Here is a 144,179-nt window from a genome sequence, read left to right on the forward strand (position 1 = left end):
TGCTGTTTCAGCGAATACATTTTTACTGAGTTTCCATACAAATGTATTAAAAAAAATGCCATGAAAGCAAATGAAATGCATCTTCATCCATGTTTAAATTCCTTACTGTTGAGTGATTAGTAAGAGGTTTGGTTAATTTAGGTGAGCACTGGGCGGGGTTTGTTTAAAAATGTTCAAATAGAAACCTGAATTGCATGTAATCTGCACCTCGAGCAGATCTGGTGGGTCATGCACATGTCCTTTGGTGTGAGTGCCGAGATGCACCAGTTGAGGCAATATTTGACAATTGCTGTCTTAAAATGCCACTCACAGGCTGTGAGAAATAATTCACAATAAAGTGAAAACCACATACACTTTACTCATGAACACAGTAAAAAATGATCCCATTTGATGCAATTGAAGTTGATTTCAGGAAGTAGGAGGGGTGATGGTGGAAGTAAAACTTAATTTGGTAATACTATCTGGTTTGGTTAGGTACAAAACCTACTTGGGCAAAAAGTCATAGTTTAGTTTATTTATTTATTAATTTACTGTGTCAGAAGGGAACCTACGTTTTTATTTTTTCTGATGATCAAAGCCGTGCCCACTAGAACACCTAATGTGAACTTGACTTCACGCTGTGTTGAATTTTGTTCAAGCGAGTCTTCAGGATAATGCTTTATTTTTTGCACATACTGTTAGACTACAGTTATGTTTCAGTCTGTCTCTAATAGACAAACTAACCCCTACATTAAATCTGAGTTGCACTGTAGTTGGAATGCACAAGAATTAGCGATCCAGTCCAGTGTATAGTTCTATGTTGCTGCTTTGGCAGCATGGTTCAATATTCTCTCTTTTCCTCTCTCTTTCCCTCTCCACGAAATTCGAACATTTTGACCAATGATTTGGCCAAACTAAACCAAAACTTACCGGAAAATAACAGTTGGGAGTGCAGCTCATAAGAGAGCATGCCATACAAAATAGCGTTTCCAGGGTCAAACTGCACATTCCACTATTGAATCAAAAGTTGATTGGTGCTACTAAATTAAGTTATATACCATAAGCAGGTTAGATTTATCTTTTTATTACTTTTATGTGGGAGTTTAACTACCATGTCACTGAACTATATTATAACTATATTTAATAGTTATTTATAGGTAGCTTATTAAAAAAAAGGTTGTATGGCTTTTAAACTGAATCTGACATAATCCACCTTTAATAGAATTAAATAAATGTTTAATTCTAAGATGTCAGTCATGTGTTTTTTCTTTTTGAGTTGGAAATTACAGCTAATATTTGAATTTAGTTTGATCTGAAGCTACAACTAGCTGTGTTTTAGCCGTCATCAATGGGAGGTTGACTTCCAGGCATGTTAACACCACATTTGAAAGGAATTCTTTGGAATCCTCTGGACAATCCTATTTGAAGACAACATCTGTCATCAGTTTCCTGTGCTGTTTCATAGTTAGTGTGTTGGCCTTATAGAGCAGAATCTAAAGAAACACCACTGGAAGCTCAGCACAAATTTCATGTCAAACAATTGTTTATTACTAATTATGGTACAAATCAATGTGACAGACTTGAAGCTTTTTTCTTTTGTCTTTCTTTCTTTCTTTTTTTATTTTTTAGAAATACACAAAGTGCTGCTTAACCGACCAAACAGATATTGCTCTATAGATTAAGTACAGTTTTCAGTCTATAAAAGAAAGAAAGAAAAGAAAAGAATATTTAACCAACCTCTGCAGACTTTTCAGCTTTGGTTTCTAGTTCTTTGACCATTAACAAAACTTCAAAACCAGTTAGTCTGTGTTGGCAAAATTTCACAAGTGTCTTTAAAGGTGATAAACAAAATCAGTCCTAATTAAGTTAAGAGCAACATTACTGTAATCTCCTTTTCTTCTATGCAAATCTACAGGGCTGTGAGAACTGAGAGGTGAACTTATATTACACAGTATGAGAAATAAATCTACCATTACAAAGAACAAATGAGTCACATGTGGCTCAAGAGACCACTTCACAAAAGAAAAACAGTCATGTATCACATAATAAAATGAAATCATAACAAAACAAATGCCTCTCCCTCCACACTAAGAGTGAACGTCGACACAGTGCAGAGTAATCTACTTTGCCTCTGACCTGCAGCTGCTCGTATGGCATCTGTATGATTCTCACAAGAACAGTACTGAGGTAAAACTTGGATGATCTACTGTACATTTCTATTTGATTCTTCTCAAATTTGAAAGATTGTCAACATCATGAATCTATTTCTCTGTACAATGTGCATAACTATAGAGCTTTGGTCCAGCATTGAAAAGTTGAGCGAAGGCGTAGCTCCTTTCTGTGTCTTCTATTTTTTGGTTTTGGTTACAGCTTTTTTGTTGAACATCAGGACTGACACACTGCTGCTGCTTTTTTTTCTTGTTTTTTTTTTAATATAGTTATCTCTGCAGACATGTAGTACTTCTTGGCCAAAATTCTGGCTGAAATAGTTTATTTAGCCATGGCAGCGAAACAAAAAAATCACAAAAGCTACAGGTGTAGACGCAGTGAAAACAAGTCAAAATGTAGCTAAAAATCACTATGATCTGTGGCTGCTTTCTCTGGCTTTTTACAACACAGACAGGTAAAGCTTTTCTTTTATGTTTTCTAACATTTACAGTGTGTTTGCCTGCTTTCCAGGCAATGAAAAAGAATACAGCAGTGTACAGGGAGATGAAAAACTGAGATAACCAATGTGACATGGAAGGACATGTATCAAGCAGACACTTGATTCCAAATAAATTACATCAAATTTCATCTCACTTCAAATTATGTTCACTCATTCTGACATGTGACACTTATTCTCAGCATTCACCTCTTTTTCTTTCCTGTGAGGGGATTTGTAAGAGCCAAATATTTGAAGTGACGGTCTGAGAGTTTGCCGCGAAGAGTGACATTTCTGACAAGAAAATACCACATAAAAAATAAAATTGTAGCTCACAGAGATGGAGATTGAATTACTTGAAATATCAGTGGGTTGAAACTAATCCACGAATGTGAATAAGAATAAAAATGACCACAAATACTCAAAATCTTGAGGATGACTTTTAAAATGAAAGTAGTAAGATAAAATAATCAGTAGGAAACAATTCACAGCTGAAAAAAAGTCCATTAAACATCTGCGACCTTCTCTTGTAGAATAGAAACAATCGTTTATATTTGCAGAAAAATCATACCTGTTCTGAGATATTCAGGTTAAAAAAACAGCTAAAGTAGAATGAGCTCAGTAGTTCGGCCAGTGGCAACAATAAACATTTAGTCAATTGTGGGGACAAATTTTAAACGTCTATCATGTAAAATTAGGCGCTCCTTTTCAGTCAATATTGTAAAATTTCAGATCATTACGTTAATTTGTGGATTTTTAGGTGAAATCTATAAAGAAATAATTACTTGGAGGTGAAGCATGCAGAGGCAAACCTGCCAAAAAAAACCACATTTTACATGTTGCTGTGATAAGAAACTACAGAAGACACTGTTGTAGCTGTTTGACATGTTTTTGTTCTTTTTTTCCCTACACAGAGTAAAACATTTTAGAAAAAGGGGAGAGAAAGCCATGTGAACATAGAAATAAAAAAGTGAAATCTTCCCCAGTCCTTGAGCTGAAGTTTGTGTGTTCTTTGGCTATCAGGCTTTGGCAACAGAATGACACAGTAGCTCGAAACGAAGCTGCAGTAGACTTGATACCGAAACCCCTCGTGATCATCATCATCACCAAGTGGCAGTCCTCGGTTTCCCCCCCGTTTTCTTCGTCCTCTGTAACAATCTCATGAAATTATTAATAAATACCTGTAAAAGTTGTACAAAGTTACACAGTGACTGAAAATATTTGCAGATGAAACACAAATCGGAGGCAACAACATTATAATGCAGTTGTTTAAACAGCAAAGGTTAATTTTTTTGTCCAAAAAAGAAAAAGAGAACTTTTATCAGTGAGATTAAATCTGAAGACAGCATTTTTTTCTCTTTTCTTTTAAATATTTACAAACAAACAATGAAGAAAAATGTTATCGAGACAAAGATAAAATGTATACTCAACCTTACACATATAGCTTAGTTTTTGCCAGTACAAATGTAAAAATTTAGAGCACATTTACATTACAAAATTATTCTTAGTACTCAGATGCAACAGACTTTGGTACATAGTGTTTTGATTTGGTATGATCTCTTTACTAAATCCCTCCTCGTGGGAACCAAAATTTGGGCGACAGTCTGGTCTGTAAGGCCAGAATCTAAAACTCTTTGAAACAGCACACCGTATGTATTTTACATAATTCTCAGATATCAATCTCTTTATCGTGTTTTTGGTTTGGCCAAGGTCATTTACATAACTGTGGTAATCACACTGACAACACAAAGTTTTTGTTTGCAAACTCATGACTGTCCATCCAGGTGACTTGGGAAACTTTTTCAGAGTTCGTCCAGCCTTGTTGTTTTTAATGACTGCCACTTTTCCTCTCATATTCATTTCGGGAGCTCCTCTAGAGAATCAGTGAGAGGGTCCATTGGTGCAGCCATGCCGAGGTCGGGCTGTTTCAAGCGCTTTATTGTGTTTTTCAAGGCTTGCCTCTTGTTGCAGAACCAGACGCGCACCACCTCCCTGTCATAGTTCAGTTTCTCGGCTATTTCCGTCATTTCCTGTCCGGAGGGGTGCGTGTTCTTCTCAAAGTGGCTGTTGAGGATCTCGAGCGCCTGCGGGGTGAAAGAGGTCCTCCGCTTGCGCTTTTTTGAAGGCTCGCTGCCGATAAACTCAGTCAGGTTCTGCATGCCGGATCGGTGGCGGGCCTCAGCCTCGGCCATCCAGCGCTCCAGAACGGGCTTAATCTTCTGGGCGCTTTTAGGGGTGATGTCCAACTTCTCAAACCTGGCAGGATATAAAAGGCCAGGGTTCAGTTTGCCTGTCAGACTGCTACCTATAGTGTTCTCTTGGGCTTCCTGTGGTAGGAAAAAGTGGCTTCTCAGGATGGTGTGTCTGGGGAGAATTGAGAAAAAAGAATCTTACTTAGGTGCCCTGCCAGAACAAGGGATAAGCTGCCTGCCTTTTAATCTCCTCAACCAGAATGCCACAGGGACTGAGACTAACATCCAGGTGCTCGTCTGAGACAAACTCATCTGTGTCTTGCACCTGGACACACCTCAGCTGCAGCAGCTGGAGGTGACGTTGCAAGTAGTGTGTCATTTTTTTGGGTGAGCCTGTGATTCTCTGTCCCAAATTGGCAATAGTGGAGCAAGGAGATATTGCCAATGGCTAAAAATCAGGGGCAGCTGAACCAAAAACATACCAAAAATGCAACTGAATGTTTTAAAGACTGTACTCAGAGGTCTCATAAATCAATAGGACAACAAACAGGAATAACTCATAATATCCCATTTTTTGCCCCAGGTGACAAGAACAAAAATATCCACTAAAGCATGCAGTTAAATATGGCACCATCATTTATTTACAAAAAAAAGCCTGAATTATTGATCAAAATGTACATCTAATACACTTTCTTTCATCTTTTAACAACATTTCATTTTATATCAAATAGGAATACATTTATACACTTTCATACTAAAAGTTCCTGCAGCTTTACACATAATTTAGACTTCACAAAGACTTCACTAATCTTGGCAAGTTGCAGTCAGAATAGAGAAAAATGCAACAACTGGCAGCTGGCAGCTCAATGACTGTCAGGTGCATTTTGTATGTGATATGAGGAGATTTGTATATGTGTAATAATTAGGTATATTTAGATATAATTAGAGCTCTAAAAGGACACCTGTAATCTTTCTTATTGTCAGTTTTTCGCCATGCCCTCAGTAAGTACTGCAACTCACCATGGGCAAGATGGAAAGAAAACATTTAGTTCAGAGGCTGTCTTGGCAACAGACAAAATAATCCTCCTAATATGATGAAAACACACTGACCTTTTAAATTTGTTATGTGTAATTGATTTTTTTTGTGTTTAAAAATTAGAAAAATTATAGTTGCCTAAAGACTATATTAACAACAAGACTACATTTATTTGATAAAGATAATTTGAAAAAATGGTAAGATTCTTACCATTCTGTTTGTGAAGAACTGCAAAGATCACTGTGATGATGTTTTAGATGCCTTATATTGTTGGGTCATTACTAACAGATGTTTTGGGGGCTTTGAAATGTACAGAGGCCTGACTAATCAATAGATGACATTTTGGAGTGATGCTGCTTCTGTTAGTCTTCTGATATAAAACATGAAGATAACATTTGATGAGGATCTTGAGTCACTTAGTAAAGATGTCCAGGAGGCTTCAGGGATACTGCAGTTACATGTTTAATATTGAGGAAGAGGCATTTTTAACAAAAAAATATATTTTTGATCTAATTCATAGAAAAAAAACTTGGTTTAATGAACTAACCTTTAATTTAACCAGACTCATTAACCAATGTATGTCTGATAGCAGAGGAACAATCTTATTCTTATAAATAGCTGCTCTAAAGACTTGAAACATAGTTAAATAAATATAAAAAGCCTTCAGTAAGATAACTCTTATAGAAAGGCAGCAGAAAGCCACAATAAAGCTTTGCTCTCTGTGGAACAAACAAGACAAAAAAAGCTGTTTTTAATGGCAAAGTGAGCTGAGGGCGAGATGTCCATGCATGCATGAACTTCCTCTGTTTCTACACCTCGTTGGTGAATTCCTCCTTGTCGACAGGCGGTATTATTTATAACCCCATCCTCCTCCTAAACAGGGGAAAGAGGAGGGCTCCATACTGAGGGGAATACATTAGTAAATATGAAGAGTCACCAGAGACAGGACATTTCATGGATCAACAGGAACCGCAGATGCTAAAATGAGGTGAGAGCTGCTCAGCTGGGGTATGCACTCCCTACTGTAGTGCATCAGCACGAGGGAGGAAGCCTCTTTGGCTCTTCTTAAAAGTACTTCACGAGCTCTGCTTGGACATGCTGCTGCTGCATTTGGCCTGACTTACAGACTGCCTAAGGGTTTACAGTCATGAACCACAGAAGGTACCTTAGGGGTAATCTAAAATCTATACGATCAAAGTGCCTTACTTTTGACATCGGTCACCTGGCAATTTGTGTTGCCTTGATAAAAAGTGTTAGTTTGTTCTCCTGTGTTTCTGAAATGTTTGTCCTGGTAAATTAAAGGAGTGACCAGTTACAATAAATGCTTTTCTAGTAGCAACAGTACTTCAGCAGAGTCTTCATATATGAGTTATATAACTGTACACACAGCGAGACAATATCCCAATGCTATCTATGGTCATGTTACCCACCAGCCTCATTGAATGTGTCATGTTTGCAGTCTGTCCGCAATTCTACGCTTGCCCAAGAATCAATGAAAGTAGGAACACCAGCAGCACATAAAAGGTGTGCCCGTGCCATGAAAATCTGCTCTGCAAATCTAGAAATATGATTAGATACTTTAGATTAGATTTTTCTATGTAACATGGGAGTGGGCATTTTACACAGAAATGAGCCATAAAAAGTTTGAATTCTTTTAAATCAATCCAGCATCAGTATTTTTTATTTTTTTTTGCCAAAAGCAGATTAACCCTTTTGTTTAAATTCAATAAAGAGCACCTGGTCCATCACATCTGCCTTCATTCCTGGTGGTAAGTGGGGGTCCTGTTGTATCCCCTACATTCATTTAGAATACTGCACAGTTCTGCCAAAATTCTTTAAATATTCAACCTTCAACAGCTGATCTGACAGCTATGAATCAATCTTTTATCATTTACTGCAGTCTGTAGATCTCATTTTATGGATCCAAAACACAAAAGACCGCACAATCTCAAAAGGAAAGCTCACTGTGCCATTTTGTCTGTGACTGACATCCCTTCACCATACATGGACTGCAGGTGTAGTCATTAAAGACATACATTTCACGACATACTTGCTTCACAGACAGTCTGCATGCATTACATGTCCAGTGTGTATATTGTGGGATTTAAAAAAGGAATAAACTGTATTTTATGGATTAATAGAATGAGAAATAAATAAACACAAAATGACAGATTTGTCCTACATCACATAATATATTATACACATTATTATAGACCATAATTGTAAAGCTGCTTTAAATGAATCCATTTGTTCTTCTGTTTGATTAAACAGGTTAAAAGGTAAAAGGTAGAAAAACATATTTACATTTTAGAAAATAATACCCTGCCAAAATTCAAAGTGCCAGTCATTTGATAAACTGGTTTATTCTCCTTACTCAAGCCTAGTGATGAGATATAGCTTAAATTATGCATTTAAAAGGCTGCTGATTATCCCTGATTTATTAAAAAGTTAAATAAGAGATTTGATCTCTTTAGATAGTGAGGAGAGAGTTTCTGATGGTGTGTTAAATCCTCAGCAGATGGAAATGCCTTTCAGGGTGTTATTAGTGATGTGTTTCTTCTACCATGTAATTAAAACAAGATATGGTGTGCCTGTTATTTATTTGAAAATAGATTCCTTCTTTGATAATATTTTTGTATTCATTTCAGCAAAATCAAACTTAATCTGAGCCAAAAGAAGATACTCAGGCACATCACTGGTTTGAAGGTACTCTCGTGTAATGCTTGTGCCTGTTTAGATAAACTAATAAAGAGCCTGGAAACATAGTGAGCAATGAAAGCAGACAAGATGGAAGCATCTGTCAATGTCTGTTCACTGTCTGAGTTCAGAATCAGGGCCCTTGAGCTACAGCGACATCCCTCTCCTCAAACTTCATGTCTATGTTGATGTTAACTAAACTAAAGCATGTGAAGTCTGCCCCGCTACTTAAAATATCAGGATGTCATGTCCAATGTCATACAAACAAAAAAAATTGTCTTAACGGCCTGAGTAACAGCCCACAGAGTGTTTATTTTTGAAGCTAATGGCTTTTAATGTATGTTATAAATATTTGAATTATGTCTGCTTGTAAATATTTCATGTGTGATTTTTCGACTTTAAACATTAGTCCGGGCCTCATAAGAACCCCCGTTCCTGTGCTGTTTCACATTTTATCTGCTGTTTGATGTTGACGTGATGAAATTTTAAAGGTGTGCGACAGCGTCACGTCACCTAAACAGTGCAGATCATCAAAACACATGCATTTCAAAGGTGACTTTAAAATCAATATTTTAATCACACAGAAATACTGATGCAAAACAGGCCACAAGTATCTAGAGTCTATGAGAAAAAAAAATTAAGCATATATACTTCTATTTGCCAACTTTTTTAACTAATCTTAATGACTGAAATATTTTCTCATATTGTACAGTAAATTACCTTTCCTTTAAGTTCTCTTGAAAAAGTAATATCTTTTCTTCATATGGTCCCAATTATTCTGACTTGAAAGGCAAATGTGGCTCATTTGGCTTCTTCATGCAAAACGCTAGTCAAGTGGAAAAACAGGGCGGACGAAACACTGATTGTCTCATGAATATATAATGCACCATTTATGACTAAACTGTCCTCATGGAAGCAGTAAAACACGGCAATCTTATTAACAGATCATCGCCGTCAAGCTCTCTTATGTTCTGGCAGAGGGAACAGCGATGCGCCTTAGTAATTATTAAATGCCTTAAGTGCTTCTGGTAATACTTGTGTATGTATTTTGCATAAGTAACGCACGGCTGTCATGTCAGCGGGTAAGGAGAGGAGGAAGTGTATGTATGCCATGTCAGTCAATTATGCATTTTAATATCTTAATAATGCCTTTTAAAACACGGAATGGAAATAGATTAAAGCTCTTGACAGCTCATTGATGCCGCACAGCTACATCTGCTCTCATTTGACAGAATAAGGACATATTAATTAGAAATAAGGCTAACCATTAATTATTAGATTTTTGCCTTTTTGGTTTGTCCTTACCTGCAGATGGCAGACTGGCTGTATGCTGGCCCCTCAGCCGCGCTGAGCGCCTGGCCCACCTGAGTCTGTGTCAGGCCCAGGGACAGCCGGCGGATCTTGAATGCTTTGGCAAATTCACGAATCTCCTCCAGGTTGACCCCGTCCACCTCGCTGGGGGCGGTCTGTGGGTCTACAATAAAACACACATATCTCATTCTATTAGCCCTCTGCTCCTCTGTCACTTGATCTATTTTTCAGAGTGAATGAAGCGAACATGCAGCCATATGTGATCACGATGATGCCTGAAAAACTGTAAAAAAAAAAAAAAAAAAATGGCCCTGCTCTGGGTCAAAACTTGTTATTTCTCTTTGTTATACTCTACACATATCTGAGAGATGTTTTGAAGAATTCATCTGAGGTTTGAACACAGGTTGTTGTGGGTTTGGTTTGAAAGTGTTAATCTTTTATTTTACATAATAAAAAAGCATATGGACAAAAACCCTTGACATACACAGTTTGTTCAGTCAGTAGATGAAAGAATCTGCAGCTTACATTAGAATACACATATATTAAGATGCTAGGTCTCTTAAATATACATTAAAGACCACACAAAGACATTTTTACAGCTATATGACCCTGAGTTAAGGCATTTCAAGCTTTCAAAGCAGCAGTGAGCTTCACTCACAAACGTCACCCAATTCCTGACCAGGAAGAAAGCAGAAAGGCTGTTTTTGAATCTCCCTATTTGTGCAGATCTGAAAAACTTCACAGAAGCATTTTAAAGAATTTCCCTGCTAATAAAAAGTGATTTCACATTGTACATCAATGTCAGGTGCCCTGGCATCCTGCTTACCAAAGCAAAGTTTGTGCAACTGAATTATTCATACTGGTCATTATCAATGAATTATTAAAGGAATCCTCCAAGCGTATTTAAGCAAAAATCTATGAAGCTGCCATCTCGTAGTGCCTCATAAGTGACGTGCAGTGTATGCATCGTGCTCCAGACGTGTGAATTCTGGGAGGACGAGGGACTGCAGACTCTGAGCACTCAGCTTCAGGCCTCATCATCCTCACGGTGATGAGCATTTTTTCATCACTCCCAGTGGAGGCTATTTATTTAGTGGATTGAAAGACTAATGGAAGCAGTTCTTAACGTTCTGACTCTGGATCCATATTTTTCTTTACACTACAGGTCAGAACATAATTCAAGATTCAAGCCCAACTCATTTATGCAACAATGATGAATAGCGGAATGGAACTTCACTAAACAAATAGAATAGTCCATAAAATGTTTTTAGAGCCAACTTATAAGAAGAATTAACAATAGCGAGGGCTTATAAGAATTCAAAAGTGACATATATTGACACCTATAAGCTTATTAATTACAACTGAATAATAACAGTTTAGACACTCAATTTCTTGGCTGAAAAGAAAAATGGTCCCTTCATAAATGACACGCTAGACTCTTGTTATTATTTGAAAGTACCTATTAGCACACAATCCAGCCTTGTTTTAGTTGGCTTGTCTTTCAATAACAGCAAAAGATATTTGTTTCATGTTTTTCATTCTGGTTGAAGTCTCCAAAATCATTTTGTAGTGTTGAAGTTAGAAATGTGGGCCTTAATCTCTGAACACTATGTGACAAAGTGGTGCACTCCTGCACATTAAGACACCAATTACACCTGATGTTAGCATGTGATATATAACTGAATACATTATCTAATCCACGGGTGTTCAAACGTGGTGCTGAAATGTGTTCCACATTTCCTTATTGGATCGCTGTGTCTTGGAGAGGAGACATGCTACTTACTGCAGCAACTACAGGTGCATGTGGGTAATCTGTCAAGCTGCTTGAAAGATGGTTTTCTTAAAGCAGCTTTAATTAATAGAGATGAACTGACCACATTTTCCCGAACAATCCCAATTTCAGATTTTTTTAAAGGCTTGACCAGCAGAGTTCAATATTGTCAAATTCCCCTTTTTTCCTTAAACAGTACAATATGATTTCTATTTCAATTGAACATTCAATGGTTAAGAACATTAACAATAAATAACTTTGACAATTTTTCCAAAACTGCTCCAGGCCACAGGGTCTTTATTCTCTGGATATGTCAATGAAAAAAAACACAAAAAAAACAAAACTAAGTGCCTCAAGTTCCTGGTTCCTGAAATGGAATTACAGTATTTCTCCTTTTAAGCACCATAAAGGGGGATGGATTCCTAATTAATATGTGCCATATCCTGGTCACAATGACCGCATGCATCAACAAAACTAATATTTTTTAACATTTATTTTTATTCATGCAGGTACGATACAGATTGTATTTTAAATACAAGGTTAAATGGGGTTGAATAACTGTTGTTAATTCTGATGAAGCTGGAAAACAGCAAGGATTCCCTGCTGACTTTGTCCAGTTAAATAAGAGTGAAACAATGCAAACAACCTCAATGCGACTTATTGCTGATTATTGACAGACTTTCGTAGTTCTTCAATCTGATTCTGGCACTTTGTGGCCAGCAGATGCGACAGCACTTCTTTTCTGTCAGTCTGACAGTCAGGGGATTTTTCTTTGCGTATGTGAACTGTAAATGATATTGAAAGGAAGCGATATGGCTCATACTCAGCATAAAACATTAATTCCATTTGCTGTCCGCCTGAGCTACTATGATTTTGTGCAGTCTCAGAAATGGTTCACAAGATATTTTTCAAGATACAAATAAACATAAACTAAGCACAATGTCTACAACAAGTTGATCAATTGCAACTCGCTTTTATTAAATTTGGTGGAACTATGGCTGCCTTTATAATGAGTTTACATGAGCATAGGAGAATTGACTCTGACAAATTAAATTTATCTGAATAAAACAAAGTTTTTAAAGGCAGTAGCTGCATGCTGACAGGCTGTGGTCCAGTGATTTATAAGGCCCTGACAAAGGCCAAACGTACTGGGAGAATATACCTTATGTTCATTATATATGAAATGCGCCACTTTGGATTGTCTAATAAACCACAGAAATGACTGTCGGGAAAAGAAAAGAAAAGAATCAGTCAACAGCTGTCCATATTGAGTGTCCCCCTCATTAAATCTCCTGCCAGTAATGTTAAAAGTGCAGTTTACTGGATTTACAAACTATAAACTGTGCGGATTTAGTTTTTCTTTGCTAAAGTTTGAGAGAGATACCCATTTCTGAGATTCATTCCACCACCCCAGTGCAGTTTAGGAGAATAGAATTATGTTAATGAAATTCAGCAGTGACGTATCACTCAAGGAACAGCGTTTTTGTTTTCAAAGACAGCAATTATGTCATCGAAAGATGTTCCAATGAAAGGTATCACACTGAGATCTGTCAGTATTTCTGCCTGTGTAAGTCTGTGAGGGGATGCTATGAAAATACATGCCATAAATATCACTCTTACATCAGCTGGTATCCAAAGGGAATGATTATTAAAGCAAATCACTGCCCTGCGCTGAAGAAAAACAAACTTTCTGAAAAGTATTTGGAAAAATGCTTTAAGTTTATTTACATAAATGACAAGTTTAAGTATCTTATATGCATGTTGCTAAATTGTTTTCAAGGATCAGTATGGTGATAATGGTTTCTCTTATGGTCAACAAATCCCCTGGAAAAGTATTGCTTGTGCAGGCAAAACCTGATAGTGACACAGAGCTCCGTTATCATCCAGCAACCAATAAGAACACAGCAAACTACACTGTTGCACTGGCTGACATGTTCTTCCACAATGATGAACACACACACTTACACACAGAGTTGTTTATTTTTGGTCGTTTTCACATACAAACAGATGTGTGTGGAACCACAGGTGAAAACAGACCCCAGCGTATTAAACCTATACAGTGCAGACCTGTTAGGGTGTTTCAAAGCTTCATTATTTAAGTGGAAAATTTCTTTCAGTTCCACAATATCAAAATGGATGCACAATTCTTTAAGACAAATCAAATCTACCTCCATAGCTGCACTCCCCTTGCGATATGTGAAAAGAAATGAGCTTTTTGTAATTTAGGTGAGCTCAAATTATACTGTTTGTAGATGAGAACATCATTCTATATTTGATGCAGCTGAAGGCATGTTGTGTCAGTGTGATATGTGTCGAACACTTACTGCTGACCAGCTGCCCCACGCTGAGAGCCGAGGAGGAGGAGGAGGTGGAAGAGGAGGAAGAAGCCTGGTGGAGAGGACTCTGTCTGTGGGGCATGTGGAGTAGGTTGGGTTGAGACGATGCAGTGCCTGTCTGACCCTGCTGAGCCTGAGGCAGCTGGACATGCAAACACACACACATAGAACTGACATGATGTATTGACAGCAAGCTGAATAGAAAAACATCCATTATTCCTGCGGCATATCATCATAACAATCATAATTTTCTGTAATTATGTCATTATAGTGACTGGACTACAATATCAGATTTAATCAACCAATCAACAGCCACTCAATTGGCCACTTAGAAGCTGAATATAATAAGATTTACCTTGTACCTGCTGATGAAGTAATTACTATCTGCAGCATGTAGACTGGCAAAACAGAATGTGGTGACAAAGAACTGCAGAAGCAGTTCACTATTGCAGTGAGAGTTTAAAAGAAAGTGCATACTGGTTCAGCTCGGGTACTCAACTGTCTGTGAGCTATATAATCGCTTCTCTACAGAGATCAACTCCGTTCAAAAAATGGAAAACAACTCATGACAATTAGAGTCTTTCCTCTTGTCATCAGGCTTGTGAGGGTGCTAATAATGTCAGCCTGAATGTGAAATAAAAACATGTGGACACAGCACTCCCCATATCAAACGTAATTCATGATTTGCCTGCTATGTGCTCTGATGGCAAAAAAACAATGTATTTTCATGTTTTATGCACATTTGGATTGCTTTTACAAGATCAAGATGGTACGTCTTTACTTTTAAAGCGAAAAGCTGTCTCCACAGTAAACTGGGCTGGCTTCTCCTCTCCTTCTTTGCTATTAATTATTTTTTCTGTGGCATGTGTTTGTTTTGGGTGGTGGGGGGGTGTCAGCAGCGATGCACACACTGTCAGGACTGTTGACAGGCTCGGAGAATTATCTAGCTTCACTGGAAATATTCTAGACTGTTGGCTCTGACAACCGTAAATTATGCCTGTGGAACAATGTGTACATGCTGGCTTTGAAGTGTAGACAAAAGCATAAACATTATTACAAATGCATTAACTCATTCAAGAGTATGATCTGCTGTTTTGGGTGCAACAATTAGGTGTCCATCTGCAGATAGAGTTCATCTATTCTGCACTGCAGGGGCCTTCAATGTGAACCTTTACCCTGTAATTCTGCGCTGGCATCATCATTATCAAGTCAATAACATTTTCATTGTGCATGTGTCAGTGTGACTACACTTGTGCACCGTATAGATCACCAAATTGGGAGGAGAAAGTGTCTACTCAACGTACAGTTTGAACTCAAATCAGGGGTGCAAAACAGAAAAACCTCAAGTGTTTTATTTGCCATCCTCTAAATCAAAACAAAATATTTCTTGTTTAGGTCAGAGAGGACAAATCCGAGGGCTAGAGAGTATGAGGCAGGAGAGAAGGAGGAGGGAATAAAACAGAAAGAGGTGAACAGAAACAGGAGTGTTTGAGTTTTAAGTGAGGAGATGAAAAGTGTGACTTTCATTTCTTTCTTTTTTTTTCAAGTTTTGGCTCTGCAGGGGTTAGGTGGTCTTGCTGAAAGTCTGCTATGGCTGGGTCTGAAAGGTTGGCTGACAAATACCTTCCAAACATACACAGACACACATGGAAGTGTGCAAATACGCACATTTTTATCAAATGTACCAAAAGTTACTGTTTTTTTTCAAGTGGAGAGCTGCAAATGAATGAAAAAATTAAAGAAAAGCTAAAAAAAAGGACCAACTTCATAATAAAACAGGACTCCAGTCTGACTCCACTAGGTGCTGCTCATTCCACAGTTATAAAAACAGCCCTTGATCAGTTTTGGAGCGTGAATTTAAGACTATAATAAGTTGCTCTTTGGACAATCTTCCTCTATATGTGTGTTAGTGTGAACATGAAGATGTATGTTACCTGCTGTCCAGGCTTGATTGGTGACAGCGTGATTCCCTGGGTGTTGATGACAGGCAGGATCTGATTGCCGATCACCGTGGCGATGATCTGGCCTTGAGCGTTGGTCAGAAGCTGAGGTGTAATTGGCTGTACCTGCAGTGCTGGGTTGCCACCCCCTGATTGGCTGGAGGGCCCTGCAGAGTTTGGCATCAGTGGGATTGTTCCAATTATCTACAAAGGACGCAGAGCAGAGACAAAATCAGCTGGGTGGTTTTAAAAAGAGAAAGAACAGGGAGGGTAAATGCTACTGGAGGTATCACGTCAAAATAATGTCTGATGCTGTGTGTATTTTTTTGCGAGGCAGCGGGTGAAGCAGATCGCATATCTTTTCTCTCTTTTCTTTTCTGCATGTAATCAGAGGACTCTGTTTTGAGTTAGTGTGTGTGTGATTTGGAGAGAGAAACATGTAGAAGTGTCCACTGATCATCTGTCACTGATGTGGTTTTAGAGGTTTGGAGCAAGTGAAGCCAAAGCAGACTGCTGGGAGCGCACTGCAAAGGTCAGTGCTGAATACCTGTGTGTGTGATGGTGCACACCACTGACTGTATTATCCATCACCAGGCCAAGACCGGAATGAAAGTATGTGTGTTTGTGCTTAAGTGTCTTTGTCTGTCTCTAGTGAGAAGGAGTGAGGCTACTGAGAGGCACAGACCCCCTTTTCACCCACTCGCACACACAGACAGGAAGAAGTGCAAAGAATGAGCAAGAAAAGAAACAATAAGAGGGAGAAAAGAGGAGCACCAGAGAGTGAGACAGGACCTTGTGTGTCTAATTCAACTCTCAGGGTCCCTGGGGCACTTCATTCCTCCTCCACCCCTGCTCTCCTCTCCTCTGTGGCTGTAATCAGGAAGGGCAGATCAAAGGGGGCGGCAGAGTGTCACTGCAGCGTTTTAGCTCTCAGAGCTGCCAGAGTGTGGCCAAGAGTGGCGCTTTAGGGGGGACTTAGCGCCTCTTCACTATGATGAAGGTTAATGTCATCTGGGGACTGGTTCTGGGCAGCTCCTGAGCAGCCGTCGCACTGGCCCTCCTGCTGGCTGCGCTCCTCCACCAAGCCTCATTACACCAGAGAGCAGCTCAACATGGATGAGACGCCATCATTCTAAATTCTGTTATTTGGCAACTGGGCGAAGAGCTACTTCTGCTAAAATTGCAAAGTCTTGGACTCATTCTCTTTATGTTTGTATTCCAGTTGAAGCTTATACAACACAGCCCAAAGCAATACAAAAGTACAAACAGCCTTTTCTGGCTCCCTCGTCGCCACCACTGATAATGTGTTTCAGCGCATGGTCCAGGTCCCCCTCCTCTCTCCCCCATCGCTTTGACATAATGGGGAGGGATCTGTGAGAGAAAGGTGGGCCGACAATCTGTAATTCATCCCTGCCACGGCTCATTTGCTTACGTTGCTTCGCATTAGGGAAGAGATAATTTATCTCTCTCTCTGCGCCGGCTTTACAAATTCCCTGTAATGCTTTCCTGCCACTTAGCATATTTTATTGCCCTGCCTGACGCCTCTGTCTCCTGAGTCCCACTGATCCTGCTTTGCATGCCATAGTGGCAGGGAACTTGTTCCGCTCAATTATTCATCATCATTGGACTAAGTGGTTGTTCTTTAAGCATAATAAAGGAGTAGGCAACTGACAGCTTAGCTCTCATTCCTCCATGCAATGCTTTGCCATCTGCATATTCGGGCAGATGTTTCTTAGCAATGTCAAACAGTTCCACTTAGGGTACAAGTGTATCTTAGAACAGTGAGTTGTCAAGAGTGTGAACTTCTAGTAAGAGGGGAAGGCTTTTTCCCCCTCTATCTCTTTTTTTAATCTTAAAGCTAATGATAGTTTAACATAATCAGGCCTTTGTATGTAATCTTGATGACTCTCGAGAGATTGCCTAAACAAGACTAATATTGGGTGTTTAACAGGACACAGTGATTTAAGTTCTATCATGATTTAGGATTTAGGATTAACATCATTAATAATATGACTCTTTGCTACATTTGTTGAATGAAATAAGAAGCATTTTTAAATAAGTCAAACAATGTACAAGAATTTGTACCTCAACTTGGCAACGTGGCTGTTGGCATCAATGAAGAGAACATTTTTAAAAGATAACACATTTAGATACATTTTCATTGCATCTTTTAGTCTGAAAAGACAAAACAGAAACAAACTGTCTTGTTTTGAGATGCCCAAACTTAAAGTTAAGGCTTAGTCTACACAGAATTGGAAATAATAAATGCATATGCATTTACTCCTTTGTTCACAGCAAAGAACTGGACCAAGCAGTGGTATTCAAAATAAATATCTGTTCCCATGAAAACGCAAAACACCCAGAGGAGCCACCATCAACATCATGTTTAATCAATTAATGTATGGCAAACTGTAATGTCAAATCCCTGTATATTACCATTTACAGTTCAAGAGGAACCGCCTTATGTAAACAAAGCAGATAACACGAACACACATTACTAAAAAAAAGTCTCCTGTTTTCCTTTTCTACATATCAACACTGAGTTTCTGAATATCTATTTTAGGAAACAATTTATTTACTTACAAAAGAATTAATGCATAGACCAAAAGGGACTTGGAAGATCATAATGATCATCTATTCATAGAAAATATCCTGCAAAAAAAAAAAGAAGTATTATTTCTAAGACAATATGTATTCAGAAAGCTGCTCGGTTTTGTGGATTGTCCAATCCTGTGGTGCTCTAAAACAACCAGCAGGAAATTCACTGGTAATTTGATGAAGAAATTGTGATTTCCATTTCCTAACACCTGGTTGTGGATTTCTTAAGATGCAATTTCATCACACATCTTCCATTCCAAAAATAAACATCATTCAGGACACCTCTCATTCACAGTCAGCTCCATCTCCTTACTTATCTCTCTTTTTTCTTTTGCCGTAATTTCGCTTTGTGTGTTTGCTCGTGTCCGGTTCATAGCAAGGCATGTGTGAAACGTGCCCCTCTCCCCCCAGCAGAACTCATTAAGATTATGCTGCTCTTGTTTCCACAGAAATGTCATCTCATCTCTCTAGCCAGGGCAATCTGTGTCTTTAGCTATGGTCGCCAGGCAATATCTCTGCCCATTTTCACTCCTCCACTGTTCGTGTAGTGAATTGACACCCGAGAGGGAAAATGTTTGTGAAGTCTGGACTTGTGTCAACATGCAAGTCTAAAGAAAACTAAAAGCAGAGCAAATTAAAGATCAAAACAACAGCCTCACAAAAATGTACTGGATAAAAGATACTTATTGTTTCCTATTTACTGCAGTCTGGCATAGAAACATGATAACATGAAAAAAGGAAAAGAAATTAAAGCTGATTGATGGAGACATTTAATCTAAACCATTTTTGATGATTGATTAATTGCTTTAATTAGTATTGTAATTTAATTATTCAATATTACCTGTTAAGGAATTCTAAGTGAGAGACTTTTTTATTTTAAAAATCATGAGACATGTAACATAGTTTGGATTTTGGACTGTTGTTGAGACAAAACAACCAATCATGTAGCTTGTATGGAATCTGCAGATTTATTGATAAGGAGAATAATCAATGTTTGCTGCCTTACACTACGATTACAAGGTCAATAGTAGTTTACACAGTGGTTACACTTGATCTAAAGGCTGGAGGCTTCCATCGATATATACATGGCATGCCTGTGTTGTAGTTCAGCTTCACCTGCTTTATGGGCCAGCTTGCTTTTCAGGTTTACAGTGAGTGTGATCTTTACCTGTCACTTTCATTATCTGCCCAGGGGGCTCAAGGCCTTACTAAAGGTTGAAGATGCTGAGGTAAATTCACAAAGCAGAGGCACCAGGTTTGTAACAGAACTGAAGCCCTTTTTTTAATGTGTTTACATCTTTCAGAATGTCCTGTTTGTGACAGGAAACAGCCCTTAATGTCTCAATGTCTCTGTTGCCCAATACAGTCTAATTGACGCTGAGGAGAAGCAAAATGTCACTAATTTGTAAAGGGGAAAAATATATATCCAAGCAGTGAGAGTGCCTTAATCGTTTCAGCTTTTATTCACAGCCTTAATCACTGATGTAGAGGCGGTAAGGATAAAAGAGCCTAATTGATTTTCTTTGGAGAATAAAAAATACTGGAGCCAAAATAATTAAGGTTTAAAAACATACTGAACTCCAAAGGCCCATCAGACTTGACACTTTTCAAGGTTCTCTGAGCTCTTGCTAGTGAAAAGGTCTTTTATCAGCATTGTAAAGGAAATTAAGAAACCAAAGACTGTATACTGTGTTTTTAAATCAAGAAGATGTGACTTTTTAGATGAGGAATGCAGAGATGATAAAGATCGTCCCCTAAATCGCAATCAAACATTGCCCTGAATAGATAAAAGCTGCTTTCTAACAAGTACAAACAAAAATTTGTACCTCCTCAGCCCTATGTGATGTATGTATTAGCCTGTGTATTATGCGCTGTGTTTGGGGTAAGGGAGCAGCAGGACCTTCTGATAGGGCGGTGCATATTTCAGAGCCCTCTGTCTGTATAATGCTGTGGAATAATGAGGTGGGGAGCAAAGACTGTAGCCCAGGGCTTTGACCGTCTCTGTGACCTGATTATGTCAGGGAGTGTCAGCCACCAAGACACTACAAAAGCACAGAGCGTCCCGTCAAGTCCATATCCACAGTGATCTGTTCCCAGTGCTCCAGGCACCTTGTGAGCCAGGGAAGTCCATACTGTCTCATTAGCAACATTTAGGATCAAGTGCTTGCTCACGGACAGCATTTTTCTGTATACAATGAGGCATGGTCGAACTGGTAAATGTAACCCTGGAAGGTCACTTTTAAAATCAAGCGCCTAGCATGTGTTTTAATACTAAGTCGTCTCCAACTGCATAAATGTCATCATATTTTTGTGAGGTCAACACTTTAAGAACGGTGCAAGTGGTACAAGATGAAACAAGGGTTAATGTAAACAACACAAAGTGGCACAAAAGGGCACAATGTCCACACAATCTTCTTTTAATATGTGCTGTGTGCACCTGAGATAAGATGATTCATTAGATAGAGCTCCACATTGACAAGTATCATCGTTCAAGCCTCTGGCTACTGATGGAACAATTTTGCAGCCACCCTTAAATATGACAAGGTCAGCGCTTTACTCCAACAGGCGTATGTGGATAAGAAAAGGAAGGGTTTGCTTATTCCCAAACCGTTTAATGTATGGTGCAGTGGCGACTGGACTGTAGACAAACAGCTTTAAGGCAACACAAAGAGACACTACAAGAAATCTATTTGAAAAGATCAGAAATACTATACAAATGGTTTACTTGGAACTGTACTTTCATGATGACATAGCAAACATCTTTTACGGTTTGGTTACCACGGTAACTGTTCTTTTGTAGAATTTATCCAGCTGAAAGTGATCAATCAGCATGTTGATTGCCTGTGGACTGCACTCACCTGTCCCTGTGCATTGGTGACAAGCTGCCCGGTGGCCCCTTGCAGGTTTGACAGGGTGTTGCCAAACACCTGAGAGCCAGCGATGGAGCCCATGGCTGCTGCTGCTGCTACTGCTGCCTGGCTGGCCAGAGGATTCAGCTGGAGAGGTCAAAGACATGATTAGTCAGAACTATGCCAGCTTATGTCACCAGAGAAGATGTTTGAAATAAAATACTAATTCTCGAAGAAGTCAGCTAACAGGCTTCACACATTAGTTCTGCAGCCAGAGCCAGAGTAGGCTAACTGCAGACAGGGCTATGCAGTCCATCATACAGTTCCCAGAGGTTTGTGCTCCAGGACCCAGTGGGAGGCTCAAGGGTAGGGAGGAGCAGTGAAAACTGGAGGAAGGCTGTGAATAAGTGGCCATTTTACCACTCTAAGTGCTTTCCCGGGCCCCTGAGGCTCCCCATGGGCCGAGGCTAGTCTTTCCACCCGCACCAGTAGCCCACCCACTCCCTGCTTTCACAATAGAGCCAGGCAGCGTGGCTATGCATCACTGTATCATCATTTGCTTCAATACGCTTCGACTAAGAAATCTTCCTGCATCACAAGACTTTTACACAGTGATGCTGTTGAGGCAGAGGAAGGTTAAAATGATCATCTTTACCCCTACTGTAATGGACTTATCTGGTTTGGCCTGTGGTTGTGAAGAGAATCTCCATGCATCGAAGGGAGGTTGTAGAGCTCCGCCACATTGCTGAGATTACCCATATAAATCAAGCTAACCACTTATTAGGTGGCTGAAAATGCACTGATGATTTGGTTGTAGCGCAGCAGAGCAAAGTCTTATTAGTTTGAGTAAGTAGATCAAAGACCAAGAAGAGAGAGGAGTCCTCCCAATTACTCAACAGAATAGAGAAATAATAGAAACACTGCTTAGAAGCTGGCTGCCTGCTCCCTGCTGCTAATGCTGGTTGGTTACTTAATTCAAACAAGACGGCTGAAATTAAAAGTTTATATACAAGACTTAAAATAGAAAGTGCTGCAGCCGAAATTATTCTTTGAAATATCAACTTTTCCACACCCGCAGTACTCTGCTGAGAATTCAGCTTTGTTCATCTGAGATCATTCGGTTGCCATTTATCTTTTATCTTATCCCACCACCATATATTATTACACTTTCTGAAATCAAATGATGAAAAAATGCCACTGAGCGATCAATACTTTTTCATTGACAGTAAAGGTTAAGCACATTAAGAATGACACTGCATTTGTCTTATGAAATCATATTTCATGTTGGTGGCCTCAAATTGGCCGTGATTGATATTGCCTCCTCTCGTCTGAAAGTCATCCAGTTTTTCCTCGATAATCGCAGAATTGTCTTTTATGTGTTCAGCGATCGTCCTTCGGAAGCCGTCAAGTGTTCAAATGTTAAAAATTTTTTGCCGGCATGCAAGTTTACTTTGGTTTATAAAGCAGTGGGAATAAAGAACAATGCAGTTGAGAATAATCAAATTCAGGAGCAACATTAGAATATGTTTGTAGTTACTATAAGGAACTTAATAATTCTTAAAATGTGGAAGTAAGTTTTGTTGACATGTTTTGTATTTGATCCCAAATACAGTTACAATGCACTTGATTAGCGTTGACTTAATCTTCTTCTCACGGTGCATCTGCTGGGAAAAAAAATGGTCCTTTACATACATTAAAAGCTATTTTAGTGGCACACTACAATACAATTCTTGTGCCGATTATGTATGAACTTTTATCAGATTCATATTGTTATGTCATCCAATGATATTTCAATTTTTGATGATATGCTGCCGCCTGAAACACATTGATATTGTAATAAATAACAGAACTTGTCATGGACATCAATTTAAGGAATTCTCAATACATTTGCCACACTGTGATATTTATGCATTGATACTGGATCAATTTATATGATACCAGCCCAAGCAGATACAACCTATATCATATATTCACGAATATGAAATGGCTTGGTTTTAATAACATAATAGCCAAAAAAATTTCTCACGGTAAATTTGTCTTTATTGTGAATGCAGGAAATAAAGTAAACAAATATTTAGTTTGACGAGGCAGAAATCATTGTTGTGTTTACACTCGGAGATGAAAATGAGTTGATGATTGTGGTAAAAACTAAAAACAATTTGAAAAGCTTTTAAAAAGCATATGCTAAATGCAATGTCTCCAGAAGTGTATTCTTAGATAACAACACTGATAAACCACTTATCCAAAAGCATGTGATATGGGCAGAATACTGATATCAGGCTGTAACTGAAACTTATCGGATAATCTTCCACTTCTGTCTGAAGAAGAAATAAAAGCAACTGTGGTAGTTTTGGTGAGACTGGCTCTGAATATAAAATACAGACTAAAGGGGTCTTTCAGCCATGTTTGTGAACACACATTGTGATTGTTAAAGAAAAACTAACATGGTCAGTTAAGCAGAGTTAAACAGAGGTCACAGATCAAAAGAGAGATAATGTGATCTGCTCAGGCGAGCACACTGAAAGTCTCCCTGAAAATCAGCTGTGCTTAGTGCCATTGTGTGAGTGATAGCTTGTTGGATAAGCCCTCACATTTATTCAAAAATATTGTCATCAAGTTTCATTTGATGATAGCCCTTCCAGATACTGTTATTCTGGTAAATCTGGATGAAAAAAGACTTATTGCTTAGCCTTATTGCTACATCTCTGGTGCTGAGTAATATGAATAGCAGTTGGAAGGAGAGCCAGGAATAAGGAGAAGTGAGGCTGTGTTCAACACCTAAACAGGTGATTTTCCGCCACGGTGACTCCTCTCAACACCTCGGCGGGAGGCATAAAATGACAGACCTGGCCTGGTATTTGTACTGATTGCATGTGTTGGTGGAGATAAACAGTGATCTTCCAGTTTGTAGAGCCTCTATGTAAACCATTGTATTTCTTTCCTTTCATTCACCATGAAAAGGGTGTTGAGGATTTTTGGCAGGACATACCACTCTGGCCAGCCCTTTTACTATTAAGACACAATTCTAAAATAAGTTAAAGTCAGCATGTTTATTGGAAAAAGAAATGTTTGTGACCTTAAAGTAAAATTCAAGCCAGAGATATAGAAGTATTTTTACATCGCTGTGTTCTGTTACAGCGAATTTTAGGTCTTCCAAAGGCCCCATTATATTATGTGACATGATTTAGTCACCTTTGACTCCCTGTAACTACTATCACTCTCTCTTCTATCAAAGTTTAATATAGCCAAAATACAGGGCCACATAGGGATCAACAAACACAAAATAAATGTCTGGCAGGGGGAAAAAAAGCCTGTAAATTGTTAAAAAATGAGGGAGGAGGGATTCCAGACTCCGCCAGGCTCTCCATTGCCTGTTTGACCATGAGGGTCACCTGGTGCAGCAACCCGTGTAATCTCAGGAATAGAGGGAAAAATAGTGTCCCCGCAAACCGTGGAGAGACCCCTGGAAACTAAAATCGTCTGACACAAACTAACTGGAGTTTATTCTTGGTTTTGCTCTTTTCATGTGGCTGTTCCGAACTTAATTGCTTTTTTTCTGGTCTAGCGCAGGACAAAAAAGAGCAAAGATAAATGGACAAGTGGCGTAAGCACTGGCAAAGGGGCAGATTTGTCTATGCTCAGGCTTCAGTGATGTGTAAAACTTATTTTCTGCTCATCAGTGAGTCAAGAACAGAGTCAAAGGTTTACAGATCAAACCGCAAAGACTGATTTAGCAAATTAGAGGCCAGCCATGTTTTTATTTGAGTAAGAAAGCTGTAATGTCCAAAGTTTTCTCTTAAAAGTGACTTAAAATAACTGATTACATGTAGAAGAAGATTATGAAAGAAGGTTGAATCTAATGAAATATAAGACATGTGCTAAAGCTTTATTTGCCAAAACTGTGTCCAAGTCAACCCAACAGGGTAAATTAACAGTCAATACCACTCTTGTTTCTGCATGAAAGGTATGTCTTTTATCTGGAACAACATAAAAGTTTCCCTCGACCATCCCAGCCCACCACCTCTGTCTCCTCCCTGCTCTTTTCCCACTCCGGAGTGAATGTAATCAGCTGTGACATGAGAAAACACGTTCTCTGTCTGTCAAGACTCTGCTAGTCCTCTGCTGACAGTCCTCGGCTGACTATCCACCTCCTCACATCTGCTGTGCTTATGAACATCAAAATGCCATTAGGCCCTTCAAAACACCTCTGGTCCCTTGGTTGGTGGGGCCTCTCACTGTGGTTGTGCTCTCTGAGCCCCGTGAGTGCAGACGATTGCTCACCGTTGGGCCTCAGCTTCGGCCGTTGTGAAAAATAAAACCCAAAAAGAGCCATTCTTGGGGAAAAATATTGAGAAGTGAAAGACAGATAGAACAACTGGGGCAGATAACACCCGGCAAAATACAATAACGCTGCATCTGGTGACAGTTGGACATTGTAATTGCTTAAGGCAGTAGAGGGAAGGGGGTGGCAGCGGGTGAGGATCTGGAGGTGGCTGAAGTGGCATGGCGGGTGCTAATGGAGTGATGTCATATGAAATTCCGGAATGACACCTTGTTAACTGAGGAGGTTTGGCTGATCAAATAAAACGCATTAACTCCAGGAAATGGATATCGCGGGCAGTCTCAGAAATGGCCACATCTAATGAGGTAAAATGCAAATGAGAGAGGGAAAGAGTCGTGAAAACGCTTAAACTAACTATAAAGGGATGATGGAGTATAGGACAGTGGCCGTCAATCTCTTCACTCATTACCTTCATATGAAATTAACAGCAGTTTTAATCATTACATAAAATCAGCTCCAGCCCATTTGTTGATAATTGTGAGGAACAGCGGTTCAGAGAGGGTTCTTAGTCATCAATCATTGCAGTACATTTCCTCTGGTTGGGGAACACAGCGAGTAAAAATATAAGTTATACTACAATCTTCGTACACTATTTCTCTTCCAGAGGAATGATCTATAATATTTAGCTCCTTCCAGATGTATTAAATTTCAAACTACTTGGTGATTAAGTATCTACAGGATAGTGCTGACCATTTCAGCTTGTGATGTGACATATTTGGTGCAGTTATTTCTGTAACGCACTGGTGCTGGGCTGGAAATCATGGCAGCAACCAGTATTACAGTTAATCTACCGTTTCCCAAGCTATGATCTTAAAGAGAACACCTGGCTCTGTTTTTAGTTGCTGTGAGAAAATGAGAAATAAAATAAGTGGAGTCTGGAGATCAGACTGTGGAAAAATATGAGGACTATCATTATGATCTATTAACAGAGGCTCTCCTCAGCCTTTGGATGACCATTACTTCAAATATTCAATATCTGATAAAAAATATATGTCTTATATCAGTCAGACAGATTACATTCCATTCCTTTTCATTCAGGAAGAAATGGAATCTCTTTTCACTGTGCGGTTGTTTGACATATAAATATAGGATTTGAATGACTTTAATATCCTCCTAATCAATGTCCAGTGATCTTTTGATGTCCTCAATTCAATATAGGAAGGGTCATCCATGCTGCAGCTTTATAAACACAATAAAGGTAAATGATTACTCTCCTCTGTGGTGTCCAAAAATACAGCTGGTAATGAAGAGAAATGGAGGAGTTTGAGGAGGAGGCCTGTCATGTGTCATTGGCCAACCCTAAGTCCCAAGATTAATCACGAGAGAGGGGCTCTGTGGCTAAGATGTGGTCACCCTTGATCGATAAATCTGCCACCCTCCCTCCTCTCCACTGCCTCACTGTCTCTCTCACTTTTTCTCCAAAAATACACACAGCTGCTGCACAAGCTAAATCAGCATAATTGGAGAGATGAATTGATGAAATGTACGGCTGTATTTGTATTGATTACTTTAGTTTGGACTTCAAAGGCTTCCCGGTTTGAGGAGTTGACTTAAGAAAAAACACTCCTCTTGCATTCTAGTTGAGTTTCACTGCAAAACCCATCAATTACATATTCACACTTATAATGAAAAAGGACATAAAATCAACTATCAGATAAAAAAAAATAAATGGAAAATGCTTCTCATAAAGTACAGAGCGAGAGAGTTTCAATTTTCAATTCACACAGTCCACAAAATAAGAAGCACATTTATCCTCAGCTAACCACAACTAAAAACAGTATGGAGAAGAGTTTCTGATAATATTCTGCAGGGACCACAAATGGGACTTCTGACTTGCTCTATGAGGAGGGTATAATGCAATAACATTGCATTAAAAGGGTCTTTTTACAGCGCGGCAGTGCAGCTGGCTGTATTCCTTGTGTGAGCCCGGTGCTCTGTTTGCGGTCACTAATGGGCATCAGAAATTACAGGCAATGGAATCGCGCCCCGCGGGGGGACTGGCCTCCTCAGCGGAGCGGAGCACTTAGATGGTGTCTGAGAGGCTGCTGGAGGAGAAAGGGGGGAACTCAATGTCACAGCCTTGCCTCATAATTAAAGAAACCCTATTCCTTATCCACTGTTAGGTGAGCCCTAGCTTGGTGCTCTATCTGAGGGCTCCCATGTGGGTGTCTAATGCGAGTTGCCCCCAGTGTGCATGTGGGCTGATCAGGGAGCTGTGCCTTTCTGCTGGGTGTCTGAGCTGGAAGCCCTCTGCCCATTTCCAAACTAACGGAACCAGGTTTAGAAAAAGTGAAGACCTTAAAAACTGAAGGAAATATCAGCTCTGTAATGACAGAAAGCCAAGCATAACAGGAAAAGCCACAAAGTAAGTACAAGGTGCAATATAAGTGCAATTCTAAAAGTGAAAGTGCTCTCGCAGTTTTTCAAATGATCCCTCTGAAATTTGATAAATGTAAGTTTCTTCTTATTTAGAAATTCAAGGCTCATCGTTGGTCCTTAAGTCTGTAGATTTTCTCCCTGCCTAATCCCTCATTTGAAGTAAATAAAAGTAGTAGAGCTGTCATGGTCAGGTTGTTTTCCTCATCTAGCTCCCATGCTTTATAATTATTCATATGAAATGTGGTGCTGTTGATGGGCAACAGTCTTATTTTCTGCTTCAGTCAACAGTGCACATTTGTATTTCTAAATTGTGGAGCGCTTGTTATGTAAGGCAATTTTCTGCCTTCTTAAGAGCTGGATCTCCCGTGCATTAATAAGAGGCCGGGCAGAGCTGCTGAAGAGCTGAGGTCCTGTTCATGCTCTGAACCACACAGCCACAGCAGCTATTTAAACACAGCTGCCACTGCACATATACATGTATATGTATGTGAAATTTCATTTAAAATTTGGCCTTTTAAAACAGGTGTTATCAAGGAATGTTGCTAGGGATGTGTGACTGCCTTACAGCTCAGACATACTGTATTCAACTTCTTTGCAACTTTTAAATTAATCTTCAGAACATAATAACACTACTTTAATAGCACCATAGCAATACTTTTGTGAATACTGGTCAATGTGACCCCAATATCTTTTTTCACCATTCACTTTAAGAATAGAATCAAGCAAAATCACAAAAAAAGAAGAGTTGCTAAATTTGCTAAAATTAGAAAAATGTAGCAATAAATTCCAGCATTTCTTCAAACCACATACTCTAGTGTTGAATTTCCAGGCATGAAACAGATAATGGACTCGTCCCTCTTAACTTAAGTGTTGCCATTTTCATTGGCAAGCCACAGCATGAGCCATTGCGTCTACATTCGAGCATGTCATTTTAATTTTGATTTAATATCCAACAGAAGGATGGCGGCCCACTTCTCTAATATGAAGGAACACGGAGCTGATCTGGAAAATCAATTAATCGATGTGCAGGGCTCATTTACTGCACATGTTAATGTAATGGGAGGAACACCCACTGCCCATAAAAAAGAGACATTTAGAGAAAATTGGACAGTGGTGATTCTAACAGCGGTTGACATAAGTAAAGGTGCACTGCAGCGGAAAACGGTGACATGAGTGTTTGAAGGGGCCTCAGCTGGAGACAAAAGCAACAGAGATGGGACCGAGATTTGAGGAGGACAGTGGAGGAGGGGAAGAGGAGGAACAGGAAGATGGCAAGGAGGTGAGGAAAGATGGAGAGTGCAGACAGTCAGGCCTCTGAAAGGCCGTTGTGGTTGGCAGCAGCTGACCTTGGTGACTATGGGTTTTCACCAGAGGCTTCTAATGAAGGCTGATTGCCGGGGAACAGTGAGGGAGCCACGGGAAAGAGAAGAGAGTGAGGAGGGGGGAGTGAGAAGAGAGCAGGGAGAGAGAAAAGGATTGAGGAGAGACTCGGGTAATTGCAGCACTTGTGGGTTGAGGCCCTGCGGTACTGTGATGTCGGGGTGCAGTAAGGAAGAAGAGAGATGTCTTTGGACGCTTTGGTGGTAAATTGTGGAGCACGGGGATAGGAGGCAGGCCCCTAGGCTGTAATTACCCCTATGAGTGTGCGGATGGAGAGTGGACAGGCCCAGTGTGGGGCTCTGACAGCGATCAAGGAGACGACTGTGAAGAGCAGAGAGACAGACGGCAGGAGTCTGACAGACGAGGCAGACAGAACACCTCCACCTCTCCCAAGCCCCCAAAAACCAACCAGCCAGAGACTGGACCAAGGTCAGTGGCTATTAGAGAACACACAACATGCTGGTTACAAGACAGCCATGACCATAACAGCAGAGTTGTAGACGATGCAGTTTCTGGATAGAGAAATACATAATGTAGATGAAAAAAGGGCAATAAAAAGCAACTAATTACATCAAAGGAAGAGAGAGGGATGCTGGGGTTCCACTGGATGGTGCAGAGGGTCAGAAGGGTCTGGGCATACACACTGCAATAAGAGATTTGATAGGCTGGCCTAAGCTTCCCACTGCCACGGATCAGTATGTACTGCCTCTCCTCTCCCTTCCTGGGCTGATGTAACTCACTGGAGTGGCAAATTACACCAGACCTACAGCTGTAGCCCGACATTATGATTAATTTGATCAGTAATTTCTCCTGTTTTTCATTTTAATCGCCGCGACCATTCTGCTGTGGCAGGTCTTTCAGATCTAATTAAGATCAATTCCGGTGTAACAGACTTGGCGCGCCTCTACCCCGTCAAATCCCTGAGCTCTCCGGGCGTGGAGAAAACCTGCAGCTCTAATCAATCAACTTCCAGCAAAATCCAGCGGGCTCCCACAATCAGCCCATTAACGCACTTAAGCAAATTTCATAATCCCCCCCTGTCTACTTGTCATCACTTTGGTGGCTATTTCAGGCTGCATCCAATAGTACTCTGTTGACTGTAGGAGTTGTAGAAAGGTAAATTTTCTCTTAATTTAAGCAAATTAGCTGCAGTAATGTATGAGTAAACCATTGACTCAAGGGGACCAGATCTGTTGTGGTAAGATTTGCACTCTAATAGGAATATTAATGAGCAAGTTAATGAATTTTGTCACACAAATTAAAAACAGCAAAAGCACAAGGGATGTAATGAACGCTCAGGATTTCCTCAGTATGAGTTTACAAAGACTATCACACACCTCCCATGAGAAGGGAATTACAATGAGACATTAATTGGAACATAATGAGTGTTTGTCTCTCTGCAGCTCTGTGCTGTATTTTCGGCAAATAGTTGAATGGCTGAGTGATTTTACTTGTCTGGATAATGACAGCAGGAAATGGGGGTGTTATCTGTGCAATACTCATTGTATTATGGTAATTATGACTCCTCTTTACTGCACAGACCAGTTCCTCTGGGTAAAACATGGACATGTCAGAAATGTCCTCCTGTGTCTTTAATTAGAACATACAAAAGCCTGATCAACAATTTAATTTGGTTTATAACCAAGTTTCAGCTGAGGAATTTTCTTTGAATTTCAAAACTTGTCCCATGAATCCCATGAATCAACCAATGAGGAGCACAGCGGTTCTGAGACTGAAAATGCAATCACTGACCTAAACACTGGAGTGAGGTGGAGCTGCTGTTTAAATCCTATTGTAGCCTTAAGAGGGTGCTGAGGCTGCGACCTGTCCTTGAGTGAGCCCCTCGCTGGGTGACACACTCCCAGCAATGACCCAGAGAAACTAAGCCTTTTACGGCCATTCTGCGTCTCCTGCACACACACTTACACAAACATGCACACACACTCCATAATCCTATTTGATGAGGCAATATCTTAATGACACCTGATGTAGCCTCTTTGTCCCCCTAAAGTAAGGTCTGTCCTCAGTCATCATAATCACCCATGCTGCTTCTTTTAGAAGGAGACCATCTATCTGAAGAAAATGGTCTCAGTCTTATTGATGCAGTGAGCTTGTTCTAAAATAGCAGCTGTTGTTGGCTGTAAGATGAAGCTGCTAATAGTTATTTAAAAAACTTAATCTAGAGGTGGTTTAAACCAAATCTGTTACTTCAAGTCTTTGAGCAAAGCCTGACACAAGCTATAAGTGTAAATCTGTATTTTGGTCAGAAGCTTTCGTATCCACAGTTGCACTAAACACCTTATTTAGTGTTTTTAGGTGACTATGGATACAACAGCTACAAGGATGTAGCGGCTAGTCTTTGGAGCCCATTAAATCCAGAAGCTGTTTTTCCTGCTGAGTCTCACTAGGCCGTGACAGGGCCAGAGAGGGCTGCAAGGGGAAACAAATAGCCCAACTCATCCTGGCCATAAAGAAGCTTGCACCACAACCCAATAAGGGTCTGACGCTGATGAATGTGACCAGGGACAGAAAAGCGACCCTGGCCAGTTTCCACCAGAAATGAAACCACAGGGATATAAAATAGGTTATTATCATCACACAGTGACAGGCAGATGGACAGAAGGGCAGAGATGGATGGACAGACAAAATTACTAAAAAGGAGGTTGAGCAGGAAGAGCAGCAAAGATTAAGGGACTGATTATGCTTGGAAAGCCTAAGGATAGATAACCTCAAAAACAGCAGCAGGAACATGTGAATCATGAGTCTTTCCTGGTTGCGAGGTTCAGGGATTCAAGGATTCAACGACCAAATGCATATTCTAACAGCTCCTCACGGATAGAGGAGGTGCCAGCCTCAGGTCAAACACACTTGATAAAAATAAAGTAGCAAAGAATCATGCGACTTGTGTACTGCTTGAGCAATGCACCCGACTGAATCATAATGTCAACAAAGACACATTCAGTTGCTCATTTCAGTTTTTCAGGTATTATTCTGTTTAATTACATAGCAAGTTATTGCTTGTAAAATCTAAATAGCCAGCAGGGTTCTTTGTGGTTCTTGTAATGATAATCATATAATATATATAAAAAGAATTACATGGTAAGTAACTAACTACCTACATTGACTGTAGATAGTTAGTTACCTTGAGAGCTTTACACGTGTGTATAGTGATGGCACAGTGATGGCAGCATCTACTGAATATGCAAAAAAACCTACATAGTTGGAAAAAACTAATCTATCTTTCCAATGCGACCAATCTATATCAAATATATTCACATATACCCACAACAGATCTGTGTTTGTGGACTCACCGGCAGAGGCATGGGTGGAGTGACAGGAGAGGGAAGGCTGCGAACCGGCGACTGATTGGGTCGGTGGGGCGGGGACTGCTGAGGATGACCGGAGGTGGAGGAGCATGTGGAACCTGGAGACGGGACAGAGGTCTGCTGCTGGCCAGGTGGGGTCATGTGATGCTGGGAAGGCAGCTGGTTCAGGGCATGCGAGTGGGTCTGTTGGTGATGGTGTTGTTGCTGCTGCTGCTGTTGTTGTTGTTGCTGGTGGTGCTGCTGCATCTGTTGGAGCTGCTGCAGGTGCTGTAGCTGGGAGTTCAGTGATGAGGTAGCTGTTGGTAAAAGGACAGTTGCTTGATTTTTTTTTGTGCTTGCAATCTTAAGTGTCACACATACAGCACAGCAAACACAAATGAGCTTTGACTGACAACCTGAAACAACTGTTTTAGCACATAAGAAAAAGAAGCCCTCATTATTTGGAGAATTTTCTAACACCTCAGACAGAAATACATGCACACATGGAGGTGTGGGAGGCACAGGTGAATAGTGAGAGACACATGTAAATTGCATGGAGCCACAACAAGGTCCTTCAGGGTTTTTAAGCTGCATGATAGTCAGTGAATTTAATTTAGCAAGTTGGAGAACAACGCTATCAAGCCTGACTGATATAACTGCTCTCTCTGGAGCCAGAAGTTCTCATTGTCACTCTGAAAAACACAGAATATTTGGTTTAATGGCTTAAAATCTCATAAGAAAGAGACATCCATCATCTCAGGGGGAGTTCAGAAATAAACCCATTAACTAATTATATCCAATAATGGTATGGCATTAGAAATCCCTTTCTACATTTAAATGCTTTTGAATTTTCATGCAGTTTCAAAAAAGGAAATTAACACTCTGGCTGCAGCAACACCATCCATTAAAATACCTCAGAAGACAGAATGTACATTTATAACATATATATAATAACATAACATGACTGAGACAATGTTCTTCAACCACATGGTCAATTTAAATAGCAGTTCCTCAAAAAAACATCTGAGTGTAGGTGAGGTTTAACAAATAAGAAAATCCAGAGACTAAAAATTTCAAAGAGAACATGTTTCTACAAAAGACTTTCATAATGGACTTCACTGGGCCATATGTTGAAATGTCCTTGGGCAAGACACTGAACCCTATTTTGCCTTTGCGATGCGTCAATTGATGTGTGAATGTGTGTGATAAAAGCAATGCGTTGCCTCAAACATTGGAAAGACTGTGCTTATGACCATGTGTGTGAATGTGTGGCTGTGGCTTGTAGTGTAAATGCGCTTTGAGTGGTCAACTAGACAATTTCAATTACAGAAAATCTAATGAATTATGTGGAGCTGAAAGAAGAGTACAGTAATGTGAAAAGGAAAGTACACCCTCTTGCTGTTTTAGAGTTTAACATGTCAGGACATATTAAAAAAATAATTTGTCCTTACCAGGTCTTAAATTAGAAAAATATAACTTCAGATGAAAATCAAAACATGACATTTTGCAGTGTTATTATTTAACAAGGACCAAGCCAATATGAAGTGTGTGAAAAACCAAGTACATCCAACAGTTCTATAGCTTGTGTATCCACCTTTAGCACCAAGACTTGAGATAACAGTTTTCTGTTTCATCATTCTCTCACATTATTGAAGAGAAATTTTGGACCACTCTTCATTACAAGGCTGCTTCAGTTAATTGAGGTTTGTGGGCATGCTAAGGTCCCACACAGAATTTTATTCGGGTTGAGGTCTTTGGGCCATTGTGACACCTTGATTAAGCCCAAATCATCAGCCTTCCATCACTGCGTTTGAAAATTACAATGAGGCGTGTGTGCTGATTGATCTTCTCCAAACGTGCTGCTGTGCATTATGACCAAACATCTCCACTTTGGTCTTGTCTGTCCGAAGGACATTGTTCCAGATGTTTTCTATAGATGCAACTTTGCAATTCTAATTTGTGCTGCCATGTCCTTTTTAATAAAAGGAGAGGCTTTCTTCTGCAACCCTTCCAAACAAACCATACGTGTTCAGTCTTTTTCTACTTGTACTGTCATGAACTTTAACATTTAACATGCTAACTGAGGCCTGTAGAGTCTGAGATGTAGCTCTTGGCTTGTTGTAGATTCTCTGAGCATTGAAACTAATTATACAGAAAACAACAGAGAAAATACTTTTACTCCTTACCTAATTTAACTAAACAAATATCATCATTGGTGACATCATCACATCTCTACCAGCATTTAAATTCTCCAATTACAAGTGTATAATCATACTGAAATGCATACTGAATAAAGTGCTACAAGTACTATATTTTTGTTAAAAAACAATTCACTTCAACCAAGTATCTACAGTGTTAGGAGTGGTAAAGGATCATAACCTGTCTTCACATTCATAGTTGCTATTATTATGATTTTAAAAGCAAAGGACTAAAGAACAAACACTAGTTCTAAAGAGTGCTTGTGAACACCTATTGATAATGCAGCCCAGCAATTGTGAACACGGCGTAGACAAGCTTGTATACACACTAAATCAATGCACTTAAATTATTTAAGTATGCTTGTCTCATAAAAGATTAATAAAACATCAGGGTAGACAAGTCTTTGATTAGTAGGGTCACTACGACTCCAGGACAGGCATGGATGAACATTTGATGAAGATCAGATCATCCTCCTCTTTCCTCACTCTGCAGAAGCTCAGCCAAAGGAAGTTGGCATCTCGTGGCCAGTAAACAGTACACTTTTATATTTCTTCTACCTTTTGACACATTGACACCTCTCTCACACCCCCACCATGAATTATATATCATCTGTGCAAACGGCAAGAGTCCAATTCTCACTTGAAATGTTGGGGCAAGTTGTCTTGGAAGCGTTGAGCCCCTGACAGGACTGGCTCTTTTCCTTTACAACTTCACAACGACAAAGTGTTGAGCCCTAGTTAAAGATGGAATAAAAGGGAACAAAGACGGAGAAAACAAAAGGGGGGTAAAATGAGATTTCTGTCAAAGAATTATCGAAACCAGACGAAGATCAAAGACGATTGAAGAATTTCCTCCAGCACCAACCATTACGCCGAGGAACAAGAAGCACAACAAAAGAATATGAGGCAAAAGAAAACAAATACAGAGGGAATATGGAAGAAGCCCCATGTGGCCTTATTATAAGGGCTACACTGCAGGTAACTATATTCTTTAACAGCAGTGCTTTATAAATTCTGTCATCTTGTTAAGATTGTCAGGACCACTGACCCTCCACTCCCATCTAACTGGGCAACTGGCATTCTGAAGCTCATTCTTTCAACCACAGCTGTCTGATTGCTTTGGTTGAGCACATAATCCAAACGGCTTGTCTCAGCTAATTGTTTGTGCTCCTTCCTCCGGCAGACACAGGGCCAAGGATGAGAGTGGGAGCTTCATTTATGATGGAGAGAGGGCAAGAGGGTGCCTGGTTCCTATAGTGCTCATTATATCTCCCCCTGTCTCTTTGTTGCGTTTCATATTCACTAGTCCTTGTCTACTAAGAAGCAAGCGATGCTCCCACTTAGTCATCGCGACTTAGGGGTGGAAGAGCAAGGGACTCTTTTTCACTGTTGTCACAACTTGCCGATGTTAATGTTTATAATGAGGAATGAGCCAGATCGTGCTGCTAAATGATCAGTTACAAGCTGAATTGTGGCATTTTGTGCTCAGTTTAAACATTTAACAACAATCACAAAGGACTCGGAAACACCAGCACAGAGCAGTCTAAGGCCTCCAACCTTTGTGCTTTGAGAAACTGTCTGCCATCCAGCCCTCTCTGTTCTTTGTCTTTGTTTTTGCTTTGGTGACACAGAAGAAATCAACTGTTATCTTTGACTGTCCCGGCACAGGATCCTGAGGTGCTAGAGGACGAACCAAGACTGATTGTCAGAGGTCGAAAGGCTAGGTCAAATCCAGCTTGTTCGTCAGACAAAACGCTATTTTTGTTTCGTGTGTGGTTGAGGACTAGGGTAGGGGGGCCAGCATCCTCTCTCATTACCAGCGCTATCTCAGAAGTCCCTGGCTACCCCTACATTACAGCACGTTTCTCTCCGGGGTTGATTTAAACTCGACTTCTTGTTTTCCGTATAGTGCACAACACCTGCGTTTACAACAAATCCCTGAGTTAAACAACCCCTGGCAAACAGGATGGAATCAACACTCTTAGTGGATGTTCAGCTATTTTATTTTCTAAAAAGATAAATAGAACACAAATGTGACACAAAACAATTTGTTTTTATAGGTGAACATTCTGGCTTTGTAAAAAACATCTAAAGGAACTTAGTTCAATTTGTTGTCATTTTTTGCATTTTTTTCTTACATGAGGTATATGAAAAATTCATGGAATCACCTTGTAATTTATATTTCTAAAACAAATGCCTGCACAGGTCCAAATATAAAAATGCAGCCTGCAGTTAAAAGAGAGTGCTTGCAGAGCTGAATGAGCTGTTGCACCTCCTCACTGAAAGGAAGCATGGCCCCAAAATTCCTTTCTTTCTCCCTTTAAGTAGAAACAACGGGAAGGATGATCAAATTCCTTCAAGAAGGTAATCTAACTCGGAATGTGGCAAAATGGAATTTGAGGCAAGTACAAACAAAATGAGAAGGTTATAAAAGGGAAACATACAGGCTGACCAAGCAATACATCAAAGCATCAGGAAAGAAAACTCAGAGCAATATGCCTGAAAATAGAAAATGAACAACTAAAGAAATGGAAAACAAATGGGCAGATACAGGAGTCAGCGTTTGTGACCAAACTGTAAAAAACTGGCAGAGGGAAGCAGGATTCCCATCCAGAAAAGTCAAACGTAAACTATCACTAACAAATGACAGAAAAAAAGTGGGCTAAAGAGAAGTGGATGGACTGTGGATGTTCAGATGAAAGTGATAGTCAGTGATGAATTACCAATCTGCATCGGAAAAGGAGATGATGCTGGAACTTCAGTTTGGTGCAGGTCCAATGAAAAATACAAAGATGACTGAAGAAAACAAGCAAATTTCCACAATCATTGGTGATATGTTGGTAATGTCAGGTGAACGGCCAGGGGAGATGGCAGTTATTACCTCTAGAGTAAATGCAGAGGACACAGAAAATTTGGATACTTTTCTCATTTCAGCAACCAAAAAGAGGTCGAGTGATGATGAGGTATATCAACTCAATGACATGACCAATATTCAGTCTCAATCCAAATGAAACTGTAGTGTGGATATTGAAAAAAAAAAGGTTCATTGCAAGGCTGCAAAGCTGATCCATGAACTGCTGTACAAGAAAGTTGGGATCAGATTCATGTAGATTATTGTTTGTCAAAAGTGAGGACCTCAAAGAATTCAAGCTGTCATACAAGCCAGAAAAAGAGCAACAAAGTGCTAACTGTGATTTATTTTATTCATGATTCCATTTTTTTCCTGACAACTGATTTTATATATAAAATACAGAAAAATAAACAAAAATTAAGGAAATTTTTACAAATCCAAAATGTTTATGCATTAAATAAATCTGCTCTGTGTTGTATCCTTTTAAAATCTCACTTGCATCTTAGAAATTGCACATTTTAATCATGTTGAAATAAGAAAACAGCTTTTAATGCATTGGTTTTTTTTTTTTTTTTAAACGAAGAACTAGGTGCTCATCTGCCTTAGATGAGGCTCAGTCAAAGCTGGCTTGAAGCGTGACAGTGGTGTCACAGTAATCAAACCTACACAAAAGGACTTTGACTGGCTTTCATTCCATCGAAATACATGCGCTCCATGTTCTATAAAGTATGGTCAAAGGAAGACGGAGATGATCATCTCATGTCAAAGGAATTTAAGACATCTGGGCATCAGAAATAAAAGCCTGGTTCAAAGACCTTGAAAAGAATGTTCTTGCGAATGAATAAAATCTTGAGATTGGCATATTATGTGTATGTACGCATTGACACAGCTTTTCTTTTGATTCTGCAGTAATTCCTATACCTGCTGTGCCTGTGCATCGTATGTATCACCTCTTTTCAGAGCAAAAGAATAATTCAACCACAAGCAGAAAAAATGTTCATCTAATTTCTGCTGCAGTGTTTATAAGTCTTTAGTATCATTTAGAAAATGAATTATGCAAATTAAAAGCCAATCAGACACTGCAGATGAACCAGTGAGGATGATCCAGTGTGACATTGCATTTTTAGGATCTGCTAAGGTATAGACACAGTTGTCATTCTCTAATGAGAGAAGTGAGAGGGGACAAACATGCTCCCCATTACTGCTCTGCCTCACGTTCCACTGTGGAGTCCATAAAGCAGTGTCTCAATTGCCTTTTCAGTGAGTCACACTGATAATTACTCCACTAGAGCTAAGGAGATTTAGACTCTATGAGATCTGGTAATTATGAAGGTGGTCAGAGGAAGGTCATTTTTTACTCTGTGGATTAGATCGGAGCACTTGCACACTGATGAGGGAGATAACATCACTGACTCTGCCCTCGCTTCCTTTGTTCACTGCTAACTTTTATCACTATGGGTCATTGAAAACACTTGCAACATTTTTTTAGCAGCTTATCACTCAATTGGTTCATCACAAGTGAGAATTTGAAAGCAAAATGAAAAAAAAAAAGTACTGTACTGAGTAATCTGTAACAGTGTCTCAAATTTTGTAAGCTTGTTCAAATGTATCCTGTGATGTTACTGCAGTTGTCCGATAAATGTAAGAAAAATAAACATTTCCCTCTTGAATATAGAGGAGGAAAACAAAGCTTCTTACAAAGTATCTTGTAAGCTTTTAATTGTCCTTGTTATGTACCACCACCACTCGTCATTGAAAATGAATTACTTGATTGTCCTTTGTGTTTTGAAACAGGAAGAAAAGTTATGTTGGATTTGGATGTTGGATTTTCAGGCAAACCGCAGCAAAAACAAACACTTATTCTTTCTCGTATGTTTTCTGTTTACAACCTGAAACACTTTTTGTGTTACATTCCTTTTATTAGCAAATCTGTATGGCTGGTAATCACGTTAAAGGAATGAAGAATAGATTCCTGCCTTAGCAATGTCTGAAATGAATATGGGGAAAATTAAATGTTAAAGGATGGTGAACCACTGAACAAAAACATTACTCAGCAGGCAATATCAGTCTTTCTGCAGGAGGAACTGAGTGACAAAAAAAATACAAACACACATATGTGTGTGTGTGTGTGTATTTTTTAGCAGCTAAGATTCGAGCTAAGTCACAACCACATGATTTTAGAGAGTAAACCGCATCGCTTGTAGGGATCCAGATATAATGCTTTCACTTTGTGATGCAAGGCAATATCAAGCAGTGTTGTAGAACTCTCACTGTTTGGGAAGCATTCCAAAGAATGAAATCCTCTCCATGGAGTTGTTACACATACAAGAAAATCCCCGTGTACTCAATAATGTTGCCCTTTTGGTGCTGCTTACGCTTTGTCATTGATTTCCAAAGTGTGGTCCAGGAACCTGTGGGGGCTGCCCACAAAGTTCCGGGGGGTCCCAAGCAAACCGAGTTTTAGTTTATTTTTGCTATGTTTTTTTAGTGTAAATGTGTTAGAACATTTTTATTTCTTTTTAAAGTGACCCAGGTGTCTTAAAAAAAGCTTCAGACGGCACCAATTGATTTACATTGGTCTCTTTTAGGCAAAACTGCATTAAATGACAAACTAGAAGCACATTTTTTTTAGAAGTGTCATAAATAAGTAAAAGCCCTTACAAGAAAACTCAAGTTTCAGTATAGAAGATCTGCAGTTTTGTGGAACCCAGTGAGGTGTTGGATCCCGCCTCTTCTTTAGAAAAAGGAGCCTGTCTGCCTGGGAGGACAGACTGGGTTATTACAGTATGTTCATGGTCCCATCATGTGTCGTGAGTCCAAAGCGGAGGCCGCGAGTAAAAGCCTCATGCAAAATTTATGTTCATGCGGCTGTTTCAGTGGGTGGAAAAATCAATATTGCGGGCCTGATGCACAGAGATGACTGAGTGCTCTCTGACTGACAGTAAAAGCTGAGAGAGATTGAGGGGCTACATTTACTGTGCTAGAAATGGAGTGGAGTAGAGTTGCTCTAATAGTCTAGTTCACCTTAAATTTGAAATTCATTGAGGATTATTTTGGTAGTGACTTGGATGTTGAGGAGTTGAAGAATTACACCATTAGATAAAAAGGGAGCAAAAGAGCACTAAGCAACTTGTTTTCAAATCGTCTAAAACACATCTTGCACTGTGACTTCTGAGCAGCAACAGTATTGTATATTATGAGGTTATTAAGCCTTCCCTTCCTTCCCCTCTTACATAGATATAAAATGATTGTAGAATAATCAAAAGACAATGTGGGTATGAGGGGGACATCATAGGGCTTTTGTTCTACGCTGCTTCGCTTACATATGCTTTTGATAACGTGCCACATACCCACAGTGCATTTGGGGAGGAATGTGAGAAGAGAGCCAAAGAAAGTGAGAAGAAGAAATTCAGTGGGATGAAATAACCCCAAACAATGGGATTTGCTTTCCATTCTTCTGCCTCCATCTTCTGTCTTTAATTATTCCCTTTGGTTGTCTGAGGGAGCGTGTAAGCACTTTCACACAGCACAACATGCCCAGCAGCACAACACTGTCTGCCTTAGTGATGTGGAGACTTCTGAGTGACACTGAGCCTCTTGTGATTATTAATGCTGTTTAATACAACACAGAGAAGACACTATGACTGAGGGAAAAAACAGATTTCAAAATGCATGCATTCAAATGTGCATGCAATACGAATGGAATTATGTTCTACATGAGCACTAAACTGAAGATAGATTTTCTCCCTGCTACATCAACAATGTCACCATGAAATGAGAGCTAATATTTTGTAGATGCAACAAAGAAAATGTGTGTATGAACACTAAGTCTGCAGTGTTTTGTACACAGTGTTTAATGGACCCTCAGCTGATCCTGGTGGGATCCTTTGTGCTGGTTTAGTAGTTTCTTCCTGAATCGCATATGAGATATTTGAGAGCCCAGAACGATGTATGATGAATGAAGTAGCATGCTACTTATACGCTTATCGTACGCACTGACTAGCAACAGGTTCAGCAAAGGGCAGCAGCAGTAAATGAAATTCCGCACCAGGACAATATATCATCAAGAGAAATGTATGCACCCGAAACTTACAAGCCTTCTTCAGATGCGGACAAGGTGCCTGATGGGGTTGGGGGAGGGGTGACGCGGAGAGGATAGAAAGAAAAAAAGGGGGAGAGTGGGAGATTTTTAATTTTTTTTTTTTTTTGCTGGATGGGTGAGGACCAAGCACAGGAGAGCAGTAGATTTTGTTGAATCAGTCCTATTTTCATACTGGCTGGTCTGTGTCTTTTAACCATTTCACCGCAGCTGGAAAATGAAAGTACCAGGGCTAATTTCACAGTGAGAGCTCACTGAACAAAACCCCCCACGGTCTGTGGAAAAAGGTGCTAAGTCTACTTTGTCATCGTGAATTACGGCGGTGTAATTCAGGAAACAGGGTTGTGTGTGTGAGAGAGGAGGAGAAAATATGTTCAGAGAAAAGCAAGAAAAGCTTTTTTCCCTCCAAGTAAGGATTTCTTCTGATCTGTAAGTAACAGATATCCCTCTCCAAACATGCTGTCCTGTACTGATGCTACAGGATCCATCTGTGATCTGTCTGCAGTTAGTTCAGAAATAGCACCCATGGGACTTGCACACTCCTTAGGCCTCCTGCGGGACCTTTTAGGCTGCAGTGATACTGATAAAAGCCCCAACAAATCTGGCCCCCAGAAACCTATGCCATTAATTAAGGTAATTAGGCGCTGGTCAGCAATTAGTAACCACAGAGAGCTTTTAGAAGTGGCTTCAACGTCCCCACTGGTGAGGGGTTCGGTTCCATACCATCTGCTGACAAATGTTACCACAGACTCTTTGGTTTCACACACATGGAACTGGAGAGTCATCTTTTAAAATGACCTCTGCTTCCAAAACTCCCACAGGTTTAGCATACAGCATCCAGGCCTTTGTTCTTTTAGTTTCTTTGGTTAATTTTTTCTTTCAAATATAAAAGTGCAAACTCTATGAAAATCCATACATGTTGTACATTGCCGGAGTCGAAATAAGAAACGTTCAGTGCACCAGGTATCGAACAAAATTAAAACATCTTGGCTGTGTAAGAAGTATTGATTAGAGTGTAATGCTACATTGATTTGCTTGTATTTTTAAGTCCATTATAGATCCATATTGACCATATGTTGGTTAACATTATAATGTTTGATACAGTTATTTAGAAAATCAGTTATATGAAATCCTGCTGAACTAGTAGTGCTTACAGTATAATAAACCTTGAGTTCTCCAAGTTAAAACAAGGAACTGTTCAATAAAAGTGAGAAATAAATCACATACAATATTCATAAACAAATGTGGCATTTATACGACTATAAAAAAACAGCAGCTTGAGTGATTCATCCTGTAGGAAACATGAGATATAAGGTGCTCTTAGCAGAACAGGCTATTAAAACAGGCTGAATACACACGTTTAACCTCAGACGACAGATCATGCAATAACTCACATTAGCGGGGAAAAGGAAATAAAGGATGCAGCTGTGCGGCTTTACACAATTCCACATTTGAAGCAATCTGTGATAAGACCATTTTCATTCCAGTTCAGTCCCATAAAATTACCATTAACATTACAACTCATGCAGAACACAGATAAATGTAAAATGTCACCCAGTTCTGTCAGGCAAGAATTCCAGTTCCACAAGATTACCATCTCTGTGTGCTCTCTCCCACTGCACCTTGTCTAATATTACATTTACAACATTTCATAAGTTCATTTTCCCCTCACTGACCATGTAAATCACAAATCAATTTTCATTTAAAATGCTTGACTACAGATTGTTGCTGAAAGCTTCTGAATTGCACCGCAGCAGACCTTTAGCAAATCTTTCGGAAACAGTATGGCTGGAAAAAGGAGGCAAAAAGTGAGGTGTAATTTCGACAAAACAGCCAGAGGGTCAAACGGTCAAGGCATTTACTGGAAGTGCTTTACAAGCCCTGAAATATCATGGAAACAAAACACTGGTATGTGTTGTAATTCATACAGCATTCGGTATTCCTCATTTGCTGAACCCTGGTCACTGACTGGTCAATTCATCAATAAAGTGAAACATTATAATAAAAAGATTAACTGTATTGATTATGTATAAGAAGTGCTTAATCAATATATGCAGCCTTTCGTGTATTTTAAATAACAAAGTTTCATAAATCAAGATAATTTAAGTTAATGTAAAAATATATTAATTTGGCTAAATCAATCAGTGTGCACATTCAATCAGAGTTCTGCTGTAGCTGAGGAGCTAAACAGCAAATGGTCATTATTTATAACTGGAAGCCAATATCAAACCGTGTCACGCTCTAATTCAGCCTCTCAGAAAACTCAGAAAACTAACCTGTACACATGCACACTGCTTTATTGTCAACCTGAGTAAAATGCTTTAAAATAAATGTGCTGCACTCCCTGTATACACAGAGCAGAGAGAGTGTGTGTTTATGGCAGCAGGTTTGCAAAAAGCCTCCCTCAGTGTTTACCAGTGGGGGCAGATGTCAGGTTTTGCCGTGGAGGAGCAGACACAGCCACATCTGATTAACAATATTATTGTCCTCCTCCACACTGCCATAAAGATGCGTGCTCCCCTCCTCCTTTTTCCTTCCTTTCTTTCTATTTTAGGCTCTGGTAGCATTCTGTCCTGTGGCATTGCTGAACCAGAGTGACACTGCCACCATCCACAGAAACAAAGCACGAGTCAAGAGCCAGAAGGTTAAGACAAACAGCACTTCTGGCTCTTACCAGGAAAAATAAACACAGAAAGGTCTGGGTAAACAATGTAAGTACAAATCAAATACATTGTGGGTAATTTGTGCTGTTAATTTTGTGCAATTATATCAAGTGTGCAACCTGGATTCAGAACAAATTATTAGCATGTTTGCAACAAGTGAAACAGCAGGAGGTAAAATTTACTTACATCTCAGCTTCAAAACAGACATGAGAGTATGAATCAGTCACATGGGAGTGTGTTTGTGTTCATGTGTGCACGTACAGTAAACCTGAGCCTGAGTGTAAATTTGGGTGTTTGATCCTAACCCTCTCTATGCTCTTCTGTGCGTTTTGATTGGTGATTTTTTTCCCTCTTTTCGTCACCTAACTGTCACAACGGCACTAACCTCACACATTTCCAAGCTGCTTATTGAAGACAAACAATAAACCACTGGCAGATATCAATGGCAGAGATGAGAAACTGGGTGCCATATCTGCTGGGACTGCCTAGCAAACCTGCCTCTGCCTGCGCTTCATCTCCAGCAGCACCTCTCACTCTCAATTATTTGGCTGCTGTCACAACAAATCAATCAAATTACCGCTCCAGGACTGTGTGCAGCTGCTCCTATTGCACCGCTAGTTGCATTAGCTTTGAAATGTATGAGGTCTACATTTTATCACTGTTATTTATTTAATGCAGCTCTCTCCCCTGCGAGTCATCTTACAACCACAGCAAAGTTAAATCATTAAAGGACGATGTGGAAAGCATACTGCTAGAGAACACTTCAAATTAAACAGCGATAAGAGAGAGGGGATGGTTTTGGCCTATATTGTCTCTTACGATGACAGATGTTTAGGTGAGGAAGTGTGGACTGCCTGCTCATGGACACAATACAGTGTCCACAAATGACTACTTATTATTTTTCTTATCTCAAAATGAATCAACAAATCTACACAATGAGCAGGTAAAGTGACTGCATCAAGCCCAGAAAGAATGTCTGGAATTCTCCAACTCAGATAATGTAATGGGTAAAGAGACATAGAGGCATTCCCACAGCAGACAAAGGTTAAGTCAGTGGCCAGGCCCGGTGAGCTAACCTCTTAAAGGAGCAGCATTCAGCTGAGGCAGAAGAGATCCAGTCTGACATGTCTAACTAGTGTGGCAACATTTGGCTCTTTCCCCAGGAGCCCAGCCTTTGGTGGTGTAATGAGCAGAGTGATTTCCCTAATTTGTATCATGCCAAACTCAAAACCAGAGAATGACACCGCTGAGCATTTTCATCAAAATGACAGACAGCTTTTGATTGGTACTGACACAGGGTCTCATTACTGCAGGTGAGTGGGATGCCGACCTTTATGAAGAAGCCTGAGTGCTGTTTTGTGTTTCCTGTGGACGAGTACAGAGGAACAATGCTCTCACCTCAACATTAGAACTCAGCTCTCTGATGTGATGAGCTCCCTGGCTTTCTCCTCAAAGCAAATAAGAAGGGGTATGCTCATTAATATGAAAGTGTTCCAGTAAACTAGCTTCTTGCATTACCTTTGAGTTAATCATGGAGAAGAAGAGTCGACAGGTGACTTTGTTCTGTTTTCTCCCATTGAGCATTACATGTACAGTCCTTTGATACAGCTAGTTTTACAAGTATGGTAATCGTGACTTGCTTGTTATAAAATCATCTGAACTGAAAACCCATTTAAAATGCAGAAGAACAAACCTCTGCAGATGTTTTGTCTGTTTGAGTCTTACATACTTACATCTGCTATGGTGAAAATCAAGTCTGATTTTTTTTTGTCTCATCAGCCGTCATCTTTACAGACCTCTAGCATGACCCAACCTAGTTTTGCCTCTGTGAAGTCAGCTAGAATTGTGTGCACTCTGTCATAAAAGATAACTTTCCCCCTTGTTTAGTTTCATTGGGAATTTGTTTTTACTGCATGTTTGCAGGCATAAATCATTCTGACAAATAACCAGTTACACTGGTGCCTGTGTTTACGGAGTCTGCCACAAGATGCTGTTCAGTTTTATTTAAGCAACTGCTCCAACTTTATAGCACAACCCTATTATAGTGATAGTTATTCATCACAGTCTGAGCAGACTGCCCTCCTAAAGCTAACAGACGACCAGCGGGTTCCTTTCTGTCAACATTCCCTCTCACAGAACCAGCTTTGATTAGTTGATCAAAACATATGATCAGAATGCTCTTGTCAGTATTTGTACGTTTTATGTCCGTCTTTAGGTCAACATCTGCAAGTACACAAAATGCAAGAATAATTTGTTCTGAAAACCTACATTTTTATTTGATTTAACATGAAATATTACATTTGACTATACAGATTAAAGTGCTGAGAAAACCTGAAGATTATGAGACTTCAAACATGCAGGCAGGCCCTCATGTAAAGTAGACCATTCCTCCACTCCAAACTGCCCATTCCTAGAGATAAACAGCCTTATTAGTTGGTAATTAGCTGCCTCATTACATTTAAACACAGCCATTGGCTGGACTTCTCCCTGAGTCTCATTACTGAGCATCACTGTTGTTTCGTGTCTGAGCTGATGCTAATTAGCTAGCAGTATGAGTGCTGTAAAGCACACTTGCTCCAGAGGTGGTGAAATGAGCTGACTGCTCCCTGGCGACAGCGCAGCACTGTATTATATGTGAGATTAATCAGGCCTGGAGGCCCGGAGCGGCCGAGGGGGAGTTGGGGGGGCACCAGGGCAGAGGCCAGAGCTGCAGTTGTCTGACAGAGGTGCTGTGCCAGCAGGCCTCATTCAGCAGAGCTGTGATGAACTCAGACAGGGGAGAGTGGAGGAGCGCATCATGGCCAGAGGGGCCCGGACACAGTCAAGACATTTAGCTTCACTCGTGACTTGTGTCACTTTCTCTCTACGGAGGTCCCTTCAATGCATCCCCTTCAGATAAGAGGACGTGTGAACAGGCAGTCTGTCAGTCGACTTTCTTAAAAAAAGATCTGCCACAGAGGCATTTCTCCATTTTTTTTTCTCTTTATCTCTCATGGCTGAAGAATTTCATCAGCACGCTGGATTCAGACTGTTTGCTAGTTTGTTTGGCACTGGACAATATATATGACGGAGAGGTGTTTGTTTTGGAGTTCTGACACCCTGACAATGTGTTTGTCGATCAGTTCATCAGATCACTGAAGCCTCTGGGTTGTCCCTCACACACCATGAGTAAGATCTGTTGACGTGTGAGTCAGACGGGCCTGCTGGGCCCATTATCATCCACTACTGACGGATACATTGAAGGGCTCGCTGGATAGATGCAGGTTTATTAAAAGCTCTGCCCACAGCAATGGCTGGTGTTATTTATGCATGTTTGTGTCCATTAGGCTTCTACTTCCACATTTCCTCACTCAGGGCATCTGTCCATCCATTTCCACACATCATGGGACCCTTCCCTGCACTTTGTGCTGCACTGGCATTATTGTAATCGGCATCCCAAAAACACACTGCTTTACATGTAGCCTGGCATCTTTTTACATTAGTGCATCTCTCATCTAAGATTTATGACTGATGGTTTCCCCATCCATCCCTCAATCTAATGGTATAAAAGAGACAATGTTTTAAACATTAAAATGAAAACCATTTACAACTATGATCAAAAGAGAACACTTGGACATTAAAGTTTAAAAAGCTCGGATAAGTACAGCTATGTGGATGGACAGATGAGGTTGAAAAGAGATAAAAAGTTAAGTACAGTGCACTCTTATGCACAGGAAAAAGCCAGAAAGTGCTTTTCAACTGCACTGCAAAACGCTGACCTGTAATTAATACGGTTGTTTCTCTTGGCAATTTGAGAATAGCTGCTTTTTGGGATACAAACCCCTGAAGGATTCTTACCTGGTCAAGACCCCTGTAAAGCATTTTATTATGAAAAAAAAGATGTTCCATGACAGACAATAAATGCAAAGCTCTTATCGGGAAGAGAATTTGTTGTATGTATTACAAATGGTTTCTTAAGGCTTATGCTCTATGAATCATCTGTTTTGCCACCATGTGAAAAATGGATTTTCAACACAAGTTGTTTCCGTTTTGTGTTTTTTTTTTTTTGGTACCCCCATCAGCTTCCTGAAGCAGCTAAGACATTTTCTACTTTTGCTGAGATGTCATGCTGATGCCTGCTGTCCTTTCTCTCACCTTGCAGGTTCTGGAGGGGGAGCGTCATGATGCCCCCTGCAGCGGCAGCAGCCACCAGGCTCTGGATGTTGGCTGTGGGCAGGGAGAGCACCAGGCCCTGCTGACCACCCAGGTGTCCGCCTGCGTTGAAGGGGATGAGGATGGGCTGGTTCATGCCCGGTGCTGCTCCTGACATTACACCACCCACTGCATTAGCCAGTTGCTGGGCCACCAGGAGAGACTGAAGAGGACACAAATGTACACGTAAAGACACATAAGCACATAAAAGTATTTGTTTATTTGAACACAGACGAGTTGAGCTTCTGTAAAATGAGAAAAATGATGATCAGTTATATGTTATAGTGCACTTTATGTCACCCTACAAGTGGTGCTTTTCTATCCTACTTCAAACACACACTCCTTGCCTGTTTTATTGTAAATGAAAGCCAAAATATCACTCAGTTTTAAGTTTTAATATGTCTTATCAGAAAATGTCCTTATTTTTAATTCAAGTTGTGGAGTAAGGTTAGATCGTCTCTCAGTTTATAATCACTTTACCGTATGTATGTATTTCATCATATCATTCTAGTCATCTTGTTTGTTTTTCATGTTTTTTACATTACAAATAAGAACTGGCATTAAGTATAACACAGTCTGGATAATCATTTGAATAAAATAAAATCATAAAAACAATTAAATCTTAAATTAGATGAGATTCAGAGAAACGATTCCTTGTGTCCATTTGAACCCGTATTAATTAACTTGCTCATTACACAAAGGGACACTTGGCACGCTCAAAGAAGGCTGAGACATTCAAAAGCTGTTGAGCACACACAGATGCACTGAGTAAAACACAGATTGTATTTGGATTAGAAGTGCCAGGCCCGGGGGTGGGGCCCGGCAGCGGGCGCCTGGTGGCTGGGCCTGTGCCCATGGGGCTCGGTCGGGCATAGCCCGAAATGATGACGTGGGTCCCCCTTCCGACGGGCTCACCACCCGTGGGAGGGGCCAAGGGGGTCGGGTGCTATGTGAGCTGGGTAGCAGCCGAAGGTGGAGGCCTTGGCGGTCTGATCCTCGGCTACTGAAGCTAGCTCTTGGGACGTGGAAGACAAAACTAGTTTTGCAAAATATCCATGTTACTGTGGACAGGTGCAAAGTTTTTAGCACTGGTAGTTTTCTGGTTTCCATTTGTAGTCGAATTTGAACACAGAATCAACAAATCAGTGGGGGGAGCATTGTTTGCATGCAACTAAAGAATCTTAAAACTGTCAATGATCATATGATGACAATGTACCTGCTGATTCAAATAATGAGCAGTACATGAAACAGGAAGTCAGATATCTGAATATTCGCTGTGTGCAACTGAAGAACAGAAAAATTTGCCTCAAGGCACATAATCATTAGAGGGGAGAGCAAAATATTTGACATAGAAAATATAAAGAATAAAAATGATCATTTGTATGTCATGGATATACAAAGAATCTTACTACCAGACATGACTAATTGAGATAAGTAAAGCAGAAGCTACTTGACTTTATCACTAATCAATGTGTCCTGATGGACGCAGCTGATTACTGTGCTTTGCTGTATCACAGAGCAACAGTCAAAACAGAAATCAAACTCCTTCTTTGTGAAAAGAGATTCTTTTCTGTCACAGAAATGCAGGGTTCATCCCACTGAACAAATTGCTGGTACTGAAGAATAATGAGCTTGAAGTACACTAGCAGTATTAAGCTATTTTGATTGAAATAACACATAATTTATGTCTCTTCTTGGATTTATTGATTCTTATTAGCTATGATTGAAGTTGTGCAAACATACCCATTAAGGAAAATATGTTACGTTGAGGTCAAAAAGAGTTTAGAAATGTATTCTCCAAGGCAACGGGTTTGCGCATACAGATATTTTATCAACTGTTTTGAACTAGAAGTGGGGAGGTTTGTACCATGGCTGAAATTGGTATGCCTATATAGCATCTTTAATTTAAGTCGTTCTAATAAAACCTATTTCAAATTATGTCAGCGTCTGTCCGCATTTGTTCAAGAGACATGAGACAGGGGATACTGAAGATGCTGCAGAGTCCAACAAAATCACAGTGTAAGCATGGAATTGAATTGTTTGGAATGGAATAATAAAAGCATAATGTCAGCTTGCGTTGTGTCCTCAGTAAAGCAGGTTGCTTTGGACGTTGCTGGGTAAGCCAGGCTGCGCTGTGTTGACTCCTCCACTGTGACTAAAGTTCACAACCCTTTAACTCCAATTGTCAGCTATCTTCTTCATTTTGCCTGGTGTGTCTGCAGCTTGTACAGGATGCAGAACAGGCTGACTGGTGCGAAGAGCCCACCCCACTCTCAAGCCTGGTGCTCTTAGGTGACAGGTGTGTCACTGTGATAACCCTGCATGGTGCAGAGTGTCTGCATCCACTCCGACATACGTGTGATCGCAGCCAGATCTCAGGCCAAAAATCTGTGCGCGGAGACAAATGACTACTTGTTTGTGATTCTAAGCTGTTAAAAGGATAAAAAAAAGCTTGAAGAGGTGAATATTGCTGGCAGGATTGTTCACACGCCTGATGCCTCTTTCTAAACATTTGCTTTGATACACAACAGCAGTGCATAACAAATGAAAATCTGAGCCCATTCAAAATGACATTTGCCAATAACTTTAAAAAATGAATTAATAATTCGGGAGCTCAAAGAATCCTCAAAGGACACTAACAAAGGTGACGTGTTTGTTAGCTGCAAGTGACATATGTTTAATCTTGCTTTTTTAAATAAATTCAATCTCAAATCGAAGCAGCGCATAATCAAAGGCACTCTTCAAACATTTCATCTTTGTATCAAACAAAATGAGATTGCCTGGCTTGACAGCAAAGACAGCCTCCCATGGAAGGGAATGACATTAAAAGACAATTGTACAATTATGAGATGCAGCCCTGATTTATTTATCATTATAGGCAGCTTTGGAGATGCAGGCAGATGTCCAACGCACAGGCAGCTGCTAGGGTAAAGCACTGTGAAGATATTTTCAAAGCTTTCTGTAATAAGGTTGTGATCGTGATCTTTATCTGAGGTGAGAACAGTTAATGTACACATCAAAATCTGAGATCAAGAAAAGAACTAATTTAGTAAGAACATTATTAGCCTAACTCAAACATTTGCTGTAAGAATCCCAGCATCATTCATCTAGATTTAAAGACAGTTTACTTTTTTGCCTTTTGGCCTGAAACTCTCAGCTCTCCTCTCCATAGGTGCTACTAGAAAGCTGCTGTACAGTTCTTGGCAGACCCGACAGCTGAATGTTGAGAAGTGGTCTCCTAGGGACCACACAGATGCATGAGACTGGGTGTGTGTTGGGCTCTGGAAGGCAAACCAGCCCCAGTCAGGACTGGATGTGGTACCCAGCCTCTCTACCCATCAGGGGAGTATAGGCCCCTCTATCTGCTTGGCAGCTCTGGCACTGAGAAATTGCCCATAATCACCAAGATAGCAGACTTTTGTCATCCTAACTGTGAGTGGGAAACAGAAGGAAGGTAGATTCATGTTGGGTAAACTACCATTGGATAATGGTTGTTCGAACAATATCCGGCTCTAGAGCGAGAATCTATCAAAACATATTGATCCTGGAACAAGAGAATTGGGTATGGCATGCGGAGCGCCTTTGTTTCTGAAAAGTGTTAGCTTCACAGAGACTGTACTGACAGCATTAATATATTAGATGGTGACTGTTGAGAGCCGCCTGCTGAGGCTCAGTCTGTAACTGCTGCCTGCTTCAGCTGCTCTCCTTCTTCTGTGTATTTCTTATCTATTACCAAAGCACCAGCTTTGACCAGATATATGATATATCTCAGATCTCAAAGGGTTTTAAATTAAGCACATTTTTCTCCACATTTAACAGTAAACATACTCTTTCACTGGGAATTTCTCACCCTTCAAAGCAGCCCGACTAAACTAAACAGTTCTCCTGTTGTCTCATATTTCCTCTTTTGTCTGCCCTGATGAGGATTGACTGTCACTGAGTAACACTGAGTGCAGGGAGAATGGCCTTATTAAAGAGGGTGGAGGAAACCTGATGCTCTGTGAATGTGTGTATGTGTTGCTCGGTGACATTGAGCAACACTAATGAGATAGATGTTCATTAAACATCGCCGAGGCACCAGGCCAATAAATCCAATCAGATAGGACAATGCCTAATTGAGCTATTAACAAGGCTGCAGGCTCAGGCTCTTTGCTCCCCTGCTTGTTTTGACAGGGCCTGTATTGTCAGCTCATTAGTGCCACAACTCAATTACATTTGAAGATGATGTGTGATGACTAAATAGTTTACCATTATACATTGTTGCATCTACTGAAGGTGTTGGTATTTCACTCCCCACATGGATTGAGATAAGTAAGTAGTCTAAAAAAGTAGTTTTTTTTAACTAAAACTTCAAAGCAAACACAAATTTTACTCTAATGACAGTTGTAAACCCCAAAATAAGTTTTTTGTTGAATCACTCTTCTGATGCCCACAATTTAGCCTGATTCATTTGAGTGTTTAAATTCTATACTTTCTATAAATTCTAAACTAGCTAGTTTAATAATACAGTATTATCAATAATGATAATACAGAAGTTGTAATGCTAGATATAAATTAGTAGAAACATTCATGGTTGTTAAAACAGTTCAGACCAGTTCAGTTGCTACCTTGGTGGCAGCTAATTAGGATGTGAATGAAGAGAGATGATGAAAGATTAAAAAATAATATTGGGTATCCAATGGAGACCCAGGAGGAGGTCCTATATTATCTTCTTATCAGAAAAGTAAAACCTTATTATAGGAAAATATCAGGATTTTACCATTAAAAAAAAATTAATTAGTTTCTACTGCTTCTTTCAGATTATTCTCCCGTGTGTTCAACATAGGGAAATGCATGTTTATTTCAGATAGATAAAAACCTAATTGCGGTAATGCAAAGGATACTTCTAAGCAGCTTTACCACTGTGTTTTATGGAATATACACATGGAACTCACGACTCAAGTTAGGTGGTCTGATCTGCCTGATGAGCTGCTAGTTTTTTGAATGACGTTTACACCTTACATTACACAACCTCTTGTGTTTTCAATTCACACTTCTAAATGTGTCCAAAACAATGGGATTACTTTGAGTGTTAAGCTACTAGTTTGTTTGCAATGTTTGCAATGTTTTATTCAACTTCCTGTTACACAGAACGGACTTTGTTCAAAACCCAACTCAAAAGAGAAAAAAATGTTCAATGTACTTGAGGCAAAATCTGAAGGTGAAAACATGGAACAAGGTGTTTTGCCTTTCTGTCAGAGATTTTGGAGATTTCTATAACATTTAATGGACAGCTGGTTGACTTACCGATACATGCAAAGACACAAGTAGCATTTCAAAATAAAGCACGGTAGAAAACCACGAGAAGTCATATTAATAGGAACATTTGGAAATATAGGCCTCCGTCTGATAAAGTACCCAAAGTAATTGGGTACGGCCTTTTTTGAGGTATAGAATGAAATACAGTATGATGCTAACTGACACAATTGTCAAACAAAGAAAACCTATTACATATTTTAGTAATTAAATACTTTATTTTTATTAGTCCTTGACAGCTTGACAAAAAGAGCCCAACTAGTATGGCTGTGTATAGCAACTAATAAATTCTGTAACTAACTAAACTAGGTACAAGGTTAAGATGTTGACTTAAGTGATTACAGATGCAATATAGAATTAATTTATCCTTCCACTCACCTGTGGACCCATTGGGTATCCTGGATGAGACTGGCCAAGTTGACTCTGCTCAGAAGGACTGCTACTGGCGTCTGACTGAACTGATCCGTCACGAATTCCTGAAAGAGAAACATGCAGAGATGCATGTAGAAGAATGTAGAAAAAAGCACAGCCTGTATAAGTAGATAAACACACACACCACACTGTGATTTTACAACGCTGAGCAGAGGAGGGCAGCTAGGAGGGGGGGGGGGTTTGTGTTTAAGTGCTTTATCAATAACCACTGTGGCACTGAATAAATTACAAACCAGCGGAGAGGCTCATTGATGGTGGATGATGCATACTAGCGGGTCCCCGATGGCCTAGATTACCACAGAGAGATAGAGCTCCACCACAAACGCTGGGGCCATATTATTCAGACATTTACATCACTGAGTATCACTCATCTGAGCCCACTCCCTCCTCCACTCTGAGCCTGCAGCTATGAGACACAATTAGACCTGTTTGCTATGAGGGCAGAGTGGAGCGGAGCAGACAGGGACATGATAATAAGCTTGCTGATGACTGCAGGGAAAATAAAAGCCACCAATGATGGGTTATCATAGCAATCCCTATCACACAAACTCTCTCCGCAGCGCACACATTTAGGACGACTGTAAAAGGTCAGAGAAGCTGATCTGACCCTTTAACTTGGACCTCCATGATAATGACAGCACATGACGCCTCATTGTTGACACAAAGACTTGAGAAATGCTTCGCCTCAGTCAAAAGGAATATAATGAGGAGAGCGTTAATGTTCTGGCTGATCTAAAGTAAGTCTTGTGAACGCAGGCATATATCTGATAATAGTGAAAGAAATGTAACCATACTGTGATATTAGATTTGATTTCCAGTAAGACAAGCGAATTTTGTGATTTTCTCAAAAACAATGTAAAACAAACTGATAACACCCAGCAAAAAACCTCTTGTTGATTTTCATGAAAATACAGCAAATTAGAGAGCTGAGCTGAGCTGAGCTGAAGTGGTTTCATGGTTCAAAGGATTAATGGCTTTAGAATAAGTTGGGTGACGTGAGGGCATAGTGCTGTGGAGACAAAATCTCGCAGAACAAAGTGCTTCTATAAACAAGGTCCCTCTTTTATATACTTTTATACACAATACGGCAATACAGTGGATATCTCTTCACAGATTAATCTTCAGGCCTGATTCAGGCCTTTTACTCGTGCCAACTGCCACAACATTAGCTTTAACCTCAGTGAACAAAGCTGTGCTATTGCCCTTCAACTTATCCAAAGTGTTTAAGCTTTTTATTAGGACACATTTCATTTTATCATCTTTTATTCTGGATTTTTAAACTGAGCAAGATTTTAGGGGGGAAATGTTTGTAGCATAGTGCCTTGGTTTTTCTGCTTTTGCTGAGTTTTTAAATTCAGAAAAGTTCACATTTTGGCTCATTTAGATAATGCAGCTGCTGCAAAAAAAATTGAATGAGAGTGATGCCATTGTGCCATCTGTAATGATGAAGTTTTTTTTATGTTTTAAGGACGATATCACTACACTTATTCTTATCGGAGAGAAAAATCAATTGATAAAAAACACCGGACAGGGCAGCCGAAAAAAAAAGCAACAGCCACTATTATCAGCATACCCACTTGCTGCGACTTCTCAATCATTGGGTTCTTCGTACTAAGATGTTGTCTGAGTTAACTTCAAGTCTGCTGCACACACTTGTGCTCTCACATGCAGCCCCTCCAGAAAATGGGTCGAAAACTTTGGGACTGCAGTGCATAAAAAACTGCTTTAGTTTAAAGAGAAAAAAAAGAAAAACTTATCTTCGCCTCTTACACGAAAACATGACTTTATGTTTATCCTCTCTTTAGTTTGTGCTCCGAGTAGTGGCACAGGTGGACAAAGATGATTAAATTAGCTTTCACTGACATAACGGCATTCAGCAACATAATTCTCCTCTTAAATTCTATAAGTGTTTTCCTGAACAGAGTTTTTTTATGGGCTTAATGAGTTAATGATTAAATTGACAGCTACAACATTCATGCAGCGCTACAGTGTGTAGAACACACCCGGAAGACATGTGTGTTTTCATGTTTTAAATAACTTAAAGTCAATTTGATCATTAAAAGTATTGTAGACTTATTATGGAACTGAAAAGCATGTTGTAAATTAACACGTTTTGCTCTATTCCCTCAATAAAGCAACTTTTAAAGATTTTAAATATAAAGGTTGTGTTACACTACAAATGTGTGCCTTGAACCCCTATTATTCATACTTATGAAGTCAAATTATGTGCACAGTACCACTGACTTATTTCAAAAGAACAGAGATGATCATTGTGCAAAAAGGTGAGGTGTAATCTGTAGTTTAATAAGACTGACCCTATTTTGAATGCAAGATGCAAGACCTTCACAAAAAGTCAACAGAGACTCTTTAAATGTGCCTCCCTCATTCAACAAGTCATCCCTTAAGTAAAATAGATTTTGCAGATGAAATCAAGTCAATCATGTAGAAAAGCATTTGAAGGCCACAAAACCTCATTTAACCACACAATGCTGTCAATGAATTAAAAAATAACTGTAATCACTTCTCAACTGTAAGATTGATTTTTTTTTAAATGGAATATTACAGCTTTTAAGGGAAGAATAACTCCTTTGTGAATTATGTCTATGTCTGTTTATTATTGGGTGAAAAGTATTTTCATTTACTTTTTTTGCTAATCATACTGGGCATGCAGTGGATTTTAGCTTAATGCAAAACGTACAATTCAAAAGCCTTTCCAAAGATCCCATTGCCTGTCAGCTATATCTATGCAGTACATTTTAAAGTCCTCTCCGCCAAATAAAATCATTTCATCTTTGCATAAAATCCAAATAATTGGTGAATGGCATGACCTACCAAATGAACCTAAAGCATTTGATGGTTGATGTGAAAGCCCACAGGGAAGCCTGCTTTTCTTGCTGGTTTCTACCTCTGGCTGGATGGCCCTGCTTCTCAATAAAAGTCCACATCTACTCGCTTATCAGCCTCACAATGCTGACGCTGTTTTGACAAGCCAGTCTCTTTTCACCAATTATTTCAGCCATTACAGATCGTGTTGTGCCCGGCCCCACCCTCTGCACTCAGAATATGGGGCTAAAATCAATCTGAACATACAGGAAACACTTTGTGGCTGCATTGGCATCAATATAAAACAAAGGATAAAGCACAATATAATTGAAATTTGTCATTTCAGATTTTTTTTTCCTTTTAGAAAAGATTAGAGTGGATATCACTGGTTTTCTCCATGCAGTTCATTCACAGTTTGGACATTATCAAATTAATACAGTTTCTTTCCAACAGAGATGAAAGCATTTAGTTTCTATTAAATACAGCTCAAACTTTCCAACCATGCCAAAAGTGACTCTCAGATTGTTTATTGTGATATTAACAATAAACCCAGTGCTACTGAGGAACTTTAAAGCCAATGAATTATCCAATTACCATCATAACAAAGTCAATTAGAAAAATGAGGATATTCAACTCATAATAAAAGAACACAACTTAATGAAATCATCAGGCTCCAGAGAGTAAAGCTGATGACTATAGTTAAGCTATTGGTTGTGAATAATGTATTCTATTTGATAAGCAGTGAGTGAGACTTACTGAGTAACGATTCCTTGATGCCTCTCATCACATCATTTCACAATAACTTAGGCGGATTCGTACCCTTGCAAATATCTGTAACGTTAACATGTTTATCACAGGAGAAAAAAAATCAATAATAATAAATAAACATGCACATCTTCACCCAAAGGATTTGTGTAATTTCTTTAACTAAATCGAATAGCTGACCGAAGAAACACCAGAGGAGTCAATCTTCAATTATTTTTCTTATTACTAAAATCTTTGTACATGTTTTGCTTCTCTTACCTGAAAAAAATCTACTTATCCAATGTGAATGATTCTTAAATGTAATTCCAGCTGGAGATTATTACTGCATACAGATAGGAGAAAAAGAAAGCACCTCAATGAGACCTTTACTCAAAAGAAAGTCTTTTGATGTCATGATTACACACAGGTCACACAATGGATAAAATGGAATGAATGGATATATTGATGTGAGGAGAGATGAAAGAAGAGGCCAAATGGATGAAAGAACAGGCGACGCACATTCAGCATAGCTTTACATTTATCTAGGGCATTCAGGCTACGTCTCTTTTTTGAATTTCCTGAGCAGTTGTCGTTTTAACTTTACAAGTGCCCTAAAATCATCACTTCTTATTGAACGACAAAAGCACCTTTTAGTCCATAAATGTACATGCATGTGTGTTGTCATGGCCTTGACTATTCACATAAAACAAGTTTCATTCTATCCAGACTCAGTGGAAGTGACATGATGAGATTTCCAGTGAATATACTCCTTTATGTAAGTGAAATAATTATATTTATTACAGGGCACAGGATGCAATTTGATGTGACTTAGGTCATGGAAATATTGCCAATATCCACGGCTAAATAAATTCTCTCTCATTGATCACCAAAGTGGCCACTGGAGAGCGACTTTCAATGCCACACAAGGCAAAAGGCCTCTCTGCACCGAGTGTGAATGTGTGTGTGTTTGTGGAGGGGGGGTACAAAGAGCTATATTTATTTGACTTCATTCGGCCTGTCTTAATGTACGGTGCCCCAAGGACTACACCACAAAACAATTAGCCTGGATTTCATAAAGCAATCAGCATGCCACCTTGTCTAATGCAACTGCTTCATTCATTGACAGTCTGTATAAAATGGTGTTATTGAAAGCTTTGTGTTCACGTTAGATTTTGCCTCAGTGCATTTATGAATCAATTTCTGCCCATAAAAGAAGCTTTAACACTTAAGCTATTTTAGTGGAAATGCATTATGTAAGTTGTCAAATGTACGAGAGAGGCCTGGTAACGATTCAGGCTATTCAGAATGAACAGCCAACCCCCATTTTTATAATGGTCCTTTTGAAAACGTCTGGCTGAGTGCATGTGTTTGCTATTAAGAAGTTGTCAATCATTTTTCTCTTGGAATGTAATCCATGAAATTTTTTTTTTTCACGTGTACAAAGACTGAAGAACATAAGTTAATCACATCCTTAATTGTTTACTGAGCTGACTTACTGACTGCTGCTGTGGTAATTACAGAGCAAAAACATGCAAAGTGAAAATAGGATTTTTGTTATCAAAAGTGTGTTGTGCTGTTGATTCACAGCACTCATGTCTGACAGGGATCTGTGAGCTGTTGGAGTGTAAAGGATGGGTCAGGATAGACAACAAGCCACATAATACACAAGGTTTAATTCCGTCAATACACAACCAATTGTCCCAGATTGGCTGACCATTGATTTTGATAATACCACTTGGAAAGTTGATGTGGCATTACAGAGAGCTGAGCGAGACAGACCATTTCACTTTCATGCCTCTGTCTAAAGCAGCACTGAACACAAACCACAACATAATGTTACACAAGTCATAGCGCTGCATAGAAAAACACAGCCTATAATATGAAGTGTGAGCTTTTAAGTAATTCACTTAACTCCTAGTAGAATGCAAGAGAGCCTAAATCACTAGTGATTTAGCTCAGTTTCATTACCACCGCCAAAGCCCTCAACAATAACACAAGGCATAATCTGCTGCCAATAACTCCAGGTGCTCTTAGTCAGATGGCTCCCTCTGGACCTAAGTAATACTCTGTTTAGAAGCTGAGTTGGAGAGGCTACTTGGGATAGGTCAATAGTGTTTCTAGGGATAGAAAATCACCAGAGACTGACTTTTGAGTGTCTGCCTGTAACACTATCAGTTACATTATGGCTACTGCTGCGGCTGGGAGAGCTGTCATTTCCTTAATTAAGAGTGCAGCATGGAGCAAGAGGGAGAAGAGGCCACAGCAATCTCTCTGGGCCTCCGACATTAAAGCCTGATTCCTCATTGCACAAGGGTGTAGACCTTACAGGGTAGAAAAAAATCTATCTCATTCATTATTCTGGCACAAAGTGGAATTATGGAGTTAGGGAATTACACAGGAGGTAGTGCCATGGAGTGTGCTGAACAGAGAGGATTTTACACCTCAGCAGTTCTGCAACTATTTCTGAGGTGATTGTTAAGCCTCAAGCAGAGGAGGGACGACTAAGGGGACAGAGGAAGAAGAAGAAGAAGGACAAGCAAAGAGGAAATGGATGCAAAGAAGTGTCTGTGTCTCTTCTTGTAGTAGGTTTTAAATGTAAACAACAGAAGATAGTTCACTTCAGGTTGGAGAAAGCTGCTAGTTTCTGATGAAGAGATGGGGAATCTGCATGGAAACAATGCTTACAGCTGTAAGGGTCCTGTGCTCCAACACTTGAGCTTTCACTTGTGGCCACAGGTCTTCACCAAAAGGCTCTCTGACACGAGAGTGCGCCGCTCCACCGCTTACCTGTCTCTCCCTTGATACTGGAGTGGAGTTGGAAGGAGCGCAAGCACAAGAGGGACCAGAGGGAGGTAAATAGGTGAGAAGAGGCAATGCCCATTTCAAAGGTCAAGAGGGAGAGATGGTGTGATGGAGAGAGAAAGGTGGAGGAGGTAAAAGGAGGAGGGGGAGAAAGAGGGCTTTTGTGTTCATCCTCACAGGGGACTTTGGACACTTTGCACATGAGCACATCTGTTACAGAGCGTCCGCCTCATTCCCAAAGCAATGTCAACCTGATTAGCTCAGGGTTGAAAGAGGTAAATAACAATCCAAATTATTCTTCATCCTTTTACAGCCATCAGCAAAGGTGGGGCACAGTGATGGAGACTTGCTTTAGAGAGCTGTAAGCCTTTTAGGAGATGCCTGCTTCACTATTGCTCTTCCTTCGACATTACTTAAATGATATTTGCTGTAAATAGGATTCTACAGCCTGCAGCCCACTGCCCAGTGATGAAAACAAAGGCCTTCCTCTCACCTCCTACACCTCTTCTTTGTCTGTTCTTGCAACTATAGTTGAGGCTTTTTTAGAATGAAAAAGATGACAAAAAAGTCTATTACTCTTGCTCTTAAATGTAATTGATTTCAGATGCTCTTCGCTTCATAAAATGACAAAATGAGATATTTGAACTTTTATCCAGTGTTATTGAGCATTATTATGCTGCATTATAAGTGCAATTAGGGTTGCAATAAACAATGACTTAGTTATTCTAAGAGTACATTTTGTTAAAATATTTTTGAAATACTTCATCACACAAAAATGCTAATGATTGTACAGTTTCAGTCAAGTTTATGCTTCTTTTCAGTCTAAAACAAGTGTATATAAATTACACTTACCCTGTATGGGTTATTTTTCTGACAACTTACAGACTTTAAATTCAACTTAAAAAACACATTCATGAATAATAAATAGAAAATCCCCACTTGCATCCCTACAATTGAGTTTCAAACGTCTAGCTTCAATCAAGTTAAACAAAGCATCTTAAGTTGTGTCTGGTCAACTGTAGGACAAGCAGCCAGTGGGGTTTGCGGGCAGTCCAGTGTAGTGTGTGTGTTTGTGTTTGAGTAGGTGGGGGGCTAGACACCCACATGTCATGCCTGACACATCAGCCTCGGACCCCCAGGCTATCCAGCACTAATGCTGCCTATGTCCCACTTTCTACCCCTTGCCCCTCAAAGCCCTCCCCTCACCCTCCTCCTCACCCGTTCCTTCTGTCACAGAGGTATAGTAACAATGGATCACAGCAACCTGCAGCACAGGCTCGATCACCATAGGATAACATCAGGTGATACAGACTGCACAGGAGTGTATCTTACCTTCACTGAGTCTGAGCTAAACAGAGTTTATCTATGAATAAGTTTACTTGGAAAAAGTGCTGTATTAGTTGTAACTGTATTCCCCCTCTTGTGGTGATATTTGCAGAGCTGAGTGGGTACAGGAGGAAACAAGCAAATAATCATGTAGCTAAGACACCCCAACTCGGCCCAGCACTACCAGCACATTATTCTGGAGAAGCAGACTAATAGTAGAAAGGGGGACGTCAGGAAACAGTATTGCTTTGAAGCCTATAACTCTATTCTGGAGAAAAGAAGCATCACAGTGTTATTCCACATCTTCAGATATAAAGGGAAAAAACATAATAACTTCACGATAGCCTGGATGTTCAGTGCCCTATACTAGCTATCCCCCTTCTGCCGCCCCCACCCCTGCCTCATCCACCATACACCCACTTCTCCTGCCTCAATCTTTGGTTTCAAAGGAAGCGAATCAGCCAGAAGGACAGAAGGTTATGCATTAGTACTGGTCATTGCTCAAAGAGCGAGTGTTATAAATAATAAAGGCTTGTGAAGGACACAAGGGCTGTGGGATACATCTCTGGTTCACACCACACAAGTCAAAGACAAGACTGTAATTTCTATTCCGAAAATGTGACCCTTGCAGCTTCAATTACATCTCAATAACGGCAACCGTGTCCATGTCAGGAGACGTGATTCCTCTTTGTTAGCTCTACATGAAAGGCATACTGATATTGGTTCTGAAGCGCATGCTACACATACATTTATTTTTTTTTAAATTACTTCCCAACTTAAAGAAAGTATATTACTAAAATAAATGCATAGTGAAATTCAATTTATTTTCTCCACAGCTGTCCAACTACAGAAGTTGTAATGTGCTTTTGTTTGGAGTTCTCGTCAAGGAAAAAAATATTCTTCAACCTCAACACGCAAACAATGGAAAGAAGTATCTTGTCAGTTATTTTTGAAGTTTTATGTGCTGCTCAATGTCATTTCTGCATAAACAAGCCACCGTGAAACCTGATGACCTTTGCTGTTGTTTATTACGAAAACAAGACGTCCACTGTGTTCTCATCCTCCCTCCATGTCACACAGTGATTGTGTTGCTGTAGCAGGCACATTAGCGAATGTATTACACCTGCTTTATAGGCATGCATTAAGCTTGTTTTCAAGTTTGCGCAGACAGCTAAAATCCCCATAATGAGATCCACCTCCTGGGGAGAGACTTGTTCCCCCTCTTTCTTCTTTATCCACTTTTATTTACTCAGCGTGGCCCATTCAATGCTGGGTTTGCATCACTTTATTACTTAACCTCGCCACACAACATTACAAGGCTCTTTGCATCAGTAAGCAGCCTATCCCACCATGCATCCTGCTCACTAAGCTGATTACACAAAAATAATAAGTATGCATGCCTCAAGCAGCGTGTGTTTGTGTGTCTCTACATATGAAGGAGATTTTTTTACACGAGAGACAGTACTGGATCCACTATATATAGTGAAAGATGTATGAGTTTACACTATGGTAAATATACAGGATGGTCTCAAAATCAATTAAAAAACTCCAAAGATTTAAAGCTCCAGGCTTTTCCAATGTGTTTACTCTACTTTTGGTTTTAATTTCATCTCTCTGTGAGAAGCTCCATCATTTCTCACATGCATTGCATTGTGGAATAAAAGTGGTGTCCATCAACAGGTCACGCAAAAAAAGAAGAAAAACAACACGTAAAAACATGCACACACATTTAAATACCACGTTTGCACCTTCAAACCCATAAAATACGACGCTGCCAATACGAAATAAAAAAGGTTCAAGAAACTTTTGCATTTCAAATGTACTTTAAGCTTTCATTTAGGGATGGTTGCTGCAACTTTTCCCATGATGAAAATGTGCTGAATGATCCCAGGGAAACACATTTTGCTGTTTGAGAGCAGAATCTGTAAATTAAGCCTAATGAGGCAGAAAAACCCAAAACAAACTAACATAAAAGCTGCATAACAGCAGTTGTGCCACTTTTTGTTCTATATGACCTCCAATAGCGGGAATCAATGAAGATTAATTTTGCTCTTTTGGAACGGGGGGGTCTCTAGGTGACCTTTGTGAAAATGTACCACCATTTTGGCAGAATCTGTATGAGTGCAGACCATTTCATGCAGACAGTAAGTGTATGAAATGAGTGCTCCTGTCGTTCCAGCCTGGCTCTCTTTGACAGCATGATGATAGAAGCGTCACATCCTTGGGAGAGTAAATGCAAACTGACAAGAGATGAGTCTTTGGTTGCTGAATATAATACGGAATTGTGCTCTGAGTGTCTTATTATCTTGTCTGCTGATGTCTGAAAAGGGGGAGATTTGCTTGAGAAGAGAAGACAGAAACTGTACGCATGCAACACCATCTCGTCCTTAAGAGAGAAAAAAAAAGAATTGCTTGCCCCACTAACCACAGCTTTCCCACCTAACGTCCACTTCTACTTGGAATAAATACAAGGCAGCAGGATGTTTGTGGTGCCTCGTAGCCCCTGTTACCTGAAGTGGAAGACTATTTGCACAGGCGAGCTTTTAGGAGGAGAACAACCCTTTCACAACTGCAGTAAGCATGTGGAGGTTGTAGAAGGTTGACAATATACTGGAGACAAACACAACTGCTACTGTCATTGTCTAACGCTGGCTGACTCCTCCTTCTCATAGTGGCACAAGCTCTTTATTATAAACAGTGTCAAGGTGCTAATGGGACAGTTGCACATCAACTCCAGGCGATGCAAAAATTGTGCTAAGCTGTAATTATAAAAATACATGTATGACTTCAGAAATTTGAGGGCAAATAATTGCAAAAAAAGAGGAGAAAGTCTTCAATGTTCATATGCACACACACTTTTAGACCAAACATTTATCATCTATTTCGTACAAATAATAAAAGAATAAAAGAAATCTTTAAGAATTTTGTGAGACTAAAGCACTCTTGATTTACAGACTCAACTTAAAGTTGTTTTGCTGGTTCAAAATGCAAACTGTACATTCAGGCAGCTTTGTTGTGAATGTGTGAGTGTGATAAAATACTGCAACAGCATTTGAGAATTTTTTTTTTCAGTCTGCATGGTACACTGTAGTCATACACTCGCTCAAGGGAAGCAAGTTAAGTTTAACTGCCTTTAAACTATTAGTGCATTTACACTGTTTTTACGTATGTGATGAGCATTTGGGTTTAAGTGTCTGTCAAGCTTGAGGGAAACAGAACAAAGTACTTCAGTTTTTTTTCTTTTGTTCTATGTGAGAAAATAAAGTATACCATCATTGTTTGCTTCCTAACCACAATCCCAGAAAGAAGCAAATGTGTAAATAATGTGGCTTCCGCTCTGTTCAGAACCACATAAAGAAAACCAGTGAGTGACTTAAAGGCTTGTTGAAATTTGTGTCTTGTGTCAGTTGTATTCATGCCGATAAGAGACGAGTGTTTGCAAAATCAGAACAGCCACTGCAAACACAAATGCAAACAACTGTTTCTCAATTAGCAGCAAAAGCATTTTCAACAAAAGAACCAAATGTAAAGACAACAATTACTGTCTCAAGTGCTAGGTTTTAAAGATTAAATATCCTTTCATACCAACACAATAGCTTAACATCCTTTCTTAGTTGTTTTTTAAAACCTGTGACAAATTAAACACTTGAGCTTTTACCTTTATGGCTGCAGTGTCACACTGCTGGTTTAGGAAAAGCTTCACAGAACTTACTCAACTCATCACAGGTAAAGTAATCCATCAACTGCAGTTCAAAACATGAACAACTCCAAAATGTTCACCTAAACTTCTACAAAAATAAAAAACCTCAAAAAACATATGCAGCGCTTTCCTCTTCAGTCAGGAAGCTTTCAAAGACAGAGATGCAGAGTCTCTCTTCTTCAACACCCCCACCCTTCCTCCCCCCTGTGTCCCTCAGCAGTGGATAGGATCGTGCCACATCTCCTCGCTATTCCCTGACAAGTCATGTGGGCAGTGGCTCCCCAACCAAACCTGCTGCTGGTGCCGCCCAGGGTTCTGCCACCAGGCAGAAACAACCAAAACTCCCAGCTGACATGGTCAGTGGCTCCGATTAGCTACAAACAGAATGACCAAGGTCCATAAACAAACACTAAGTGGAATTAAACATTTTATCAAAGAAAAAAAATCAAGCATAGAAAATATATAGTATCAAACATAAACAGAAAGTAAAGCATTTCACAATAGAAACATTCATGATAGAAAGGGAGACAAAATGCAGCGTGTATGAAAAAGGAGATTCAGATGAAAACTGATCAGAAAGGAAGAAAGAAGGAGAGACTTGATGCTTATTAAACCAAATTGCAATACTTTTGAAATAAATCCTGCAGTGAGCCGTTCTTGTGTAGAGGACTAGCCTGAGGTTATTCTTGCAATAAGGATTTAAAAGACAGCTGAACTCTTAACTGATTAGGTTTGAGAGTAATATTTGGCTCTCTTAAATTTTTAAAGTGTTTGGCAAGCTCAGAACATAGAAACTTTGCCATAGTTTTTGCCAGATAAAGCAGATACACACACACACACACACACACACACACACACATACAAAGTCAGCTACCAAATAGCACATGCGTATATCCCATGTACAACTTTCATTAAATCCAAACAAAAATATGCACTGTTTACTACACTGTAAATTCATCACAAAATAATCAAATACCAACATGTTTGAAACACAATAACAATAGGTAGGCACATGCACAACTTCCAGTCACAGCACAAAAGATAAACAGACCATTACAAGCTGGCATTAAAGTTTATATAAATATTCAAGAGGAAAATCTAACGCCATTAGAGAGGGATTGTATCTCTTTTCATCTTCCATCCATATCAAAAAGGATATTCAAATTATCAGAAGATCAAAATCTGACTGAGAGATAAGTCATTCATGTTTTTTTGTGTTGTTTTTTTTTTTTGCACCATATTTCTGATGGTCTCTTCTTGTAAGATAAACTCTAATGAAATCATGTAAAAAAAAACACACCAAGAAATACTTCGACATGTGGAGATGGTTAAAATCTCCTCAACATTAAATATATAAATTCATGTTGAAATAATTTCATACAAATATAAACATTCTGTTTGTTGTCTCTTTTCTGAAAGCATCTGAGGAGAAAAAAAACTAACTTTGGGGCTAAATGACTCTTTCCATTACAATTTCTAATTAGAAAATCTGCTAAATGATTATTTCAATCATTATGCCTATTGATTCATAACGAGGTTCGCTGATTGAATTAGTTCACATGACTGAAACATCTAATTATGAAAAACGTTTGCATTTACATTCAACCATCATGATGTCAACACTTCATTAATGAGATAACAGCCAAAGAAATGTAGAAATTGTATAATTTTTTAATTTGTAGGACAAAAGATAAATGAAGAAGAAGCCTGAGCTTTAACAGAGGCAATAATATCATATCTAATATACTGTGAGTGCAATATTCCAGCAGAAAGCAGGTTTTAATTTCACTCAGCACTAAGTTAATTGAAAAATACTTTAATAATTTGACCAATGTTTAAATGAAAGATATAATATCTCCTTTGAATTCAATTGAATTAAAGAAAATTAATACATAAAATTGTAAGACTTTAATAGAGCCACAAAGTCAGAGTTGGAGAAAAATATCTTGAAACATGTAACGTGTAAAATCCGTTCAGTTAAACTTTTTTAAACAGCTTTTATATAAAGAAGACTCATGTAAATTTGCTGCCACAAAATATACAGCTGTAATAAAGCATAAGAAAATCTGTAATCAGGAGTGAAAGAGCATTAAAAATGTACTGCAATTAAATTACTCCCAGTTGACTGGAGCAAATTCAACTATCACAAACTGTCTTAGTGTATAAATGAAGTACTTTTCTAAAACAAAACTGAAGTTTTCAGGTGGATGAAAGAGCTCATTTTTATACTATCTAACCACTTAAAGGGTGAAACTTGCTCATTCATACACTTAGTTTAGTTAGATGCCTCTGACACCTGTCCCAGGTCGGAAAGCTCTCCATTTACATCTCATCACTGCCTAAACCAGACCTCAGTCAGACCTCAGCTTGCAGCTTCGTGACAATAAAGGGACAGTTGTGAGGTGTGAGCAGACTTACCGTAAAGCTTGTTGGGAGTGCCCTCTCTGTCCGTGGCCTCGGAGGGCAGGAGTAGGTGCTCGTCGTTCAGATCGCTGTCTGGAGTGGCCGCTTTGTTGTCCGCCCGGAGTTCTGCCGCGCTCATGTCGCTGCGCAGGGAGAGCAGCGGCTTGCTCAGCTGCCCTGTAATCATCGGATCCTGGAGGGAGCTGAGAGCCCAGGTGGGAAACAGGGAGGAGAGGAAAAAATGAGAAAATGCCCGTGGTTAGATGTGCTTCAGTGTCTCACCCTCACCGGCTCTTTCTCTATGTCTCTACTCACTCCCTCTCTCCTCTTCTTCTCCTTCCTATCGCTCACTCATCACTCTCCCTCTCTCTCCTGCTCCCTCCCTCCTCAGCTCCCTCTTTTATCTGAGGCTGGTGCTTCCCCGCTGATACTGCCGGCTGCTGCCTGGTGAAGAACTGTTACGGATCGCGTGGCTTTACCATTATACCCTGCAGCCCGAGAAGGTGATACATCCATCTCCAAGGGCTCATTACTACCTGACATGTGCCTCATCTTCGGCAAACACTAAGCTGACAGCAAACTACAATGAGGTTCATGGGCTGTGCGCGGATAAATACATGAAACTAATCTAATTCTACATCTAAGAGAAAGATACGAGCTAAAATTCAAACCACTGATTATGTCAATTTTCACTTACTTCAGGACACAAAATAAGATTGAAAGTGACATCTTGTATAGCGCAAGGCAAGATGAACTCAAGGCCCATTTTAAACAAGACGTGAAGTCACAAATGTTTCCACATTTTTAACCCAGTTATATCCATATTTTATCCTTATGTAGAAACAAGAAAGAACAACAGCTACAGAAAGAACAACATTAGAGTATTATCTCAGCAAAAAAGTAAATATCATTATTTAAAACAAAATAATTTTCTTAGGAGGCATTACAGATTTAAATCCTTCCAGCTTTTATTTATTAGATATCTAAAAAGGAAACTTCCTGAGAAGCTGTTATGAAAAACTTCTCTTACCTCAACAAGCTTTAGAAGGAAAGAGTTGAAAAAATAAAGCGTTTTCAAAAACTCCAAATGTTGAAATCAGTCAAACAGCAGCTAAAACATGCCACCACAGCTACTGCATGCTTCCTGTTGAACCAAAAGCAGCTTCCTCAACCTTTCTGTATCTGAATGAGGATCGCAGGTTCAAGCCTGAGGTTGCTTCCTAAGACAAACCCAGAAGATGTCACCTCCTTCCTTTTCACTCTCCCTCATACAAAGGCTCTCCCTCCCGCTTTCACTCCCTCTGTCTCTTCCCCCTTGTGTCTTCTGACTGGAAAGCTCCTCAGACAGTGTTAACTCCACCTCAGGCTCTGAGGCACAGACGCAGAGCAGCAGGACCACGGCCCTCTTTCTTATTTATGAATCAAGTCCAACCTAAATATGTCTGCACAGTGGACAGGTGACCACTGCATATACAGGCACAGAGAGCAAAAAAGGAGGGTGAGACTTGTCTTACCCTGCACCCATCAACGGCCTGCCGTTTCAGTCAGGGTGGTCGATGAACCCCTACCCAGAGGGGCCTTTTTAATGTGCCCATCAAGGGAATCTGCCCTCTCTGATATGACACATGATAATCTATGAAAATGTTAATCAATAGAAGTAGTTTAAGCTGTCATTAAAAAAACGTGAGCCGACTGGTCAATACTCATATCCCTGCTAACAATGTCACTAGTCATCAGGGCTTCATTTGAGAAGCACTTAAATGTGGGACACTGCACATCAATGCTCCTCTCTGCCCGCCGAGGTAAACACATTTTCCCCTCTGTCTGAGCCTGGCCACACTCTGCATGCATTTGGGCCCACCCCCACCTCCTACCTCCTCTCCTTTGAGTTGCTTGATAGGTCCACTGGAGGGCAAAATTAATACCTAATTGAATCTTGCAGTCATCAAAATAATCAATAGTTTTTTATTATTTATTCTTCACAGTCTGTTGACTGTTTGAAAGCTCAGAGGGACAGCAGCAAGTGCAGGCAGCCCAGAAATTTCCACCGTTTCACAATGTAATTTTCACTGGGGCATGAGAGTTTGCAAGACCTATAAAAAATGAGAGCAGTGTTTTTTGTCAGGAGGTGGGGGGAAAAAAAATAAAGGAAAAATGGGAATCTTTGCCCCAGCAGCTACGATGAAAAATAGAATAAACAAGCTACTGACACTTCAGAGAAGGGCAGGGTCCTTTCTGTCCATCCCTCCATCTTTTTCCCTTTCCCCTTTTCTTCTTATTTCATCATATCAGGAGTGTGGCGGTACCTCTCTAATGCTGGCATTTCTCTTCCTGACAGACTCCAAACAAGTGCTGGGAATGAGATCAGGGCTCTAATCTTCCTCTGGCCTCTGAGGCTCCAGGATAAGAGGGCGACACATCTCTCACTATCTTACCCAGCCGATAATTACAAAAAACATATAAAAAAAACCCAGCCTTTTCTTTTATAATCATGTAATCAAATTAGATGTTTTTATTCAACCTAAACTATGGGGGTAATAAAGTTATTGCCATAACTTATTGTGAAAATAAGGTTGTTTTAAAACAGGTTGTTTTAAAAATCACTTTAAGAAATTACACCAATGGCTCTAAACAGAGGACATGAAACGAATGAGCTTAATTTTCTCAAGCTACCTTGGACCCCTGATTAAAACAAAAATGTACGCTTGTGACTGTGTGTTAAAAGTGTTGGTGGGGGCAGACATAGGGGAGAAAGTTTGTTTGATTTCCTCTCAGTTCACTCAGTCTGGCCACAGCTCAGGAACAGGTTGCAGGAACAAGAAAAAGCACTTGATGCCCCCCTCTGCCTCCTGCTCACCATATATCCTTGGTGGCGGGAGAATCAGTGATTAGCAGAGAGTCCTGTCATCAGATATCCATGAAAAGAGCTGGTGGTCTTACCAGTGGTGCACAGTGTGAGGGGCACTGGATGAGGGAGTTCAGCCTGTGAGCAAACAAACAAAAAACAAACGGATGATACTCATTTTAGCTGTAAAAACATAGCATATTTACAGTATCTATGTTTTATGCTCATGCTAAATTATCAGGTTGTGCACAGAGAGCTTCACAAATAAAAGCAATCTTCTTCACTCATCTGAATTAACATTAAATTAAACTACATATTTACTATTAAAGCTGTTTTTGAAATAGTTTTTAGTGTGAAATTAAGGCGGACAAAAAGATGTTGCAGTTAAAGATGGAGGATACACACCTGCATTTGAGTTGAGCTGCTATGGTTTAATCAATCAGTCAATCCAGAAAATTAATCAGCAGCTGTTTTGATGGTTAATTCACCCTTTTAGCAAAGCAATGACAAAAAAAAACATTTACAAGCTGCTGACTTTCTTTATCAATAACATTTAAATGAGAAAAAAAACATATTCTGGCACTGCTTTGAAAAATTTGTATTGTTAAATGATGAATATTTGTATTGATGACAAAACATGTTGGGAGAAAATGCTGGAATCTAAACCATTCCTGGTAGTATGAAGCTGTGCATGGTCAGACACTAACAAACAGCATTAATGGAATGTTAGCCATTAAAAACTTGAAAAATGAACAAATATCTTATAAAGTTTAGTTTTCCACATATGATTTTAACAACTCAAATCAACAAATCATTTTAACAAATCAAATCAATCACAACAAAAAAGTTGTGATTGATTGATAAAATAAGCAAACATACTGGCGTTTGATCATTTACACTTCATTTAAAAAATGCAGCGTAGATATCTTACCTGAAGAATGACCAAAAACCTCAGAAAAACTTGATGCTGGATATCAGCCTTTCATGTCAGTAAGAGAATAACCATAACTGATAACCATTACGTTAAAGCAGTACTATCAGCGGTAATATTATATGTGTGTATTTGCTGCATTGAGTGTACATCGGAGACGCTGGCATTTAAAGTGGCTTGGTGGATGATGATTTGTCTCCCCCTTAGGGTTATTAACCAAACTTTCCCCCATCTAATGATACATGTTTCAGTGTCCTCGAGCATTCTTATGACAATTTAACAAAAGAATGCTAATGCTCACTACTGCTGCTGATGAATTCTGTGATTTTGGTAACACTATTTTAATCCGAGACACTCTCGGAAGAGCAGGCCAGCGGTAAAAATAAGCAAAAACTTGTGATGATTTTTTTTTCTTTTTCTTTTTAGTCCAAGCTTGTTAATATGATCAACAGTTATGCTTCACTCCTCCACTAAAGCTAAAATGCTCCCCAGCGGACGGTCGGTGGGTCAGTGAAGGCTGAGGGCTATCAAAGCAGTGTATTAAAAGGAGCTCTTTGAAGCTTGTAAACCACGGTGCCCAGCAGGTCCACAACAGATAGGCGCCTCTGATTGGTCAGGTGTGTGTGTGTTTTTTGCCAGATCGATCCACGGAGCTGACATTCTGGAGCATCAAAGCTTTCAGTGCACTAATCTGACTCCTCCTATGAGGGCAAGGGTTGTTTTTATAATTTTACTTTTTTGTCCATAAGATGCTTATACCTTCGAGGGGCTCTTGCATGCTTGTGATACTCGTGTGCGCAAACCATGTGTTTAAATAATTTGAAAGGGAATGAGCATGTCTGAAATCAAGCTCAGGCTGTATTTATCTACCAATAAATAATGCAAAACTATAGAGAGAGATGGAGCATCAGAGAATCACAGGAGCTATCCGCTGGACATACCATTGGCAGCAGAGGAGTGACACCACAGAGATTCACACACGGCTGCTCCTCAAAGTCAGTTTCCCCTCACATTGTCCCTTGAGACCTGTGCCACATACACACTCATGAAAGGTGTGAAAATCTGATTTCCCAAAAAGGATCGGTAATTCTCTGTGAGGGTGGAAGCCGCAATCAATAAATCATTGCTAAGCAGATTGTAAAGAAAAAAAAAAAATTATTCCCCCTTGGTATCAGTGCATTAGGATTCTCCTGAGGATGGATGAGGCAAGAGGGAGGTGTGAGACAATCTCAATAAAGGAGAGGCAAATCATACCTTTGGCATTCATCTGGACTATGGCTGTCAGCAGAGTGACGGAGGAGTAGAGAAGCCGACCATTATCTGAAGGGTTCATTCAACACCATGCTTAGGAATGCCTGCAAATATTCAAAACAAATAAAGTGGTGTCAAGCATTATTATAGCCTGTGTTTAGAATTCTTCAAAATGATACTGTTATGTTTTGAGAGTTTGCGTTTTGAGTTTTATTGGGGATTCTGAACATTTTTCTTGATTGAGGAAGTCAAACTTGACATGCTAAGAAAAGTCTGTGACAGCTATTTGTAGTGGGGAGAGACCATATTTACTGAAGAAGTCTACTCAAGGATATACTTGTAAGTTTACATCTTAACAACTAGTATATAACTAGTATATAACATTGATTTTTATGGGCAGTAAGCATGTGTAAGTTGAGCTAATAACTCTTACAATAATGTACTTTTCTTCATCCCGCAATCAAATAAGGTGTCTATTCTACAGTCCTGCTTTAAAATCATTGGAGGAGGTAATCAGGGGTTGTACTTTATTAGATGTAGCTAATTAAAAACACTCTTAAAGTCTAATTAAAGTATTAAATATCACAGCAGTAATTAACCTGGACACAGACATGTAACTGTCTGTAATTTAACCTAAGGAAACCAAGACACTCCAGACAAAAAGAAAAAAGAAACTTAAATAAGCATTCAATATGCGGATGTTTAACTGTAAAATTACTCACTCAAATAAAGCTACTGCTATTCGATGTCTCTTTCTGTTAACACTATTGTAGCTTTATAGTTAATAATTTATTCCACATTTCTTAAGGGTCATTTTAGGTCTCTTTAAAATTTTCTGCACCTTATTCTCGCGGTTTCTCGCGTCTCTTTCTGGGATACATATAATGCATTAGAGGTCCGGGAGCCTTTGCCTGGCAGACCCCACTAATTTTTTATTAACAGTTGTTGCGGAGGAAAAGGTTCAAATTGTACTGCAAATATAAAATTTTAAAAAACTAAAACAGTAACAAATGTCCCCTTACAGAAAACTCTAGAAAAGAGTCCAAAAATGTGTATTAAGTATTTTAATAGTCACCTGTGCATACTGTTGATCTCAGATTAATAAAACTGATCTGGAGATATGATTTGTGGTTATACATACCTGTTTAAGAGTGTAAACTTCAACTGAAGGCATTTTCTTCAAAATATTGTTTAAAACATGATAAAATGACGCTAGAAAAGTTAGAAATGAGCAAAAAAAAGTAGTCTCAAATGCATATGCACGAGCAGGACCACAAGTGCTATCATGAAAAACAAAATGAAGCGTCCAGCTTTCCGTACCTCTTAATTGAGGTCTCCACCACTCGAGTTTTCGACGGTTGGCGTCATCTCTCTGCCTAAAGACTTCAATACCCATAATGCCTTACAGTCCTACCCCAGTCATGTGATTTAACTGATGACAAGAAGCAGGCTTCGTCAACAAACATCACTTTGTTGTAACGTTTAGCGGATACCTTGACATGAGGCAATCTTAACCGGAGATTTAATGTGTATTTTCCAAATATGCATTGATATATAAGAACTACTGTCCTCGGATATCATATGAGTTCATTTTACAATGGCGGAAGTGGAGGTCCAGGTAAGCCTAACATGCTAAAGCTAGCTGGCTAATTGTGATGTTTCTTATGTAGCCTCATCATATTAATTATCAGATATTGTTAGGCCTGTATTAAGTTTATTAAGTTTGTTATCTAATAATATTGTAGCGTGGAAGACAAGAACTTAAGATGTTTCCATAGCTTCACAATCTTTTCACATGTGTATTCAATCTAAATAAAGATTATATTCCAACAATAAATACACCCCTCCTTAAACTCTTGCAACACTACAAACGTTTGTGTGTTGCTACTATACTATACCTGTTATATTTCTAAAAGCTGCTCAACATATTTCTCCTTGTAGGAAAGAAAACTTAGTGAGGAATTCACAGATGAATCAGAGGTAAGAAACCCATTATTACATCATATTGTGTTATTTCTTTTCTCCAAAAAATAGATTTGAAAAAAAAAGAGTTTGAAATGGCTTCGTATGAAGGCAAGCTTATAAAGAGACCAGACAAAACAAAGGTCAAAATATGATGCAGTTGCACCAGTAAGTCAATGTAGAAATCAACTGTATATTGTCAGTGTTGTGTGTGTGCTTGATTCTGTCAAGCCTGGATGATTTTTATGTATTTATTTTTTCCAGCTCACATAAAGCTTTGTGCCCACTGAAAGGACTGTAATACATCAACACAGCTTGATCCCTGAAGGATCTTTGTCAGGTTTTGAAAGATGTCAAACACTCATGAATTACAGATAGCTTTCCAGACCCATCAATATTATGACTGAACTTCAGCATGTTGCAGTACACCTGTGCCTCTGAGAATCACGCATGGGCTAAATAAAACATAACATTACACGCCAGCCGGGCAGGAAGTGAAATTTTTCTCCGTAACAAACTGAGAATAGAATGAATTGTCAGGGATAGGCCGCGTTGAACACTAAATGTGCCCAACAAGTTAGCTGAGAGCTAAAACAAAGTCCAAAAAGAAAAAGAAAAACCCAGAATTGTTTTTTTTTTGTGTTACTTTCTGTGCTTGGTTCTGTAGGACACAAACTTGAATTTTGTCTCTGCTTAGTCGATGCAAACGGCTGATCATTTGCTCAGACCACTGCAGAATAAAGGAGCTGTCCTGGGGTTTGCTAGTGTTGCGTTGACAGCAGCTTCACTGAATGAAGGCACGTTTGCTGTGCACTCAGCTGCTCACTGAATAAATGAGCACAGAAACAGTTTGGACGTTAGAAGTTGGGACTCCTTAAAGTCGGAGGCAGGCTCTTAACCACCTTTGAAATGATGGATTCATGAATCAGAGATTGTGATTTACACAATTTAGAAGATTATATTTGTATTGATGAACTGTCCTTTATTATTGAAAATAAATGTAAACTAACACCTTAATAACACTCTAATCCAAGTAATTTAATTAGCAAAGTAGCAAACACAGGACAGAACTGATCGACATCCACTGACATATAGTGGCCCAGGAAAATTTGTAAACCCCTCAGAATTTTCTATACCTCTGTATGAATCTTACATTTTTAAAAAGGTTCAAAAAGTATATGGTTGAACAAATTAAATGAAAATAATGTACCTTGTTATTACTTTGAGGAAAATGATCCATCATTACGTTTCTGGAAAAGGCAAAAGTGTGTGAAAGAGGGATCAGTGGTCTACCACCTATCCGTGGTGCATTTTCTATTGCCCATCACAAAAAAGGGGCCACTCTGTGGTTTGGTGGTTAGCACTGAGAGTAAGAGAGTTTTTTGTTTTTGCGTGTTCTCACGCATGTTTGCATGTTCTCTCCGGATCCTCCGGGCTCCTCTAACAGTCCAATAACATGCATGGTGAAGACTGGCAACCTGTCCAGGGTGTTTCCCACCTCTCGCTTTATGGCATCTGAGATAGCCTCCAGCCTCCCTGCGACCCTCAAATAGGATTAAGTGGGTCTAGAAAATGAGTGGACAAATGGATGTCTCAAAAGAGGTGGTTAAACAGAAAATGTTCTCTTTGAAAAGAGGAGTGAATTAGTGAATGTCAGAGGAGCTGCTGTATTGTTCCTGTGTTATTTTGACCAAAGTTACATACATGTCATTAAGACCACAGGAAATTGTTGTCAGCTCGTAAAAGAAAAAAAGGAGTGCACATAATTTATCAATCCATTCTATAGTCAGTATAGAATAGTCTGTTTTCAACAACCAGAGCATCCTCTGAAGAGCTTGGATGACGGGCTCTGCCTTGAATATTGCTTTTCTCTCTAAAATTTGTACAGTACATAATGCAGTTATCAGAAGGAATGGACCAGTCTATTGTACCACAACTGCCAGCGAGAGTCCCTTTTTCTTGATTCTTGAAGGTGTTTCATCTCTCATCCGAAAGGTTTTTCTCAGTTCTGAAGAAACTCTTAAGATCAGATACAGATGATACAGGTGCTCTCCACCATTATAATAAAAACAGTCCTGAATGAAGTCGGGAAGCCTTTGGGATGAGAGTTGAAATGTCTTCAAGAATCAGGAAAAAGAAGCCCAGTTGCCCTTATTCAAGCTCTAAGGATTACTGTGACCTGGATGACTGATATACACATCTCTACAGACATCTGTATCTGATCATGATCAGGCAGTACAATTTACGTAACAAATCTTTAACTTGTGTTGCATATACAAGCGATTGCATTGCCTTTGTTTGTCTGTACATTTAGGCAGATTTGCCATGTATGATATGTGCATGTTGAGCATCAGACAGATGCAGTTGTTGGCAGAAGATGCATCATTTTCTTGGGATTGAAGGGGACTCTCCCTGTTTTTCATCCTAAAAGTCTTTGATTAGTGTAGTCTAGTCTCAGGGTGCTTAAGGCAGAGGGTTTTCCTTGATGCTGTCACAGTGAACGGTTCACCTTGTTGGATTTAAACTGTCAATAGGCAAAGAAAAAGGCAGAAGTGGTTACAACATAAAGCCACTTCTGTAGTTGAGAAAACAAAGAGCAACTTACAAGAGATAGCAAAAGTTTTAAAATGGGTATTTTCTCTGTGGGGATGAAGCTTGCCTTTGTTGTTTGATACGCCTTTTAAACCCGTGACAAATGCCCTCGCATCAGAAATCTCACAACCAGAATACACAGGAAATAGCCTAGATGTGGCGTTGTTGAGTGGGGAAGGATTGTTTTTGAAAATAACATTTTTTCCACGCTATTGTCCCCCACCTCCAACCCAGTAGCACATAATGGCAGACAATGTTTTGAGTTGATGCACCCTCTGGGCAGCCACAGACTGTGCAGCATCGGTTATAAACTGAATTATGAGTAATATTCAGGCTGTGACTGGCTGCAAATGTTGACTCATGCTGGAGAGTGTAACGTAGTAGAATACCTTAAGTTTGCTTTATGAAAAACAATAATTTCATGTATTTCACTGGGGATGAACAGCACCAGTAAAAGGTGGAGAATTGTTTTATTAAGCATTTCTTTCAAGGTAATGGGAATTTATCTTTGTGCATAGATCTCTTAATGCACACATGTCCATGTGCACACTGTAGCCTCCTCTAATGGGATTAGATACATATTAGTTACTGCTGCTGAAGACTGTGAAGCAACTGATCTTGTTAAAAAGTAGTTTAGTTTGTCTACACGTAAATGCACAGAGAAAGGAAACAACAGAATATGTCATTTATTATTTTTTAGTTTCTTTTTCTTTTTATCAATATTCTTACATTTGATTGATGATATAACCCTTCCAGGACAATAGTCAGTTGATTGATATGCACCAAAAATAATCAGCAGCCGTCGATGTTAGTTTTACCTTGAAAGAATTAAGATTAAATCGGTCTGACATCCTTGATTCTATTTGAAATTTGCTCTTGCGCAGCTGAGTCCATTTTTTCCTGAGAGTCTTCTTCCTCACTGCCCGTTTTGACAAATCACTGCACCTATCAATAGTTGCATTTATGTCCAGCTGTTTTTTTTTTTTATGTTTGTGTTTGCACGTAAAAAAACTGCAGGATGGAAACACAGAAAACATAAATGAAATATTGAAATACTTCAAAAAGGTTTTTTATGCTCGGAACATGTGGAAATATCAATAAATGGTGAAAATAAGCTGGAAGCAGGTTAAACAAACAAATGATTTTGTCCACAGGGCTGTTATCAGAACTCTTTCAAGGGCTCGTAGTTGTAAAACAATATAAGTTTCTGTTCTCTGTGTTTTCTCTCATCGGGCTTTCCATCATTTTAATTCAGTCATAGCTTTTATGCTCTTGTTCGAGGTTCGACTCTTTTAATCACATCATCTCATATTCCCCTCTTCTTCTGTAGTTCCTGTTGAAGATTTAACATCACTGTTTTTTGAAGGTTAATGCAATGAGCACCTTTGTTCACCACCATTTCTGTTGCAAATCTAACAAGTTGTCTTCTCTAAGTTGCTGGGATTTCCTGTTGTGTTTGCTTTAGGATCAAACCGGGCCAATACCGGTGCTGTGATGTTCGGCTTTGTAGCAAAATCAGCGATGTTTGCTGATGATCTTTAGATAAAAGCTATTAAATCAGATTTCTGTCAGTATCATCCAACTGATTTTATAAGAGAATACAGACTATTATGACGAATATGCGAAGCGGTGGATTATATAATATAGTGACATGCTTGGCCACGAGTGCTCAAAACTAAAAGAGTTCCTTTAAGTTGTAGAGGGAGCGCAGAGTAAGAAGTTCAGTCACCTTGTGAGTTTTTTTGAAAGATCGGGTTTGAAGACAACACACGATGCTTGAGATTTTGCATATTCCAGCCCACTGCATGGATGATTTTAGAGACGGCTTTCCAAACTTTAGTGTTTGTAATGAGCACCTTTAAGAAAGCTCTCTGGTAAGAGCCACTCTTATTCTTTCGAGCAGGAGGAGGACAGCGAGGAGGAGCCCAAGCTGAAGTATGAGAGGCTCTCCAATGGGGTGACAGAAATCCTTCAGAACGACGCAGCCAGCTGCATGACCGTCCATGACAAGGTAAAGGTGATAATCCACCACTCACAGGGGCATTCCAGCTTCAAGTCCAGTCATCTCCAGACGAGATTTCACTGTGTTTATGTGCACATTTGAGAGATGTCCTCTTCAAAGTTGGTTTTCTTCCTGTCTGCTCAATCCACAAAGGCAGGCCATTGTTTTCTCACCTTCCCCTGCTTTTCCTCTCAGGGAGGTGCATCAAAAGGCACCATTGTCTCTTCCTCTTTTGATTCCCACACACATATTTTTCGCCCCTCTCCCCCTGTTTGTTGAATGGTGATATTTTTAAAATGGCCACTCTCAGCAAGATGCTTAATCGTCGTGGCACCAGCAGCACACTTGCACGCCTGAGCAGAGCAAAAGTCATACCCAGTTACATCTCACCTGATGTTTTATTAACCACAATTGATTTTAATTTATTTATCTGTTCTTAGAGGATTTGGCCCCCTTACTGTCTTGGACTCAAAACAGACACCATGCCACAGTGAGAGGCTGCTTTGCTGAAATTCTAAATTTGATCTGACTGTCTTTTTTTTTCTTAGGATTTCTTTGCGTTTCTACCTTCCGCCATCCAGCTACATGTGTGGTCACACCAGCCCCCTCCCCCTGTGACAAACTCCCACAACCCTAAAGCCAGCGGCAGCATATATTGCCTTATGTTGCCTCATATTTTAAGTGTCTGAATCGGAATTTCATTTGAACAATTCCATCCTGATAAATCCCTTTAAAAGTCGCTCCGCCTCACAAGGTTGAACCTTTTATTTATTTATTTTTGGTTATTTTATTTGGGGAGATTGCAGGGGCTCTGTCTGACATGCTCAGCTGTGCCTGTAAATATAAGCATTTCATTATAGACTGCACTGAAGCATGGTGGGCTCGCCGCACATCCACATGCTGGTCTAGAAGGGAGGGGGATTAGGGGGAGGGCATGGAGCATGGGCCGGGGTGGAAGAACACACACTTAATCTAATGCCAAGAGCCCCCAGTTTCTATAATTTTTTTGTCCCTGTGGACTTGAACACATACGTACACACACACATGCGCACGCACATGCAAACACTTTTGCTGAAGCACAAAACACAGAAACCAGTTGCTGCAATAATAAATCTGCCGGGTAAGGAGGTGATTGGGTTGCATGGAGAGCATGGGAAGAAGTCAGATGTACAGTGCATTTATTATGCTTAAGCATTTTAATTTGAGGGGGAAAAAAATACCATTTCACACTGTCTGCTTTAATAAATAGGGCTTTTCCACCCTTTGCAATTTCACAGTTTTGCCTCCAAGCCCACCCAATCCCCTCTCTGTCCATGTCACTGCAGCTCCAGGAAATATATTTTATCCTTTCCCACATGAACACCGTTTTTTTTTTTTTTTGTAAAATCTTGAATTGGATTCAAGTTTCTTTTGGTTTAATTTACGTCGGTGTCTTTTCAGTTTCTTGCTCTGGGCACCCATTTTGGAAAAGTCTTCCTGCTGGACATCCAAGGAAATGTTACACAGAAGTTTGAAATTGTGAGTACCTTCATATGATCCTTTTTCTTCTTTGTGGCTCTTCAGTTGATATCATAAACATTATACCTGCATTACATAATAATGATAACAATATCCAGAGTTTTTTAAGCATTTATATCAGCAGACACCTACAGTAGCTAACCTGTTACACTTTTGCTACATGCAGCCATCTGGAAAGCTGTTCCTCGGTGTTTGGAAAAGAGTTAAATATCCTAACCTGGTCTTTGGATGGACCATGCGTCTATCATTGCTTATGTAAAAAGCCCTGCCAGCGGGGGAAATTGGTCATTCAAAGGGTCGTGCTGGACAGGAGAAACCTTTTCATAGTTCTCATAACTATTGGAAGCAGTCTTCCCTCTTTTTTTTTTTTTTTTTTTTGTGGAAGTATGTATGTAAGTAAGTATTCTTTTATCAGACAAAGAGCTAGACTTCTCTTCTTCTTTGGAGAATTTGGGGAAAAACATACTTTAAAGAGATTATTAGCAGTATTCTTCGACTAAGAAACACTGTCCACTTCTGGCATAGTTCTCTGTTGGAACCACCACTGCTGACTGCCGTCACAACTAAAACGTACTTGCACCTGTCAGTTTACGATATGGGTTGGCCCGAACCCACTGTGCCTTGGCCACAAACGCATAACTTTAGGACTGACAGTATCACAAGACCATATTTCCCCATTGGTTTGTCAGCTACTGTTTTGACGCTTCAACTTTGGAATTTTGGTACGGCCAAAGTTTTTGGAGCTGGACGTGATGTAAAATGTGTCCACATGCTGTCCATTGGGGCGCAGACATGCCAATACCTGTTAGAGCCCTTAAGTATGCATAACTTTAAGTCTTATAGTAAAGAAATATAAACATGTGTTATATACAAATGCTTGGGCATTTCAACAGGGAGTCTATGCCGATTGACTTACTTTTGGAGACAGACTGCCTCGTGGCCATTAGAGAAACTGAAGTCTTGCAGGTTGTCTTTTCAGCCTAAGTTGTTGCTTCTTCAGCAAGATGGATTCTCTCGTTATCAAGACAATTTCATGAGAAACCAACTGCCTTGCAATACAACAACCCATCCTCCCCTCAAGGTCTAAATGCTGTTTCAAAACCTTCTTCAATGTGACTCTAGTATGTAAGGAATCAGTCTAAAAGTAGTCTCAACAGTGTAAGAACTGGATTGAAAATACTCAAAACATTTACATTTTACCAATGCAACACAAAAAGCACGAATATCAGGAGTTAATTTAATTTCAAAGAGAAGAAATAAGACACATTTTGTGATTTCTCATAGTCAGTGTGTCGTATTGACAGTCAGAAATGTTGCATATCTGATTCATTCAACTGTTTTAGCAGTTGTTTTATCAGTGATCAAATCAAACAAATCCAATTTTTTTTATATATCCTACCTGCACTCATGTTTTCAACTGTGTTTTTCATTTATAGTAGGTTCATATGCTCCTCACCTGAGCAGCTTGTTGTTAGCTATATGTCACTGCCTGAAAAAAAATCAAAGAATTTGACATCCCTGAGTTTGAGCTGTTGAATTTTTACGTAGTTTCAGAACGTGCTGTCATGCATATGGGGTCATGCAGCCATTGCGAACTCACACTCTTTTTGCTTTTCGCGTTTCCTGGCATTTCACTTAGTTGGGTTAAAATGTCAGTCAGCAACATTTGGCCAACCACAATGATAGCCACCCCCCTCTAAAGAAAGATGCTGTGATATTGTGTCTCCGCAGAGTTCAGTGAAGATCAACCAGATCAGTCTGGATGAAAGTGGAGAGCATGTGGGCATCTGCTCCGAGGATGGGAAGGTGAGATCTCTCTACTCATCACCACTGGTTACAGACCTCTGGGCCAGCCGCAAAAGAATCACCAATCAGTGTTTTCCATCTTTCATAATTCATATAAACTCATCTTATCTGCCTCAAACTTTATGCTAATGATTTTGGAAGTTGAGGCATTTGGGAGTGAATTTTTAGAAGACACTCCTTCCGCATTCAGAGCATTAACCAAGAGTTTTATCTTCACCATATCTGCACATAAACCCACTTTTTTTTCATGATGTTTGAATTTATAAAAAGCTTGTAACAATTTTGAAAAGTAGGGGAAAAGGATTGCACTCAGATCTGTTGAGCTGTCAGTCAGCCATCAGCCGTTCTATGGATACCCTCTCCATGTTCTTGCTGTTATCTTGTCTCTTCTCATCATTACCACCATCCTTCATGGATTTTGCAGTCAAGATATGCTCTCTGATACCGCCTTCCCCCTACTTCCAGCACTCTGGTGGTAAAAAACAAGATCTTGTCGCACAAAAAGTGGAGCAGACAATTAAAATCAATGCTACAGGAATTGTTTGCCCCCACCAGTTCCTGTTTTCTGTTAATCCTTTGAAATCTAACTTAATCCTTAATCACCGGTGCAGTTTAAGAAAAGAGATAGCATCTGAGTTTTTATATTACTACCCCACCTTGAAAACACGTCTCTCTTTTTTTTTGGGGGGGGGGGCTTTAACTAAAGGAAAAGTGTGTGTCATGTACTGTAACGGTACATTACAGTTTACTGTTGCAAACTCAAGCTGTGGTCAAGTCCAACATTAGGACCTCTGTTCTAACCCTGTGGGGGTTCAGAGAATCAGCTTGTCCACTAATTGGTAGCCCAGCGGAGAAGTAGGGAGCCAATCAAAGTCTATTCTTACCACACTTTCCCCCCGCCGGACTCAGACAGTTGCAGGGGCAGCAATTAAAGCAGAAATTTTCACTCATTCACCTTTTCTTGCCATTTTTGCTGTCTCTTCTTTGTTGCAGGTTCAAGTATTTGGCCTCTATACTAGAGAAGGCTTCCATGATAACTTTGACTGTCCCATCAAAGTAAGTCTTTCTTTCCTGCAAACTTAGCATGAATGTGTTGTGACATAAGCGCTCTACTAAACAGTAAAACCTTGTTCACAGGTGGTTTCATTACACCCCCAGTTCAGCAGATCGAACTACAAACAGTTTGTAACCGGTGGCAACAAGGTAGGTTTTAACCATACATTTTCCTTGTTTTGTCAGTCTGTGCATTTTATAGCACTTAAAGAAATTTCCTGTAACGATAATTCAGTCCGATTATGTCCGGGTGAAACCGAGCTCTGTAAAAACCATGCCATTTTGGCTCGGGAGAAGGCGAAGCCCGTGCCTTTGTCTGGTGTGAAAGGCTCGTACTTTTCGGTCTCTTTCCTGGAGTGCTTTCGGCAGAGCTGGCCATTTTCACAAAGTGCTGTTCTCCCAACAGTGTTTCAAAGGCAATGCTTTACAAGTGCAGCAAATAGATGTCATTATGAAGAGGGTACATAGTCTTACATTTTCAGCCACATACAGTGATCTCTTTGGGAAGCATACATAAGGTAAAAGGAATTTAGACATTAGATTTGTCCTTAGAAATTCTGTCTATTTCAACAAACCAGCTACTGTACTATAAACTGCGCTGATGTGGCGTCATTGCACAGCCATCTATAAATAAGGTATACTGACATTTATACAGCGCTGTGAGGAAAAACTTTCTCTGTGAAACTCCATTATTAGTGTTACTTTGCCATTTTCTTTCAATTGGTGCTGATTCCTCTCAGTTCCATGTTGTGAAGGCCTCCACAAGGTGCCTGTGATGAAAATCAATAAGCCTCAACGGGAGCCACATCCTGTCAAAGGAAATTCAATTTTGTCTCTCCAGTTCTTTTGTCATATCATCTCTTTGTAGAGCAAACTGTTTATTAACATAGCCCAACTGCTGAATTAAAGAGCGTTCTCCTCCAGGCCACCTTGGTAATTTTATGCCCTTTTAGGGGGCTTTTTGTCCAACTTTATACGGTATGGACAGTAATAATGCAGAGAATGTGAAAGACAAGCTGCAAAGATGAAGTCATTGTGAGGCCATCAATTCCACACACTGCATTGTGATGAAAAGACACGCTGCGACACTTAAACAACACACTACACATCTGTTAGGAGCCGAGACAAGTGAAAACATGGCATGAAAATATAATGAATGAATAAATCTTTTTTTTTTTGTAACCCCACACCACCCTCAGTTTCTGCAATAAATGGTGTGAAACCTAAAGAAGCTGTAACCGTCATGATGAGTGATCTGAAATCATGCCTATATTATAACCAATTTTCAGCACTCTCTTTATGGCCCCACACATAATCTTCCACTTGCAAGTTTTGTCGGCCATGTGTATCTTTTCAAAACGACTTTTTCCACCAGTGAACGTAACGCTAATATGAAGCTTTTCTTGGTCTAGTGAAGTCAAATGAACAATTTGTCTTAATTTTCTTTGTGCCAAATTGCTCTGAAGTGGAATTAAGTCTGCACATAAGAGGGGGAAAAGCATATTTTACTTCATTATTTGCAGTTTAAGGTAAATTCTTACATTACAAAGTTTCCACATCTACGTATCAGACAGCTCCTGACTGCTGGTTCGTTGCCATATGCTGTTCATCCACTGCCCTCTGTAGGTTAGGCTGCTCTACTACACTTTTGCTGTCTGCTTGAGATGCACTCTAAAGTGTTAAATGTTGTCTTGACTTCTACGCTCAAGCTGCTTCTGTATGAAAGGAACTGGTTAAATCGCTGGAAGACCTTGGTTGTACACGAAGGCGAGGGCTCAATCACTAATATACAGTGGAGAGCTAACCTGATTGCCTGGGCCAACAACTTGGTGAGTGACAGCCTCATAAGTCCAGACACTTTGCATCTGCAGTGCTGAATGTGAGAATGCTTATGTTATGATCCTTTGTTCGCCCAAGGGAGTGAAAATCTATGACATCAGCACAAAGCAGCGAATCACCAATGTGTTGAGAGATAACAGCAGTCTGAGACCTGATATGTACCCATGCAGTCTGTGTTGGAAAGACAACACAACTCTCATTGTTGGCTGGGGAACTTCCATTAAGGTTTGTGTCTTGCTTATTTAATCAGTTTTTTTCACGCACTAGATGATGCAACTCTTAAGTGTCATCTTCCTATTTCTTCACAGATTTGTGTTGTGAAAGAGCGAAATCCTACTGAAATGAGAGACCTGCCCAGCCGCTATGTGGAAATAGGTAGAAGACACGCCACCCATATGGATTATATCATTTTAACCTCAAAATATTTATAGGATAAGAGAGAAAAAATAATAATTTAAGCTTCAGTACAGTAAGAAATACTGGCCTATGTTTTAAGAGCTGTGTGACTGTAAGTGTGACTGGGGGGTGTTAGAAGAGGAGGTGTTCTCTGAAGGTACAAGGGCACCTCTTTGCTTTGATAGCATTTGGAAGTCTTGTGCATGACGGTGGCAGGGCCAAACAAAGTTGGCAGAAGTGCATAAACCTGTATGAGTGAGTTTAGATAACTGGGTGCACACCCTGTTGTCACTCTGCTGGCAGCACTAGTGACTTGAATGTGACTCAGGCAGCTGTGGATAGGCGGTGGAGTGACATCAAACACCAGAATTGCTGCCACGTTCTGGACCGTCTGAAGAGTTTTTGCTGCACATGTTGAGAAAACTGCTCAAAGAGCATTTTCGTAGTGGAGTTCAGAGACCTTTGCCAGTAGGTGGGTGGCATATTGAGTCTGATACGGCCTAATTTGTCTTATGTTATAGAATACAAAGCGAGATGACCGACAGATGTAACGTGGTCAAAGAAAGACAGCTGCTCATCAAACGGACACCCAGGTTTCTTCCTCAGTAGGGTATCTTTTGCATAGCAGTGAAGCCATGAGAGCAGAGGTCCCAGTACCGAGTCCTGGAAAACCTCAGTAGATTAAATTATGCCTATTATGAACATGTAGCATGGCAACATCAAAGCACGGTCTATCTTATATTGTAAAGCTGATGTTGTTCCTTTAACATCATAATTGTATTGACTCAGGAAAACCATTTCAACCGATGGTTCCCACTGTTGTAATGTCATAGCTTTGCGACGCAGTGAAAAAGACTGCTTGAAAGGCTTTAACAAGTCAATTGAAATGACAAAGAGTGACAAAGACCACAATAACTCATGTTAGAGAGCCTTTCAGAAAGCCCTAAAGAAAAACTTATGTGATGTGAACAGCTTTTCATGAAAGAGCTGGTTTCATAGAAAAGAAAACTGCCTGAGCCACTTTGTTTGCTGGCAAGATTTTCTTCTCTCTCTTGCCTACATCACAGTAAGGTGCATTTGCATTATTTTTGCCAAGTGACTATTTTGGCAAAACTAAAGGGAAGAATGTGTCACTGTGCCAGACTGTACCAATTCTGACCCGTGAATTCACCATTCAGAACAGATTGGGCCATTGGGAAGGAGGCTTTAAAGGGACAAAAGTCTTCAGGTTCAGATGTGTACGACAACAGCTTCTGTAGCTGTGTTCAGCATAATAAAGAAAATGGTAATATTAAAGCGTGTCAGTCTCCTCTGGTAGAGCCTCAAAATGAAATGATCAGCTTGTAAATTAACATAATATGGATACTTAAAAGATTATGATAATATCAGCACAAATACAGCTATAGCTGGCTATACAGTTTTCATCTAAAACAATGTTAATAAGCCAACAAATGATTTTGTTTAAGTTCTCTCTGATTTGACATATTTTACTGAGCAACAATATTAGCTCTGTAGCTTCCCTGTTTGATTGCTGTAAAGGCAAAGGATTTGCTTCACGGGTAACCTTTTTTACATCAATAAATAAGAACAAAGGAACAGTAACGGCTGCAAAATAAAATTAGTCTAAAAGGAGGGAAGGTCACTAAAGACTTGAAATGATGACATCACGTCACCTGTGAAATATTCTGATTCTTTCAGTGTCTGCGTTTGAGACAGAGTTTTTCATCTGCGGTCTGGCACCGCTGGCTGATCAGCTGGTCAGCTTGTTCTTTGTGCGGGAAAATGCTGATCAAATGGTAACCGTGACACTTTCAAGCACGTGTATTAAAAAGACGCAAAGAGTAGTGCCTCGTTACTCATTCCATTTACACGCAGGATGAGGAGTTTCGCGCGCGGCCTCGTCTCGACATCATCCAGCCTCTCCCAGAGAGCTGCGAGGAGATCTCCTCAGACGCACTGACAGTGCGCAACTACCGGGACAATGAGTGCAGAGACTACCGCCTCGGTGAGACCATAAAAAGCGCCCTCAGAGAAATGTCACGCTGCCTTTTACTGCAGTCTGATTTCATTATGCATCAACTATCAAATGTCAGCTGTAATGCGCAATACGCACAGCCATAAATGTATTTTCATTAACAGAGCATTCAGAGGGAGAGTCGCTCTTCTACATCATCAGTCCCAAAGACATCGTTGTGGCCAAGGAGCGAGACCAGGATGACCATATTGATTGGCTACTAGAAAAGAAAAAATACGAGGTTTGTGTTGTTGAACTTTCATTGAATGCTGCTAAAGGTTACAGTCCGCATGTCGGAGTTTAATTTTGTGTCCTGTTACTGCGACAGGAGGCACTGATGGCTGCGGAAATCAGCTTCAAAAACATCAAGAGGCACGATGTTCAGAAAATTGGAATGGCTTATATCAATCATTTGGTGGAGAAGGGAGACTACGACAGCGCCGCGCGGTGAGTCTCGTGCTGCAGATGCACACTGAGCAGCTGTATGTGATATTTGAAGGAATGTAACATCTCCAGGATCCGTAATATATAGAAACTTTATTTTAAGAGCAAAAATTAATTTATGCAAATTCATCACGTGACATTGTAGAAAAAACTCTTTTATTTTAGGTAACTATTGGTAATTACAGCTGGTTTTAATGAACTAAATGTTCGCCCGAGATGAAATCACAGCCCATTTACTAACTTTTTTCAGAGCTGTGGGCAATAAGTGAACTTTATTTTATTTTATCCTATTTTATTTACCTCTTTTACCTACTGGGCCACCTATTGGAAATGTGTAGTTTTTGTTACTGCTGCCTGAAGTGGCTTCCACAAGATCCTCAAAGCAAAGGTCAACACCATTTGCCACTCTTCTATTAGAAAATTGTACTCAATATTTCCAAACTTAATATTTTTGTATCATTTGTTTAAGCGATTTCTTTTGATCTTTTCAAACTTTTTTGAAAATCTGTTGTTTTAATAATTAGAGAAATTTAGTAAAAGCACGACTTTTAAGCAAGGGTTGGAGAAGTGATGTTGATTTTACTCCACAGCATCAACAAGCATTCCAACTCCTTCTGAGGTCAAAAAGCGGGATCTTCTGTTCATCTTTTATACCGTTTAACTTAGGTTCTGCTTTTTTCACTCCAGGAAGTGCCAAAAGGTTCTTGGGAAAAACATGGAGCTGTGGGAGAATGAAGTTTACAGATTCAAGACCATAGGGCAGCTGAAGGTTGGTCTGCTTTTTTTGGTGCTAAATTATTCCTGTTATTAAAGCGATTCTGATTGTGAAATCTAGCACATTCTCCCTGAAGTTGCCTTTTGTTCAGGATCACTCTTTATATTTTACCACCTCTCCAATTTCAGGCCATCAGTCAGTATTTGCCAAGAGGAGATCTGCGTCTGAGACCGGCCATCTATGAAATGATCTTGCACGAGTTTCTAAAAACTGACTATGAGGTACGTGGTCTTCTCTTCATCTTTACTTTCTTTGACAAACCCGGTGTTGCTGTAATCGTTTGCTTAAATGAGCATCCGTCTCTTTTTTTTCTTTCTTTCCACAAAGGGTTTTGCCACATTGATCCGGGAATGGCCTGGAGAGCTTTACAACAACATGGCCATCGTACAGGCCGTCTCTGATCACCTAAAGAGGGATCCCACCAACAGCACGCTGCTCACCACGCTGGCAGAGCTGTGAGCGACCTTAATGTATACATTGCATGACTGCTTGGCCTCTAAAATGCTCAAAAGTAACATTTCTTTTTATGAGTAAGAGCTTTGATCCTGAGCATAATTTAGACAAACTGTTAAATTCAGCATGACTCATCTGGTGTCTTCTCCAGCACTTAGATGCAGGCCAAATAAGTAATGATAACCTGTGCTGCTTCAATGCCGCCTCAGGTACACGTACGACCAGCGGTACGACAGAGCCTTAGAAATCTACCTGAGACTGAGGCACAAAGATGTTTACCAGCTGATCCACAAACACAACCTTTTCTCTTCAATAGAGGACAAGATCGTCCTCCTCATGGATTTTGACAAAGAGGTAAAAAGAAACCAACTGAAGTCATGTTAGTTTGTAACGTAGTCTAAAATGCTGTTTATTGCCTTTGAAGTAATACGCCATATGATTTTCTGTTGTTAGAAAGCTGTTGACATGCTTCTCGACAATGAGGAGAAGCTATCTGTAAGTGCACCTGTCTCTCTTGAATTCTTACTCTTTTTTTTATGAAATTACGCTGCCCATAGATGCCTTGTTCTTCCCTGTTCTAAACAGATAGACAGGGTGGTGGAGGAACTCGCAGATAGGCCAGAGCTGCTGCATGTGGTGAGTTCAAGTGCACATTTGAATATCACAGAATTAAACTCTAGTGGGATCACTCTGTGAGTTTGGTCAACCTGTGCTCCACAGTACCTCCATAAACTGTTCAAGCGGGATCACCACAAAGGCCAAAAGTACCACGAGAAACAGATAGGCCTGTACGCTGAATACGATCGACCGAACCTCCTGCCTTTCCTGAGGGATAGCACGCACTGCCCTCTTGAAAAGGTACATGGAATCCTAGCACACACAGTCATCAAAGTTTACAAAACCTGAACTGTTTAGCAAAACTTTCTGCTTGTGGCTCGCACTCAGGCTCTTGAGATTTGCCAGCAGAGGAACTTTGTGGAGGAGACCGTCTTCTTGCTCAGTAAGTCTTTAGGAAGGAACCCGTCTGTGATTAGAAACGAGGGAAACTAATTTAGGTCTTTGCTCCCAGGCAGGATGGGGAACTGTAGAAGAGCCCTGCAGATGATCATGGAGGAGCTGGAGGACGTGGACAAAGCCATAGAATTTGCTAAAGAGCAGGACGATGCCGAGTTGTGGGAGGATCTCATCTCTTATTCTATCGACAAGCCACGTATGGCGCCTCATCTGCTGACTCACTCACACTTAAACTCTCTTATTATCTTAAGCTGTCACTTTAAGTGTTCTTCGTGTGTCTTTTTTGCTTTGCTGCTGATTCCAGCATTCATCACCGGCCTCCTCAATAATATCGGCACTCATGTTGATCCCATTCTGCTCATCCACCGCATAAAGGAGGGCATGGAGATCCCCAACCTCAGAGATTCACTCGTGAAAATCCTCCACGATTACAATCTACAGGTTTGTCATCATCGCTTCAAATAACCTTTTTATGGCTCTTGTCTGGCTTATGGATTAAGTAACCTGAAAAATAACATTGAGCATCTCGATCACCTGTAAACCACACTGAAAAATCCTGAAGTTCTTTCAAAACACGTTTTTCTTTCTAACTATATTCGGCTTTTAATTGTTTATCAGATTGGGCTGCGATTAATACTGAATGTTTGTACCATATTTTTTAAAGTTTTAGTTCTGTCTCATATTAGTTTAACCTGATCATACCTAGAAGTTATTTTGTTATTTACACGATTGTTTATTAACCATCTTTTTTTTCTTCCTCTTCTTTCTAAGATTCTTTTAAGAGAAGGATGCAAGAAGATCCTGGTGGCTGACTCGCTCTCTCTGCTCCAGAAGATGCATCGAACACAGATGAGAGGAGTCAGGGTCGATGGTGGGGGCGTGTTTTTGGACGTTTATTGCGAGCGCAGTGAAGATTAATTACACGAGACTGAACTTATATGTGCCTTTTCTGTCTTTATTCTTTCAGAGGAAAACATTTGTGAGTCTTGTCATGCTCCAATATTACCCTCAGGTGGGTGGCTGATGTGGCTGCAACCAGTTTTTCTAACGCTGCATGTAAAAACTATTCTTATTCTACGATGTTTGCTTCACATGTGTTTCAGATATGGCCAGACCCTTCAGTGTGGTGGTTTTCCACTGCAGACACATGTTTCACAAGGAGTGTTTACCTTCTTCAGGGACGGTAAGCGACATCACACTCACGCCATCTCTTAACTTTTCAGTTATCTTATCTGTGGATCTCCAACATAATGAGGTTGTTCTTCACCGAGACTCCTGTGCCTTTTCCCCTTCCGTCTTGCCGTCTCAGATTCCCGGAGTGCAGTTCTGTAACATCTGCAGTGCGAAGAGACGAGGGCCCGGAAGTGGAATCCTTGAGATGAAAAAGTAACACCGTTTTATGCAATCACAATGTTGTTATTGATGTTTTTTGTCTCCTTTCATATTGCCTCCACAGTGCTTTGATCAATGAAAATCACTTTTCCTCCGTCGCTGAACTCCAAACTTGCAAAAATGCTAAATATTTCCATTGGACCCTTGCTCGTATATTTACATCTAACAACTGTGAAATGCTGTGCTTGTTCCGCTTGAAACTAATGTGATTTGGTGGTGAAAAATAAAATTGGATAAAAGCTGTGTGTGTTTTCTTTATTTGATTGTTATGCGTTTCTTCTGCTTATTACAGTTTATCTCATTCCTGACAAGTCGATCAGGTCAAAATGTACAAATATTTGCTCTGAGCTGCAATTAAATGACCTTTTTTTGGGACAGAAAATGTAGCGGGTCAAAACCTATTCCTGTCGTGAAAAGGCTGGGAGAATTTCTTATTTTCAAAGATTCCATTTAATATTCTCACGGAGAAAAAGAAAATCAATTAACTCTTTACTTATTGAGATTTTTCGTGCCATTAACTGTGGTATGAATGGCTGTACCTGACTCTAGTTTTCCTGTGGAAAACATAAAGCAAGCTGATTGATGTGATCAAGCTTATTTATCAGGTTCCTTGTATCATTACAATTTGAGCTGCAAGACATAAAATCTCAAGGTCCATGAGATGGACAGTTTGAATACACTGGGAATTTTGAACCTCAATGGAATACACAGATTTAATTGATTTATTTGCTTCATGTTTATCATATAAAGAAACACCATTGTGCACATGAAGGTAACTTGATTCTTCTGACCACTCAGGTGATCTGATTAATTTACCCTAAAGTATCTCTATTTTCATGTTACTCTATATAAAACAGTTATATTACTTTTGCATTTAAGTTGTGTAAAAGTTAAGACGACTCAAATGTGATACAATTATATAAAAATAATTTGCTTTAGGGTATATTTAAAATTAATTACATAGATACACTATGGGAAGTAACATGGTCATACTTGTTCTTAACAATTAGATGTTTTGTTTCTCATAATAATGATTGGAATTTTAATTTCCACTCGTTTAAAGGCAGTTTTCTCTAAATTACATTTAACATTACATTTTCTCTTCAAAAGCATTTGTATACATACTTCCATTATTCCCATCTATATTATGTAACCTTTTAAAGAGTGGTTTGTTCAAATATTATTCATGATCTAATTTATAGAGCCACGTTTCCCTATTTAAAAACATTCAACTGAATACCATTAGTATATGCAACAAATAACCTTTAAATGGTGAAGTCATACTATCCACAGTTTTTTTATACCAGCTGTTGAGAGATTATTTTCTAATTTAAGTAGTAATAAATGTAGACATATTCAAAATGCTCTGACTAAAGAACTTTGTCTCTAATGTGACAAATAATTCAAGCAGGAATTTTGAACCTGACTTTATTCAATGCTCAGATTCTCGTTTTACCTGGAAAAGACCCAATTTGCATATTTCAATTAATGATTTTGAAGTTTTGAAAAGTAAAAAAGATAATATGTCTTTACGTAAATTGTGTCAATGCACGTTTGTGTGTGGGGGTAAAAAGAAGTAAAAATTAACTTACCTGCAATGTATAAATCATGATTTTGAGTGCAGCTCGGACGCTACTACGTCACATCCGCCCTTTCTCTCACCGGAAGTACAGTTAATTTTTTTTTTATTCACAGGAAAAAAAACAGCTGTTGTTGAAAAAGAAAACATCAAAGTGAGTTTCTCTGACGCGTGTCGTGACTTTACCTTTTAGCTAATGTTAGGATCCTAAGAACTGCTCCGTAGAGCCTTCGCTCTGAATGTCCGGCTGCTGTTTAGGCGGAGTTGAGCAGCGAGTGTCGCTTCGCTCATTTGTTGCGAGTTGGCAGCTGCTAGCGTTAGCACCCATCACTGTGGACTTCCAGCTAGCGCGCTAGCAGCTCAGCTAATACTAGCTAACTGACTATTTCTGACTGCCTGCTCAACTCGTAGTGAAACCTGCATTTGTCGACCGTTAGAATGTCACTTACATTGCTTATATAGGTTGTGAATAAGTAAGGAAATGTAGATCGTACGTTGTGTGACTTGCTAGCCATGTAGTTTAACTCTGATTTATCTCTTGTTTATGTCCACCGTTAGCCAGCCTTGTTGCATGTTTACAAAACAGGTAACAATTTGTGCATTTGGAAAGAGATAGATCGTGCTTTGTGATAAAAGCCTCATATTTACTTATTAGATGTGATGCTAGTGATGGCATTCGATTTAGAAAAGCAAAAGAGGACATGCAGGATGCCAGAAAAATTGTGACTGTAGGAACAAGTTGCATGTCCTGGCTTCATCATACTTTGTGAAATTTTTTTCCACAGAATGCCTGCCCCAAAGAGAGGATCGGCTCCTCATGACTCAGAACCCAAGATGAGGAAGTTGGATGAGGATGGAGAGGCTCTGTCTTCCAAAACTGCACCAGCTACCAATTCCCTCAAAACGGGGAATAATCAAGAAAAGACAGCAGCTCCACGGACTAAGATAAAATGGTCTTCTTCAGTGGAGGGAGCAAACAAACCAGCCAAGTCATCCAAACAGAGCTCCCCTCCAAAGGATTCCAGTAAAGCCACCTCTGACCCACCTGTCAAAAAAGCCAAGCTCCTGAAAGCCACAAGTGCCTCCTCCGGAGAGGCTCCCTCACTGAGAGCCAACTCCAACGTTTCCCTGAAGCGAACAACCTCCACTGAGTCTGATGATGACTTAAGTAACGATGGTAGTAAGGTTGACCTCTTCAGAGAGCGGGGTGATGAAGACAAGGCCCGCTGCATTAGAAAATATTCTAACAGAGTTAAGGTTAAGCGCAAAGCTGACGAGTCGTCTTCTGATCTACACGAGACAAGCCAAGCTTTGCCACCTGGACCTGCGGATCCTGTGCAGATGGACCACAACTATGGCAGATTCTCAGATTTGTCATGTCTTCAGAGCACCGGTGAGGGTGAGAACAAAGAATCTGCAGAGTCTTTAACTGAAGGAGAGAAAACAGAAGTTTCAGATGATGCTACAAAAGAGGCGCCGGCAGGAACGGGGAGTGCTGAGGCAGGCATCAAATTTGACACTGCAGCCGAGGAAAGGAAACACATAGAATTAAAAGCACCACCATCTTCTGGAGAAATGGTAGATTCTTTCACTGCAGAAATTCCCGTTGGATCTGAGGTCGACAAATACGAAAACAAAGAAAAAGCAGAGTCTCTCAAAAGCCAAAAGATTATAGAAAGTGAAACACCAGCATTGTTGAAGGATACACTATGTTCTATTGTTGGAGAGACTAAATCAGGTGGTGAAGGTGAAGAACACAAAGGCGAAAAGACATCCTCAACTTGCAAATCAGAAAGACAAACTGACCTGAGCACAGAGCTTGTTTCAGAGGAAAGTAAGCTGACTATAACATGTAAAACAAAGGAGAGGGATTGTGACATGGAGGATGTAACTGAAGAAGCAGGTCCTAATGATAGTAAACTATATGAAACAAATGAGAGAATCGCCGTGCCAGAAAATGCTCTGGTGAAAAACTGTAATCCAGAGGGTCAGACAGAGGAAAATCTAACAACAGCAGAGTCTGCTGGCATTTCAGAAACTCAATCAGACCTCAAAATTCAGATGGATTTCAAAGAGGAATTTAACTCTGCAGACACACAAGACCAGGTGACAAATGCAGTGATCAGCTTGTGTGATGATGTGAACCAAGCAGTTGGAAAGCTAGAGGAAGAGCTTGAAGGACATGACAGAGAAGAGGTTGCCTTCCAGTCCTCTCCGACTGTTGCTTGTTCTGGAGCTTTGGTTGAGGTAGGGCTGAGTTATGGCTCTGTGATAGCTGTCATGTGTCCTGATACTGATCGCAAGTGCAAGGCTGTTCACGAGCAAAATCAAAGTGATGGACTTTCTAAAAGTGTCATTGGTTCAGAGGGTGAAATTACACCTGGAGTGGATAAAAACTGTCAAGACAGCCACCAACTTTATGATAATATAGAAAAAATACCTGCTGAGGTTAAGGAAGATTCCACAAGCATCGATGTAGAAAAGGACGTGACGATTCAGAGTTCCGCGGCACCAAACAGCCAAATCAAGATGGATATACAGACTTCTAATCCGGACTTTACAGTGAAAACACAATGCCAGGATGCTGACAAATCTACTACGGCCCTATCTACAAATTTTCATGATGGTCCTGTTGAGGAAAATTACAAAATTATGGAAAATGAAGAAACCGTTCATTTTAATTGTGATGGTGGAGCTGAAAGTGCAAAAAAAATGGAAACTGAGACTGTAGTGCCATTGGAAATCTCAAATCCAACACCTGTGATGCAAAAGCAGGAACTCCAGAAGGTCAGTGAACCCATCACAGTCGTATCTACTGAAATGTCTGATCATGTTAAAGTTGATAAATGGGAAAATATGAAAACCCTTGAATCTGCTTATAATGCCGAGGGTCAAAATGGAACAGAAATGCAGCCTATCGCGTCATTTGAGCAATGTCATGCAGCTAAAGCTGAAGTACAAGTCCAGGAGAACCCAGTCATTGAACCTACCACAGACAGACCTGTAACAGAAGATCCAGAATCTGCTAATTGTAAAATTAGTGAAGATACTGAACGTTTTGCTGCTACTGAAAGTCAAAAAGAAGTGGATATGCACACCACAGCTTCATCAGAGGAGGTCTGTAACATGAAACAAATAGTGGAAACACACTGTCAGATGAACCAGGTGGTCAGTGAACCTATCACAGACAAAACGGATGAACTTCAAAAAGATGCTGAGACTGCAAATTGGGAAAGTAGTGAAGATACTGAATGTTTTGCTGCTACTGAAAGTCAAATAGAAGTGGATATGCACACTACAGCTTCATCAGAAGAGGTCTGTAACATGAAACAAATAGTGGAAACACACTGTCAGATGAACCAGGTGGTCAGTGAACCTATCACAGACAAAACGGATGAACTTCAAAAAGATCCAGGGACTGCAAATTGGGAAAGTAGTGAAGATACTGAATGTTTTGCTGCTACTGCAAGTCAAATAGAAGTGGATATACAGACGACAGCTACAACAGAGGAGGTCTGTAACGTGACACAGATAGTGGAAGCACATGACCCCGTGAGCCAGGTGGACAGTGAACCTACCACAGACACGTCTGACAAAGGTGTGAAAGATCTGGACACCGTCAGTTGTAAGAGGAGTGAGGATGCTGTCTCTACTACTACTGAGAGTCAAGTAGAAGCTGATCTACAGACTGCAGCCACATCAGAAGAGGTCTGTAACATTGCACCAGTATTGGAAGTACACAGCCAGATGGTCAGCGAACCTACCGCAGATATATCAACTGAATTTCATAAGGATCACAAGGTAGAAAATTTAAATGCTTTAGAAAATGGCACAGTGAAATTACAAGCTGTAACTGTAAGTCAGATGGACGAGGGGATGGAGACATCAACATTGAAGGTTTCAAATCCAGCCCCTTTAGTGGAAATGATTGAGAGCCAAAGAGAAGTAGCCATGCAGACACAAGAGTATAGTTCTGACTTAGTGTCTGAGGTGGAAATACAAAGTCAGAAAAGTCAGGATATCAGCGGACGTGTAACAGACGATATGTCTGAAGAGGCTCATGAAGACTTAATTAATGCATATTCACAAAATGTGAGGAATGAAGACCAGGCGAACTCTGAACGTGTGACTGTACAAGAAAATGAAATCAATATGGAAATGCAGATCACATCAGCATCAGAGATTTCTAAAGCAGCCTTTTCAGAGGAAATGCAGAACGAGAAAACGCAAACTGAGGTGGATATGCAACGCGTATCAACATCCGAACGGGTTTCCACCATACCTGCCGTGGAAATAAAAGACCAAAAGATTCAAGATGTCAAAGAACAAAATACAGACACACTGTCTGTGACTGTAGCAGTGAATCAGAACAAAATGGAAATGCAGCCTGAATCAAAGTCAGAGATTTCTATTTCATCTCCTCCTGCTGAAACACTACTCCAGAAGTGCCTGAACGTCACTGAGACTGCAGGAGACATGTCTGAAAAAGTTCAGGAAAATTTAGAGGATAACAGAAATGAAAACGAGGCTCTCACAGAGTGTGGCAGCACTGCTGAGAGGCCCGACGAAATGGAAATGCAAACAGCAGAAGAGATAGTCGAGATTTCTCAACCAGCAGCTACAGCACAAATGGAAAGCAAGAGAGGCCATGATGTCTGTGAACTCATCACAGACACTGAAGTGGAAAAAGGTTCCATCGATACTGAGAGTGAAGAGAACAAGAACTCCGTTGGTGCTTCTGAGAATCGCATTGAAATTCACATGCAGACTGATCAAAGATCTGACTTTGAAATTCAAAACCAGGAAAGGCAGGAGGTCAGTGAAGTTGATAAAAACCCAGAAACGTTTGCAGCCCCAGACGAGACTTCTTATCCAGCAGCTGTAGCAGAACAAAACCATGTGGCAGAAGAAATCGGTGAACACACTTATGACTTCTCAGGTGAAGTTCAGACACCTCTTCCCATTGCTAATTTGGAAAATGAAGAAAAAGACAGACAGACAGAGCCTGGTGCTGAGGATGGCCGAAGGGACGCAGATCTAATAAGTGTACCAATAGAGAGGGCAGATTCTGCATCAGAAGAGGAAATGGGAAGGCAAGTGATTAATGAGGTCAAGGCTGGCAGATCTGTCAGTAACGTCGACGGAGGAGCTGAAACCAATGAAGTAATTGTTTTTGTTTGTGGCCAACCAGATGACACTGATATTGTTATTCAGTCATCGGAAGATCAGATTAAAACGGCAAATCAGTCAGAGATTGAGCATCATGAAAACCAGGTAGTGTATGAGCCCATTAGTAGTCCAGAGAGTGATGGTGACAGGGAGCTTTGCACGACATCAGAGCTGCATGAAGGACTGTCTTTACTGAACATGCAGAGCACAGTGACCCAGCACACAGAGGGGGGCGTATCAAACTTTTCTACTAACAAAGACATTTCACACCCCAAGCTGCAGGATGAGGAACATGCTGGGGAAGAAAGTTGTGTGTCGGACAACCAAGCAGCAGTTGAAATGGAAGTACAAAGCGTCAGCGAACCACAGAGTCCTGCACATGCACAGCTGGAGCATAGTGGCGCGCCTGCAGATGTGAAACAAGTCGCAGCAGTCAGCTCAAGTGATGACATCCGTGTGACAGATGACCGGTCAGAAGATGCAGCAGAGAAAAGTGAAAGAAATGGCTTCCCGGAGAGTGTCAGTGCAGCAGAGGTATCTGGGCCGGTGCAGGAGGATGTTGGACTTCAGGAGGCTGCGGATGTCACTGGGACAACTACTCCAGCCACAACTGAAGTTGAGATAACAGCTGGTGTGTCTGAGGAGTTTGTGATCTTGGAGCCAGTCCCAGAGAGTGAAATTCACTTTGATATTGTCACTCAGGCTGCAGCTGAATCAGGTCTGTCGGCCTCGCTCTCAGAGGATGTCACTGCACATTCACTCTTGGTGGATGAAGAGGCAAATCAAAACATTTCAAGTGGTGCCCAGGAAACCGTTTATGTTGAGGAGGGGGTGCAACAATGCGAAATAGCTGATGGGGTCAAAGATGCTACTGGGACCAGCTCAGGTGAGGTGTTGGATGAGGAGACAAAGGCAAACATTCTTCAAGATGTTCAAAATTCTGATCACCAACTACCATCTGGCGTGGGGGACGTAGAGATGACAAACTCTCATATTCAGGACACAAATGAGGACAGTGATGCAGTGGTGATGGAGAATGAGGGGGGTAATTTGGACCTTCAAGAAGTGCAGATTCTGGAGGACATGGAGATTGGTCGTGAGATTGTCGTAGCAGAGGAAGAGAAAGAGGAGGACAGTGACGTCACAATAATAGAAAAGCCGCAGGATCAACCCAACGAAGACCTTTCTAAAAAGTCTGAAGAAAAGGTAAATGAGAAAAATAGTGATGATGTTGATGGGGAGGTGAAGCTGGACAAAGCTGCAGAAAAGACCGAGGGAGAAAACAAGGGAAAGGAAGTGGGAAAACCCAAGAAACAAGAAATGAATACGCAAGCAAGAACCAAAGCTCGCCTCGCAGCTCTGGCTGAGCAGAAGGCTGCTGCGTCGAAAAGAGCAGCACACAGACAGCAGCTCAACCTCTTAGCCCTGTGTCAGGAAATCGCAGAGGACATTGCCACAGACAGCATGTTGCTGAAGAGGATAGAGGAAGAAAAACAAGCAGCAGCTGCAGCGGTAGCAGCCGCAGCAGCCAAGGCTGAAGCCAGCAAGAAGGAACGTCCAGCCCTTAACACGCAGGATACAGACCCTGTTAATGTTCCAACCCCTGCTGGACCAGAGGGCTCCTCCGCTTCAGTGACCCCTGCTCCGGAGGCACCTGCCACCCAGCCCTCAACGGCTAATTCAGACGAAACCAAGCCAGCTGCCGAGCCTCAAAAGAGACGCTTCTTCATCTCACAGATTGCAGTGCCATTGAAAGCCCACGAGAAAAAGAAGCTAACTCGATATCAAAGACTAAGACAGGTTGAACTGCAGAGAGAGAAAATGTCTTGGGCCCGTGTAAAGAAACTGAAGTCTGACCAAGCAAATCAGATGTTTTCAGACGTGGACTGGCAGGCACCTTTTTCCACCAGCTCTCTGTTTTCACCGAGCCCTGCAACCCCTCCACCTGCAGCCAGTCCATTAAAAACACCCCCCCAAAGTCCTGCCACGACCAGTAAACCTGCTCAGCCAAAGGCGAATGATCCCAAGGTTGAGACTCCGAAAGCTGAGCCTGCAAAACCAGGAACTACCAAAACTGAACCCATTAAAACAGAAACTGCCAAACCTGAACCAACTAAAACAGAAGCCTCCAAAACATTACCCGTCAACGCTGAAACTACCAAAGCTGAACCTCCCGTTACTGAAAACCGAAGAACTACAAGGCAGAGTAAGGCTCAAGCTTCTAAAACCGCTGCAGCTCCAGTACCTGCCCCAAAAGTGACCAGATCAGCAGCCAAGAGGACCCTCCCGGCAATGCCTCCTCCTATGCCCAATGGGCTTAATGCTCAAAAAGTGAAGCTTGAAGTGGAGTACAAGCCATACAGACCACGGCCTAAGTACTCCCCTGATGATTTTGAATTAGATGATGATCCATTACCAGTTCGTCCTACAAAGTCAAATCTTTCCTCACAGCCGCCTCGACCCAGCCTTCAGTCAAACCTTGCCGCTCATTCTAAAGCCACACCCCCATTAAAGCCCACAGTTTCATCACAACTTGCCCACCAGGCAAAACTCAAAACTCAAACCTCTACTCCAAGACAGTTCTCAGGTCAGTCAAAGCCCACTGTTGCAGCTCAAGCTCAGTTAAGGCCTTCACAATCAAACCCCTCAGTCACAGCAACCCCACGGTCAAAGGCTCCAACTGCAGCTTCATCAAAACCTGTTTCTTCAACCAATTCTCAGCTTAAGTCTCCTGTCTTGACCGCAGCACAGTCAAAAGCTGCTTCCTCTCCAGGTCAGCCCAGACCTGCTGCTTTTACCTCACCCCAGTCAAAGACAGCTGGTGCAGCGCAGTCGAAACAGTCTGCACCGACAGCAGCTCAGGCGGCTGTTTTGGCCACGTGTGAGACACAGCCCGCCGCTGCTGCTACAGCTGATGCTGCTTCAGTGCCTCAGAAACCCCCGAATCCCCCATCACTGGAAGATGACACGTCCAAGGTAAGAAGAAATGAAAAGTGTGTGGCACAAAGAGTTTTCAGAAAACCCTCCCGTTGTCACTTAACTCCTCTCCTCTTTCATACACAGAATACAGCTGGTGCATTTTCATCAGCTCCTGCCTCCTCTAGCCCTCCTGTGGAAAGCTCCAAAGTGTCTGATGACTCACAGCAGTGTGAAGAAAAGCCTGCGGGTATTTATTTGATCATGTCACGTTGTTGTCTCAATCCTAAAACACAGACTTATTTAGCTTTTTCTGCTCGTTCTCCCTGTTATGTAATTCTAACAGCATGTACAGAATTGTAAAATCTGTCTGCTTTCTCACATTCACTTCCTTCTCCAGAGGATAAGACAGAAGCAGCCAAGATGGAGGAGAAGACGTCAGAAAAGCCTTGTCAAAAGTAAGAAGCTTCCCTTTAGTTGTTTGACAAGTTGTTTCCTTTTACCTGCTGAAACTTGTAATAACCTGGTGTGTGTTTGGATCATAGCAGAGTCGCGAAGCCACAGAGTGCTGCGACCCCTCTCTCTGATGCTTGTCTGCAGAAAGAAGTCAAGAAACTAAAGGAGGCTGACAAAGATGCCACTCAGACTGTTATTGTGAGTGGACCAATTTCCCTTTCCCCTCTTAAATCAAGTGCTGTTGGACTGGAGCATCTGTCTGTTCCCATAAAACCAAGGACAGCTTAAAATGCACAGCTTGGGGCTGGCCTTGGAAACTGAATTCTTATTCAGTACGATAACCTTTTTTCCACTAGTGGACACAGTTACCCGAGATCCTAATTAAATGTCTGTGATCAAAACACTCAAAGAGACAATACAACAGTTCCATTTTTACCCCTGAATTTACACCTCTGCTCACATCAACATCACATGTCAGCTCCATAAGCGGTGAGCTTCACCGTTGGTCCGTTCCTTTCCAACTGAGAGAAATTTCAAGCAAAGTAGGATTTCCTATTTGAGATCAAATCGATGAAACAAAGTACTGACGGAGTGCAATAGTCTTTTTCTTAAGTGAACTATATAACTTTAAGAATTTGCTGACAAATCAAAAGAGCTCAGACTTTCCACCTGAGAGGGACAGTGAAGGCAGCATGACTTGAAGTTGTAGTTTGGGGGAGATGATGATAAGAAGGCTGGATATTTCCACTCTGAGCTTGGAGTTTGATGTAGTAAAAAATCTGAGCAGCTCACTCAGTGGCATTTTTAGTGACGCGTACCCCCTTCCCCAGAAAAAAAATAAAAAATTGACAGTCTTTGAGTTGGTAAATGCACGATCTTCCTAAGCACGAAAAACAGATTTTTGCTTCTTCCTAATATGAGCCCCTTAAGTTAAGAGGTTTGACTTCTTGTTTCCTTTTGCCTCACAGGATGCCGGGCAGAAGCATTTCGGAGCAGTGGCCTGCAGTGTGTGTGGGATGCTCTACTCTGCTGCCAATCCTGAGGACGAATCTCAGCATTTATTGTTTCACAACCAGTTCATCAGTGCTGTCAAATATGTGGTGAGAGCAAGTCGCATGCTTTTTGTTTGCCTTGCCTACTCTTATCGAGGCTATAAACACAGATGCATGCATGCACAATACTTACACAAGCGGCGCACTTTTTACACCAGGCAGGTGTTGGTTATTTCGATGAAGAGCATGCTTCTCATATTGCGCAACTTACCTAACAAACTGAAATTCTAAGTCTTGGCCGTCATGCTCATCGAAAGCATTAACAGGAAAGGATTAGTGTGTAGCAGAGGTTGCTGTTGTGAGCTGTGGCTGTTCAGCACATTTTCTTACAGGCTGCGTTTGACTTCACGCCGCTATCAAAGTAGGTCAGCGCCACTTTGTGTTTCAGTGAGCCGTTTCAGATGTGATCACATCCTGGGTGTATAAAACGTGACTCTCGACCAGTATGAAATGGGTCGAGGTTCCTTGAAAGTGTGGTGGTTTCGTTTAGATGACATACTGCTCACAAAACCACAACATGAAAGAACAGATTGGGCTGAATCAAAACAAGTGGGAATATGATACAGAAAAAACACTCGATCGGGTAACTAATCGACCAAAAGAACACCAGTGCCCCATTACAATAATTGGAACTGAAGGGAATAAGTGTTTCTTTATCCATTTTATTGATTTTTGAGACATTTGACCTGAATAATAGGTGATTTTTTTATTTTTCTGTGTAGGTTAACTTTCTGTAAATGGTAAGTCGTAATAGACTCAGTTTGAAATTAATGCCACCAGAGATTGTTCAACAAAACGACAGAATTAGTCTCGTTGTGCTTCACTAGAAATTGAAATTTACCTGCACAAGGTAGTTTTTAAGAAAGGAGAATATATCTATCATGTAGTGTGTAGATTGAATTCAACAGCACAAAACTAGATGGTTTTCCCAATAATTTGATATAAAGCTAAGAGTTTTGTCTCCAGCGTTGATCTTTTTCTTTTGGTTTAATGACTAAAGCTGTTCAAATCGAAGCTTCTTTTACGTGAGGGCAAGAGGTCCAGCTTAAATTTGGTGCTTTAGTGCTATCATCCGTGTAAATATGTTGGCTTAACACAGGCTGTGGGTGTTTGGCTGAGTCAGATGGTAAAGTATTTGGATCTGTAATGCACAAAGTTATAAAAAAAAAAGTGTAAGATTTCACAGTCATACACACCTCTTTAATGCGTGTGTGTCCTATCTCTCAGCTTGTAACACTGTGCATCATAGAGAGACCTTTTCCTTTTGGAAGTCCACTAACTTGCTTCTAATTTGGCGATTCATGGCAGGAGGGATGAAACAGTTATGAAGATGTCTGAGACTCTCTAAAAAAATATTGGTGTTTATTTGTCAAATATGTCTTTAATTTTGTAACATAAAGTAGACAAAAAGCAGAACCTGATGTGTAGTTGCATTGGGTAACTTGCTGCTAGCCCTGAAGATGGCCAGGTTTAATGCCCCGCCACAGGGGGACTAACGCTGTTTGTTTGTGAGTTTTAACCGATTGAAAGTGCATGTTTTCGCTTTGCTGTGCCGGATGTAAGGGACGAAAAAATGAATTTGGTCTGAGAAAAGAACCTGTTTTGCAACGGGCTGCTAAGCATCGGCGATGAGGGAGACGTAGAACTTTATTTAATTTTTTTACGTGTTTGTAATGGAATGTACACACTTGATATAGAAATGAAACCAATTGAAAATATATGCATTTTATCTCCATTCAGGGATGGAAAAAAGAGCGGATTCTGGCAGAGTATCCTGATGGCAAGATCATTCTTGTCTTGCCAGATGATCCCAAATATGCTTTGAAGAAGGTAAGTTTCCAGACTTTTCCAGTTCAGGAGTTAAACATTTACATGGATCCCTCTATATTTGAGGCATCAAGCTTCTGTGAGGTTATTTTGTATTTACTGTGCCAAAACATCTCCTCTTAGGTTGAGGAGATCCGAGAGATGGTGGACAATGACCTCGGCTTCCAGCAGGTGGAGACAAAGTGTCCCTCTCAGACCAAAACTTTCCTCTTCATCTCGATTGACAAGAAAGTGGCTGGATGTCTCATAACGGAGCACATACAAGAGGTATGAAACTGCAGCCTCATGTCAGCCCGGGCAGGTGTCGGCTCGTGTTTTCCCCACAGGTTATCATAATTATGTTGGTATTTAACACACACAGGGCTACAGGGTGATTGAGGATCCCCTCCCCGAAGGTTCAGAGGGGGAGAAGGTGATGTTTGAACGTCAGAGAGCCTGGTGCTGCTCCACAACACCAGAGCCGGCCATCTGCGGCATCAGCCGCATCTGGGTTGTCAGCATGATGAGACGCCAGGGCATCGCCTCACGCATGCTCGAGTGCCTCAGGTCGGTCCATCTACAGACGATTACTGCATCAGCTAAAAACAAGTTCCACGCCATTAATCCCTTCTTTCTTCTTTTCCCCATGCACACAGGAATAACTTCATATTCGGTTCCTACCTGAGCAAAGACGAGATTGCGTTCTCAGACCCCACCCCTGATGGAAAACTCTTCGCCACGCATTATTTTGGCACCTCACAGTTTTTAGTTTATAACTTTGTGAGTGGAACACGGTCGTCCCAGCCCAAAACTCCTGCAGTATGACAGATTAATCGGAGACCCCCTCCCCCCCCTCAACAAACAGTGTCTGACGCTGAATCTTTGCTGTATTAACAACACGAGCTGTAAATTAGAGATGTTACACATTGGTTTAAATCTCAGGATAAAAACAACAAAGTGTTGTTGAAAAATGTTATAAATTCACCCTTTAGTCCTGCCTCACATCGTATTTTGAAAAGGATATTTTCTTTCGACAGTTTTAAGCAAACAATTGGTTCTATTAGAGGAATCCAGTTTACATGCATGACCTGACAGCAATAGAAACAGAGCATATCGTTGCTTCATCATACTGCGTTAAACAGTTATTTTCGGTTGACCTCGCACTGTTTTAACATTTTCCAAATCTTTAAAAAGAAATGTGTTGTTTTTTTTTAACACTGAGGGTCATCTTAATCTCATTGACAGTGATGCTGCCCTCATCTCCAGTTGAGTTCTAAGGGCATCACAACACGACAATTTGGTTGAAGAATTGTGAGTTAGGACTGTAGCTTGGGCATTCATTGTGTGTTCTAATTATTTTTAGATCACCTCGCCTGAAACGTTGTTTTCCGAGCCGAGCCATATACTGTAAACCTTTTTAGCAGGGCATTGTAGCCTTTACTGTATGAGTGGTGTCTTCAGATCTCACCGAGGATGTCTTTTGCTTTGTTTGTGCCTGAATGAATAATGTTTCACTTCAGATGTTGATTTATTTTCTTTACTTCTTTGTTGTATGTTCCTCTAAGCAGCCTATGGCTTTTTATTCAGTTAGTGTAGAAAATCATCCTTTTATTCCTTAGTAATGAACTAAAGTGTATATCGAATAATCATGTAGATTTATGCCTACTATAACGAGATTTATAACGGAAGAGGAGCAAGGTCTCATGGCTCTTGTTTTAAATGCTATTTCAGTGTTGGTAAATATCAACGAGGTTCAGAGTTTATGAGTGAAAAGCAGCTCTCAGTGATCATCACGAAGGCTTAGATGAACTCTCAACACACAGATTAACAGCATCATTGTAATCCATCCCTTATTTCTTCCTCCTCCTTGTTAAAGCGGTTGCTTTTAGAGAGATGTGTTGTGTAAGAAAAAGAAATTTGATTTATACAAAGCTGTTATGTAAATATTTATTTAAATAAACAATGTAAAACATTTCTGCAGCAGGTGGGTGTTGCATTGATGAGCAGTGCCATCTAGTGGTTATTGTTGAAAATGTTTCTGAGGTAGTGATACTACATTTGAGTCAGCCGTGCAAATTCTGCAACTTTTCATATACTTGAGATACTTTTAAATTGTGGGAATTTTCTTGCTTGTCATGTTTTGTCTTTGTTGCTGTAGATATAAACATTCCCCTGCTTGGCGCATTCTTCGCCACTCCTGTCACAACACAGGCCAGCTCGATGGCAACTTCTGAGAGACAAAACAACCTTAGAACAACATGAATGCTTCCTCGAACAGAGGGGGAGAAAACAGAGGTCTCCACTCACTCCTCCTCAGAGATCAGATACGAATCAGGAAGAGAAAACAACGGAGCTGAGCTTGTTAACGTGCCTTTTTGATTGATTTCTTTTTTTCCTGATGCAGGATCATCCTGGTCGATCAATAAAAACAGGGTTCGTAATTAGAAATTTGGTAGGAATTCAGTCTAAAAGAGAGCAGACATTTGTAAACGCACACTTTTATTCACACACACAAGTTTAAAAAGACAAAAATATTACAGCTGCCTTTTTATACATAAGACATAAAACAGTTTATACTAATGATAAGTGGCAGGTTGAGCTACTCAAAGAAATGTCTTATTTATGCCATAAACAGCCAATATACAACCACAGTAGTTACTGATCATTTCTAAAGTTCCTGTTTGCTGTCAGAAAACAGAGTGCACTATTGTAACCTTAACGCCAGGCCAAAGTTTAGCTGCAACCAAAAGCTGACTGGTTCACTCAGTGCTGCTGGGTTTGGCCTTTTGCCTGACACCTGCAGAGACTTGATCTGTTTAAAGAGTTTCAAAATGAGATTACGGTAAGACTCTGGCTACTTGTTTTGTTGACAGGTGAGCTGTAAGTGGAAAAAAAAAAAAGCTGCTCTGGAGCACGCGTTGCAAATACACAACCAAGATGGTTCCTACGCTGACACAAACTGAAACACAAGCTCTTGATTCTGTGAAGTGTAATATATACGGCAGATACTCTTAAGTGAGTCGACGTTTGCCTAGGCCATGGCAACATCAAAATGTAGGCACCAAATAAAGTATATTCAGCTGCAGCCCCATGATGCATACTTACTGAGGTTAAACAAGCCTCAGTGGATGCTTCATGATGTGAATTCAGTAAAAAAAAGATTGAAAGGAATGTTTTTAAAGTATGGGACAATTCTCACCACAAAAATTATACATAAAGTCCAACACATCAGGTTCCTGAGGCCTTCTGGTAACAATACCATGGCCTTTTCCAGGCTGCACCAACACAACCTCACCATCAGGTGGGAGCTCTACCAGTGGATACACTTTATTATCCTTCACTTTAAAGTCAGTGAGCCCAATGCTGGGCAGTATGCCGTTCCTCTCTGCCCACGTTTTGGTGTCCTCTGAGGGGTCCTTTTCCTCTGTGACGCTGTCCCCATTTACACTGCTCTTGCTCACCGTGCTCTGGTCATCCTGACAGATGTCTGAGTCATTAGCGTGCGGCAGAGAGAAGTAGGTACACTTTCTAGCCTCGTCTTCCACTTCTGGCTTTGTGCTGAAGAGAGAATATGGAGTCTTCTCTTCTGTATCTTTACATAATCCTTCATCTTGAGGAGTGTTTGAAAAAGTTTTATTCAGTCCAACTGGATCTGAGACAGATTTTCTGATCAGCATGTTCTCTCGAAGGAGCCATTGTCCATCAACAATTGGAACACTTGGCCCCACTTGTGCATGGAAAGCAATGCATCTTGTTGCCTCACTGAAGGCATCCAGTGCGTTAGTGGAATTGAAGTAAGACATTTCAGACATTGCTTTCGATCGGACTGCATGAAATGGAGAGAAGATGCTGGAATGCTCTTTTTTTTTCTGGTTTGGCTCGGATGGGGGCCTTTCACTCGCCTCCTCCGGATCAGCATCTTTCTTGCCATAAAGCATTTCGATTGTTCTCCTCACAAAGCCTTTAGTGATGGACTTTCGTGCGGAGTCATCTTCACCGCTGGACAGTTCACCTGAAGTCTGAGACTGATAGCCACCACTACCTGAGGTCTCGGCCTTTAACTCGGACTGCTCTGATACGTTTGGGCTGAGGAGACGTTTCTGCTGGATGTCTGTTGCGCTCTTTGCTAAGAACATATCCCTGATGGATCTGACCCTGCCTTCAGGCTCTGTAGTTATGACGCGACTTGAGTCATAGCTGAAAGATAGCGATGACTGAGGAGCTGACCGGGTGCAGAGAGCCACCTCGGATGTTGGAGATTCTGAGGTTGAATCCTCATCTGATTCCAGAGTTGCCTTTCTTTGTGAGTGATGTCTGATGGTGGAACTTTGTGATGTAGTTTTTGCTTTCTGGGCTTGGGCAACCTGCTTTTCCAGAAGAGTCACTCTCTCTGCAACAGATTGGGTTATGATTTCTTCAGGGTTCTGCTTGAGCTTTTCCATAAACTTGTCACAGTTTGACCCTTCAGGTTGTGTTGTCACTGGATCTTCCTGGTATCGTGCACACCTTTCTTCTAAGTATTCGACTTGTTCCTCCTCTGAGTTAGACTCTTTTTCATAGTAGCTTAATTCTTCTTCAATTGAGATGCTGATTTGTCCATCTTCACCATGTAGTTCCTCTTCGTCTACATGTTCCTCACAACTGCTGTGATCGTTCCCACTATCATCATCTGCACTGAATCTAAAATCTTTTTCTAAACTCTCAGCTATAATCAAAGTGCTGTCATGGTTTTCATTATATGAATTTTCTATCAAATTGCTGTTATAAGTACTCTGGCTTTCTGGTGTTTCATCATAAAGACCCTCATCTCCAGAGCCAACCTGGTCTTCCTCTGTCTCTTCTATCAAAACCTCTAACTCTCTACTTTTTTTCGTTTGCTCCCCAAAATTGGGAAGATTGTGAACATGCTCTTCCTCCTGCTCTTCCTCATTGCCGGACAAACTTTCTTCAAGTATAACCTGCAGTTTCTTAGAATTAGCCACTGGCTGCTTATCCGCTGAAGATGGCTCATCTGCATCTGAGTCCCCTGTGCTCACATCAGCACTGATATTCAGTCCCATGCTACCCATTTTACTCTGCTGTTGCTTCTCTGAGGTCTGCCATTCAACCTCCAGCTGTTCTTCATCTGACAAATGCTGGTTTTCACTGTCTTGGTTGGATATTCTTTTCCTCCCTATATCATTCATTTCCACATTGTAGTTGGAGCCTTGTTGCTCGTCCTCATCCTCCTCAGAATGACTCTCAGGATTGGACAAGTCCTCACCTTCACTATGCTCTTGTTTTATCTCCTCACATTTGACCTCTGTGTCGTCCTCGTCGGAACTGTGCTTACAGCTCTCTTTTTCATTTAAATCTTTATTGGCACTTGACATCTTCTGTTCTTCCTCATCTGAATCTGATTTATCATCATGGGTAAATTCATTCTCAGGGATGCTTTCCTCACTTTGCCTCTGTAGCTGCCTAAATTCAATGTCTTGCTCCTTTGTCTTGAAACTACAGCTGTGATATTCAAGGTTTTTATTGCTGCTCACGTCTCCGCTCTGTTTTGTTATTTCATGACTGTTTTGGTTCGCTGTCAGCTCCAATCTTTTAGTAATCATAGCAGACGTCTCTCTTTCATTGTCACTCTCTGAAAGAGAGGCCAACTCCTCCTTGAGCTTCTCAGGAATGTCCAAATTATCCATGATCTCATCAATAACTTTTTCTTCGATGCCACAGTCTCGTTCAGGACCAGCCTCGGTTATAAGCTCTGGCTCTGAAGCATTTGGCGTTGAGCTCCGACTTCCACATCTTTCACTGAGCTCCTGAAAACCCTTCCAGCTTTGCAGGAGCTGCTTCGAAGCCGACTGTTGTAAATTTGACAAACTGGTTTTCAGTTTGTGGGAATCCTCGATGCTGGCAATTTGTGTGAGAGAATCGATCATTTTTAAAGCCTCCGCACAGCTGACATGATTTGCATTCAGCTCATCTACATTTAGGTTAACTAAACCTTCCTTTAAGGTCATGACGGACAAGAAAGCAAGAAGGGCTTTGGATGAGGAGCCAAATGTTGAGGCCACGTGAGAGGAGAAGTCGGGCAAGCTGTTGGATTTTTCCAGACAGGATGGACGTTTGTTCTGAGTGATTCGTCGAATTGATTTTATTGAGTAACATATCTTCTCGAGAACTGGTTTCATGTTTGGCTGGTTTGCTGTGTTTAATTGCTGTGGCATTATTTGCAAGTCCGTCATGGATTTATCACAATCTGCTCTTGCAACCTTATATTCATCACTCTTATCAGCTTCCTGTGGTGTGGGAGTCTCACAGGTCAAAGTTTTGTCCAGTTCGGCTGTTGATTTTCCTGACTGCGGTGTTTCTTGGCTTTTTCTTTGGGGTGATGTTTTATTGTGTTTCTTACTTGTTGGTTCTGATGGGTTGTCTGTGGAGAGGTTTCTGGAGAGCGACTTTCTACTTGATTTGTGCCTGACAGGAGGTGACGCCATGTCCAGAGACTGAGAATATGGTGAGGTTCTCTGTTGCGCTTTTGGTTTATAATGCTTTCTATCAACAGAGGGGCTAGCATTTGGTGTTGAATGTTTTTGTGTGCTAATATTTGGAACAACAGTTTTATCCACGTGGGGACTGTGCACAGGCAGCAACTTTGGAGAGTTATTTTCATGCTCAGCAGAGGGCTTCTTGTTTTGGAATTTCCTTTCTGGAGAAGGACTGGTTTTTGGTTTAGCTATTTTCACAGATGTTTTAGGTGATGGAGCCTCTTTTTGGTGTATTTGAGTATTTTTTGTCTCTTTAAATAAATGCTCACTTGAGTTGCTGGCAGATGACATTCTTTCATCGGATGTTAGACTAGCTGGGGACACAGAAGAGCAAAGTGAGGAAGTGCACATCAGATCTAAGACTAATTGCTGGCTCTCCTCTGGGTGGGCTTTGATTGGTAGTTGTGTCCCTGTTGAGCAGGTGTCATGTGGTGGCACTTCATCACCCACGGTGTTGATGTGAGTGGATAATGTGGTCGTCTCTTTGGTGGCATCATTAGCTAAAGTATATTTATCCAGACAAGCCTTTCTGAGAGACATTTTCCTTTCAAGAGATAGATTACTGACCAAAGGAGCCCTTTTAGATGATGGAGTTCTGGATAATTCTGCTTCCTGTAGTGTGGAAGAAGTATCGGTCTGAGCAGACATTTTTTCTAACGTGTTGGGAGTTGGTGATTTGTCCTTTTCAGATGTGGGACTAGATAATGGATGATTATCTGATCTTTGACTGCTCAAGGATGAGAGCCTGTATAAAGGGCTGCTGGCTACTGATGATACATCCTTGGTGCAGTGTTCAGTGTTGAGTAGTTCGGTTGGTAATGGTTGTTGCTGCATTGAAAGTGCATCAGTAGGCGTTGCTCTTTCAAATGAGATCTTGACTGGATTTCCCTCTTCTCTTCCTAATGGGATTTCAGTTGCCAGTGGAATTATTGCAGAGCAGATCCCATTTGAAAGAGGCTTTGTTTCTTGTGAATTTTTCTGAGATAAGCTCTTGCCATCCTCTGTATGTCTTGTGTTTGCATCATGATGACTTTGCTGACTGACTGTAGTTTTCTCCTCTGAAAGACCTAATTTGCTTTCAAAAGACTGGACTCTCAGTTTGACTGATGATGGCACCAGACTTTCAGGTTGTGGTTCAGAAATGTGACGTGTTGGCGCTACTGGTGTCTCCTCTGACAACGTTGCCTCCTCTGCCACAATGATTGGAGCAGGCTTGCTTTCAGACTCTCCATGCCTGACATTTTCAGTTTGTGCAGAAGCAACCACCTCTGATTTCTTACTGTTCTCATCTAGAAGTGATGGAGGGTTCAGGTGAGCTCTCTCCAGCCAGCTCTCTACATACTCTTTAGTGACAGAGCTGGAGGAGTTAAAAGCAGGTAATGACATGCTTTGACTCATGTCATGTGACTCAGTTTCACTCTTCTTCTCCAAATGCATTGATGTCTGCCGTGTTAGTTCTCCCTGTGGTGGGCTAACCTCAGTGGGAGAAACTTTCATCTGGTTTGTTTCAAAGGAAACTCTCCCATTCGTCTTTTCTTTGACCTCTGTTGGTATGTTTGAGTCTTTAGTTTTGCTTGCTGCGAAATCTCTGTCCCTGTTTTGTGTTGGTCTCTTTTTAAATCTTTTCATACTTTTTGTCGATTTGGATTTATGTCCATAAATTCTTTTAATGAATCCAGCGCTGGAGAAAGTTTTTACTTTTGTACGTGTGTCAGCTGCTTCTGCAGAATTATCTTTTTGTCTCTTTTGTGGCGTCCTAACCCGGCGAACATGCTTGTTGGTCAGCTTCGGTTTTAAGGAAACCTTAAAGTCTTTACTAACCTGTTTTTGTTGGGGCTTGACATAGCCTTTGGTGACCTTATGGAATTGTTGTCTGTTTGCTCCCTGAATTGCACCAGTCTTCATTGATGACAATTGTGAATCTGATGTTACTGTCATGCTCTCAGCCCTCCAGGTACTAATTGAATCAGAAGCAGTTGAAGGCCACAAGCGCTCAAGTTCAGATTCATTATTTGAAGAGAGCTGTCCAGTTTCTGAAGTAGGAGGCCTAGCAAAACTAACCCCAGATGCAGACATACTGTGTGCACAAACATTTGCTTGGAGATTATCCTGACAAGTCTGCTGTTCATAGAAGTGTAAGACCGTTTCAGTGACCTCCTCCCCGCTGGACTCTGTCCGCAGCTTTTCAGGCTTTTCTGACGACTCGAATGCAGAAACATTTCTGCTGTTGGCATCAAGAGAACCAAATCGTCTTGGTTTGGGTACTGGTCGGGTGGTGCTTTGCTTCACCAAGCAGTACTGCTCTGTCATTGTTCCGTTTTCTGTCTGCTCTCTGTAGGAATAAGAGCCCACCAATCCTTCTTGAATTCCATCTGCTGCCACAGATTTGATGCTTTTCACTGACGCTTGTTGTTTGTTCATTCTTCTGTATCCTGGAGTGGGGGTTCTCCTAGGGGACATCACATCTGTGTGATTTTTTATATCATCCTCCTCATGACTGCTGTCGCTCATAGCTCCATTGCCCAGTGATGGTGGGTCATCATCATCGTTGTCTTTAGTTTTATCCTTGTTGATGGTGTCAATGGAAGCAGTAGGACTTTGGGAATTGCGTGAGTTTGATTTAGATGAGCAGATCTCCTGCTCTGCCTCAGGCTCCGGTAAACAGTTAACGTTAAGCTGATCGGCTATACTTGAGCGTGTCAGGGTGGTCGTCCAATGAACCGTTTCCTCTTCCTTAATCGTCAGCCGCACCTTCATTTCCACTGTCATGCTGCCGTCCTGATTCACCCGAAAGGACTTCTCGATGTTGTCCTCATCTGGCAGGGAGCAGTCCTGCCCTTCAGCTCCATCGCCAAGGCAGGTGTCCCCCTCCATTTCTGCCACGGACTCCAACATGCGATTGGAATCCAACTCAATAGAGTTAGTGCCGTGACTGGGCAGGTCACATGAACTCTCTGCGATGGTGTTATTAATCTGATGAATGATGTACCTCTCGGAGGACGCAGAGAAATTTCTTGACTTTGAAGAATATGATGGTGACTTCTTTTTACCTTTTTAGTCAGTCAAAAAAGCCAAACAGGTTCCACAAAAGTTTGAAAATGAAGAAGAAGGATTTCAAGATTGAAGTTGATTGTAGAGAGGCATGAAGAAAAAAGGAGGAGAAAAAGGAAAGTTAGAAAGACATCCTATTCCGGGCTCATCAAGAGCAATAGCCAGCAGCCAGTAGACAGAGCATGTAGGTCATCGACAGTATTATGTGCAGTATTAATACCTCAGCACTTTCCCAATCTTTATCCCTTGCAGGTTAGCAGGTAGATTATGATAGATATATCTTAGGTGTCATACTCATAAAGATCCACTGTGAAACGCTCTAATGAACTACACATAACAAAGTACTAAAAGCTCTCTTGAAAAACTTGATTCATATATTAACTTACGATTAAAAGCCGTTTTTCTTCTGAAACCCACTGGTTTGGTATTCTGTCTGGGTCGAGCTAGGGATTTCTGTGCATTGTACATTGCGGGCCTGAAAGGCTCCCTTCCTACAGCCACCACAGTCCCAGAGCCCAAGATCAAGCCTGGAAGTCCATCGACCTGCAACATAAAGAAAATAAATGTAGTAGTCATTTAGCTGTGCCACAATAAACTTTATTGGAAAACAATTAGTATTAACCTTCATTCTAACAAACAGTTTTTAAAAAAAATGCCTGTGTCTGTATAAGTTGAATGTATTCTCTATGAAAATGGCATCTTGCAGTGCCAGTTGGTCTTGAATTAATAATAGATTCTTGACCCAACACATACAGTGCAGTATTTCCGAAGGCCTTTCACGGTATGAGGGGAGAAGGAAAGAAGCATAATACCTTCTCTCCTTGTGTTACTACTATTTTATACCAGGGTTAAGTTAAGTTGTGGGTAAATGATCATTTGTAAATACACTGAGGTTTTCTTGAAAGCTGTTGGACTATAGTGTTGTAAAATATATATATGTATTTTTTTTAACTTAAAATGAATCATATCTGCAGCAATGATAGGAGAACACTCACACGTCTGCCATCAGGAGTGTATAGTTTAACCACATGGAACTGCATCAGCTCTGAGATATAGTCCAGGATAGAGACATAGCTGGGTGTAGTCTTCTTGTGAAGCACCACAGTGTGTTTTATGGAGGGGTCTCCATTACAAAAGACCACAAGACTCTTTGGTGTGCGCACAACCAATGGCTCCTGCTTGCGGATGCCCCGACCTGGGAAAGACCTGGTCTGCTGCACAGTCCGCTGACGAGAACTAACAGGTGTGGCATGGTACCAAGGTGGCAACTTCTTCCGAGCCAGGGCCAGATTGATGGGTTTGACTTTACGACTGTCAGAGCAGATGTAGGATTTCCCATCCTCGAGTTCATCTAAAGTATGGATGCCGTGAACCCCATGAGGAGTTGTGATGTTCCGTACCCCAAACGGCAGGGGAACCTTTTTAGAGAGGCTGTCCAGTAGGGCATCAAAGGTTTTATATGTTCGGTTGTTGATGACCATGCGTAGTCCATTGAACTGAGGATCTCCACTTTTATAGAAGCAGACCCGTTTTGATAGGATGGGGTCGATAATGCTTTGGTGGCGTGGTGTGTCAAAGGTGTGCCCACTCCCTGATGACTGGTCAGGGAGGGTCCGCCGAAGCCCTGTTTCATTCATTATCACTGATTGACTGCAAGGGGACAAAAAGAAGTCAAGGGTTAGACATTTATCAAGAAAAAGGAACGTTTCTCTTTGGACTTGTTTTGCTGCTCCTACTCAAAACTCAGTGTGTTAAAAGTTCTATTGGTCCCCTGGGCTCCTCAACTTCCTGAGCCACTGCAATAAACCTAACTGTGGAGGATGGAAGACTGAGTTTTCTGGTGGTCTGACAATAAAGTGGCTTTCCTTTTGCAAACAGACAGCAACTGACCTTTTCTCTGAACTTACTTCACTGGTCAATTTTCTTTTGACTAACAAGATAAGTTATGATATTTGTATAATTTGTGTAATTAACACGTGTTTGTAAAACAAAAAGATGAACATGGACACACTGCTCTGAATTAGAACAATCAGAACTTGTCCATGTTATTTAGAAGGGTTCAGTCACACTCCAGGACAAGCTGATTAATTTATTGTTGTAGAAAATATCTAAGATATTCCAAACAATATTTTCACAGATTGAATCCCAGTGTAATGTTCAATGAAACAACTATATTGACCGCATTGAATTGTGTTGACAGCATAACTCTCCCAGTGTATTCCTCTGTTTTAAAGACAGGTGTCTTTTACATGTCGGCACAAAAACACTATAGCGTGTGTTCAAGGCAACCTAAATCATATCCAAACAGCTGACTGACATGCAAACATATGTTGTTTACTTTGTTAGTCCATGGCCATCAGGTAACATGACCTACCTTCTGCAAAAGCAGTCTGGACAAAGGCATCTTCAGTTATTGAATTACTTGGGTTTTAACAGCACAGCTGAGCTCAATAGCTGATAAAGAAGTGGTTGAAAGATAATTCTCTTTTACCGGATTTTATTTCAGCCTGTATGTAGGAGTATGGCAAAAAAAGTTTTTCCATGCTTCCCATCTATTTTCTATACCCGCTTTATGCAGTTCAGGGTCGCAGGAAGGTTGGAGCCTACCCCAGCTGTCATCTGGCAAAAGACGGGTTATACCCTGGGCAGGTCCCCCAATCCAAATCTTACGTTACATTTAAGGATAGATTTTCTTATTCAAACCACATTCTTTTATAGACATAACCAACTGATTGCTCTAAACAGTTCACTTTATTGAAAAAATAATACAAATTATGATACAATTATAAATGCTGTTACGTTTGTGTGGTTTTCTATTGAAAACGTGATCAAGTATAACTTTAGAAGTCATTTTAGAATTTTATCTAACATTAAAAGTGTAGCAGTAACAGTATCAATATCACTGTGACGCAAACAACCACATACGTTGTATGAGAAGGTAAGCCAGCAAAACTAACTTGAGCTTACAAACGAATACAAAACCATATGATTTCAAAAGGAACTCACCTTTCTTGGCATTATAAAAGTCCCAAATATTTTTCAACGATCCATGAAATTTTATTCCGTGCTCTACATCATGACTGCCGTTGAGCCAACTGCACAGTAAGAGTTTATTTCAGGAGACACCATCATTGTTAATTTGCTTAATCTTTGCTCAGAGTTAATCTCCGGTGCAGGTGCAAAGCTTGAAAATCCTCTCCAAGAAAGTGTGTCTCGCAGATGCATATGGAGTTGTCATAACTGGCTAAAGAAGTGGTGTCAGGACCTCTGATTATTTTCATCACATGTTTTATGTTAGAATGGATCTGTAACACATTCAAATATGCATTCTCATCAAGGAATGTATATTCAGTGGTAATGGAAAATCTTGCAAAACTCACCACAATTGAAAATTCTCTGACCTTGTTGTGTTTTTGTACTGGGGAGCTCTCATTCCAGACTGAAATAGAAGGATATGCAGTCTAAAACACGAGAAAGGTTTTTGTCAACACTGACAGCAGATGGCAAGTTGGTGTCTACTTGTAATATTCAAACAGGGTTGTAATCTCATTATGGACCTCTTTAGGTAATTAGGATAAATGGGCTCTCAATTCTCAGGACCCTCAGAGAAGAGCACTTGTTTTCAGTAACAGGGGTAAAAAGCATTCACCTCCATGCTTTTAGACATGATTAATTAAATGATGAAAACATGCTATATTATCAATAAGTAATTATCTTTCTTGCTGCACGAACTGAGCACACATACTGTATTGCATTGCAAAAAATAGAGATAAATATAAGATAATAACATTCTCACAATAGTAAACAGACGTATTAAGTCATTCATAGTCCCTACAAAAACACACAGAATAATTAGTGCTTGTTCTAGAAATACTACTGAGTTTATAAGGGTAGTAGACTCTTCTGGATTAGGCTGAACTGTATTACTCAGGGTATTAAGTGGTCATGTATATCCTTACCCGTAAACTATCAGGAGTTGCATAACAGTTACCAAAAGCAGAGTGAACTAAGTCTATTTCTGTAGTAAAAGGGATTAGTGTACAAGAGATGACTTCATTCCACAGTAAACCTGGGGCTGAAGTCAGGGAATCAAAGGCATATATAAAGGTTATCAGGTTTCAGCTCAGTATAAAAGGATAAAGTGATTACACTCTGTCATAGTGTTTAGTTTACTGCTTTAAAAATATCTCAGGTGTGTACGAAAGAGTCGATATGTGCAGTAGGAAAGAATTCCCACTGAGCCCGACCAGACAGACATTCAGGAATGCCATAGGAGGCTCCCATGATCCAAGCCCATGTTCTGTTCCCAAAACAACAACAAGGACAAAAATGTGAAAAATCCTGCAAAGGAAACTGAGGGGGAACAATGGAGGAAGCCCTCAGCGTAAACAGGTAGGCCTGAAGCCTGCATGCCCCTCATTCCAGCCCTCCCCTGCAGAGATAAGAAAGAAGCAAATGTTGAAAGCGAGAGGGTAAAAACGGCTGGCTGCACTGATAGAGCAGCACAGGTCCTGCCAAGCATACCTGAGCCACACTGAAAATAGGCTTTAGCTGTAGCTCTGCGCTCGATATATCATGGCAGGTAAAGGCAACAAATGTTTGAAGCTCCATTTGACTCATAAACTTTCACATCACAGTTATAACAAACCAGCTGTTGATAAGAATACTTTCATATTTCCTTCACATGATTACAAGTGAAATCACACACCGCTATGACAGAGATATCTGTCTCCACGTTCCGGGTGTATTGCCACTTCAGCTGCATTCTATTTTTGAGCTCTTGTGCTCATACTGCAACTAATTGGCGCCAAGTTAGATTCAAACCTATGCTGTTAATGGGAAAAAATGTGTGATATGTTTTGGCCCTTGTTCGTTCTATATTTGGCCCATCGTCCTCTATGCAGCTGCTCCTCCAGATCTGTCCCCCTGTGTTCTCATCCACCTCTCTTTAGTCTGCCTCAATTCAAGAGCCAGATTCTCTGCCAACTTCTGTCACCTCCCGCTTAAAACAGAAGAAATACATCAGCAGCAATAAAGAAACTAACAGCATCTTGCTCTGATGTGGAGCCCGTTTAAAATAAAATAGCCGGCTCATTTTAGCCTTCATAAATGGTCCTTGGGATGGCAGCTGTCAGAAATTCAATTAGAAGTGATATCGTGAACCAAAGAAGTCTATTTTTGCTTCAATTAAAAATCAGGCAATCGATCTAACAGCTACGATTTCAGTTAAACTTTTAGTGCAAAACAAACTGTGCTTTAATCCTCCAGAAATGTTAAATATGCTCAAACGTGTTGAATACCACTTTTCCTTTGGGGGGCATTAAGTACAAACTAAAAAATGTAGCCTGGCTCAACTTGAGACAAAAATAAGCTTAGTATTCAAAATTCCATTCAGGTTACATGATGTTACATCTATTTTTCCTTCTTTACTTCCAGTGGAATTCCCAGATTTTGAATGAATGCCTGCCAAACAGGACTCATAAGGTCACACCACCAAACGTCCACTCCCCTCCAAAACCCCTCACACAGCAGTCAGAGGTCCCCACCCCATCCATTTTGAGCGCTCCATTTCAGCTGTGCCAAGCTTTTAATCTGCCTGGTGACATCCCAGTGTTTCCTGCATGGGACAGAGAGAGAGATAAGCACGCTCCACCGTGTGGTAAATCACTCTGCACTCCCACTCGTTCACTGATATCACCATTATTCAATTAGACTGCACTCAAACAGACAATGATTTCTGGTAATTACATTCAGAGGCTTTGAGGTTGTTAGCCCATTATTTTCAGTTTAGTTTTTCTTCTCATAATTTTTTCCCCCTCCCTCAACAGTACTAATTGTTCAGTGATAAACACTGACAATGATCTATGAGTAGTCTGTGTTTTTAAGCATTTTTCTGAGGTACTTTACTTTATTAAGGGACAAAAACAGGGAGAGTGAAATCAAAACGGTTTGCAGATTTCTCTACTTACAGCTTTTCAACATACCACTGTGTAACCAGGTCTTTATATTGATAATTTACCACACCTAAAACGTATAATTAATTCAATCAATTCACTGATTATGTTTTCATGTGTTTATGCAGCAGCTGATCACCTCAATCTTGTAACTCAGAGTAACATGATTAGCCAGAGAGCTAGCTCACATAGCACCTTAGACCCACTGACTTGCTGGTGCAGCTTCTTTAGCTGATTTCAAATGAACTTCAATAATTAAACTCAGTCTGCAAAAGAAAAAAATCAAACACACAAAGTTCTTTTTACATGAGCTGCTTGCAGCTGTTTCAATGTTCAGAGGTTACTAGCTGGCTAACTTACAAAAAGCCTGTATGCTAATATAATTGAACTTAAATTAAATCAGAGCCAGCAATACATTGCTGATAATGTATTGAAGAGATACTCCTTATTCTGCTTGTCTTATCAAGCTTCTGGCTAATTAGTTAGTATTGATCGCAGATGGCTACTTTATTGAGTAAATATATTTACATATAACTGAGGAAGAATTTTGAGAATTGTAGAAGTATACTCAATCTTACCACTTTATTGACAGAGCTGGTGAATAGAATTGGTGAATTCTTTTTTTTTATTAACCTTGGAGGAAAGGCATTGGAGGCAGTTTTTTCCCCATATCATGTCATGTGGAAACTGTAAGTATATGCGCATTTGTCACCTTATAATTTATAAATAAATTTAATATATAATTAAAATTTTATGAATTGTTCCAATATCCCTGACCTCAACTGACTACAAATTGTTGGCAATAGATGTATGATAACAATAATCAGGGCTTTGCATAATGGCCACGTTTAAGTAAATTTTCCTGCTTTCCCCACAATTTAAGCCACATTTTGACATCTTTATGTGTAATAAAGTTCTTTAGCTTTAAACAGCCCCAGACCCAGGAATGCGTTTTCTTTTCTTCTTTTATTTAACCCATAGTTCACCAGAATATTATGTATGTAGATCTTTCTTAAGAGTTCTGTATGAAATGGCCACACCATCTGAAAAATATGATCATATATTCATTATAGACTGTAGGAAAGGAGGACATTTTATCATAAGGAGAGAATAAAGGATATTGTAAAATATGTTTCTCTCATCAGCTTCTGGTATCCGTGATGATACAACATATCAACAACCAAGCCTCTCAACAGAAGCATAACATGCAGAGAATGTGGACTATTAGTCTCCAAGGGACGGTGGCAGGCAGGGCCCTCCTCACCAAAGTTTTCAGTACCATCAGGCTGTTAACTTTGGAGGGCCTGTGGCTGAGGGCCAATTGACTGACGGGACAACCTGGCTACGCGTGACCCAGATAGCAGCCCTGAGTGAGGAGTGATTTATCCGTTTGTGCTCCCATCAGGCAACCTTCCTCTGATTAAGGGTCAGTCTCTGAGCGACAGAGCGGAGTGGAGAGGGCGAGACAAGCAGCCTCCGTGTGTGAGACACTGGCATCCTGACTGCCACACAAATGGACTTTCCAGACGCTGCAAACAGCACATGTACTGTGCTGTGCACCTACAATGACAACACACACTTTAACCAGTGGGCATATACACAGGAATGTGCACGTAGTCATTTTTTCTGCCCTCTCTCATTAATTCATACACGTTGACTGACTTACACACACTTAAACACACACACATAGGCCAAAGCCAAGATAAAGACTTATTGAGCTGGCCTTGACTTTCTCTCGACCTGACAACAAAGGGATGTGGTGGATCTGAGTCGCCCACTGTTTGACTTGTCTCTGCGGGCTGTTAAAGAGCAGTGTTCCTCATGTTCAGGGTTCATAAACAGGTTACTACCTCCATCAATTTAAGTGGAAATAGTGTCTATTGTACGCATGAAAGAATATTCAACTGGGGTGAAAAGTACCCATGATACTTTCTTTAATAAACCTACTTTCTGTAGTCTTCTTTAGTTCTTCTTCTGTAGTAAAAACAAAAACTTGAAACATTTTGGAAGCTTGGTAAATACTGCTTAAACTCAAATTATGGTTGCATAGCTTACGATATAGAAAACAATCAACATAGTTCTTTTATGTGGTTGCAGCTGAGTTGCAGTTGCTCATAATACTTTTTTCAGTTAAATTACAAATCCTTCACAGTACATTCGCTCAAGCTTGTATTTAACTTTTCTTTCCAGTTTAATGTTTGGATTGCCAAGTTTATACTTGCTATTCACACAAGTTAATATGAAAATGGTTTGTAACTTGTTTTGTGATCTGTACATGAAAAACGTGACTGTTTATTCACCCTCGTGAGCAACTGCTTTGAGAGAGATTTCAGGATCAGTTGTGGAACAGTAAACAGTACGTGAAGCTGTATAGTGTATTCTTCAGTAAAGTTCAAATTGTTCATTCTCATTGTATGAATTTCCTCAGTCTGGAGACATTGGATTTTGCATGTTTAACATCTGGGTTTATATGGATTTTCAAAATCATCCAATTCTAACAACAAGTGGAGAGATAACAGTCGCAGAGGGAAACTGAAATTGGTTATCTGTGCAAACTGAAGTCTGAACAATACTCCATACAACAATTCTCTAGTTGTTCATATTTTTATGGCCACAACCTCCATCTGATTTTTACAATCTGTACGACCAACACTCAAGGAAACAGGACAAAACCAGGAAATGATGATGTCAGATGTAAAAATTATTCAATATTCTCACAGCTTTACTCCACTTCTCCATCAGCTGTCGACAGATTTCTGCTCAAACCAGAGCATCCAGATGGCCTGCAGTCATTGTCGGAATAAATAGATCATGATGCTGTTTTTACAGGTATGGATCTCAATCAAATCCAGCTTTTAGCTGCTTAAAACACTAGATCACATGCATAGTATCATGTTATCACATAATATATAGAAGCAGCCAAGATATATATACCTGCCACTCTCATATACATACACACTCATTTTGCTGCCTGAAGATTTCCCTCCTTATCTTTGTGTGTTACTATGAAATCATATAATTTCAGTTAATGTAAGCAGTAGATTTACAGTAACTATGTTTGTAGTACAAAAACTCAAACACAACAGGACGGTGTTAGTTGAAGCTTTAAATACCAGGCTTTACGTCACCATGGCAGGATTTATGTCAGGGATTACTAACTCACCTGCATCCATATGCGGCTCCCAGCAGGTCACGTGCTTTTACCGCTTCAAACTCTCCAGAATTTCACGCAATGACTGCGGTGATCACAGTCTGGAGTGTCAGGAGCGGGCTTTTTTCCCACATCTGATGCGTCCGTACAATGTTAGCCATGAAATGACTTCATGTGACTGAAACAGTAACATAGCACCACAGACATTTGAATTCACATCACTCAGCCATTTACTGCTTTCTGACACACTCCTCAGTTATATTTGCAAAATTTCCTCCCCAAGAAAGACAAGTATGTAGTAGATCAATAAAGTGTTCTCAGTTTATGTAACAATCCGTTAGAAAAGCAAGACAGCAGTTTAATGTTTCCAACACACTTTGAACCGTTAGTAATAAAATCTTACCAAACTTGTTAGCTGGTTAAGTGGATTTTCTGTTTCTCTCTCTAAATCAGTAATTTGGGCAATATGTCTAAACACGTCTTTTAAACTAATCTGTGTTTTTATTCCACATAGAGTGACAAAATCACAAATGCCTTTTATTACAATTATGTACTGTTAAATTATGTGAGATTCCATTTACATGTCAAGTTATTTAGAACTAGTTTCATGATTTGTTTTTCATGCGCACACAAGGTTAAGGTTGGATTTGACAGAGGGCTTTATGTAGTCCTGTGCACATCTGACCCCTGGTGGCAGCAATCAACATTACAACGGGTTTATTTTTCCTTCAAAGAACCCAGTCACTCCATTAAACTTCAAATGAAGAAAACATTTAAATTCACCCCTTAGAATTTGTCGTTTTTACATGTAAAAATCTTCTGAGTATGACTGTTTTACTATTTGTTTATGAAAGGACAGACCAGGCCCACAAAAGAGGAGACAGGACCTGCAGATGTAGGAACACACTGTCAACTCCTGGGGAACTGGAAGTGGACTGTTTGCTGTTTCAGTGGAGATGTGTTTGATATTTGTTTGAAGTTCATAATCCAATAACACAAGCACAAATACTCTTCCTGTGTAAGAGACAGCTCTCAGACTGATAGTTCTACTGAAAAAAAGAAACACCAAACAGTGTCTAGACATTGTCGTGCTCCAGTTTATGAAAACATTAATCTAAAAATATAACAATACAACAAGATTTTTAAAAGATCTGACTCACTCAAAATCAAGTTTCCACATTTCCCTTAAAACTCGACATTTCCTTGTTTTAAACAGACAACATCACAGAAGCCCTCAACATTATTACTTAACATAAAAGTCTTAAGAGATCCCCTCTTAAAAATAAGACTTTGTCCAAAGTTGGAGGATTTGAAACGACCAGTAAAAACTGACAATGAGTTCAGTTTTCAGCTTAAAAGGCAAAGCGAGGTTTGTGGTCAAAAACTACGATGAACCTGAAAATAGCAGAAATGTATCAGCTGCTCACACATACAAACACACGTAGACAACGTAGCACTCATTCACACAAAAACACAATGACAAAACAAAGGCTCTTGACCCAGGTCATGACACTCTGCCCTGACCCCCCTTTATTTAGACGATATTTTTATGCATTTTTATTTTTTAAGGAAGTCCTACCGGTGATTCCCAAAATGGGGCGAGTGGTGTGAATTTCACAGAGCATGGCTTCCTCTCGTATAGAGGATGTTCCCAGCCAATCTTTCATGGACGAAGCAAACAGAAGTCATCGGAACAAGGAAGTGAGGACAGGTGCTCTATGGAAGATTCAAAGATTGACAGAAAGTTAAAAAAACAACAGACAATGGTCCACATTTATCTTTTTCTGCACCGCAGCTGAGTGTTTTACTGCAATGAAATCAATTCAGTGACAATACAGGAAATCCAGTCTTTGATCAAATGTCCAGAGCTTTAAAAAATCGATTTAGTACATGTTTTGAGTATGCTTTCATTTCTTTGAGCTGTTTTAAGGCAAAAATAAACTCTGCTTTTGCAATTTGTCGGCCAACTTGTTTACTTCCTCTGACTTCTTACTGCTATCTGTCTGTTCCAACCATTTCAGTCATTCTTACCTAGCTGACGACTTATCTGTTTGATATCATATATTTTTTAGCATCCATTGGAGGTCTATTTCAAACACTTATAAAGGCATTTATACCATTTACATGATTTTGTGCTATTTCTCTCATCCCATATTTTTAAAATTTTTTCTTAAACCATTTTAAAATGAACTCTTTTGGCTGTTTCGCCACATTTTTCATTCATTTTCAACATTTTTAGGAATATTTGTCCATTAGAAATGATTAAATGTTCCAGAGAACTATTCTTATATCCTTAAATGAGCTACTTTTAGCTTTTTGAAGCCACCTTAGTATAGCTTTTTCAGTGGTTTCATCATTAATCTACTGTTTTTAACCTTATCATTAAATTTGTCAAATATCTTATTGCTTTTGTATATTATAACTGTGTCCATTACTTTTAGCTCACCATTTCAAACAGTTGTACAGCAGTATGTAGCTGTTTAATCCCTTTTGGCTGGTTGTTAAACCATTAGCACACTATTTCAGCAGTTCATATAATGAATTTAAGCTGTTTCAGGTTTGGCTTTTTTATTTTTATCTAAATAGTTTGTAACTTGTCAGTCTTTCGATCTATCTGCTGTTTAACTTTAACAATTTATTCACTGAATTTTCAAGCTAACAGTTTGAACTTTTCTGTGTACATATTAGTTTTCATATGTTGTAATTGGAAAAAACTGTCATTTCAATTTTTCCTTTAATGAAATTTCTGAAGCTGCAGTCACTTTTCTTTGAATTTTCTCTCAGTTTTTTCTCTTTAGTCTCAGACTTTAATTACTCATGAATGATGTTCAGTTAGTCACATTGTGCGGTGTTCCTTGCTACTCATCAGTGTTACTCACTTTCCTTACTTGTATCCCCAGAAGGGAGCTCCAGAGTCAACAGGGAATCCTGTAAGAGGACATAAGACTTAAAACGAGCAAAGTGTGGTTGTATTCCGCCAACACCTTTTAGCCTTCCAAAGAAAAACACAGCAGAGAGGAAGCTGACTGCTGATGTAGTCATCTTATACTCACTACCCGCCTGGACACGGGCTAAAAATTGTCCCGAATGCCACGAGGGGATTCAAACAAAAGAACAGAGAGTGCTGAGCTGATCAGGAGAGGCCTGGAGTTGATTCAGCTCCCTGAGTCAATTCCTGACTGTGAAACAAATGTACCCGTCAGCTTGAAAAATGGTCTCCAGCACGAGTCCACCACTCTACAATCAGTCCTGTCAACCCTGGCTTCCTCTCATCTTATTGTACTAATATGTGCAACGACACTTAATCATATCTGCATGTTTTACTCTGTTTTGAAGCACCCATTGAATTCTATTTTCTAGAGTTATAACTTTTAAATTACTCTTTACATAAATTGCAGTTTATATATCTATTTTACTCTATTGTTTGACATGCTCAAAGCGTCATGATAATACTTTATTACAGATTTTTATAGCTGCAGTTTTACAAAATATTAAAATCTGACACTTTGTATTTTGGAGGACAGACTGTTTATTAATGGGTTTTTTGGGTGTTTTGTACTTATCTGATTTAGAAACCTAAAGTTTTCCTAAAAACAGCTACAAAGTTTAGACCAAGGTTATCAAGTTGTTATCTGTTTTAGTTTGTGTTCCTCAGGGCTTTTTTCTGTGTTTTAATAACTTTTTTTTTTTTTGGAGACTGTCTTTGATTTTCAATACTTTCCGTTTGTCTGATTGGATGAATGTGTAAACTTGAGGAGTATTGACCAAGAAAACCTTTGTCTTCTATGTGCCCATAAAAGTGGGCACTTTTTTGTGCATGTATAAAATAGTTAGTTGTGAGAATGGTGTTTAGAAACTGACACTCTTCCACATTGACAATCCTATCAAATGTGTTCCTGTTCAACATGAAGACGTGACGGGTTTTCCAGGAGAAAATGAAAAAGAACTGCACACAGCTGTTACATGTTATGATAACGCTGTGTTGCAGCCTTGCTACAATACTAATTTGTGAAAAATCTGTGTGAATTTTGACACATCAGTTGACATCATGGCAAGAAAAAAAAAAAACGTGGTTACCCGTTCAATTCACTGGCAAAAACTAATTATTCCAGTGAGTGACAAAACAGGACTGGAATCAGAAGAAAGATAAACTATTGAGTCAAATATTGAACACTGAACTTAGATTGTATCTGTGAAACTATATATAGTGAAGTACAACTGGACCGTAGTGTGACAGACAGGGACCATAAAAGCGATCAGGCCACAGAGGGACAGCATTTGCCCGGGATTATGAGCAACCAGCCCTGCTTTAGACAACGGACACACCCTCTCCTGCAGCTGTTTCACATGCTGTATTTGCAATCTACTATCAATGACTTAATTAGTTTGGGCCATGCAGCCTCTATCTTTGTCTCTGAAACTGCACGTTAGCATTTTTGATTAAACCAAACAAATTTCACAGATTTAAGTGCTGTTTTGTGCACGTTTTTTAAAAAAAAAACAGAAGAATAACATAAAAAAGCAATGTCTGAACTGCACTGAAAAGAAAAAAAAGTAAGTCAATTATTCAGAAGGATTTAAAAAAGAAAGGTAATGGTTTAAACGTCTTACAAGTTCTCACAGCCAACATAAAAACCACGTGGAAGATGCACGTCAAAAGGTTTAAAGTTATCACAGAGAAACACATTTAATCTTAATATTTGTGAAGCTTGAGCCACAAAGACATTTTTCCTTAGAAATCTTGTTTTAAAAAAATATATCTATAGCATCACTAGATGATGATGGTGATCTAAAGATTAGAACTTTACCTTTTCTTATTGATTATAGGTCAGTTATATATGATGATAAGATATAATTAATGATTATTGATTTAGTTCAGCTCTTCCATAAAATGATCTTGGAATCCTGAATTAGCACCAATATGTAATATGTATAATATTTTGATAGATTTCATATATGTATATGTGTATATATATATATATATATATATATATATATATATATATATATACACATGCTAAAATACACATGCTTTTTGTTTGCCCTCTCTGTTTCTGACTGCCATAAAGAAGGGAGAGAGAAATCAATTAAGGATAATTGCTTGCACCTGGAATCAGCTCATATGTGCTGTGCATTCATTGTTTATTCAGTAAATTCAACCTGCTCCGATGCTGTCATGACATTATGATAACTCTATAATTGCTACTAAACCCTCTCACTGAACCTCACCATGTTTGTGTCTGAGTCGATCAAATACAGCTGATCTTGCTGGATTGTTGAATTAAACAGCAGTTGACTTTGTGGGTAAATGAAGCTGTGTTTGTCGCTGTGTTTGTGAAAGGCAGCTACCTGAGATGAGATTAGGGCAGTGCCATGATTAAGTGCTGCTGTGTTAATGTAGCCCGCCCATGCTGCTGTAATCTCTGAGTGTGGCTCTCTGCACACTGCCGGCAGCGAAGCCCCAGGACACACAAGCACACGTGCACATGCACGCACACACACTCACACAGATGCACTACACCAGCATTGGGAGCACCATGAGAGGCCAGATTTCGTCCCGAGATGTGCTCCATTTGCTGTGACAGAATTTTTTTCTTTTATCTAGAAACTTATTGGTGTTGCTGCTTGATACAAACTAACTGCTTATAATCAAAGAAATGCCTGTTTTCTTACATGTGTGGAACAGAAAATCTGTTGATAAATGTTTAAAATGAGCAGTTTTATATGTATGTTTGCATATAAACATATTATATTTACAAGTAATAATAATTTTTCTGAATATGATATCCTTTTTTATCATCTTTACATGTACTGTACTTGACCTGTAAATTTAAAAAAATCAAACGAAAAAGTGGTTACAATGATAAAAGACATCACACACAATATGTGCCAGTACAAGGTGGTTGGTTTTAGACTGAATTAAATTAAGCATAAACGAAACAGACAATAAAGTAAACTATTTTTCCCCAAAACATAGTTCTCCTCAACTTTCTCATGCCTGAGCAACAGATTTCAAATGGTCAAATTTCACTCATTGAGCTCTTCCTCATCAATTAGCCCAAATCAGTTAGTATGTGGAGATAATACAGGGGTCTGCCTTGCCCTGAGTCCATGCAGGTGACCCCCACCCACACTGCTGAAGCCTCGGGGATCGAGGCCTGAGCCTGTTGTTATGCACCCATTTGCTGTAACAACAGGGAGGATAAACCTGCCACTCAGCTGCAGACTGATTTAAACACATTCACACCAATTACAGTGGATTCTTCAGCCACAGCCCGAAGGCAAACGAGTCTGTTTGGGTGACAGATGGGAAGCCAAGACGCGTAAGAACACCTTTTACATGTCAGACATTCTTATTTGAACCAAAAACACTGCAGAAGTTATTCTGGAGAATAAAACTGTAGCTACAGTAATTCAGTTTTTGTTTTTGTTTTACTTTGAGATGAGCTGACATCATTTATCAGACCGTGGGAAGACCAACAATTTTTGCCTCCAACAGTGACTTCTACACAAGAGAATATCTTAAAACATCCAGCATGAACAAAGCACATAAATATATACACCTCTGGAACATGTTTCCTCTGAAGCGCTAAAAATGGATTGAGGTCAGGGTGATTGACCCCTCTGAGAAGAACCTCTTCCTTTTAAAATAGGGAAAATCTCTATTTATAAAACAGGACTCTCTCTGAGTTATAAATACAACGAATCATCCTCAAGGTTTGGTCTGATCTCTTAAAGATTTTTGCCCGATAAGTGTGATTGATGTCGAAGCAACAGACGGGCTTTAGCGGATAAATATATCATTGCCATTCAGTATACCCACAGAAATAAAACCTGATGTCACCGCAGTGTTATTAAGCACAACTGAAGGATATGGATTTTAATATACCCCATGTTCTGTGGTGAAAATACACTAATAAAGTGTCACCATTGTTCGGTGTAGGTGTATTTAATGGCCTTTAGTATTAATCAGAAAAAGCTAAATCATTTACTGGCAGGATGTCCGGAGCATAAACTCCGCTACCATGCTGCGAAAACAAGGCGCCGTGTGTAATGCGGACACTGAGATTACCACCACTCTGTCCGGGCCAGGAAGCTAGGTCACAGGCCTCTGCTGCCCTGCTTCCAGGTGAGCAACTGCTGCTGCTGCTGGGAGCCCATTCAGCTCCATACGGAGGGAGGAAAAACAAACCCAAACCATGAAACAGAGAACTCCGAATGAACTCTCAAGTTAATTTAAAAAAAAAGGGATAAGTCTGGCGAGGGGATTTGCACATCAAAAATGTCAACTTTTTCATTTTAAAATCTATTTTACGACTAAATAAAAACCGATTTATAAAGCAAAACACACCTTATTATGAAGTTTATGAGATTACCTTCCACAGCGTGAAAGCTTCATCAAATGTCATGAATTTCCAAGTGTACAAACAATAAATACAAGAGAAGACAAGAATATTTGCAAAAATTTATTTCTGAAAAGTGCGAAAGTATAAAAAAACCCCACATTCAGTATATACATAAATTTCAAAATTGTGACTGTACAATATTTAGCATAACAAAATTAACTCCCTGCAAGAGAAGAAGAGAAAAGTTAAAACCAGTGTTCAGGTTAAAATATTCTATGGCTTTACTGTTATAACACAGATACAGTACAAAAGTCTTCTTCAAGCTGCATTTAAAATCTCAGCAGCCTCCTGTATCAGTAGTGAAAAATAAAAATTAAAGCATTTTTGTTCAAATTTAGCAACAGAGTTTTGAGGTCAGATAACGTGTCCTTGCAGCAGGGCTAGGCAGGAGGTTAGGAGTTGTTGTAGCTACAGTAATACACAGCTGTGCTGGCGTCTGACAGCACTGATGATATGAGGCTTTCAGGTCCTTGCATGCCAGCCTCATGTGGACCGTATGACAGGCCTGTCATGTCCGCTCGCGCTGAAGAGGAACTCAGATACTGCTCGAACTCGCTGCGGTCCACCTCGGCCAGCAGCTCGGAGTGGTGCATCTGCTCCACGTTGTCTGCTGAGTGAGAGTGAGAGTGGGAGTCGGGAGGTGGGGAGAGCTGTCCAGCCCCACCAGGGTGCCGTTTAGGATGGCTGGGGCTACAGTGCTGGGTGTAGTACATGGCCAGAGGGTTGGGGCATCCCATGTAGGAAGGAGGGAGGGCGGCAGGCTGAGGGGGCTGCTCTAGAACTGAGGCAGGGTGTCGGTGCAGGATGGAATTACCGTGGGGATTGGAGAGGGGTTCCTGAGGCTGAAAATCTGCTACTTGGGAATGGTAAGAGTATGCAGGCATCATGTGACAGTCCTCTTGTGAATGTGGAGGAAAGAACATTGAGTCTGACTCTACAGCGTCCAGAGGAGACGTATCAGGTGTGGGGAGGCTGTAAGATTCATAAGAGGGGCCCCCAAGGGCCTGAGCATCCCTGTAGAGACCTGGCGGCTGTGGAGGAACCTGGAAGCCGTGCTCATGGTAGCCAAGGCCCAGACTCTCCACACACATTCTGCCATCCCCAGGCATCGACTGGGCCTGGTGATCGGACACACTGTGGACCAGAAAACCAGAGTCCAGCCTCTTAATCCTCTTCACCTGCTTCCGCCGCCGGGGCCGGTACTTGTAGTTGGGATGATCCTGCATGTGCTGAACCCGGAGTCGCTCGGCCTCTTCCACAAAAGGCTGCTTTTCTGTGACAGGAAGGGCTTTCCATGATTTCCCTGCAGGTCAAGAGGAGTGTGCACATCAGTGATATGTCAGCAGATACTGTACACAGCCTGGTGATACCCACTAAAATAGCCTGTTGCCATTTTTGGGGGCAGGGACAGGTTTTTGAGGTTACATCTGGAGCTTAACTCTCAGAGTAACTTTTAAAAACATATAAACTTAAGCACAAACTATCAGAGAAAAAAAACATTCAAAGTAAATTCAACATAATGAAACTAAAAAGCATCAGCACAGAGGTCGGATAAACGAATCTCCAACGACACATCGTTATCTGTCAAATAAGCGCACAACAGATTGCTGGAATAAAGCGAAAATGTACTTACCCAACATTTTGCTCAGTTCTGCGTTGTGCAGGTCCGGGTTTTGCTGCGCCAGCCTCTTGCGCTCATCTTTCGCCCAGACCATAAACGCGTTCATGGGCCGTCGGATCCGCGGTTCGCTCTTCCCGCGACTCTGGCCGCCGGAGCTAGACGCGCACGGCTCGTTTTTCACTTTGGTTTCGCCGAGAGGACTGAGAGGGTCGGCCCACTGGCAGTGTCCCATTCCAGGCATCATGACTGACATCGCACACCTTGCCTGGGTCTGATCGTCGCTGGCGTAACCCGCATCGGGACTACTCATCTCTGTCCACCTGGGAGGGTTGGAGAACCACCGGACTGCTCGCAGAGACGACAATACACAGCTAGTGAGAAAATCCTACAATTACATTAAAAGGAAAATCGAATGTTTCTGGACTTCAGGCTGGAGTGAAAAACGATTAGTCACATCCATTCGCTTCTTCCAGTAAGCCGTAAGAACTGAAAGGTAGAGACAAGTCAGTAGTGAATGTGAACGTTCGTCCTCTATAAACGCGCAGGCAGCCAATCATCATGTGAAGGGAGTGCCAGCTACTACAAAGGTGTAAAAAAAGTTCAGAGTACCCGCCTCCGACCCTTGTTTGGAGCAGTGAGATACGCTGAGGTCCAGAACTAATTCAACAGAATGTATGACTGTGTTCGCTAATATATATAGATTTAACACGCGTTTAAAAGTTGCAACAGCAGTTTAGTCTAACTTTGGAGCAAAACTAGGTGAAACAATTCCCTCTTTCTAGTTGCACTCGACTCCGCGCGCTCGTCCAGTTTTAATTCACACCCCCCACTTCATAAACTTAAGGATTCTCAGACACCAATACACTTGATCACCAGTCTGTGTATTGGGCAGTGGACTATGTTAAAGGCTTGAAGATCAGGTTTATGCGTGGAGTAAATGGCTCCCTTTACGCACCCTTTTAAATGCAACCTTCCGCACGGCTGATCGTCTCGATGGAGACTTTCTTTGATTGAGGTCTAATGAGGAGGGCTGGACAAAAGGCGTTAATTGAGGATTTTTGATTTTCAAAGAGTGAAGAAGAACAGAGAACAGAGAAACAGAGAAAGCTTAAATAAACAACATGAGACCTCTGACAAGATGATGTCTCAGCCTGTGAAGTTTGAATGTCAAAACAGTTTTCTTTAATGTGGATACACTTCTTTGACAGTGACGGCATCAGTCTGGGATGGTAATGAATCAATAAGCAGCTGATTGATTAAGTTTAGAGCTTAAATCACGGCTGATACTGAATCACTGAAGGGCAACACCAAACCTTCATTGGATAGCACAACTAAAAATAAGGCAACACAATTTGAAAAAGTATTTTATTAGATTTGACTTCCAGCTATTATAACTCTTTCAACAACTCACTCAAAGGTTTAAGGAACATTTTTACCTAAAATAACCCAATCCATTGTGCCTTTCATTACTTTTACCTCATTAGATGCACATTTTGTACTTTTTAATCCTTTGTGTGTTTAAAGCTAAAAACAAATCTCATTCAGAATACAAATGTTATTTTTCTAAAATTGTCATACAAGTCTCTTCCTTGAGACGTTTAAGGTTCATGCTGAACTTGAGGTGAACCTTTTGGCATACTTCACTGAGCAGCTTCAAACTCCTAGCTGACATCAGCCTCTAGTCAAATATAAACTTTATTAACTCCCATGGCACGCGTGTGAGCTACAGACATGTATGCGAATGTGTTTCCTTGTTTTTGGAGCTGCTGTCCCAGACCAGGATAATGACACTAGGGGAAGGTTCAAGCAACCTGTTGCACCTCAAATATCTAGACTCGGTGTGTTTATGTTTTAGAGAATGAAGCCCCTGTTTGTGGTCAGAAATCCAAACATCACCCACAGGCTGTTGAGCTTCTTATCAGAGCGAGCAGACCCCAACTTGTCAGCTCGGTCTTTTCTTGGACCATTCTCATCTTGTTGTGGTCTACGCTCTTGTCAAAAGGGGCTGACAGAAATATGAGAGATGCTTATGCAACCTTTTCATGCCCCGAGCAGACACCAGCAGGGACTCCAGAGCATGCCCTCTAGGGGTTGGTGGGTGGGTGTGTTGGATGGAGGTCCAGCCAGGCGCTACATGGGACAGGATCCTGACTGTAATACTGTCATCATCTATTTTACCACTGATGACCTGATAGGGTTTTCCCCCCTTCATTCCTAAGAGAGAAGAGAAAGAGGGACCCTGTGTGTCTGTGTGTGTGGTGTCATAGCGTGTGTGCCTGCGAAAGCGTGTGTTGACATGGGCGTGGGCATGAGTGTGCCCTGGCTGCCTCTCGCTCAGTGTGGGAGTGAAAAATCCTGGCTTTTGATGGGAGAAGTCATAAAGTCTGGAGTCGTAGCCACATTTCCTCTACAAGGTGAGGTTCAGAGTCAAGTAGGAGGGGAGGAGGTGGTGTATGGGATGAGGGGAGGTGACACGCCTCATATCCCCTCTCCTCCTCCCTCCATTCCTCCCCCTGTCCCTCCACCATGTCCCCCACCCCGTGCCTGGGGAGTCTGGGGCTGGGTGGGGGCCAGGGCTCTCGACGCCAGCCTCTGGACTCTGCGCTCAGGGAGAGGTCACTTGGCTTGCTTACACAATGGCATTATCTCAGTTCCAGCCTCGGCTACTGCAGCGGTGAGCACTTCCTGTCCCTCTGCAAGCACTTCCTGTCCTTGGCGTAGCAGCACAAACTGTCCGCCTTCCAAGTGAGTTCTGAAACCCAGTTGAGCTGCTGGTCGCCAGTCTTTCTGTATAAATGTCTGTGGGTGGCTTTCTTGGGAATTGCACAATGTGTTTGCTGGCTCCTTTGTGCTGAGCTGAGAGGCAGCAGTGTTAGTTTAAATCACAGGGACGGAAGGTATATATATGTTAGCACTCTGCGCTGATCCCCTGAGCCACTCGAGCTGCACTGGCATGTGCTGGATAAAGCCACAGGGTTCAGAAAGTACTCTACTAATTGGCAGCAAGTGTTGAAGGTACTATTCCTTTTTTTGAAGAAAGGTGAGACCACAAATAGATTGGCCATGTAATCATTTGGAAATTATGCCAAGAAAAGTAGATTTTTATAGGGTAGACATAAGGAAACACTTAGTTTTAAGACAAACCATGATGTCTCTTTAATCATAACCAAGTAGTTTTTAATGCTTCAACCAAAGCACATACTTTTTAATGCCTAAACATAACCAAACTGCCACTGAAAGCAACAATAGATTAACTGCAAAAATGAAGTCTTAAGCTACAGTTAAGTGTAGAAACGTTTTGGGTAGGACAGGAGATGAACTAAGGCGTCCTGGCCAACAGTCACGTTTGTCCAAGCAAAGACTGTTTTGTCTGTTGAAGCTGATAATCATTCATTTTCTGACAGAGTCATGAAATGCAGTGAGACTTTCTTCCATGAAACTGCAGTTATTTTCATAATAAAGTGAAAAATAGAGAGTTGTGTCCCAAGGCATTACCTGATGGCATTTCTTGACAGTTGAACATAATAACTCACTAAAGGGAATTTTCCGATATTTTAATGGCTTGTGCCAAACGAGAGCTTTTAACCTAACCTAACCTAACCTAACCTAACCTAACCTAACCTAACCTAACCTAACCTAACCTAACCAGTGAATGACAACAAAATTTCCAAAAAAGAAGAGGAAAGAAAATGGTCTTCAGCTAAGACAATAACTGAACTGAAGGTTTTCAAGAGAAGGCAAACTAGTTGACTTAATTATACACAATGTCAAAATTTGCAGAATGTAAACAAAGATCTGGAAGGCAATAAATTAGGTGAATATTTGGTTTATGTAAATATGACAGGAGAAAAGAGCGAGATCTATGGCTCTGTCTAACCTATTTGAAGCCACTGACTCAAAGAAGTTGGAGACAAGCTCACAGTTGTCCCAGCACTGCCTCTATTGGCCACTTCATATAATATCTAGCGCACGTGTAGTGTTAATTTCTGAGGAAGTGCGCAAGAAACAAGAACCAAGTGAAAGGACAGAAGTTATCTTCCACTGCTACTCCTCCAACATCCAAATGGCAACTTCTTTGGTGTTTGATGAGCATGTACTTATGCAGGGTAAAGTATGTGCTTCAACAAAGATGGCAAGATGAGAAATGTGAAGAGGTTTTATTCAGGTGAACAGGTGGGTCAAAAATTGCTCAGACCTGTTGGGACAGGGACATGAGGTCTCTGTGGTTGTTAGCTTCAGGCTTTTTGGAGGATGTATGTTGCGGAGTGGGGCGTGTATCTGGCTTGTTTCAGTGTATCTTGCAGATACTTTAGGGGACTGGGATCTGGGGAACATGGAGGTCTTGTCCTGGGCTCATGCTCCTGCAGCTGTACCTGAGCAGTTTTTGAAGCGTGGCAGGACACATTGTTCTGCTGGGAACGGCTGCTCCCACCTCTCATTGTGATCTTTTCTTGAATATAATAAAGCTTACACCTGCATGAAATGGATTTTTTTTGGCAGTTAGGGGTAGCAAATCAAGCTGTGAAAAACCCATAAAGAACATTAGCATTCAGTTTGGAGTCATGTTTCTGCTCTCTGATGACAGTTGTCTCAATACACATTCTACTTTCATCTCTATTTGACTCTCCACCAGTGCAGACTGGAATCTCTGTCTGTCCAGCAAGTAAATGTCCCACTATGTTTATAAGGTGTTTGCCAACTTTAAAAGATGGTAAAACGATTCTTAACTCTGAAGGGAACATCACAAATGGTCATTTTATCCATGTTTTAAATAGAAAATAGAGCAACTTTGAAAGATGCTTTGCATCTCAATAATTTAAAAAAAAATAGATTAAAATAATGATGTATTTATGTACAGTAAGATTAAAGTTTGATGCAGGTCTACTTCACACCCTTGTTCTTTTTTTTAAAATTTGTATTGCAGGCTATTGACTCATTGTTAAGGCTGGAACATAAAATTGGAAGCCATACAGTTTTGGGCCTCTGTAGAGGTGTACAGACATATGTCATTATCAGCTGTAAGATAGGGATTGTTTAGATTGTCTGATTAGACTATTACTTCCTCCAACACCTGCTCTTGAGAGCAGGAGGTGTTTAAGGATGGGGGGGGTGGGGCCCTGCAGCTCCTCCAGAGGAGGTTGAGGAGGAGAGCACATAGCAGGTGTGTGACAGAGAAAGGAGGGGAGGAAACATCTTGTAAGAGATTGATTCTGTAAATAGAAGTTCCACCTTTTTCTGCAGTTTTGACACTAATAAAGTCACCCAGGAATTCATTTGCTGCTCTATGCTGTCAGTTAAACTCTGCAGAAGTCTGCTGAAGACCACAAATGGGAATATGTCAATGAAAAGTATTTTAAATTACTCAAAGATAGCGTTTTTTTATTTATTTATTTATTTTTTTTAGTAATCTTTAGTAACCTGAAAATCACCTCACATGGGTGATTGCAGATATGAGAGATCATCCACAGGCTGATGTGGTTAAATTAAGCACTTAAGCAGGATGTGAGAGTCTGTGTTGGGTCATGTTTTTTCCAGAGGCCGCAATGCAACATGCTTTGGCCACACAAATTGGGGACTTGAAATTCTGGCAAGTGACGCAAAAAAACAAAAAGATCACGTTGTGTGAAACTTTGCTTCTCACTGACATATAGACACAGATGTTTTTATGTGTTACGGCTAGTATAGTATTCCCCCTCCCTCAGGGGATTGCTGGGAAAGTTTCCTTGCCCGAGAGCACACACACCAACCTTGCAGAAAGGGTAGCACTGGGATGTTGTCTGCCGCAGACAAGTGGGGACACAGAGGAAGCCGTCTCCACTCTTGTCCCATTGTTCTGGAGGCGTTAATCTGTCAGGGATCTGCTGGGAATCAGGTGGGAATCTACTCAGCCCTGTTGTGTTTATGGGCTGGTTCATTCCACGTTTAGTAGTGAGGACATTTGGATATGCTCACCTCGTCGCCCTCTGCGGCACCATCCTGCCCCCACCTCATGAAGATGCTCTGATGATAAAACTGTTTCTTGTTTGGCTCTACGGCTCAGTTTGGAGATGAGCACATCCGCCTTATCTTCTCGTCACGCCTTCATTCTCTGTATGTTTTACAAAACTCGAGCTCGGGTCCAAGACAAATCTTAAATATGCCTTTAGTCATGCTAACATGAGGATGTTTAGAAACTTTTCACTACAAGTTGTGACGACCTCTGGGTTTGTGCACTACCAGGGGTCAGCCAACAATAAAACGGAAGCAACAAGTAAAATAATCAAAGTCCCTTTCCTGAGAACATCCATAGAGCTGTAGTTTGACTCAGGCGACTAAGAGGGTACAGCAACAGAAATCCATGATGTCAGTGATATTATGTTGAAACAGCAGCTTCAAATGTAGGAGGTCTCCTTTGTGAATTCTCCCTCTGAAAGAAGATGCTATAACTTCAAAGCAATTATTCATTCATAAAAAGCAGGAAACGAGGAAAAAGAAGAAAATAGTGTTTGAACTTTAGTCTAAGCTTCCTTATCTTTAAAAGTTGCTGTACATCATTCACACTACCATAACTCACATTTTATTTGTCTTTATTTGTCTGTGCCATGACTGGCCACTGCAATATTTGATCCCAGGAACAAGCACTACCTCGTGTTGGACCTACAATGTCCATGAAGGCTGTTGTACTGGTGACACAGGGTGTTTCAGTGTGTGTGGGGTATGTTATCATTTACTTATTTCTTTTTACTTTAAAGACAGTGGTTTCACCTCTCTTGCACGCCAGTTTTCTCAATTTTACCCTCACCTGCTGTTTGGTTAAGTTTAGACACCAAAGCTCCATGGTTAGGGAAGGCACATGGTTAGGAAAATCATAGGTTGGTTTCAAATTTCTTCAGTGGTATCAGCGTTAAGATTATCTCTACATTTATGTGTATAAGAATGTGACAGTTTGAGAGTGCGGTCAAGCTTGCAAATATTGAAATATTCAGTCTTTTATTTTCTAAAAAAACCTCAGGCTATTAGCCTAGCATAGAGTAATGGAAAACAGAAAACAGGGGAAAGCAGCTCACGTAGCCCTTCTGGCAAAATACACCAGTAACACTTCATTAAATCATGCATCGTTGTTTTGCACTCCAGTTAAGATCAAACAAACAAGATATAGCATGAGGTGGAAGTAGGCAGTTTTTGTTACATTTGGAGAGAGTAGGAGTGAAGGTGCAAACATTCATAAAGTATCAACCCCTAAATCTTGTCAAGAATGAGGCTTAGCAGCCCAGTCTCACTAGGAAAATATGTCCAAATGTAGAAGAGTCACAAGCCGTGGTTACAAATTGTGTGATTGGAAATGTATCGCTCTTGTTTTGTACTGGATGGCGTCAATGTCACATGATGGAAAGCCGATCCATACATATTAAAACACATAACTCGTAACAGTGTATACATTTTCACCTGTACAGTGTATTTTTCACAAGTTAACCTATACACAAATTCAAACACCTCACCATGGGCTTTTAACATCTAAGTCTCACCGTTTGCAGATGAGAGTGATGTAGAAAAGCATAGTCATAATTGGAGCATGAAGTGAAAAAGTAAACGACCTGAAAATTAGGTAATGGTTGTTGTTTTTTCTTTTGTGTGAATCTGAAACACTGTGCGCTATGGACCAATGTAGCAGTTCTATGTTCTGTCCTGAGATTGTGTCCAGAGATTGAAGACAAACATAACTCTTTACTCATATAAATGATTGTGAATTGTGAATTCTGTTTTGTTTCATTTGCAGATTGGGAGGCAGCCATTTCCCTGTAGAGTCAGAAAATGCAGACTTCAAACAGGTGATAGACCTAAGTTGGATATTTTCCTAACACCAAACAAGTCGTTGCTAGATGCTTAATCTTAATGCAGTATAAATTTATGCCCGAACCTCACTAAATTATCTAGAAGTCAGGATTCTTGGATCTTGTGTACTGGACCCCGGCCTCTCCTCATTACATCTTGGGGTTGTTGGACCTTGAATCTCAGTACCCCTGAATTATGAAATAGAAAATCATAGCTGGATGATGCTTGAATCAATAGATAGTTTCATGAGATGGAGTTGAACTGAGACAACAGTTTTATGTCATAGTTTCATTAAAACAACAGTGATTAAAAAATTCTATTAATGAAACATATAACTGACTGATGAATCACCATTAGTATTTGGGGGAAAGGGAAAACCAGGTTTCCTCTGTGAGACGAACAGGGAGATCAGCTACACGGGAGCGCGGTCTCTTTCATCTTTTTACTTTTACTGGCCCGGCCCTAATACACCCCACCACTGAGCAGCTCATTGTCTTGAGGGAGGCTAATTGAAGCCTGTGTTTATCATTTTTATGACTTTATCCAAGAAGACAGAGGTATGGTGGACTTCCTGTTCTCCAGGTTTCTTGACAGATCAGCCCCATTATTAGGGTCAAGCTCAGCTCCCATCTTGCCACAGCATTGTTTCCACTGGTGCTATGACCATTCCCAAACTGATAAGACTTGTCTATTTTGGGTCTTTCTTTTCTTTTTGTCCTTGGCACAAGAATATGAGCCTGAAATAAATGTTTCAGTTAACTACATGACATAATTAACTATTTTATGTTTCTTTTTGAGTCCACAGTATGAGTCCATAAATTAACCTGGAGATGCTTGTAAACACTAACCACTCCATTTGTTGCATAAAATACTTCAACAGCAAAGCAGTGCATCTCATTTTCAGCTCTCACACAGTACCTGCACCTAGCTTTGCATCGCAAAATAAGGAACTGCTTTATAACTATTGGTGAGAAAACAAACGATAGATTGCGTTGAAGCCACATTATTGTTTTCCTGACAGCCACCAGCCACATGAATACTACTCTCGTCAACTTGACCTGCTTTTGACCCCTCCGACCAAAGAAGTCCTTCAATTAATCTAATCTATTTTGCAGCGGCACGATGGTGCATGTTGAAGAGATTGCACTTTCTTTCCCTGGTGATTGGAAATCAGATTAATATCAGTAGTTTAAAATCAGTTCTTTCAAGATCAAAGCTGATAAGGTAATCACTGATCAAACTCCACAGACTAGGATTCTGGAAAGAGAGACAGTGAGGCCTTTGTATATGACAATCAAAGTGTGAATTGATTCCTCAGTCGCTCAAACACTCTGAATCCTTTCATGTGTGGCCTTTGCCTTATTGAGGCGCTAAAGCGTCACCACTGAACAAAATGCTGATACCCCGTGGGTGCTAACAGGACGCCATGTTGGTCCAGGGTGGCCAGTGTCAATCAATAATAGCGTGTGTGATCAGTGGCATCACAGCTAGCTGGAATCTGGATCAATAAAGGTAAGCAAGGAAGCTTAAGAGACACAAGATAAGAGAAAAGATCTTGAAACTTCTCCTGAGCTGTGGGGGAAAGAAGATCATAAGACTAGTTTGATATGGGACTTTTTATTGTTTTCCTCTTGCTGTTAAATAGCGCGCTGTCATTTCTCGAGATTACAGAACAAATACTCCCAAACTCATGGCTGGAACTTCCTCATAGACAGAGCAACTTCTCTTTTAATTGACTGTGGTTAAAAGCTCCTTAAAACTGTTTTTCCACATCCACTTTGATCTTTAAACATCTAACAATGATTCATGGTCTTAAGAAAAACTTTAACTGAAACCGAATAGTTTTAGATGCAGGGAAGAAAAGTGATTGAATTAAATTTGTTACTTTAAAAGCTCTCCCGTACTGTGTTAAAGTGAGAGAAGTGACTGAGGAATGTTTGTCGTGTTGTTTTCACACAGCTGTGGTTTTATGGAGGAAATGCACTATGTGTGTGAGTGCTTCCTCCCTGAGTTGTTCCTTTTACACTAATGCTGTATAGAAACGAGTCTCACTGATAGGAAGAACCGACCTACCATTAATCAAACTCACACATATTTACTTTACTTCTTCTGGTTGAATTAAAACCTTCTGTCACACAAACACAAGATACTCTAACAAGGCAGATGGATAGGTGTCAACTTAATAATTGTGTCGAACTAAAAAAAAAAAGAATAAAAAAAATTCCCCCTCAGGTGTGAAAACGTTTCTTGCACCTTTTTATTAAGAAAAAAGTCAAGGCTGACAATTACATAACCCCCGAGAAAACGCAACTTTAACATGAAACCGATCTGTTTTTACTCCAATCACTCACACCACAGAGAAATGTACCCCATGAGATCACTTCATCAATACATTATCTCTCATATCTGGCCTATCTTAAACTTCAAGGAGTTACTATGTTTGACTAAACCTCTCAGTGTCTGAGTTCACCTGATGGAGATTATCTCTTCAATTCATTTACACACAATGCTCTGCATCATCAGTATCTACTCACTGCTTACCTGAGGTTATAGTGCACCAGAGGGGTCTTGAAACCCCAGTTTAAAAGAATAGATAGACATTTCTGGAAATGTGTTTATTGACATATGTGGAGCAACTACAAAGTCCTGACATGAAGTGTTTAGTTTAACAGGCAGGAGACAGGGGGGAAATAGGTACTCAAAGGTAACTATATGTACCCATCAGCACCTTTAAAGCTCACTCATTCAAAGATTAAATATAGCGTAAACAGTAAAAACGGCTTGTGTACCAGGAGGTCAAAACAGAGGTTGAACATTTGACTTTGACTTGCATTTGAGAAGTTTGGTGCTATATTGGATCAGCCAAAGGGACACTTTGTCTTTGTGGTTCTTCGCTTGGTCAGAAATGTTGAACTAAGTACTTGCATGGTCACAAATCAGAAAAGGGCAGACATAATGAAAAGTCCTCCATCCATCCATTTTCTATACCCGCTTAATCCCATTTTAGGGTTGCAGGGAGGCTGGAGCCAGGGAACACCCTGAGCAGGTCGCCAGTCGATCACAGGGCCACACAGAGACGAATGAGACAAACAACCACACA

The 144,179-nt window shown here is 40.4% G+C and overlaps 5 protein-coding genes across 6 annotated transcripts; 2 read left to right on the forward strand and 3 right to left on the reverse strand.

Annotated features, from left to right (window-relative positions):
- Positions 1 to 4,088: 4,088 nt before the first annotated feature.
- Positions 4,089 to 33,042, reverse strand: pou6f2 (POU class 6 homeobox 2). The gene is made up of 6 exons (XM_072378856.1): positions 32,766 to 33,042; positions 21,363 to 21,500; positions 15,901 to 16,110; positions 13,955 to 14,108; positions 9,854 to 10,022; positions 4,089 to 4,987 (listed from the first exon to the last, which is right to left on the reverse strand). Exons 1-6 carry the CDS (start codon positions 33,024 to 33,026, stop codon positions 4,480 to 4,482), a joined length of 1,440 nt encoding a protein of 479 aa, XP_072234957.1. The 5' UTR covers positions 33,027 to 33,042; the 3' UTR covers positions 4,089 to 4,479.
- An 18,872-nt stretch (positions 33,043 to 51,914) lies between these two features.
- Positions 51,915 to 68,644, reverse strand: LOC140284980 (POU domain, class 6, transcription factor 2-like). The gene is made up of 4 exons (XM_072379040.1): positions 68,302 to 68,644; positions 54,435 to 54,532; positions 52,084 to 52,142; positions 51,915 to 51,999 (listed from the first exon to the last, which is right to left on the reverse strand). The coding sequence occupies exons 1-4, from the start codon at positions 68,471 to 68,473 to the stop codon at positions 51,915 to 51,917; spliced, it is 414 nt and encodes a 137-aa protein (XP_072235141.1). The 5' UTR covers positions 68,474 to 68,644.
- Positions 68,645 to 74,723: 6,079 nt separating this feature from the next.
- Positions 74,724 to 92,816, forward strand: vps41 (VPS41 subunit of HOPS complex). The gene is made up of 28 exons (XM_072378539.1): positions 74,724 to 74,931; positions 75,255 to 75,293; positions 79,771 to 79,878; positions 81,310 to 81,387; positions 83,119 to 83,193; positions 84,187 to 84,249; positions 84,331 to 84,396; positions 85,956 to 86,075; positions 86,164 to 86,310; positions 86,394 to 86,460; positions 88,180 to 88,277; positions 88,357 to 88,486; positions 88,621 to 88,736; positions 88,824 to 88,942; positions 89,627 to 89,708; positions 89,843 to 89,935; positions 90,042 to 90,169; positions 90,377 to 90,521; positions 90,621 to 90,662; positions 90,753 to 90,803; positions 90,888 to 91,025; positions 91,113 to 91,167; positions 91,237 to 91,377; positions 91,486 to 91,622; positions 91,953 to 92,052; positions 92,149 to 92,193; positions 92,285 to 92,364; positions 92,491 to 92,816. The coding sequence occupies exons 1-28, from the start codon at positions 74,911 to 74,913 to the stop codon at positions 92,569 to 92,571; spliced, it is 2,565 nt and encodes an 854-aa protein (XP_072234640.1). The 5' UTR covers positions 74,724 to 74,910; the 3' UTR covers positions 92,572 to 92,816.
- Positions 92,817 to 94,228: 1,412 nt separating this feature from the next.
- On the forward strand, positions 94,229 to 107,523 carry LOC140284622 (uncharacterized). Of its 2 annotated transcripts, none has more exons than XM_072378537.1 (10): positions 94,229 to 94,306; positions 94,938 to 102,297; positions 102,385 to 102,487; positions 102,638 to 102,695; positions 102,783 to 102,891; positions 103,662 to 103,793; positions 105,486 to 105,575; positions 105,696 to 105,839; positions 105,934 to 106,118; positions 106,208 to 107,523. In XM_072378537.1, exons 2-10 carry the CDS (start codon positions 94,939 to 94,941, stop codon positions 106,374 to 106,376), a joined length of 8,349 nt encoding a protein of 2,782 aa, XP_072234638.1. In that variant the 5' UTR covers positions 94,229 to 94,306; position 94,938; the 3' UTR covers positions 106,377 to 107,523. The 2 variants fall into 2 exon arrangements, with proteins under 2 accessions (XP_072234638.1, XP_072234639.1); XM_072378538.1 differs by having other exon boundaries at positions 102,786 to 102,891.
- Positions 107,524 to 131,725: 24,202 nt separating this feature from the next.
- Positions 131,726 to 133,770, reverse strand: sox17 (SRY-box transcription factor 17). Its single transcript, XM_072378792.1, has 2 exons — positions 133,280 to 133,770; positions 131,726 to 132,949 (listed from the first exon to the last, which is right to left on the reverse strand). The coding sequence occupies exons 1-2, from the start codon at positions 133,575 to 133,577 to the stop codon at positions 132,039 to 132,041; spliced, it is 1,209 nt and encodes a 402-aa protein (XP_072234893.1). The 5' UTR covers positions 133,578 to 133,770; the 3' UTR covers positions 131,726 to 132,038.
- Between the last annotated feature and the right edge of the window lie 10,409 nt (positions 133,771 to 144,179).

Source organism: Leuresthes tenuis, unplaced genomic scaffold (genome assembly GCF_036924035.1).
Source record: "Leuresthes tenuis unplaced genomic scaffold, fLeuTen1.0.hap1 SCAF_24, whole genome shotgun sequence".
Classification (NCBI taxonomy): domain Eukaryota; kingdom Metazoa; phylum Chordata; class Actinopteri; order Atheriniformes; family Atherinopsidae; genus Leuresthes; species Leuresthes tenuis.

Coding starts and splice junctions, on each gene's coding strand:
- pou6f2 (XM_072378856.1), bottom strand. CDS start 33,026: ATGCAGCAGCACCACCAGCAACAACAACAACAGCAGCAGCAGCAACAA. Junction 10,023..13,954: donor CGTGGGGCAGCTGGTCAGCA/GTAAGTGTTCGA, acceptor GTTTTATTGTAG/ACCCACAGACCGCCCCCAGC. Junction 4,988..9,853: donor AGCCAGTCTGCCATCTGCAG/GTAAGGACAAAC, acceptor AATTCTCCCCAG/ACACACCATCCTGAGAAGCC.
- LOC140284980 (XM_072379040.1), bottom strand. CDS start 68,473: ATGATTACAGGGCAGCTGAGCAAGCCGCTGCTCTCCCTGCGCAGCGAC. Junction 52,143..54,434: donor GATACCCAATGGGTCCACAG/GTGAGTGGAAGG, acceptor GCAATTTCTCAG/TGCCAGAGCTGCCAAGCAGA. Junction 52,000..52,083: donor CTGATGGGTAGAGAGGCTGG/GTACCACATCCA, acceptor TGTGGTCCCTAG/GAGACCACTTCTCAACATTC.
- vps41 (XM_072378539.1), top strand. CDS start 74,911: ATGGCGGAAGTGGAGGTCCAG. Junction 88,487..88,620: donor GTGCAGAGACTACCGCCTCG/GTGAGACCATAA, acceptor TTTCATTAACAG/AGCATTCAGAGGGAGAGTCG. Junction 91,026..91,112: donor CGCACTGCCCTCTTGAAAAG/GTACATGGAATC, acceptor GCTCGCACTCAG/GCTCTTGAGATTTGCCAGCA.
- LOC140284622 (XM_072378537.1), top strand. CDS start 94,939: ATGCCTGCCCCAAAGAGAGGATCGGCTCCTCATGACTCAGAACCCAAG. Junction 102,696..102,782: donor TCAGAAAAGCCTTGTCAAAA/GTAAGAAGCTTC, acceptor TTTGGATCATAG/CAGAGTCGCGAAGCCACAGA. Junction 106,119..106,207: donor CGCATGCTCGAGTGCCTCAG/GTCGGTCCATCT, acceptor CCATGCACACAG/GAATAACTTCATATTCGGTT.
- sox17 (XM_072378792.1), bottom strand. CDS start 133,577: ATGAGTAGTCCCGATGCGGGTTACGCCAGCGACGATCAGACCCAGGCA. Junction 132,950..133,279: donor AGAACTGAGCAAAATGTTGG/GTAAGTACATTT, acceptor CTTGACCTGCAG/GGAAATCATGGAAAGCCCTT.